We start from the raw sequence: 144,179 nt of genomic DNA, 5'->3' as shown, positions 1-144,179 counted from the left end.
GGAAAGCATTCTAATAAAATATTTACTTGGTAAGGATTAAAGTGAAATTGAGCTTTTTACATAGAGATTAAGTGTTCGGTGTGTTTTGGGTTAAAGCATTAACAGTACGTACTGGTTAGCTGCAATTATGTGTACGCTTGTTATATTTCCCCGTGAAATTGAACCTTATTAATACCTGTACAGCTGTCTCAGCACAGACAATATCTGAGCTTCTCTATTCTTGCTACGTGACCAGGGTGCAACTGTATCGCTTCGCGCTAAAACCGGTAACGTCCTGTTACTTTTCAACTGATGTGTAAGCAATACTTAGAATTATTAGAGAGCACTTGTAAATATTTTAAGTTATATTCCATGTTGTTTGAACAAACAGATCGACTGACATGTTAATTCTTCAGATTATTGTATTGATTCCAACAATAAAGTTACTTGAGTTAATAAAAAAGCAAGATTGGAAAATGGGACGTCAGCCATCTCCACAGCTATCTCCCCGGCCATGCCACGGGAAAGGTGTGCTGGCCCAGCAGTTGTTATTGCCCTGCAATAGTAATTAAAATAAAATTGAAATTTGTTCCAGCTTTTCTAACGACACTAAGAGGAGGGAGGTCTGGGGTCCAAGGCTGAGCTTGCCCGTCACACAAACGTTTCAAATTTGGGCCAATTTTATCTAGTAAAGCAGGTGATCGTCTCTGTCATTTGAATTTTACGAAGCATTATTCTGCAGCATTTAGTCTAACTTTTATGATGTGGGGACAGGGAAGAAGCTTAAATATTGGAGAGAAGTCACCGAGTAAGGAAGAAATACTTGGAGCAAAAGTAATAAACTGCTTTATGTTCTCATTGCCCTTATAGCCAGCCACTGCAGCTGCTGAATAGAAGGGATAATCCCCAGGCTTGATCCACCTAATTTTGAAGCCTTCCTGTCAATATAAAAGAGAAATAAATCTATCCACCTGACTGTTCCAAGATTTAAGAAGGTAAAAAATAGCAACGGTTCATTATTCAGTGTCTTCTGATGCACCTCGGAGAAAGCAGCAGGGCTAGATGGTGCTGGGCAGCCCTAAAGGGGCTCAGGGGGTGAGTACAAAGTAAGCCAGTTCAGGCAGACAGCATGCCAGAGAAAAGCTAAAAAACTGTGTTATGAGAAGAAATAGGGAAGAAAAATCCAGAAATTAAAGATGATGGTATTGCAAAACCTGTATTTAAGGGAAGGGAAAATTACAACCTGCAGCAGATGTAAGCTTAGAAAGCTAACCCAAGGTGACCCAGATGTCACTTTTTTTCTGTAACTGTAATTTCTCTCCCTCTTTTTCTCTGACTACAGCAAATGGTCTTCTTCAGAAAACCTCTTGTATTTTCTGTAAAATACATGTAATTTTTACGACCCATGGTATCCCCGTACTTCGGCACCTGTCTGACTCCTCGTGTGCTGCTCCGTGTTGTAATAGAGCTTTGTACGCCTGGACCGAGCCTAACCCCCAGCGCCACTGCGTTATGGACCTGAAAGCAGATCTGTGCTGCGACCGAGTGATTTGCCCTGTGCTTTATTTCCCCCGCTTATTGCGGCCCAACGTACCATCTGCAGTGAGCTGCCGGGGAGATGCTCGCACAGCAGCCATCCCTGCAGCGCGCCGTGGTGAGAACAAAACTAGTTTTAAACTAATTGCAGCAGCACAAAGTATGGGCCAAAGAGTCTTTGCACAAAGTTGAAAGCTCGTCCAAGTGTCTCTACTTCAGCCACGCTTGCTGCTGCAAAGGAGGAATACCTGACTGGATGGTTACCAGGGGCTTCTGCCTCCAAATTTCATGCAAACTTCATGCAAATCTGCACAGATTTGTTTGAAACTCCAACTAAAAAATTTAGTTCCTTCTAGGAACTGTCAGTAGATATTCCCAGCCTCAGGCACTTTTCAACATTAGCAGTTCAGGAGTCAAATGCATGTAAACAGATACAGGGATTACACAGTACTCATCTCTTTCCCAGTGAAAGACTGACAATAGGTTCATCAAGTTCCACAGAAAAAAGCAAAGGATGCTTTAGTTAACAGAATGCCAATTAAATCTCAGTATATCTGATCTCCCTCTCAGATCACTCAGGCCTGCTGAATAACTTTGGGAAATAAACAATACATGATATTCCATATCATAATTTCCACTCTCTAAAGTAGAATGATGTATTCGTAAGTGCTGCAGATATAAAATCCCTTAAAAAGGAGAATTCAAACTGAGATACACAACTACTTCAATATTCTGCTACAAGTAGAACATTCAGAATGACTAACACTGCACCGGTTACCACTTGCTTGGACAACGAATCTTCCCAACAACAGACTGTGGAAAAACCGAGCTAGAAGGAGCACGAATAAAGTTAAGGTCATACATTTCCACTTTCCAACAGTCTTTCGCTCAAGCACAAGAATCTTTGTATTTAGCTTCACGTTACAAAATGCAGCGGTGGGAATTGCGCTGATGATTAAATTAATACCTGCAGCTCTAAGCTATTCTTACCAATCATGCATCATAATCTGAACAACTGGAGAATAAACATCTATACCAGCATGCGAAACAAAAAACGTCATTTGACTGGATTAGGTAGCACTGACTCTACTGAAAAATAAACGATTGCAAGGAAATAACCAAGTGTGTCTCTTTTTAATTTAAAAATCTCAACAAGCTCAGCAAGCGGAACATGTTACAAGAACTACAGACAGATTTATCTCATCATAAAAGCACCTGCCACTGTTGTGCCAACCTGCTCGCTATGAAGAGGACGTGTACACAGAGAAAGGTGTCAGTGGAGCATAAAACAGCAATTGTCAGAGCTTAAAAATATATTATGCCAATTTTAAGCACTGCTTGAAGGAATATAACAAGAGCAGCAGCTTCACTTGTATTTACAATGTGCAAATCACAAATATACAAGCTGTATTCCTATGAACAGTCCTTAGAAAAATAGTTTTAATGCAGTGGAAGTAGCTATGATACATTAGTCAAGTGGATAATGATTGTAAAGTAAAACTTTCCTTTTTCACGTAGTTCTTTAGTCTAGCAAAAGGTTAATTCCAGGGAATGAACTTGAAATAGTTTATATCAAAGCCTTTACTAACATCTGTTGGTTAACAATCAGTTGGTACAGAAAACATGGAAAGAATGATTCACAACCAGCAGATCTTTTCTAAGTCTGATTACATTAAAGTAATATGTAACTAAAAAAAAAATTATCTTCTATTCAAGTCTTTCTTTTGCAGTGCTATAACTATTTCTGCGTTATTTTATGTTTTTCATAAAACTTAGCCTTTTAAGGGATACTGAATTTGCTGGGCAAAGCAGGCACTAGCCAGAGCAATTTTGCTTACAAGCCTAATAAAACGTTGTTCCACAAAGGCAGGTTTGTAGTGCTTCTGCCACACAGTGTTCAGAGGAGGAACAGAGCCAGCGTTTGCTCCCTATTTACCTTCATCCTTATTTCAAAACACGCAGAACAAAGAAATTCTACAGATATAAGTAGTTTGGGGGTTATTTAAAAATATTCTAAGCAGGGAAATTTTATCTAGCACACTGATGGCAATGGCTTTAAAGGGGGCAATCTTTTTGGCACAGACCGGGTGATGCTGTAGGTACCACTGGCCAGGAAGAGTGCCAACATCTAGTGCTTTAGCACAGCGATCTTCAGGCACGCTCTCAGCAAACCGGTGAGGAAGAAGAAAGGAAAAAACACCCGACAAACCCTTATACTCCTCTTGAGCATTCCCACTCGCCATCCCTTATGGAATTGTATTGATTTCAGGAAACCTGGGAAATTGGTCAGTAGGATAACCAGGCGCGAATGTCGCAGACGACACGTGCCCGGTGGTGTTTCCACGGGAAAGCGTACATGCTAAATCTGGCGGTAACTGGCGGGAGGGAATGGGCAAACCTTGCGCGTCTTCATGGAAACGGAAGCACAGAGCAATGGCATGACTTGCCAACGTTGATTTTCAAACCAGGAGTTCTGCTAAATAAATCCCCAAAATCCATCTCTTGACTTCAGGAGATATCGCAGAGCATTACACTCAGGTCCTTTGAGAAGACTGGTTGAATGTAAAGCTGATAGCAGTTACCAAGTTAATTTCACTCACAGAGATTACACTTCTAAACCAACTCTAATTAAAATACGTACATTTCAGGGTCATAAAAAACAACCAGCATTTTGATCAACCAAAACATGATTGGTCTAAATCAACTTTTCTCTTAGCGTTTTGACTTTTTCCATCGTATTCCGTAACATTTCCTCTCTAGGTCCTATCTGACTTAGCTTACAACCACCCAGGCCTGCTCGCTGGATTGGATGTCAGTGGAGATAAAAGACACTTCTGTATTTCCATGAAATTAGAGAGAACAAGGAAGAGAGGATTCCCTGTCCTGTCTATAACATTCATTTCTCAAGCAAGAGCAACGAATTCTGCATGTTTTGAATTACTTATGATTTTTTTAATGTGTTTATATTACAGCATGGACCCCACAACGTAGGTAGATCTGGGTATCCAGTGCACAGGACAAGAGCCTAAGGTCATGCCGCTATACATGTGCCTTCAACAGCACATCTTGCGATTATTTTATGCCTAGCTGATACAAAATATACAATTCATTCCTGGTCACAGCAACAGCACAAACAGCCTTATGTTTGCCATCTTTAACACCAAGATTCAGATCTTCCTTTGCTTTTGAAGGCAAGTCTTAAGTGGCACCACCACACTCCAGCCATAAATTAATCATCTGTTATGTAGGGAGATCTCCACCTTTCCTACCACTACCATCTAGGATCACACATTTCCAAGAATCAGTCTCCCAAAAGCACTGGACAAGTTTGGGAGCAAATCACCAGCTGGTAGCAGTTGATGGAGCTGCAGTAGCATCAAGGTAATTGCACTGCTTTATACTAGCTGAGGATCTTCCTCATAATTTAACGTATGTCAACATGGATCCATATAACTGGTGGTGTCGCTATGCGTAATTAATCAGTCTGAGCAGCTGCATAATCTTGATTCTGTGTTATGGACAGATGGGCTAAAGGGAAGGCTGGATGTGTACATGGAAAATAAATCCTTCAAAAGTTGTTAATTGCAAAGATACCACTTCTGGCTCAGGAAGTCTCTGATCCTAAAACTGTTGGAGTGTGAAAGAGTCCCTGGAGAAGTGTCCCTAAATGCTTGTTCTGTTCTTATACTCGTCTCTAAGCATTGGCTTCAAAGCTATTGGTGGGAAAAGGAAATTAGGCTATACGAAAGCCTTTTGAATACACATATTTAAAGGAATCCGATAGTAATGAAGTCCCATTATGCTTCCATTCAAAATAAGGGAATTCTGAGGCTTTTTTTTTTTTTTTTTTTAAAAAAAGCATTACTCCTTTCCTTAAGAATTTTGCATTACCAGCTACTTTACCATATGCTAAAATGTAACTTTGACATAGGCTGTCCAATATTTGTCTTACCATATATGTAGGAAACTCCAACAAGCTCAAAAATGGCAATGATGACAAGAGAGTAAGAAGCTGCGTAAGTGTCCACAAGCTGTAACATATACATTCCACCCTAAAGAAAAAAAAAAAAAAGGATAAAAGAGCCATTACTTGCAGCAAATACCTGGTATCTCTTTTCACCTGGGTTACAACTCTGGTGCTAAGGCAGGCAAAACCGACAGGAGCAGGACCCAGGAGACTCTATCCCAAGTAAGCACCCAAACATTGACCGGACAGAGGCTCATGCCGCACTATAGTTTCTTCCTTCTGGCTGAACGAATGTCAAATCCGACAAGAAAAAAAGCAGAGGGTACACCTGAGTCTGGTAACTAACACACTTTGGGAAATTTTAGTTTCCTAAAATCAATACACCTTTCAGATTAAGGACTGAACTGCGACCAAACCGTCCACCAGCAGTGTCTCTAACCACTTAATGCGACGTCAAAAGCCAAATCGCCATTCAAACCAGGGATATCGTAATAGCCCGTCCAGTTCATCTCTTTGGAAAGGATAGAATGCCCTATCTTCAGGGCAGCGGTTGGGCAGCATAATTCAAGTGAAGGAAGCGCTGGATCCATCCTAGGCTTTAAAACAGCAAAGTTCAGCTGGTAGGTGATGAGGTGAGAGGAAAGAAAGAAAAGGGGGGGATGAATATAATAGTAAAATAGATTTTGTGCACCTCCTCTTGAAATTACTGAGAGTTTATAATGCTGGAGGAATTAGTGGACAAAAGACACTGAAGGCTATTAACAGTAGATGAGAATTTCGTTATGAACTCCACAGTTTGCCAAGACTATTAGTATATACTCTAATCTGGGAGGGAAGGCACCCAAAACTGGTGTGCATGTTTATATGACGTTAATTTTTTTTTTTTTTTTTTTTTAACGAATACCTAGCTTACATGACTACTTTGGAGATGTTTGGCAAGGGATGAATTTTAAAAATCTGATTCTCAGAAAGATTTGAACAGCAAAGTCTTTTAAATATATCTCAGAGCATCCATTGGGGGCGGGGGGGGGGGAGGGAAGAAAAGAAAAGAGACTTTCAGGCTCACCCGGTGTCTTTGCACACGCAGCAGAATTCAGCTTTATCTTTTGCAACTTGTGCAGGAGGAGAACGGCCACCAGAGGGGGACTGGGGACAGACAGCGATGCTCAAAGACAATATTATTACCTGAGTGATCATAGGAAATCCCATGATGAAAAAGGAGATGCAGCACCCAAGAGTGAACAGTGCCTTGTGCGTACGTAAGTATTTGGGGAACTCGTCCGAAACGGAGGTCACTATAGTCTCAATAGTGGCAAACTGAAAGCCAAGATAAAAGGATTCATTTCAGTGTGCAAAACATACACTAAATGGTCCAACTGGATGTATTGGAATACGAGAGACAGTATTTCAAATCTGAGATGGTAAATGTTCAGTTGTCAACACCAAAGCTTCCCCCAAATGATTTCAGCATTGATGGCCTTACTTTATTCCTCTTTTTACAAAAAGGTTCACTGACCGCATGGAAAATAGCGAGTAATCTCATGGTCCTCCAAACAAATCCATAGGAAAAGCAAGAGGAAAAGAAGGGGAAACAAAAGCAGTTTACCATAGTGTCCAATCCAAGCGTCAGAAGCATCAAAAAGAATATTATAGCCCAGAACGGAGAGAGAGGAAGCCGAGTTAAGGCTTCTGGGTAAACCACAAAAGCAATTCCAGGACCTAGAAATGAGAAAAACAGAGGTTGGGGTATCTTGCATCGCGTTAACGTTGTTGACTGAACAGAATGGGGAGACGTGGAGAGTCACGTTTCAAAGTATAATACAATATTACTTTGCTTGATAAAAGACAAAAGATCGGATTCAGTCTCTCCTATTTACAGAAAGATTTAACCTTTACAGAATTTAGCCTCATGTGATTAATTTCCATTTTGATTCTAAGTTTCAAAACACTCATCCTCTCCTACTTTCCAAGCTGCAGACTACATATTTAACCAGTATACTCATATACTGATCCAATACAACAAACAAACAGATATCCTGTACTGCAGCTATGTTTCTGTCCTGTTCTGTGATCAAATTCCTGCCACTGTCCCTGCCAATTAGCATCCCAGCCTTAAATCAACATAGCAATCACCCACACCTCAGTACGACAGGGATGAACGGAAAAGAAAATACTCTTAACTCATCGGCACACAGTCAAACGAGCAGGAGAGAACACAACAAACGCACAGAGCTGATACCAGACACAAGGTAATAACTACCGTGAATCTAAAAAAATACACAAGAAATTCTGAAATAAAGTGCAGCAGAAAAAAATAAGGAAGAGCCTTAACCAGGAATTTTCCTTTCTTTGTTGCTTTGATATCTTGGGTATATTTTTTATTGACTGTAAAGTAAAAATATTTTTTACAAGTATGCTTAGATTTGCCTTGGAGAAAGAGCTGCAGGAATGTGGTGGTAGCATTACAGCGGGTGGCACTTCTCTATTTATCCCAGCCGAAAGGGTGCCCGCTTCAAATGCCCTGAAGGATGTTTCCTATCAGGCAAGATACAAATTAAAGCCAAGTTGTGCCGATGCCATGACCCATGCCCACAAGAAGGGGCTCCAAACTCACTCTGCCCTGGCCATTTCTAATCTGAATTATGGGATCCCATTTCTCATGGCTCCCCACACCGTTTCTGTTTGAGAGAGGACCGTGACACTCTCACATACTGAGAAAAAACACACGGTTTCAGTAGCATGTGAAATAATCTCCATGGGCAACTTGTGAAGTGTTTGGAGTTCCTTCTGAACAAAAGACAAATACGAGAGTTAACGACATTGTAAAAAAAGAAAAAAAAACCCAACACTGTACATGACTCATTAAGTGCTGCTGCCTTTAAAATGTGCTGTGCTCAGAAAAATGGCTTTTTGGAATAGAAAGGTGCATGTGGAACTGCTAGGTATTCATGAATACGTGCTTTCGTCTCTTGATTAAAGATTTCTTCTTGACTATTAGAGATAAGGGCTCTGTTTGCACTAGCTTCCTGCATGTAGGAGTTTAATTAAGTCTCGGAATAACGAGTTCCCATTAATCACACTTTTAGAAAAAGTTTAATTATAGAATATCAAAGTGCAAATCTCTCCATCTCGGCCCCTCATAACTCTCCAAGATATCACGTGCCAGGGAGCATCCAAGCACAGGCAAATGGTCACAGGGAGGCTGGCTCCCAACCTCTCCATCTTCAGAGATTTAGAGGGATATGAACTTTTTCTAAATGGCTATTAAAGCCAGGAAAACTCCAAAGGTTTTATATGTGTTTAAACAAAAAAAAAGTCAAATGACCTTGAACTTTCATTTTAAATTACTACAATTTTTCAACTGCAGTATGTTCTTAATCAAACTGAGAGAGAAGAACAAAAATAGATTGTCCTGTCTTTCCCTCCATGAACAGTGTTTGATTTGCTCATCAGGTACATGAGTTTTTCCTGAAAGGAAGATTCTAAATGAAAAAAATACCTCAGATTCAGATTCATAAGGGAAAAAAAAAATCCCCTCTCATTGCCATTAACAATTTCATTCAAGGTTTTAAAAACCATCATCATCATTTCTGCTGTTTTCTCCTTCACTATGAAAAGAAATACAACTTTAGAATAAAGAAAAGGTAGGCAGAGACAAGGGCTGGCTCTTCTCCCCACTTGCTGAGTCTGCTTGTTAATTCTGTTAATTCAATGTCTAACTCAGTCTGCAATTACCCCCAATCTTCACTCTCTTCCTACGGTACTCTCTTCTTCTATTATGTGACTAAATTTTGTTTCCCCCGTCACAGAGAACAGTGAAGCCTCACCCTCGTGAAATATTTTTAAATGGCCTAAACGGGTTCTTACAAATGCACTGACAGCCCTACAGTGAGATTGTCTTGTGACGGCTTTTTTTTCACCTCCCCTGGAACAGCTGCTGAAACAGCTGGGAACAGAGAGAGCTCCAGCCTGCGACTAGTCGCTCACTCAAAGACCACCACCAAGCACTCAACAGAAACGGGATTGCCATCCGCTGCGCTAAATATTGTGTCATCTCCAGGGACATGAACCAGCTGACCCAAGCGTTTCCTCCACCACCCCTAACAGCTATGTCTCTCCATGTCCCCTTCTGTCCATCCCTTCGGAGCTTCCACTGCAGCTTCACTCAGGCACGGCTTCTCTGAGCAGGATTTGAACCTAACTCCTTATAATAATTTCAGTGACTGCAGTGACATTTGGATTTCAGGGTTGGGGTTTTCGGTTGTTATTTGTTTCAGGATGGAGGTAAAAATAAAAAGATTAATGGAAACATTACTCCTAAAACACCTGGCCTCACATGGAGTTTTTCCAAACATAATGGTCTAATCCAGCCAGAAAACAGGGACAAGAATGAAACTTTTCTGCTCCCACTTACGTGACTGGCAGGACCAAAAAGAAGAGACAAGGCACTGAAGACTGAATTGACATTGCATTAGCTTGCAAGTGCAGTATCCCCAACGACTTGCTGTCAAGAAACAGCTTGCCAGCTGACCATCCTATGAAATTCTTCCCTCAGAACCCCCAGCTGAATCTGCAGCCCGGTTAGCAGCCCATCGCACCACGGCTCAACCGGTGCAAGCCCCAGACTAGCTAACTCCTTGCAACAACCGCAGCTCACTAGCTTCCTCTCACCCCAACATCTGGGCTGCCACGTACCAAGTGAAGGAGCTGCAGAAATGGCATGTGGCCCGGCAGCTTTATTTGCATCTCCGAGGTCAGAAGTACTGCAACGTCTGTGGGATTAGCCATGGTTCAGTTTACAGAGAAGGAATAAGCAAAAGGAAACTAAGAGCCTTTACTTCTCCTTAACCAGCAGCAAGATTTTGTTCCCTTCTCTGTTGTCCTCCTTTAACTTGTAGTAGCTGGTTTCTAATAAACAATTAGAAACATTAGAATTCCGAGAAAAGGTACTTTTTCAGGAAAAAATAGAGAATGCTTCACCTGCTTCACTGGCTCTTGTTCCTCCAACTACAGGATTTCTGTGTCCCCCCCTTGTGATGTCTGCTTTCCACTTCGCTCCCACAACATTGTTAAATGCACGTTAACCTTCATACCTAAGTTGTGCAGAATGAGCTATGAATAATACCATACAAAGCCTTGATTTCTATCCCCTGTTGTCACTGCTGCAATTTCTGAATCATGATGCTCAGTCAGCCAGGTACCTTGGGCTACATATAGCAGCTTGTGGCATTGTATTTATCCACACAATAAACCTGTCAGAAAAACGTTTAGTGTTTTCATATTTAACGCAGACAGTGAGACACGTCATGTACAGAAGCCATAAGTACGTGACATTCACTTTTTGAACTCGTCAGTCCTTCTCCCGTTCAGAGCCTCCTCTTGCTCTGTGCTATCATGGGTTGGGGGGAAATAACATTGTCTCAGAGAGACGTTAATCAGTTCTCTTCAGCGCTTTGAAACGACTGTATCGTGTTGAAAGCTAACACAATACACTTAACACCCTCGTGTGCTCACAGAAACAGCTATGGTGGGGGAATCATAAATACGTTATTACAAAATTATTACAAATTTGTCTTTTTAACACAGTTTGAAATGGTCTTAAAGATCTGGGAGTTGGTTGGCTGAGAGCCAAAGTGCTGCACATTGCACAGAAAACGTAGAACTGGACTATGGCATCAATTATCCCTCTATAATCCCCTCTGAATTTTACAACCCTTTAAACTTCTCTGGATCTTACCCCAAAAACTCCTCCCTTCCTATCTCCCGCTACGTCATACCAAATGATACATGACAGCACCGATTCCTCCATCAGTCAGACTCTTCTCACTCACGTTCAGCTCTACCAATTAAGACCTTGCAGATCCCCGCTTGTAACCATCTCACTTCACTAACCAAGACCTTCTAATCAGTTTTTCAGAAATTTTTTACTTTCCCATGGAGGCAGCTCCTTACTTTCCACAGTTCAGAAGCTCAATCCACCTCTCGCACCATATTTCTCCCACTCCCCACACCACGAAGCCCACCACCCTCTCATCCAGGACTCCCAACCATCATGGACACCTTTTACCTTGAAGAAGACTTGACAAGCAGCAGCAGAGACAAACAAGAAGGCCAGTGATCGTTTACACTATGTGAAGGAGACATCTCACCCTAAGTCCCATCAGTCATTTACATAAAGATTTGATATGAGTCTCAGATTGCTTCTTTCTCTTACCAAACGAGCGATAAGGTATCTTCAAGTAATATCTTGACTTCTCAGTGTACCTTCTCCCATACAGAAATGCCTGCAAGTGGTTTACTAATCCACATCAGCTTGAAGCCCTTATTCCCACCTCCAGTGTCAATGTCATCATTAATAATAGAGCTGAAGGTGTCACCAGGTGCCTAAGTAATGAAACGGTAGCATACCCTACCTTGGTCTGCCACAGCTTCGATATTCACTTTGAGCTCATTTGCCATGAAGCCAATAACTGAGAAGATGACAAAGCCTGCAAATATACTTGTGGCACTGTTGGTACACGTGACTATCAATGTGTCCCTGAAAAGAAAACACAAGAAGCCACGTCACCTTGTTGTAACACACTTAAGGAAGAAGGGGTTTGTACACAGTTAAGGAGTCTCTCTCATGAGCACACAGATCCCGTGGCAACACTGACGAAGGTACACTTTTACGCGTATCGGGTACATTTGATGCTGATCAGAGGTGACAGAAGTCTTCACAACACCGCCAGGAATCCGCTGCGCAAGTTTCCATCACCCACATGCTATATAGAAAGCCACAGGCCAAGCAGGAAGATGAGCATTTCTGCTCTTGGCGTCTCTGAAGAAGGTAGCAACGACGACACGATCTGTAATGTGGTGTTTTACTCTTTGCCTGATGAGGATATCTGCTCACTATATTACATATGGGCTAAACACCGCTGTCCAGGTAGGACGATTTTTGTCCTGCATCTTTCTTGTATTTATAGGCAAAATTTCAGTGTTAAGCTTTCTGTACCTTGCAGCACTCACTGAAATGCCTGTCCGCCTGTAGAGGATTCCCTGGCACAATTTTCTCTTGTTGTTGTTAAGAGAATCTCAAGAAATCCAGCCCCGAATGTCATACTGTACTGGGTAAGTACATGTGACTTGACAGGAAACCAGCCCTCATGATCCCCATCCATCATTATCACAGTCTCGATAGGATTTTTATTTCTTCTTCACAATATGTGTGTCCAGAAAACTTCCCCTTAAACTACTACAGTTTAGGAACAAATAAGTCACTTTAAATGTGGGTTTGTTGTTGGGTTTTTTTAAGTCGGCTAAAATTGCTTATTCCTACTGCTATTCATTTGTCAGGAACAGAACAAAATATAACCTGAAAAGCTGTCAAGAACCTCACTGAGCTGGCAAAATTCTGGAATCTCTAACAGAACATCTCTTAACAGGAATGATTAGGTTAATTCTTCAGGTCTACAGGAAAAAAAAAAAGAAACAAAAAAAGACAATGGTCTGCTTGGAATTATCATGTGTCAAAATCTTCTTCCAAAACTCAGGTAAGTTTTAGGTAAAATATTTTAAGTATGCATTATAAAGTGAATTTATGTAAATTCACTGCAATTATAGATTATTTAATGATGTTTAAAATGAATATGTAACTGAAACCCACAATTTTATCTACAGTATTAGAATGTAATGAATATAAAAATTGAAAGATAAAATAGTCATGCTTCATTTCAATATTCGAGATGTGTTGTAAAATTAAAAAGAAGCAACTAAGCTTCGCTAATTATTTCTGCTTCAACGTTCCGTATCCCTTTCTAACATAGGTAACGCATGTACTTAGACCTGTAAGATTTTTATACTTCATTACCATATATGTCATTCAAAATGTTCATTAACATTTTCCAAACTTTGCAAAATATTGCTAAATCAATGCAGAAAGATAGCGTGATGCTTCTCCCACTTTTTGCCCTGATATTCTGAACGTATTCATTCACCAAAAAAAAAAAAAAAAAAAAAAATCAAAGCCCAGGACAAGCATTTTCACAAATAGAACCCAAAGGATTGCTGAGTGGGAATTACTGTGTATGTAACATTGTTACTTATTCATCCATATTTTAGGTTAATTATATTACTTTTGAATGCTAGCAGGAAATGTTTTTGAAATTCCTTTTTAAAAGCCTGATCCACATTTCTTTTTAAAGGTAAGAATTTTGAATACAGTGCTTAGAAGTTATAGGATATGGGAGTTCAAATCCCAAGGAGCGTGTGCTTTAAAGTCTTGATTGAGGAAAGTTTTTAAGCATGCCCTTGGCTGTCCTGAATCAGCACCTCTGTCACGGCAACAATCAGTAAAGGTTTGCTTCAGTAGAAACAAGATTGGCTTTAAAGACAATAAAATAGGAGTGAGGCATTCTACAAAGGCAATTTGCTTTTGTTTTTTCCACCTGCAGACATTTATCTGGCATGCTTGTTGATGAAAAACTGGACCACGCCACCAGAACAAAAGCGATTTTAAATGTCACAACTTGAAATAACTTCATACGTGTAAAACTACACTAAGAGTAATCAGAAAAAATAACAACATTTAGGAGAGACAAGAATTACATCTATGGAAATTGCACATTAAACTCCTGCATGTCTCTCAACCACAGACTTCAGCCCGTTCTACACAGGGGTTGTTCTTCAGCAGAGGCTGCCAACTGGCACGGGTTCATACCACTGCTCACAGCTGTTGACAGCTTCCCGGGCTGCCTTTCCACCTAAACCTGTTGATTCTGAAAAATGAGGAGCCAATAGGAACTATAATAAGCCTATAGCTTATCTTGAGACTAGTAGATTAGGACCTGGGCAGAAGATACAATACACAAACCCAAAAAAGTTTAAAGAAACCAAACAAACAAAAAACCCACACAAGAAGAGAGAAGAAGAAGAGAGGAAGGTCTTTCAAACCAGATTTCTGCAAGTTGGAAGATGACTGGGTTTGGACAAGACTTCTTTAATAAGACTGATGGGTTTCACTCTCACATACCTGTAGCAATTATTATGAAATTTGTTGTAAGAAGAAAGAGTAATCAGACCTCCCCATGCTGCAGACAACGAGAAGAAAATCTGAGTGGCAGCATCCTTCCAAACCTAAGATAGACAGGAGAGAAAATAGCATTGGCTTCAGGAAAGAGCATTAGAAAGATCAATAACACTATTAAACGTTAAGTGATTAATACATAAGAAGTTAAAATTAACTTTATAGCAATGGATGTTAATAGAACATTTAAAAGCAAAATCCTGCCCCAAAATATATAGTGCCCATCTGATGAGGAGTACTGGTCTTGTTGAGCCCATACAAAATGACAATATCACCCTTGCTGTATATGGAAGGCACAAATATTCAAACTATATTGCTTGATACATATCAGTTCAAACACATTCAGCAAAGAAAATACAAATCAAGAGGAAAATTCTGCATCAAGTACTGATGGTTTATCTGCCGGTGGCGCTAAGTAATTATCTTCTTCATAAGAGTAAGAACCTCAGTGTTGCTTGATGTGCTACTTATGCATGAGATTACGTTAAAATCAGGATAAATTTCTATCATTAGGTGTACATCAAACAGCACAGCCTAAGTTAGGGCTGTTTAGGTGTGAGGACCCAGTTTCCTCCCATCAGAAGAAAAGACATGTTTAGCTGAATCTCTCAAAAAACAAACAAACCACCAAAACAACCAAACATCATTGTTTGGTCTGTAACAAAGTTCTTCAAAGCCTTAAGTGCATTTATATAAAAAATTCCTAAACTGCCCGGAATTTCAAAGGAGTTGGTCTTACTTATCACTTGCAAAATGTTCAAAGCATTGGTATTTCTATTTACAAGCTTTCCTACAAAGTCTGATTTTCCACCCAAGTCCACAGTGCAGAAGTGGAGATACACATACACGCACAGATAGGTGTACCTATACACACACTAACCAGGTTTACGATATTATTTAAACGCTACTTTAAAAGTTACCAGCCAGCAAGCAGCCAATCCTCCATCTAATTGAGTGTAATACACAGCTATTAATTCGTGTTACACTGCAAAGAAACTTGAAAACAGAAGCTTGCCTGAATATTATGGAACACTTACCCGGGGTTATACAGATACTTAGTGTATTCAGACAGCCCCATTTTGCAAAAGGCAGCAGTTCTCACCTCCTTTATTGCACAATGTGGGATCCAAAAATGCTCATATTTAATGCAAAATTAATTTCTGTATTGTTTGCAAAAGATTTAATACTCCCATCACCAAAGGATCCAAATATCCATTATTGCAGAGGATATGAAGGAAATTAAGATCGGCACAATTCATCCAGGAAATTGTTTTCAGCTTTAATTATCGATCTATCAGTGTGATACCACACCGTTATTGAGAGAGGAAAAAATTCTTCGGCGGGAGGGGGACGAGACACCAACAAAACCCACAAATAAAACCAAGTAAATTTCCTGAGGTGTTTCCTGATGTAAAAATCCCTCTAAAATTCCTCAAGAAATGAGTCTGAATTGTAACTCTCACCTCAGGCTTCAGTTCAGTCTACAGATTCCTGCCTCAAGACACCTAAGACCAACACACGGGAGCTCACCTGCTACGTCCCACAAATCCATGGGTGCATTTACGTCTACACAGACACAAATCCATGTGTATTTTTGGAACATGTTTTACTGGCTTCATTGGCAACAGATGGCTTTTTAGAAATCAGTTGAAATCATGAGTGAGGCAGCAGAGCTGAAGCTTCATCTCATATAGTCAATGCTTGAAGAGCAAAGCCGAGTACCAAGTCCCTTAATTCTGTCCTCTCCCACACAGCGAGTAGCCTGGTCTGTCCTCTCCTACACAGCGAGTAGCCTGGTTTCTTACAGTGCAGGTAGGACAATGATCACAGCTATTCTGTGTCAGTATGTGTGCTATCAGGAGTTAGATTAGGATGTATAATTTGATTTTGTTTAATCTAACGTCTCAGATTCATTATTCAGAGCAATCTTTGCTCAATAAGCAAATGACCTACTCGGAGCATTTCTCAAGAAATGCAAAGAAGTTTATTATGTTACCTATTAAAAGCTTCATGTGTTTGTTCAAGCCGAGGCAGCACCCAACAGACATCAGTGTATGAAAATCTGTGCTTCCTTTTTAATTCCCTATTTTCCAAACGCACCTACTCAGAGATTCAGGTGAAATATTAAACGTGAAGTAAATACCGTATCTATAATAACATAACTAAAAAATGTGCACACAAATAAGAAACATCCATTGCAACAACACTCCACGTGAAATGAAGAACAAGTTTCCACAGGTGACAGTATAGCCTCTGCACGGAGAAAATGCTTGCAACAGACATTAAGACATCTGTATGGATTATTCACCCTAGCAGATTTACAAGTGCAATAATAAGCCCACCATAGCATCAATTAGCTTCTCCCACTTTGGTGTGATGAAGTACCAAATTCCAGCTCCTGCTCCAGGTAGAGTTACTCCTCTTATAAGAAGGATGATGAGAACTACATAGGGGAACGTAGCTGTAAAGTACACCACCTGGACAGACACACACACAAAAAAAAAAAAAAAAAAAAAAAAAGATTATTCAAAGGGCTTATTTGGATCCCTAAGAAGAGAGGGTAAAATATAAAAATGCTACACTATTGCCTGAAGAAAGCAATTACTCCGTCTCAGAGCCAATCACCAGGGGATAAAACTAGGAAGACAACAGGGTTATTTCCCAGGAAATCTAAAATTTTACAGCTCTTCTTGCTGCTGGAAGCAGGAATAATATCAATAACAACAGAGGTAAGAGTTGGGATTCTAGAGAGAGAGAGAGGGGAAGAAAAAGCAGGAAAGAAGGTCTGGAGAATAACAACAGGAATTTACAGCTAAATGAAAACATGCCTTTTGATCCTTGCCCAGAGTAACCTAACACAGCCCAGTGGAAATGAAATGAGCAATGCTATTTAAATACCACTTAAAGTTCTGATTTCTTCTATATACTTCTCTGTATTTAACTAATCCTAAGGAATTTTTATTCCTGTTTGTACCTCTCAATAATTACATATCACCATTAAAATATTTATGGTCCCAATGCAAAAAAAAAAAAAAAAAAAAAAAGTCAGTCAGTATAATGATCCAGATAGACCTAATCATCATGATGTCTAAATACACAAAAGAGGTTGTGTGTTTAATGTCTTAATAATTACCTAGTACAGAGCAGAGCTCTCTGCAGTGAAATAAATGGCTGCATTATAGCCAGTTAAGCTGCACACTCTACCCAAAAGCATTTCAAATCCTTTTCACTTTAACCTCTGAATCTTACGGGGACCAGAATCCTCTGAGCTCAAGCGACTTTTGGAGCTGTTTTCCCAACTTTCTCTTTGCTGTTTCAAGAGGTGTTTCAAGAAGTTGTCCTGATGAATTTTTGTGCAGTGAATATACTGAACTCATTCATGCATAAATAAAGGTTTTCTATCCCTGACACCAAAGAGTCAATATTTTTCTTGGCCACTAAGACTCACTTGAAGAAATAGCTATTGCTATATCCAAACTCAAGTTGTTATCCTGTGCATCATCCGTTTCTTGGTTCTAGCCTTTCATGAAACAGTTTTTTCTATCACACTAAGGCAGGAGGCGGGGGGGGAACACCAAACTCAACTTTCCCCTAGTACTCCGAGTCTCTGGATTTTCTGCTAATTCCCAAGCTACTTCCCAAGATGTTGTCAGCTTCTAGATGCCAAGGGATGGCTTGGAATCAGAAACCCTGTGCCCAGCTCCAGAAAATTCATAACTATCTCTACATAGCCACTATCTCTGCATAGCCACTATCTTTATCCCAGGAAACATCTAGTTATTTTTCTCCAGCTTTTTTATCTTTTCAGCCTACTCTTTGTAAATAAGCTAGATTTCTCCTATGTCATCATCTAACATTTTAACCTGCCTGCTAATTGCAGTGGCATTGGTAGAGAAGTCTCAGGTATTGCATTCCTGCAGGTTTCATAAAAACACACTGTTTAGCTGCTGCTAAAGAAAAAGCTGCATTTCTCTGCTCAGACGGCTGCCTGACCAATGCACATGCCTGCACTCCCATGCCAACGAGGGGACATGCTCCCTCATGACATTGCTAGTTAGGAGGCATGGCAGAAAGCCGCAAATTTGAGGGGCAAGGGAGAGAATGACATAGGATGTCAGAGAAACGGAGCAAGGGGCCGGGTTACCACAAGGAGGAGTTTTAGATAGATGGCACACAAATATTTGGGAGAACAGGATACACACTATCACTGCTCACACTCACCATTAACCAATTTAAGTTCAGTTCTGATTTTAAAACATGTTATTTAACATCTCTATTTACATCACAATTCTCCTGATTACAGTGAAACGTCAGATGATTGCAGAATTTTAATGAACACCACACAGAGTAAGGAAGGCTGCCAAAGGCACCTTTGTGCCATCTCACTGCTAGCGCAGCTCAAGGGCTCATTTGAAACTACTGAAGATTAAGGAACAAATGCTGAACCAAAATTATCCTTTTTTTTTTATGTTTTGGCTGGACAGGAAAACACGGACGGGAAAAAGGCATTTCATTAATACTTAGCCATTTACTGAAAATAATTTTCAGTAATTCACTGCCTTAAACAAGAGTGCAATTCCCTTGAAGCAGCACACTGCTTTCTTACAAGTGTATGATCACAAATATTTTTCTTACTTTTCCTGATGACTTGATTCCTTTAGCAAGGGAGGCATATACGATCACCCAAGCTAGGAAAAGGGACAGTGCCAAGGGCCATCGAATCTCACCGGGATATTCAATCCCTGCTGAAATCTTCAATACAAAGTATCTAAGAATAAAAATAAAAAATGAAAAAAAAAAGAAAAAAAAGAAAAAAATTAGTTACAGCAACTGTAGGCAGTAATTCAGTGCAAATTCCTACACTATTTCCTTTTGCTTCAGTGTTCTCAGTGGTTTCTCTAGAAGGTTCCAGTGATTCTCACCATGTATTATTTTATTTATCTGCATTGCAGTAGTAGATAAAAATGCCAAGCGTGGGCCAACATCCCAGCTGTGCTAAGCACTGCAGGAACAGGACACAAATAATCCAGCATTTGAAATTTAGCTTTCATCATTCCTATGCATAAAAAATGGGTATCATTTGCTGTCCTTAACTATTGTATTTCTAGTCTGCCAAACAGTGATTTGTTGTCTGGTACAGTGGATTTTAGAGAAAGATTGATATAATGTCTCTAAACAAAGAAAGATCTTACTTGAAGTATTCTTCACTTCCACTGACAAACGTTTTGTTTCCTTCACTCGTGAAGTTAACCATAGTCAAGTTTGGATAGGCACTCATACAGAAAGTAGAGTTCTTGATTTGTATTTTTGGGTGGTCACCAATAATGCAGGAATCTAGGAAAAGAAGACAAGAGAGAGAAAAATAACTTGTCTAGACTTTTTTTTTTTTTTCCTTCCTGTTGGGTGTAAAATGACACTTTTCAGGTCGTGGCATGTTTTGGGCAGTTTGCAAAAACGGTTTTGGGGTATTTTTTTTTGTTAAAAATAAACCTCGCTAAAGCCCAAGAAGTTGTTTTTGACAGAAACCAGAGGCTGCCAGCTGTAACATTTCATTCTATGCTTCCTCCTCTACACAGAGTTTTTACTTGAAAAAAGAGTTGGGCTTTTTTTAGCATTACAGTTGAAAAATCCAATTTATCCTTGATGAGAAAAAACGTAAATAAAAGGGGGGGGGGAGGGGAAGTGGGAGAGCGCCCATATGATGCAGATCACTTCAAAGTGGCTTGGGAAACGACTTGCTGGGAACGTCGTCCAGCCACAGTCATCCGCAATCTCCTCTGGCATCTCCCAGGGGCGCAGCTGAGCGGGAGAAAGCTCTGGAAACCCACCACGTCCACAAAGAAAAATAATAATAATTTAAAAAAAAAAAAAAAAGCCTGTCCCAACTTACCTAACAAAAGTTTGTTTTTATCTTTACAGTCTGGCGTGTTCCACGGGTTGTTACACGAAGCCCAAGGTAGCACAGGTACAAAGGACGCAAAAAGGTAGAAAAGTGTGTAGCACAGAATAATATTGTAATATATGGCTATTAGAACGGAGATGATCAGCATTGCAATGCCACAGCCTGAGAGGAAAGAGAGGGAGAGAGGAAAATAATGCGATTAATGCCAGGCGGAGGAGGGGAGCCGCAGCAGGTCCCGGCGGCTGCAAAGCAAGGGCTTGGTCTGGCGCAGGTCCCCAGCGCGTCCCGCACCAGAAAGGGCTCCACCTGCAAGGGCCGCGCAAGTTGCGCGCTAACGCTGCTGAGACACCAGCGGAGATCATGGGGAGAGCCCGTAGCATGCGGATGCGCTGCGGAGCGGGGGCGCGGGGAGGTGGCGGCGCTTAAGCCATGCAAGAGGGAGGGTGCAGGTCATGCTCCCCAAAACCGGGCCGGCTCCTGCTCCGCTCACCTTGCAAGGCGGGGATGGCTTTCCAGACCGACACGGGCCCCTGACTAGCAAACTGCCCCAGGGAGACTTCCAGGAAGAAAATGGGGATCCCAGCTAGAGCCAACATCATCAAATAGGGGATGAGAAACGCACCTTCGGGGGGAGGAGGGGAAGAAAAGAGAGAACAACCTGAATCATCGCGCACCGGCGGGCTGCCCGCGGAGGGTCCGCGCCGCTTCATTCATCGCATCGGGGTGAACTCGCCCCCCTCCGCGGCCCGGTGCGCCCACCCAGCACCCCCCGTGGCGGCCACAGGCTGGGAACGGGCCGAAACGGGTCCGTGGCTGCCCGTGACGCTGGGGACAACTTAGTGAAGACCTGCACATTTGAAACATTTTCTGTTTCCCGGCGCCCCCAGCCGCAACGGGGGAGAGGAGCAACTTTCTGCATTTCCAGCATTTGCTCGAGACAATATTATAATTTTTAAATGAGTATTTTAACACCTCCCACTTAAAAGTTCTTATGTGTAAAAGGAAAAAAAAAAAGCTCACCTTTTTTTTAAAGATTGATTTTAGTTTTAAATCGCTAGTTGTCTCACATAAAATAGCTCTTAGACCCTCTACACAACCGTTTTCAACGCTCACAGCACCAATATGCCCTGCTGATAGTCCTGCAAGAGGCTTACAGCTGCAGTAGGTTGTAGCGGTAACACCCACCGGTTCTCAATTTAAATAAGAGCCTCTGTTAGGAGAACCTCGGCAAATAAACTTTTTCTTCCCTTTGTAAACTGTTAACGACACAACCTCTCTTCCAATTTTTCTTCCCGTCTATTCCGCTGAGCAGCATTCGCTCTATTTCAAACGATTTTTTTTCGGGTCATTGAGAGATCGAAAAGAAACTCCCCAAACTTTACAAAATAACGTAACATCTCAACCGGAGTTCAAACGTTTTCGTGTGACTTTCCCGACTCGGAAGTCCTTTGTATCGTCCTCTCCTCCCCCCGCTTCCCCCGTCCCACCGTTTGCGGATTCAGACCCGATTGCGTTTAAATTAAGCGAAGGGGGGGCCAGAGCCCTCACTCTGTGCCCAGGTGTGATCAACCCGGCTCTTCACTTTCCTCCTCCTCCGGCCAGCACCAATTGCAGGGGTTTTTAAGGAAAGCGCTACCTTCTAACGAAATTTTGACAGACCTTTCCCACTTTCAGAGCTGACCATCAGTAAAGCCCAGCCAGGTTTCTCACTAAGTCGCTGACGGTCTGGAGGTGTCCCCAGACCTCGGCTCAGCCCGGGGCTTGCTGCCCGGATTTGCCAGGCAAGGGGGCACCGCCGGCCCCCGATTCCCTCGTGGGTTTTTCCCCGCCAAAAAGGCAGGGGTCGGCTCTGCCACGTACGGTACTGCAGGTAGAGAGACAGGAAAAAGCCATCATACCTCCCCCATTCTTAAAGGCCAGGTACGGGAACCTCCAGACATTGCCCAGCCCCACTGCATAACCCACCATGGAGAGGATGAAATCCAGCTTGCTAGACCAGTTCCCTCGGGCTTTATTTTCATCCCCTACATCGTCTTCCTAAAGGGAGGAAAAGGGGAGAGGGGGGGAGAAGAAGAAAAAAAAAAAAAAGACATCGGAAAACAGCCACTTTTGCAAACAAGCATCGCGGGGCTGCGGGGTTCACCGGAGCGGGGACGGGGGAGTACGGGAGAGGGGACTGGGGACCCTTCCCTGCAGCTCCCACCCGCCGGTACTCGGGCTCCTTCCTGCCAGAGGAAACAGGAGAGGGGCTTTTAAACCCTGGCGCCCTCTCAGGCTGCTCCCGAGGCAGGGGAGGCGGCTACTGCAGCCCGGGGGACTGAGGGGGGGTCAGTCCCCTCTGCCCGGGCACCCCCGCCCAGTTGGCTCCTCCGGGGGCGAAATGCGCAGGGCTTGGCTCGACGGCTCCCTTCCCGCAGACTCCGGCCACTGCAATGCGCATCTCCCGGCATCTGCACAGGGCCTCGGGGGGGTCGCCTGGCTCCTAATTCCCGCAGCACGGGAGGTCCCATCGCTCTCTCTGTTGAGCAGAACCCCGGTGCCCTTGGACGGGTAAGGACTGCCCGCCTGTCCCCAGCAAAGCCCGCAAGGGCCCAGCCTTTCCCCCCGGCACACACAGACGAAGCGAAAAACCGGTTTTACTGAATAAACCCACGCCCCTCCCCTCCTTTCAGGGTAAACCCAGATACACGGGAGGGCAAGGAGAGGGCCGGGGAGGGGGGCCGGCGCCTTCCCGGCCTCGCACCCCGCCAACGGCAAACCCCTCCCGGGGCTCAGGGTCTGGGAGGGTTTGACATCTTGTGGGGTTGATTGATTGATTGATTTCACTTTATTTTTGGTTACAGGCTCCAAGGCATTCAGCCGCCAGGCGCTTGAGCAGCCGGCCGGGCCTGAGGAGGGGCAGAGCAGGGCACCCTTTATCGCGGCTGAGGCTGGGCACAGGACTTGGCCTCACGCAGGGAGGCGAAACCGGTGTACGCACACGCGTACCGCGGGTGGGAACAGGGTTATACTGACAGACACGGCTCAGTGAACGCATTGGAATTAGCCGGGAACTATTGATTGTCGTTTATACCGATATTACATGATTAGCACTCGCCAGCAGTACAGCACTTTATCTAAGACCCTCTCTCCCCCCTTCCTCCTTCCCCACGGCACAGCCCCATCCCCGACTGATTTGGAACCTGATTTTAGAGCTTCAGCCCCAAATCGGTGCTGAGTGGCAAAGATATCTCATTCCCACGAGCTGAAGGAGGGGGAAAGAAACCCTGTAAGGAGCCAACTTACCCCCTCCACTCTGCCAGGAAGAACAGAAGTGTTGCCATCTGTGCCCAGTACCACGGTACTCTGGCTCAAGGTCACCCAGGCGCCTTTGGCGTTGTTTCGCTCCAGTGTGCTCTTACCAAGGGTTAGATTAGCGTCCCCGTCTGTGCTTTGCAAAGCGGGAATTTTGCAGTGAGGGATAGCAGCTTGCCCGGCGGCCCCTGCTCCAGGGGCGTGCTTGCACGGAAAGGTTTCCACAGATTCCCTCCGGAGAGTGGAGTTGGCTTGCACCGGGGTGCTGCTGAGCTTGCAGATCCCGACTTTGGTCCTCTCAAAATCATTTGGTTTAGCTTCTTCGGAGAGAAGTGTTTTGTTGTCGTTGGAGAGCGATCGAGGAAGCCTGGCCATCGCGGCAGGGGCTTGCGATGGGGCATTCTGCGGCTCATTTTCGGGGCTGATTCTTACAACTCCCGCACCTTCACTGGCTCCAGGAGCAACGGTTTCAGGACTGTTCACAGGCTGCTTGCTCATATCCCTTTGACTGGCGTAATCCTAAAATGACAACGTCACATATTTTACCAAAAGGAAAAAAAAAAACAACACACCAGCAAAAACGTTGAGACTGCAGATATTCTACGAATTTCTTTCCTCGTGCACAAAATGCGCGTGCTAGAAAATCTGGATACAAAAGTGTTGCAGAATTTCGAGGTGCCCCAGCTCGCCTGCTTGCCCTCTCATTCAACGTTAATATTCTGGGGGAGAAAACAGTAAGGTACACAAAAAACTCAAAACAAACAAACAAAAAACCTCACCAGCGCCTGCAAACGCCTAATTCGAGTTTAAATAAGTGTTTTTACAGCACTGCGCCGCCAGACCTCGTTAGATTTCACATCACGACTGTAGGATGCTCCCTTCCCTATCACCAGTGTAGAAAGATTCTTTAATTTTACGCCCCATTTCCTTTCTGTCATTCAACAATGCACATCGGCTTTTTTTTTTTTTTTAATATATACAGGCAAAAGACAAGCTGCCCTGTAGGCAGCCAGAGATGTTAAAAAACAAGTGAAATAGTGCTGGTGAGCATTTCTGAGCTGGCTGCTACCCTTCAAAACCCGACAGCAAGACAGTGAAATGCAAAAACAGCCACACCGCCACAGCGTAATTAATGACAATAACAGCTAGCTTTCCCTATTCTTTTTCTTATATTTTCGACTCGCACACGTCTAAAGATTTTTTTAAGCATTCCCGTATTCATTAAACAGATTACTCACAACACTCTCACACTCCCCCGCCTTTCCCTCCAGTTTATAATGTAAAAATGCATCTTCTTTTTATACCTTAAACAATCCGCAGACGAACCCTACCTTTTCCATCAGTTTAATATTAGCTTTACAAATACACTTTCTTTCTAGAGGACGGTTTCACAAAGCGACCCATCACGGTTGCAAGTTTTCTCTTCGTCTTAATCCCATCTCCCAGCGTCAGAGATAAGATCTGCAAGGGCTCGGACACTATCCGAGCGCACTTCGGGGTACCACCGTTTTCCCCGCGCCCCCTTCCCCGGCAGCAGCTCTACCCCAGGTCCGCGGGGGGCTTCCCGCGTGGGGTCCGCGGACAGCACCGCGGACAGCGGCGGCAGCACCGCGGACAGGTCCCCCTCCGGCACCGCTTCCCTCCCTTCAGCCCTTTTCAAAATCAAAGGGGAAAAAAAAAGCACTTACCATGTCTTAAATAGCCACAGATTGACTCCGGAGGGTAAAAACAGCAGTACAGGCGATTGACAGACTGGATTTTGCCCAGTCCAGAGCAAAGCTTTCTATACTTCCTTGGGAAAGACTGGGTTTGCGTCAGTGCATAGCAAGGTGCCCTTCGTTTGACATTTTCTTGATAATAAGGGTTTGATAAATCATTACCCTTGGTTTCAGATTTTTAAAGGGACAACAAGAAGCCAGAGCGCCGGCTAGCTGTCATTCACGCGGCAGTGGGATTGCGTGTTCCGTGTGACTCATATGGGGGCTGATTACTAAACCAAATCCAGCAAGAGCACGGAAGAACTTTCTTGCTGGTAATTAGAGGGAACATGTGAGAAACACGTACTACTGCACCCAAAGCAAGAGAAAAAGGGGGAGAAACCTTCCCTTTCTACCTCTCTCCCGGTTACTGTAGTGCGTGATTCCTTTTCTCCCCCCCCCCCCCCCGCAGTCCACGGCTCGATCAGACGTTATAATAGCGCTTATATATTATATATTTTATATATATCTCCACATACTTCTACACGCAGAGAGAAGTTCACTGCGTATAAAGTACACAAACACATTTTAATTGTCTTCCCTATTCTCGTTGCACAGGGCAACACGATATCATTTATTTTTACTGCGCCTCGTGGGGGGAAACCCTCAACCCTAAGTAAAACAAAACGATACACACAATAAAGCAATTTTCTCTTCCATCAAAACTATCTTAACAGTTAAGTGGGAGCAAAGACGACGGCAACCGCAGTCAAGTTGTTGGTATTCTTCCTCCACTCATCAAAGCATTTATGTTTGAGAATTGGGGGGAAATTACTCATCATTAAAAGTCAGATGTTAACCCAGAATCGTTTTTGTAACGAAGTAATTCACCCATAATCACCTCGCGTAAGCGTTACTTGCTATTTGAGGGGCTTTCTCAAAGATTTGTTGCGCACAAGGTAACTTTCTTCACGCTGACAAAAATAAAAAGCGCATTGGCAGATCGGGATGCTCCCTAAGCAACCTTCCCAGTTGTTTCAGCGTCAGAGATGCGGTTCCTCCGCATACACTCTGCTAGCGTCAGCTTCTCCGGAGAGTATTTTATATTTTTAGCGTAAGCAATGTGTGCTCCTGTTCGGGGGAGGGGAGGAGAGGAGGGGGCTAAACTCGCCAGCACCACACGCATTTCTCGTACGTCCTTGATTTTACAGGTTACTAACGTTTGTTTCAGCGGACAGAGCAAATAAAAAAAATCGCAGTAGCCCAGACAACTCCGCAAAGCCTCTGGCTGCCCGGTGCCGTCATGAGCAGGGGACTGAAGAGCTTTGTTCCACTGCAGGCAACTGCCCGCAGCGCCAGGCTGCGGCTCGGCGTGCAGGTGGAGCTGCAGAGGCTGCCCGTCTCCCCTGGAATTCAGCCCAACTCCTTTACATTACACCTGGGCATTGCGGATGTAAGCAGAAATTCACCTGCAAGAATTATAAAGAGCACCACGAAAGCCAAGGAGATTGGGGGTAGCAAAGCAGAACATTGAAACAATCTTTTTTTAGCAGAAAAGACCACCCCGTTTCCCAACTGAAAAACGCCTTCGCCTTACAGCAGAGCTTCAGAGCATGTTTATAACACAGCTACCGTCAACTTACTATGCTGTTACTTCTAACGTATTCAAGCATGGGGGCCTACCTATAATAGAAGTATATAATTAGAATACGCATATATAGGTATTTTTACACATACACACTGTGAGTCTATGTCCCTCTCTCCAAACACGCTCTTCTGCCTCTGTTCTACCATATATACTCTCCCCGGTCTATTCAGAAATCGAGGGGCACACGCAGAAGGTAGTTTTATTGGGGAGGGGATTAAATCGGTGGCATTTTGCAGTGTTTCCTTCTTACCGCCCCCTCCAGCCTCCGAACAATTTGTTCCGAGCCAGGGAAGGGAGCAGGGCCGTTAGCTCAGTTATGCGGCCCTTCAGGTTACGTTAATGCCTCTAAAGGCACGAACCAAATTAAAAGCGACAAGGCAGGAGTCCAAGAAGTATTTTGGTCACGAAGACCCCCCCCAAACCTCTTCTAGAATCACAGGGTTGACTTACTTTGTTTTTTCAGAAAATTGACAAAACTCATTCTTCACGTTCTTTTCTAAGCGATATTTTTTGCTTTCTCCATCAGCACTGAAACGTGAAATCGAAGTTTCACCCCTGGAAAAGACGAATCGATCTCCTTGACTTTCAGCAAAGGCAAAAGCACCCCTCTTTCCCCCGCACCTCGGGGAAGGACGCTCTCGGTGGGGCACGGCGGGAGGTTCCCGCTGAGATCCGGAGCCAAGGACCCGTGCTTGGACAGGAGGGAAACCCGCAGAGAAACACAGCTCGGATTCGAACATTTTCCCTTTTTCTAAGACCCCCGTCGGCGGCCATCGAGAGCGCAAAGCCGAGCGTGGCAGAGCCGCGCTGGTCCTGCCCTTCCCTTCTCACACACGGCTTCGGATGGAGACACCTCTCCTTGGTCCAAACTCCTAGTCTGGAGTTACGGTTCTTTTCAAAAACAAAACAAATCCACCCCCCAACGTGGGGTTTTAACCCCCCAGTTAACTGCCAGTAAGTTAATTAAAGTGACTTTTCTGAGTTCCCTCTTGGTTTCTCATCGTCCTTTCCCAACGCCTGTCCGGAGGCGAGCCGCCCCTTCACAGCCCCGATCGCGCACCTAAGGGGTTAAGGAAAAGGACCTGGCTGCAGCTCACACCAAACACACACCACCCTCTCCCTCCCTCGGGGGGGCGGGGGTCACCCATCCCCGACTTCAGCCTAGAAGGGGTCCCTGCCCGCTTCCCAAAGCCGTGGCCACCGGCACAGCTCCCCGGGGCCGCCCCCACCGCCGCTGGGAGGGAGGGCGGCTGCTCGGGGGATGGGGGGGCTCGTGGTCTTTCCAAAAAAAAAAAAAAAAAAAAAAAGGCAGGACACCTCCCCCTCCCCCGAAACAGCCCCCTCGGGGTTCACCTGCTTGAGGTGATCCCCCCACGGAGACAGGGGTGCCCACAATCCGGCGCCCTCCGCAGCCTGCAGAGCGGCCGAACAAGCGCCTCCGTCTTAATTACTTTGTCAAAGATGAAAAATAGCAATTGATTTTTTTTTTCCCCACCCTTGCTCGCCATCTCTCCTCTTCCCCGGCCCCTCTCTTTTGCAGATAAGCAAATGCGCAAACGAAGTGGGAGGGAGCTGGCACCCCCCGGGAGCGGGGGGAGAGGGGGGCGTCGAGCTGTGCCGGGACGGTGCCCCCTCGTTCCCCCCTTCACGCCATATTCGTGTCGTGCCTTAAAGGGAAAAAAAACCCAAACAAGTCACGACATGAGCAGGCCATGACACCTCTCCCCAAACACGCCGACAGACACCCACGCAGTTCCGATCCCTGCGTAAAATCCCCCGTCCTGGCTACTTTATGACTAGGTTAAGCATTGCAGCTCCTGATCTTAAATCCGCCTCCTCCTTTGCTTCCCACTGGAAAGTTTGCCTAAAATTGATGGAGGCAGTCACAGCAAGAAACTGCACCCCCTTCCCCCCCCCCCCGCGTTTTCTCCCCGGACTTCCAGCCGCAGCCTTTGCCACCTCCGCAAGTGCCACACTCTGAAATCACAGCTTGTCCCGGGGTCCTCACTTAGAAGAGGAAATCAGCTTGTGTCAAACAATTCACACAGCACCTTAATCCATGCAACTAGCGGGAGGTTTCCTTCTTCCCTCCCCTCCTTGGTCTCACCTTTTTTTTTTTTTTTTTTTTTTTTTTGGCACGGAGCTTTTCGGCAAATCCAGAGAAAGCCGCTTTGGTGGGAGTTCTCCACAGAAGACGGCCATTTAAATTCTTTTCTCCCTTAAAGCTAAAAGGCAAATACAATGGTAAGCATGAGGAAGGGTGTGAAGACCTCAGGGAATGCCTTTAAATGCCCAGTTAAGATTGCGATTGAATAGCCTTTTTGTTAAAGGTAATTAGATTAGAGATGTTAAACGTTAGCTGTGAAATGCACTGGTTCAATCTGTACCGCGCACGTTGTGGATTTGACTTGCACTCGAATGCGGTTTTTCACCTGATCGTTAGACTTAAGGGTAGGTGACACTGAATTCAGGCAAGTCCCCAGCAAGTGGGAAGAGCTCTTGAGCTCTTGCTGCAGCTCAGGACAGGCTCATTTGCAGCCCGAGAGAGGGGCAGGTCCCCTCCCCATCGCCTCTCTGAGGATGCAGAGCTGCAAAGCGAACCTCCAACCTCTCCCTGGTGAATAAACCTGCCCTCACCCAGGGCTTGGAAGTCTTGCAGAGAAACCGCAGTTTTGGGTAACATGGAAATGTTAATATATATGTTAAAAAGATGATGGCTTTTCTTATAACCGACAATGGTTTTAAACCATTGCAACGATCTAGCTCTAGCAATACATTATGCAAAGCCAAGAACAGTATTGTATTCACCCAGCTCAGTTAGAAACCAAAACCAGCAAAAGCAGGTATCCATAACCCAGATCTTGCAAAGTGATACTTCACCTTCGATTTCTTGCATTTCCCTTTTCATTCTGTCTATATACATGAATTTTTATAGCCCTCATTCAACTGAACAGTTTCCCCTTCAGAAAACACGGACCCTTTCTTAACACAAAGATTCACCTTATCAGGCTGCAATATTTTGCCTCTCTCAGTTAATTATGTCCAAATAATGAAGAGACTGTAAAATCTTTCAAGTGATAATTACCTGTTATTTTTCTCCTGTGAAAAGCCTCAGGCTCATCCTGCTATTTATTGGCTCTACTGTACACTTTCTGATGAGCTTGCTTCCAATTGCCTTAACCCATATAACTCACTGGATGGCCCTTGGATTTTCAGATAATTGTCAAAGTCTGGTATCCTCACTGTGAGAAAGGAGGCAGTTCCCTGAATTATTTAACTCCTTCAGTGGAGACCACTGTAAATAATAAAAATTAAAAGAAAAGGGGATCAGGTGGGGGGGAAACAGAAGCATCTGGAGGAAATTTCTGCACCACTAGCCAGGCATTTAAGCTTGTAACAGCTATTTAACCCATACATACATGTTTCTTCATTTGTCCAGACATTTGTCTTATCCACAGGGCATAATAAACATAGGTTTAAACCCCCACTTTGCAATAGGACAGGGCTTTTTTTTTTTTTCTTAAAAAATCCACATATTTAATGAAAAATTATAAGTAGGTGCTATTTAGAGCTCTAAATATATTTCCATAATTTCCCCACGTGCAATCAAGTCAAGGATATTTTTTCTGGTGCCACAGTAAGCTCCAGACTTAGCCTAGCCCAGTCACTGAACTCAACACTTCTCCCTATTCATGTAAAAACGTACCTGTCCTTACATCACAAACAAGATAAAAATACATCTTTTTGAACTAGTCGTGCTCAAAACTGGATTAAGAGCAGTAGTTTCTCCTAACTGCACAAATACATAAGTAGGGTTAGCACAGGGAACAGACAAATAAGCCTCCTTAAATCCACGCTGGGTCTGTGCAGGGAGAGCTGCAGAACCAACGCACAAAGGAGTGCTTTGTAGAGCAATCCAAGTGCTTCTGGATGTCGTCAACCAGGTCGCTTTATCTCAGTCTTGGCACAAATCTAAGAGGGTTGATGGACAGTGGCTGTGGCAACCGTGGGACAGAGAGGCTGGAACAGAAACAGATCCTGGCTGTGCGAAGAGGATGGCAGCAGCCCCGATATCAGACACAGCAGGTCAGGGAGACAGGGACAACGAACTGCACATGGAGGGACATTGAACCCCAGCACGTTCACCTACAGAAAGGTGCCTAAACCACCTGTGAGGTGGTTTTGCTGCACAAATGAGCAAGTTTTGGAGCACACAGACTCATTGTTCAGCCATGAAGCAGCAACTCAGCTAGATTTCAATATTATTAAACGTTAACACTCTAAACAACGCTATCTGAAAAGAATAATTCTCCAAACTGCGGTATCTTGGTCGCTTGTTACCATGTGAACATACCACACTAAGGTTTGAACTACAGATCAAATTTGGAAAGAAAATATCACAACTATCACAAAATGAAAGTTGATTTTCTAGGCAGAAGCCCTGGAAGGGCACTGTAGGCATCACACAGAAAATGCACCAGGTTCTAGCAGATAACCAGTCCAATTTAACACCTTTTGCTCACTGCCTTATTCACTTTTGACTGTTTAGTCAAAACCAGTAAGAATGAAAAATCGTGGCATGCACCTCTGTGAGGCTATGGGAGCTTTACCAGGAGTCAACAACATTGACTATATGGTCCCATTTAAGAAAAAACACATAATAAACATACTAATGTAACTACCTCAGTATCACGACAAGGCAAGTCATGATAGTAATTTGGATTTCTGATGGGGCGGGGGGGGGGAAATCAACAAAGCCTTAAACTTTTTCTGAGGTGTCTCATAGGAAGTTCTTGGTTTGTTTAAACCAGGGTGCTCCGCATTAATTTCTTTTTCCTCTTTCACTGTGCAAGGGGAAATCCCCCAGTACATCGTGAATTGGGTATGGCGATTGTCATACAGAGATAACAAATCTGTGATCTGTCAGCATGAAAAAATCCCACACTTCATCTTGCAGAGCACCAGATGAAGAAACCCATCTGCTCAGGGTTGATAAGTCAAGTCAGTGTGGGGATGTAAGCCTAAATCAGTGAGTGGCTTGTAGGACATTCATAGGAGCAGTGAACTTTTAAGGTCAAAGGTTCAATCTAACTTTATTTTGGCTGAAGAATAAACACGAGGGGCAAATTTTCAGCTACAGCTTCTCTCACTGGAGAGTAAATGTCCACCCATTTGGAGGACATTAGTATTGACTCCCTTTCCTGAACTAAACTGGTCCCAGTGTACTTGGAACAGCTCTGTGGGAATAGACTGGTGGAAACACTTCACCGAATCACATCCTCCCTAGTAGACTCCCAGCGTAAGTCCAGACAGAGTCCCTGTTCTGGGGTTTAAGCCTTAGGTATGAGAGAGCTGGGAATGCCAACGCCGCAGCAGCTGGGAAATACCCCGTGGTTGAGGAACAGAAGATAGGGATATATTACATAGCCACTTTTCAGCTCCATTACACCGTCAGATGGCTCAAAGGGGCTGGCATCACAGCAGAGAATCTGGCTTACAGCTTGTACACATGCGGCTGTTATTCAAAGCCTTCTCAGCTGTTCGTCAAAGCTACATAATCCCGTAATGTCTGCACTTCACTAAACGCAGACCTATGCTCTATAATCCCACGGTGCTTTTTCTAGTCATGCTGAACTAGGCTTGAATTGTGGCGTACCTTCAACTTTAGTTCTGAAGAGACAACTTCAACAATATTTGCCATAAAAAAATGACATTACAAGTACTATTTATTCCCCAAGACAATCTGTGCATTCCATTTAGGGTACTGGATTTAAAACAAAGGCATCGAATTGCTTAAAAACCTTTAGAAAAAGCAAGTAATCTACCAGTTTACATATTGAAACCAGGTTTAAGCATTCCCTTCAGCATAAATCTCCAAGGAATTAGGATGACATTGCTCTCCTAAGGTATGAGATTCATTGTTTTAATGACAACTTTCTTAATTCCTATGGTTCGTCTTCTGAAATTCTGGGTAGCTTCAACACTGAGCTCCAAATATACTTAATGCCTTGGTCATATGCAAAATTCAAGGTGATCCACTACCTAAGATAATGGAAAACTGAAGCCAGACTTCAGCATCAAGACCATTTTCTTATTAAGCTTTCCAGCTCACTCCTACACTTGTCAGTGAGACGCCAAGAGATGCGAAAAAAGACCACCAGAGGTGTTTCAATAGCCAGTTTCTCCTGAATCCCTTTATCATTTAATCTTTCTTTACCCTTTCCTAATAAAACTACATTTATCTGGGACACTCAGAGGATGTTTTCTCATCATGTTGTAAAGAACTTAACAAAAAATAGCTAAATAGCATCATTTCTCTTCTGCAGCTAACGAAGCAGACAAACAGGCCCAGCACAGACAGGCAATGGATGGAACTGGAGAACGGAGGAACCTACCAAGGATGACGTGAGACTGGAGCTTAGCTCTGCCATAAGCCTCACGGGTGACCTCAGGCACATCGCTTCAACTGAGAGTTTGAATGAGCATGGGCAGTAACCTCTGTTCTCTCTCCTCCTGGTTCGGCAATATATTCTTCTGAGATCAGGTCTGACTCCAAGGACTTAAACCAGGTTCATATGCCCTTGTGTGACCTCTCAGTAGAGAGACCAATAGTCTGGGATAAAAGCATTTACCTAATTAACTTTAAAAAAGTATTAGCCATCTTAATTTTAGGCAAACACATGAGTATGAAGTATTGTTACGCTGGCAGCCAGGAGGGGGTTTCACAAGTTTAAGGAATTAAACCCCCCTCTCTCCTCCAAAAAACTCTTTCTGTCAAGCCTTTACTGAAAGAAAAAATTGGTCCAAAAACCTGTCTATCAATCAGCCTTTATTACATATTTTCATAGTCTCTATAAATATGACATTGCAATATAACTATGCTTTGAGGCCACTGTGCCATGGTTAACCCATACTATGCTTTCCAAATGGCATCATACTGCTAGAAAACCTTCCTGAAAACTTCAGCATTTTAGCACCTTGGCATTAAATATCTTCTTTCCATTCCAGCAATTCATTTATTTCTTGTCCTTTGCACGGAACATCAGCTGACGTGGATTTGTTGGCATTGTCCCTTCACCATAGCATCCCACACTGACACCAGAGATTAACTCTATGTCCAAAAATAGCTGGACATTTTAGGAAGCAATACGAATCAACAAAATGAGAGTACTCAGAGTTGTAGAGGAAAAAAAAAAAAAAAAATCTATTCCAGCAGCCCATTCAGCCCTTAATCATATGCTTTAACTTGGTCAGCCCTGAACTGGTCAGGCAGTTGGACTAGATGATCATTGCAGGCCCCTTCCAACTGAAACGGTCTAGTCAATTCTATACAGATCCCAAGAACAGGTAACGAATCATCTTGAGTTCAAAGCACAAGACAAAAAGGGCCTCACCTTTGCCCAAGGTAATCGCCGCCCAACTTGAGTCATTACATACAATTACAAAGAAGACAGCAATATTCTATAGCTGAAAGACAGAATTCATCCTAGAAAGGGATTTGAAGCAATCTAAAAGCAGTTTCAAAATCATGCTTGGTGGAACAGCAAAAGGGACTATAAATTAGCAGAGAAATTGTGATATTGGAAGTTACATATGAAAAGTAAAGTTTGCCATCTGCTCGCGCTTGTGGTCTTTGATTGTCAAGTTAGTCAAGTGACATTAGTGCAAGAGGAATAGATTGGAAAGAGGAAGATTTAGCACCACAGCACCCAGTGCCTCTGTATGCCGGGGCCTCAGGTCTTTGACACTGGAAGTTAAGTCCCAGACGGAAAGGACCCAGAGAGATCCTAATGACAAGCCTACCTCCACCAGCTTTGGCAAAGCAGCTTTATTGTGCTTTTTAAATTATTTTTTATTCTTGTTTTCCTCATTATCTGACATTTTGCTAGTAGAATCCCATTCACCATGACAAGACTTACTGTCATTCCTTCCATCGTTCGTTCAGTCTCTGAAGAGCAGCTTAGGCCACCAGAGATACAGGCTGAATTCTTACCCTGCCCTCACACATCTTTCCCCTCCCTGCCTATTTTGCAATCCGTTTCTGAAATGCCTGGCCTACCAGCTCAAGCTTGGCTGGTGGATCATTGCCATGCACTTCCGACCAGCAAGGCAGCTAAAAGGGCACTATCCAAGATACTTCATATTTTCCACGTCAGAGGATGGGTGAGATGGTGTACTGCGCCTATCTCTCACCAACGGTAAGACTGCAAGCATCGATCAGCACGAGGTAGAGAAGCTGCCCTGTCAATCTTTGCTTTCTTCTCCCCCGCCCCCCCCGTGGCTATTTTTGCCTTGTTTTGTGATTTTTCACATCATTGTTTTGGGGTTGGTTTGGTTTAGGGTGTTTGTTTTGGTTTGGGTTTTTTGTTTTTCGTTTTTTGTTTGTTTGTTTGTTTTGGGGGTTTTTTTTAGGTAGCATTGAATTCTAACAGCAGCAGCAATGGAAAATAACTCCAACCTCTCACTTGTTTTTATTGTTCCTCCCCAAAACAAAGTGCTTACCATTTTTAAAACCTTGTGAACACCTAATAGAGAGGATTATGTTTCCCTTTTCCCCTTTGCTTTCTTAACATATCTTTTATTAAGGATCAAAAAACCCCCTTTCCAGTTAATCCTATACAACCTTTACTTTAGAAATGTCAGACTTGCCTAACTATTTTATGTTGTACAGCAAGACATCCATGCTAACCTCTCTCTTTCTCTGGATTTATTATGTTAGTGTCACAGGGTCACATTTTCAAGGAAAGATCTCTTCCGAGATGAGAGGTCAATGCTCAGCAGCTCTTACAAACGTATTTGGGCTCAGGCGTTCCCAGCTGACTACCCCCCTTTTCCTCAATGAACACATCAGTAACGGGGGAAATCTCTGACGACTTTGACACATTGTCCTGCCACACGACTCCCCTTTTAAAAAAAAGGTGAAAACGTGACTAATTGACACAAGAGACATCTATGAAAAAACAAGACGCACCCAGAAAGCAAGATTTCTCCCTTCAGAACAGCCAAAAAGGCCCAAAGGCCCTCAAAGCCACCTACGGATTAATTCTCTGCCGTTTATCTGCCGTTTTATTTTTTCTCTAGACATTGTGCACTGAGGGAACAAGTTGCTGATGCATGCACTTGATACTCTAACCTTTTGCATCTTGCTGTTAGGGGAAAAAATCTAAGTCGTCTTTTGGGGGCCCTTTTACAGTTTGAGGCCTCAGCTGCTGAAGCGCGTCTGCCTGGAGCTCAGCCATGTCGGGCCTCGCCCAGGCCACGTACCACAAGCTTTTACACACCAGCTTCTTCATGGCTAGCTGCAAAACAACCCCTCTTCACAACAGGTAGTCTGTTTGCACAAAACACTAAGTTAACAAGAGCCAAGAAGGGCATCGGAGAAAAGAAAACCATGACCCAGCAAGCAGGCCATTTTCTTGACTAACTTAACATCGGACTTCAATAAACCGCATTTAATACCTTGTCCTTTCTTGACTGTGCCCTTACCAGCCACCATATAGCGCAGCCCAAGCTGGAAAAGCAGATCTGCCTCTCTCAGCCACACCAAGGGAACACTAAAACCTCCGATATGGAAGGCAGAAGAACCTTAACAAATCCAGGACAGACGCTGTGTGAGAAGAGACCAACAAACAGACCCTCAAGGCTGTGAAAACCAGGAGCAGAAACAGCCACAGTGCAGATCGGACAGCCCCTAGAGATGATCAGCCCCTTTGACTCAGCAGCCTCCCTGCCTGAGCAACCCACCACGGGTCCACTCAGCCTCTCTGGATTCAGGCCAAGCCCATCATCGCTGCTCTACCCATCGCAGGCATGGAAGGCAGAGGGTTCCTTTCCTCTTTGGAGGAGGTTTGTGGGTTTTTAAAAGTCCTATTTAAAGTTTCATCTCCCTTACTGTTCCTTACCTTGAGATAAATAGGCTCAGTCTATTCATTGCTTCCTTAGCAGTCAGCTTTTCTAGGTCTCTGCTCACATTTGTTTATCCATGCTCACTGCAATTGTTCCATCTCCTCCTGAAATACCATGACCCAAGACACTTACGCATCTCTAGCTACGAACATAAAATCAAATACAACTTCTAAAACATTTAAAGTTTTTTCAAATGTGGCTAGAACTTAAACAGCGCTCAGTGGTTTTCAGCTAAGTCAGATGCCTATCTTCCTTAGAAATTTTAAAAATCCATCTTACTTCAAAACAAAGCTTTACAATGAAACAATTTAAATCACGTAAACAAGTTCCCCTTCTAATTTAAATCTTTTAGATATTTGCCTTTTTAAAATATGTGTAATAACACATGAATCATAAAACTAAGGTGATATTTTCAGTTTGAACTTAGATTTATAAGCAAATCAGTTACTGAATTTTGGGGCAACGGCAACCACATGCATTGCAGCCACCAGTTCATGTGTTATTTAAACATACTAAAATATAACTCAAATCTCACACATTTGAAGCATAATTCGCATATTTTATCAATATGGTTGCCCTCGTTATTGCACTCTTCATTTTACTATAGCTATATCTTACAAGATTCACTTTTTCCATGAGCTTTTATTCTAAAGGTAGAGCAATCATGCTTGGTGCCACGCGTGTGACTAGCAGCATTGGCTTGGTGTGCAATACGGTGATTGATTTCATCTTTCATGTACTTCTGCGTATGTGTTTTCCACTTCAGATGCTGTAAAAGAAAAAGAATTGTATTACTCGCGAAAGACAACCATAAATATTCATAAACAGAATTTTTGTACATAATACTTTTCAAAGTAGTTTTGATATTTCAATCCAAACGTCCAATTATTTTCATGGGAGATAGTCCTAACATTTGAATAAGTGTCTCAACTAAAAAGCCCAATTTCATACAATTTTGTTCCATGAGAAGATGTGATGAAGGGGTAATGATTACTTTCAGTCCCCCTTGCACAGTTTCTAAGGAAACAAGATATCACATCAAATTCTGCTTTGTTGGAGAATGCACATGAAGGATTTTGCTGAAACTTAACGTCTAAGCATCTCCAGGTATCCTTACTGGAGAAGCGCAGCCTTTTGGATTGCAGATTTCAAATATAGTGGTTCATTGAGTGACACTACGAAGCATTTTTCTCCCTTCTCCTTTTTCTCTGCTCCTTTGAGACTAACCCCTCAGTTTTCTTCAAGTTGATCCAAAAATCTGAGGGAAACCTATAATTCACTTACCTGCACCTCCTGCATTGTGACAAGAACATCTCTCTTGCAATCATAAACCCATACCCCTTTAACTGTAACCGGGCAAACAGATAGAAAAGACATATTGAGTAAGATGATATGCTTGGAAGAGACTTTGACAGTGGAAACATTTGCTTTTCAGTTCTGCCACCTCACCGTAGGTATGGGATTTGGCCAGGTGAGGAGATGAGGTGGGCTGACTCACTCGCGCTGTCACCATTCCTGTCCCCAATGAGGAAACAGCCATGGGGCCATTCAAACTAGGGTCCTGCATGGTATGGCGAGCTATACGGTCAAACACCAGAGACGATTTAAGCCTGCACAGATGCATGCGATATATCGACCTGGACAAACCAACTACTTCGGTGTCAGCATTCTCATCTCTCCTATGTCAGAAGAAATCCGTCAGAGCGGCAGTCATTACTTTATAGGAATTGTTACAAAACAGACGACAAAGACGTCTTTGATCTAGAGGATGGCTCCTGCCTTTTTCTACTCAATTTGCTCATCTTCAAGCAACACGTCATTACTCAACTTTGAGCAATGACATTTAGACAGACAAATGAAATTGATTTTGATGTCTGAAGAGTTGAACCTGGAGAATTTCACAGAACTTGGCCAGATGTTCCTTTCTCCAACTTCCTGCTGGGATTGACAATTATGAAGTGGTTTCACTTCAGACATAAAGAAACCACGTCTGCTTGGTCTGTAGCAGAGAGAGGCAAATTCCAGGTATCACACAGCCCTGATCTTGAGGAAAAGCAAAGAACCCGCGAAGAAAGTGAAGGAGCTTACAAACACACACTTCAATGCAATTTTCAATGAGACAAATACTATTTGGGAGCATGTGTCAGATACAGGGGAAAAAACCCAACCAACCAAAACCCCTCCACAAAATCAAACAAAACAGACTGGAAATGAATGCACAGTCCAAGGAGGAGTAGCAAAAACGTCTGCAAGACAGAACTGTTTCTTCTTCAGAGATGACCTGGAAACTATGAGCCGCTCATGATATCAGCTAACAGAGTCAGCAATGTTCAAACAGGGCTGATCCAGGATCTCTTAATTATTATTTTTTTAAAAAATTTATTTATTTAGCCTAGCAAGATCATCAAGAACTGCTGCAAAGCTTAGATTTAATTACAACAGGCAACAGAACCCGACATATGGCTTCCACTTGGACAGCCCCAGACAAGAGAAAGAGGGATATGTACGTGCTCAGTATTTACTTCTGGTGTGATTACCACTGAACAGACTGAGCCTAGAAAGCTTGTACGTGGAGCCAGAATACTATTAATACCTATGGCAAGTTTTCGTATCCCTTTCAAATCCCACACAACCAGAGGGAAGCAAGCTAGTGCAAACCGCAGTCCAGAGGATGTACTACGACAAGATTAAATGTCATCTGCACGATCTACAGCTGGCCTTTCATCAGATCCACGCGTAACCCCCTGTAAAAATCCTCCAGGTGATAGCTCATACTCTCCCTTCTGTTTCCATGCTACTGAGCATGAAAAATGGCTTCGCGGTGTAAGCTGCAACAGGCTGGCAGGGAGCGAAGAGGACAAAGAAGTAAGACTTGCAGAGGCTTCTGTGAAGTACAGGAAAACATGATAGGAGCTAGCGATGTTTTCTTAAACCACACGGAGCTCTAAGTTGAGATAATTACTCTACCAAGTTCCAGGCAGGTATTTTATCACCTTTTATGAACTTTCCCTACCATCTACATTCTTATTACCAGCTAGGCTTATGCATCCCTTAGCTTCAGTTCTAAAGAAAAAGCAAATTACGCTTGGCTAACTCCATCTAAGATTTTATTCTTTATGGAAGGCAGGGAAGAGCAGGTAGAGGTGAGGCACTCTGGAAAGAGACTGTGTATTTAAAATATTTTATGTAAAAAAAAAGCACATGACAGATCCACCTAGTTCCCCACACCACCACCTTTTCAAACAGACCGGTGAAGTATTGCTTAATGTGTAGTAAATGTCAAACAAACAAATCACAGTTTGACTCTGGACCACTTTCTCTCCTCCCCCAAATAATGAAATATATCAAATAAAGTGAATGGAGATGGGGAAAGCGATTTGAAAGCATGTATTTGTCCTGTTCCAAAGGATCACTACACTTCGGTGTTTTAAAAATATGGCTGGCAATAACAGAATTTGCTGAAAAACAGATTGACTACCAACGACCTACTAAAACCAAAGTTTACAGTACTGGTGATATATTAGCCGGGCGTATTGACTAAGGGGAACGGCTTCCATTTTGCTCGCTGCGCTATAACAAGATGTACAAACCCATGAAGTTACTGAGAACCTTCAAGCACAGAGTGGTCCCAGAGGAGCAGCGGCAGAACTCAGGAAAAACCACCACGTTCTAGCAGGCATATGAAAGAGTAGTATTTTATCAAAACCCCATTAAACTCCCCCATAAGTTTATTGAATGCCTTTTCCCAACTCTGTAGGCTATCAAGACAATTTCTTGCTAGGAATAAATCCACGCGCACAGAGAAACTGTTGGAACAGCTCAGCCATTGCTTGCTTATTCCACTGAATGCGTGGATTTCAAGGTTTCAAGGGTTTCAGATGGCAACGACAAAACACAACTACAAGATGATCTTACGGTGTTAATTTTGCTAAGGTTTTCCTGTTGACAGCTCTCTTACCCACTTCCTTCAATAATGTCTCAATTACTTCAAAAGTAATTAACTGTCATATGGATGACTAAGTCAGGCATGAAACATCTGATTCAAAAAAAAAAGAGTTGTGTGTGAAAAACAAAATTCCATTAAGGGATGGGCTGAACCACAACCCAAACTCCACAGTATATGCCTTAGCCAGATGTTGCACCTAGGTTTTAACTCAAGAGTTGATCAAATTAATGGATTAAAAAGCAATCTGAAAGCCATGAAAAATTGAGGCTTTACTACCACCCTTGTAGCACATCATTTGCCTGTGGTTTTGGTTTTTTTAATTATAGGAAGATGAGAAAAAGCACAACACCTTTTAAATATTAAAACATAGCTCAAGTTATTATGAAGCAATAATATCCAGGAAGTCTGTTTTAGAGAAAGCAATCTTAAACTGTCTTTCACTTAAGACACTACAAAGGGGCCTTCACGTAGGCTCTTCAGAAAGGCTAACTCTTGTGACCAAATAAATGTTTCAGCAGAGCAACAGAAAATTAAAATCACTAGTCACTTCAGAAAATTTTGATCACAGCTGAATGGTTCGACAGTTAAAGAAGGAGCTTGCCATTTTTCCCCTCAATATCCTGTGTTTCTAACAGCATTAACCTGCCTTGGCATGTCCATGTTTCCACGAAACCGCTCTCCTTCCACTTCCCTCAGATGGCAGCGCGTTCCCTGCTGCTCTTTGCCGTCATTTGCAAGAGATGTTGGTTTGTTCTAGGTGACAAGTAAAGAAGATTGGGGCCACTCACGTGCAGCTAGGTTGCACAGTCTGGGGCCGTCGTCGTCTGGTACCCTAAAGGTGGTCAAAATTACATGCAAACGAATTGCAAGGGCATTACCTCTGCCGCTAGGGACACTACACAGTATCTGTCATTCTCTCAGCTACATCTGTTTTGGGGTCTGCATAGATCTAACAGCCATGAATGCTCTAAACACACAATGCTTCCAAAATCAACATCAATGCATGTATTAACACGAGGCAAGAGGCTCGACTTTCCTACTGCTTTATCTTCTCAGCGTAAGGCTTTGTATTAATTCACAAGCAAGCGGCATAGGGCAGCTATAACATTTGAGTTGCAGAGAAGTCCTCCTCCTCACATCCAATTTTCCAGTTGAGTAGCCTTTGTTTCAAGAATGTCCGGTGTTGTGACAGAAGTCAATAATATTAAGAAATTCCCCCTCTTCAGCGCCCTCCTCTTTGCATAACCCATCAGAAGGTTTAATCAAAGTTCAATTCTACTTACTGAATCCTACTTGTATTTCAGGCTTAATTACCTAAACCATCATTACCCAAACTGGATCAACACTCCTTCAAGGGAGCTCTCTTTGTGGTACGTGTCACCCAGGACCTGTAGTTCTCCAGCATGTCTCCCACCAGCTCACTTTTCTCTCCTGCCACCCTAGACCTTTTTTCCTCCAGGCAGACTGCAATGCTCACGGAAATAAAAGGCAGTAAAAGCTGGTAATTCTTAGCAAAATTGACTTTTTACTGCAAAGGGCAGTACTGGAGAGTGATGGTACAAAAGAGCTAAGCAAACATCTATTAATTTGATAGTACTGGATGAACTTTTTTTTTTTAAATTACTTTTTTTTTTAAAATCTAGGTCATTAAATATATACTGTGAATATCACCTGCTAAAGTGGAAAAAAATTTAAGCCAGGTGTGATGATACAGAGAGGAGCATACATAGCACAGATTATATTCTGGTAACATGGCATCCTATCCGTGAGATGGGTTGTCACCAGTGGAAACTTCCCAAATGTGGATATCTTCTAAGTACTGGAACCATCCACATCCTTGTTACTCCCATTACTATTATGTACAGATGTGATCTCTCCCGCTTAATGCAACTCACTTTGGAAGAATCTATGCTTTATTTTGTACAGACTGTAACATGCCTTAATACGCTAGAGTGGTAAGCAAAAACAAGGAGAAAATGGGCATCCTCAGCTTTGCCTGGCACTCCTTGGAAGAAAAATAAATCAAATTGAAAAGCCTCTCAATCACCAAGTAAAGCAGGATTATTTTTTCATCTGCCAACCGAATCCAAGGAGAACAATTTTATTTGGGTTGTAGCTCTCACTTTGAAAGGCTAACTTTTGTTTGTTTGTTTTCCATGGGACATATTTGCTCTCGCTCTGTTCCCACTGATGTTTTGAGTAGTACCCAAGTGGAAAATAGAATTAACATGTTGAGTAAGCTTTATTCCTCTTTAATTTGTTATTGCTGTCATTAAGGGTCTTTTATTTTACTTTGGCTAATCGTTACAGGAACAGCAATAGAAATGTTATAAATCTCTAAGTTGATTGTTTCATGGTACAGTTTTTCCACGGGACAAGTCTTTCATTCATCATGGAGGAGTCCAGAGAGTGCTGGCACCTTTAGTAAGTCAAAGACAGCGAGTAACACTCTTGCCACTTGGAAAGGGATATAAATGAAATTTGTTTCTATTTTAATATATGAAAATTAGCAAAGTAGATAAAAATTCAGAACCAGTTGGTAGACATCAGGGAACAGACCTACTTACAGATTCATGTACTGAGAAAGCTTTTGAAATACTCTATTAACAAAACAATTTCCGCATGTACAGCACCTCACTAGCAGTAAGGTTTCTCCTTGCCCCTTCCGTCTTTGCCACTCAACAATGCCGCTAAAAATAGTGCTTTTAACTGTGAAGTTAACTACCTACCTATGAATTTTACACAAGGTCAAAAAATACATCAAACGGTATGTTTAAACTCTTTTACTAAACCTGGAAAACTGAGCTGTCTTCAGGTTCCAGTCCAACTATGGAAGTGTAACTCAAACCGACTGCTTTTTAAGCCTATTTAATCACATAAGGCCTTCTGCAAATTTATCTGCGGTGGTCATAACATTAAACGCCAGTTTTTCCTCTATGTTTTCCCTTACCTTCACGTAGTACAATATTTAACTGGCTGTCACTGTTTGACCAGCATTACATACCTGCCAATGCCTTTATAAACAGAATAGCAAAAAATCTCTTTGCCATTTCTTCCAAAGTTTGTATATTAAGAGATATGCCCATGATTCTATTTTTGGTTGACCTCTGAAAACTCTTAAATGCTATTATTATGCGATTAATCAATGTTTTAAAAGCAGTAGCAAATTTTACCCCAAAAGCTGGTTTCTAAAAGTAAAATCATCATCACTTTAATCTTCCTACAAGCCTTCAGTTTCAACTCTTGATCATCCAACTCCCCTTCCAGTAAGGGTGTGGGCTCTTCCTATTTCTTCCAGAAAGTCAGTCATAGCTAGGCTGTGACTTTCTAAAAATCTTGGTAGATATACACTTCTGCAATTTTTTCTTCAAATAATTTAAGCCAGGGACAGAAAACGTTAAGAGTCACTACTACAGGAAATTTCAGGTGCTATTAAAACAGCGGAGAAACATCCTTAAAAAAAAAAAGTCTTAAAAACTAACTAGCAGCCTACCTTTCTTTGTTAGCAGCTCTGTCTCCCAAACCAGCTTTCCAAATCCTCCGTAGAGCTTTATCTATTTGAAGTTGGGGCTTTGTTTTTATCTGGATCACAGAAGCTAGATCTAGTTCATTACAGCATACCCCATAGGACAGAATTTAGAGGGTCAAACTAAGGTGCACACAGGAGAATCCTATTAGAGACCCCAGCATGAGGCACACTGAAGAGACATTCAGTAATGAAGGACCAGGAGCTTCCAAGTTTGTCTTTCTTGCTTAGTTGCTCTCTGATGGGAAGAACCAGGTAGTTTTACAGCTTAGCTAGCTAAACACTTAAAAGCACTGCAGAAGACAAGGAACATTAAATAAGCAACAGATCATAAAAAGGGGAAACCCCCTGTAGTTTAGCATCTAACTAAGAAGTGGAGCTGTGAGCATCCATTCTCTTCTCTGGTGGGGCATTTTATCTTCAAGTATACGGACTATGGGATCAGATTTGCAAGCAGGAGAAGGCAGGCCAACCTTTAGTTTTATCTGAGTATTAAAAGAACTTTTATGAATTGCTAGTCAATCTTAACACCGCTGACCTTGGGCTAAGTATAATGTAAATTACTAAAGCATGAATAAAGATTGAGAACTGATAGTTGAGAATATTCCTTGCGAAAAAAGTTCACTATTGGATTAAACATTAAAAGCTTCTGTACATTCAATGTTCTTCAGAACTCCCGGACTTCGTTATTAAGCATGGCAAAAACATACTTTCCCAATCAAAAAAGAAGGTAATTCATAGCCAAATCGGCATTTTTTCTAAATTATTTCCCATTCAATAAAGTGTAGAAATACTTATGGGATACTGAAGATAATTCCATAGAATCACAATCATAGTAATTAATCTACAAGTGTATTTTTATAGAAAAATTTAGCTTAACTACAAAACATTCAGTGAATACAATATGCATTTCTAAGCGGTACCACGAATATAGGGTATTTTGGAAATGCATGGTGCAAACTGGAAAATTTCAGTGTGCCTCCAGTATGGGTGTGTATATGAGCACATATGGGTGTACATATGAGTACAGATAGCGGAGACATACACAAATACACAATTCCATGACACTGCTAATATTTACCATGCAAGTTCCTTGGTTTTGCAAAGGAAGGCTCTTTCCCATTAAATGTATAATTATCGCCTACAATTTGGGGCAGGCAAACTTTTATCCTCTTGGAGAACAGACATGCTATTACCATCACGTGTTCGTTTAGCGATTCAATAGTTTTCACACAGGAAAGAATCCCCCCCCCCCAAGCCAAGAGCATTATTTGGATGCAAATTAGTACACCGCGTGTTTCCATGAGAGGATAAAAGCGGCCCAAGATGAAACACAAATTCACAAGTCTACAGAAGCCCTGTAGCAATTATGACTTCCTATTCAGTGCCCACTTCACTGTGTGAAATCAAGTGCTGCGTTGCAGGAGAATTTCAGCTTTTGGAATAAAAGTTTCCACTTTTCTGCCAAATTGGTGTTACCACCGGTAACACTCTTCTTGAGTTACAGGCAAAAGTATTTCACCTCATTACACAACATACAATTACCTAAAGTTTGTTGAGCAGATTCCAAAGGAAAGGATTTCCTTCTTGTCTTAGTCCTTTAAAAAAAGGTTCTAACGTTACTTTAACAGCAGTTCAGAGATCCCTAGCAAAACACCGTCACCTTTCCTTCTTGAAACAATTTTTGAAACTGCTTTCAACAGAAATACAATACAAGCCCATAAACTGCATGGTGCTACCCTTAGTTCCAACCCTATTGCAGTCTAAAGTGTTTAAACATCACGACAGCCCCCCCCCCCCCAATCCTCGACTGTTCACAGCCTGTTTCTGTAAGCAGCCAAACCAAACCCACCGCTGCAGCAACTGCTGCTATTTGTTCACAGTATTTTTCCTAAAGCTGCTAAAATACATGCTTCCAGCCACCTATGCTGCAATAGGCTAGTACAGAAAAAACTGTAGCCACAAATAAATGAGCCATCACTGGATAGACAGAAGAATTTCCAGTTACAAAAACCCCAAGGAAACCGGCAACTGCATTATATAACATACACAGTTCATTTATTCAGATAAATGTAACTGACGTGATACAACTTTTTAATTATAGAAGTGTAATAAAAATAAAGTCTTTGTTGCTGCAATCTTGCAGTTGGAATTGCAAACTTATTCCAACTGGGTTTTCCAGCTACCGCCGAGGTACACTGGCGCATGATTTAGCCGCTTCTTTCCTAAAAAAAAAAGAAAAAAAGAAAAAAAATTGCACCAGGATTTTGCCAGGTGGAGAAAAAAACAATACTGAGAGATTATATTTATTGTTCCTCATAGCAAGACTTTAATCTGATTCTTCTCATCTAGCAGTCTCACGTAACCCAAACCCATCTTTCTTATCTTCCCCACATCACGTGAAACACAGCGGAATCTGATTTTGTCGTCAGTCTCCACATCCCAGTGCAAAAGCATCCAAACAGTACTCTCTCAATTTATATGTAAACTTTTCATATTCTTGTGTGTGCATATACATACAAAAATCCAAGAGTTTACAAGTTTTGGATATTTAGAAACAGTTACCAAGAGTTAAATCTAACATTTACATTTGACATTTCCCAGGGTTATATGACCAGAATTTTCACTGAAGGCTGTAGGTCTGCTGCGTGTCCTTCACTGAAAGGGTTATCATGAGGGACCGCGGATCCTTTCTGTTTTTGCGGACTGTTATCTTTCCTCTCAGAGCCTCTCCTGCAAAAGCAAAAATGAAATGCTTACATTACTGAATCATGCACAGTAACAGCAAAGATGCATTACACACCTTTATGTTGCATAAGAAGCTGTTCCAAATTAATCAGAATTAAACAAATCTACAAAGGTTTCCTTCATGTTTTCAAAGCTCTAAACAATGGTCTTGACAACAAACGTTAAGTCAAACTGACTGCAGTTCGACCTCATGAGTTGCTGAGTTATGTCTGATGCTTTACTTCTCAGATGACCCCCCCCCCCGAAGAGCTGATATGCCAATTATTTTCCTTGTGATTGAGGAAAAACACTGTCTTCCTTGGATACATTAACCTCTCCCTTGGATACATTAACCTCTCTCTGTATCTGGTTGCGTTGGATCTGCACATCACTGCCTAGCGTTTCCAGACACACACAGGTCTCAGCTGGTCAGGCACTAAGCGTCACGGTACTATTCCCCCTCTGCCTCGGTTTCAAATTTTAACTCATTTTCTCATGAAATGATGTACCACATCTTTAAATTCTTGAACATACATTTCTGACCATGAAGTAAGCAACAAAATTAGCAGTAACACAAAACGTATAGAAAAGCAAAACGGCTAGTCTGTAAAATTTAATATTGCCTTATTCCTTTGCTGAGCTCCCTAACTTAAACACATCACTACTACCAACTTTCAGTAAAACCAAGCAATCACAGAACCTCCTACTTGACGTGCAATGCGATCTGTATTTGCACTGCATTTCGTTTAAGCTCTAATTAGGCAATACTTTGCTTTACAAACTATCAGGCTTTCTTGACTATACCACTTGGCACGTACGGGCTTCTGCTAAAACCAGAGAGAACACTGACACAGACGGAAAGAGCTGAGACACATCTCTTCCCAAGGCAGAGGGGCACAGCTCTTGCTTTCGATGGTACTGAATTTAAGTAAAAGCTTTCCTCCTAGAGAAATTCCAGGCCTTGATGTTTCTACTTAACATTTTGTCCTAGCCTGCGCTGACCAAGCCTGGTTCCATGCCAACAGCAGCTACGGTTCCACAGCACATCAAGTCTTTCCATGTTTACTCCTTACATAATTCAAAGGTCCGTTCGAGCTTGTAAAAGTACTTTCAGATTCTGAAATAAATGAGGAGAAAAATTAAACCTGCTGTGCCAGCTTAGGAACTCGTGTATACTAAGAGATGTTTTACTTTTCACACATAAGATAGGAGATTATTTGTGGCTCTCTAAGTCCAATTTCGTTATCTAAAAGGCCATTTTATTGTCAGGCAAACATACTCAATGGATAAGATGTGAAAAGCCTACGTAGCCACGCAACATTCTGAAACTTTATACAGGACTAAACAAAGGGACAAGTCCATTTCTCTACAGGTGCATTATTCTTGACTTCTTTTTCCCCTGCATCTATAATCCTTACAAGAAGATAGCAGAAAACTAGATTTTACAGATCTCAAGAGCTCTAGGAACCGATTCATGCTGCATAAATTCAAGACAAGAGTTACAAGTTTGTATCCATCACGTAAAAGTCACAAACTGAAATCCACAGCTAATTCCAACCAGTCATAGGGTCTACTATTTGCTTACTTAAAAGCTTTATTTCAAAAGCAGTTCTGAGAGATCAAGCTTTCAACAAGGTTCTTGATTTCCAGATACTTACCGAGTTACTTTAACAATATTCATATTGTTGAGTATTAAGCACAAATTTACTGAGGTGGTGGCATGGGAGGACATTAAAGAGAATTTAGTTTTCTTGCTGGCTTTCATCTGCTTCCCTCAGCCTCCATCCCACACCCCAACAATATGCCTGCAAATTCCATGTTCCCTGGGCAGTGCCGTAAGATTTTTCCAGACTTGTATGCCTGACTGGGAAGCAGGGGGGGGTACCAAAAAGAAACCCCTCAGATTTCTGCAGAGCAAAGATATGGGGTAGAGTTTAATGAATTTTCCTAAATCATATATAACTGACATTTGGGCTACATCGTCCTCACTAAATAGTGGAGAAAGGTTAATAAATTTCCAAAATGTATTAAGCGTGGCTGTCAATCTAGTACTTGAAGAATTTAGCCTCAAGTCTTCATTTTCATAGAAAGAGGAAAAAAAAAAATCATCGAGAAGTAAAGAAGTGGAAGCAACCTGCAGATTTCTTTGCAAATTTCTTTGTTGACATGGACATACATTGATTGAATATATAATACTACACATGTCCAAAAAGATGATAACTTTTTAAACATCTCTGTTTGAAATATTTACATACACAGCAATTTTAAGTGTGTATATGTGAAGAACGGCTTCCAGATTTTGGCACCTAGACTAAAGGCCTGAAGTCAGAAGGTATCAACATCCCATTAAGTGCAAATTACTAGATTCGCATGGGGTTTGAGCTACATAAATACTTACAGTCCATTGTGCATCAGAGATTGCTTCAAACTCAGATTAGCACAGGAGCTATTTCAGACTTGTCACATACAAAAATAGCTAAATCATAATTTTGAAAAGAGCTCAAGATACAACCCAGACGCTGAACCCAAATACCTCCAGGTTAGTATTTTCTATGTTATTTGAAGGCATGGACTGCAGAGAGGCAGAATGTATATTTCATTTTTAAATCTGACAACGTGTGAAGTTTTTAAATAACACCGTATTTATGTTAGGAAAAAAATAAAACAAAACTTTAAGCCAATAGCATTAACATTTTCAAGTAAGGTATCTGAAATGAAGTGCCCGAGCAAGAGACTAATTTTGAGGTCAGAGGACCTTCACCTTCTAACACCACATTGGGGGACTGTAAGAATCAGGATACCTTCTTTGGTGGCCTTCAGTCAGATCCTCAAAAGGTTGGTTACAGCTCAAACTTTTATGCAACTTGCATGTCATTGCAAAAGCTCTGGAATGACAAGTTCTGTTCCTTTAGCCTGGCTCAGGCTTCATGACCAACATACGCACTGCGTATCTTTAGGAAACTACGCACTCAGTGAATATTCTAATATCTGAAGAAAAAAAAAATATCCCCAAATACAGATGTTGCCTCATATTGCAAGGAAATATTACCTATACAAGCTTTTTAGTCTTGTTTTTAACGAGCTTACTGAGCAGCTATCTCTTAATTTCACTATGCTTTTGTGAAGATTGCTGCTTGCGGTTACTAGAAAAAACTCATCAATTTATTGTCAATCTTTAGGAAGATTATTATTATTATTTTATTAAGTAAAAATTATATTTAATTTCATGAATTACAGCTGACTTCATAGAACAGAACCCTCAGATTCTGTTTGTACAGGCGGTTAATGAAACGAAACGTTCCATTTTTCGCAGCTCCTTTCTTATACAGTAACCACATTAAATCTGCCTTTCTAAACGGTCGTTTCTGAGGGCCGAAGCAAACAACAGCAGCGCAACCAAGTAACAGAAAGGCAGTTCTGAACCATTAATCAATGTCATGTAGACAGAAAATGACTGATGTTTTTTGCACCGTTCTGCTGTCCTGTGAGGTGCCTGGAGGAAGCAGTCTCCGGGACTCAGCTGCATCACCTTGCTCTTATCACGCTCAGTTGAATGCAAGTAAACCGCACGGTGCCATTGCAGTTTGATTAGGACAAAACTGAATCCATTATGATCCCCTCCCTGCATTTTTATTATCCCTTGGGGAGTCCTGAAATTTGTCCCCAAAAAGGAAAAAAAAAACAATCAACAAAAGAATTGAGCAGAAGTGCTGCAGAAGGCTTGCTATCACAGGAAAACATGGATCCCTAGGTCCACACTGCCAAATAATACACGTCTGATGACATGCTCTGCAGTACAGCCTATACGTGTGCTCTGAACAACCAAAAGAGTTTATTTTGGTTCTTTTACTATCAGTAAAACTGTAAGCAATTGCATCTTCCATTTATGCCTGTGCAATACAATAATACATCGGGCAAGCCTGCAGTTTGGGAGCAAAGACACATCTCTCTGCAAAAGCCTGATCACTAAAAGTGTTTAGGCCCAACAAACCATATTTTTTCAGTCTAGAACTTGATTAATCTGAAAGGATTTGACTGAACCCAAAGATTCCATGCAGTCTCCTGCATACATATCCGTATCCAACATCCACTTAAAGCTCAAAATGATCCAATGGCAATGAACTTGTAATGTGAAGAACTACCCTGCCTTTCAGTGCAACTTGGTGTCCCCTCCCTCTTTGATTAGGAAAAAGATTTTCTGAAAGAGTTACTGAAGGCAGCCAGCAATCAAGATCTTTCAGGTTTCCTTCTCTTCTTCCTGCGGAAGAGCTTTATGAAGCAAACAGTGAGACAAGTACGAACATGGTACTCAAAGCATTCTTTATTCTGACCCGCATTAAAATTTAAGAACCATACAAAAGATCTCACTGGAATAGTTTCAAAAGACAGCTGTTAGAAAACTGCAGTGAACTTGGGCTAAAGACACCTTAACTACTGAACTGCTGGAGAGAAGTATCTTTAAAAATCTCCTACACTGCAATAACCACAAGCTTCTAAGTGGTAGTCATACATGCCTTCACAGTTACATGGCTGTAAGCTCTGACATCGCTCTTCATGGTAAGGTTGTCCTTGCTTGAGGCTGACAATTTAAACACTATCCAGTTTTCCACTCCAGTTTAGACTAAGTGAACCCACTATCTTATGCAAGCAACTGAAAAAAAGCCAGTCTCAAAAGCATTACTCCAGAAGAGTTGGCCAGAAAGTAGTTTCCATATACCATCTATCTTCTGGAAACGAAAAAGAACAAGAAAAGACAGAAAGCATTTGTGGTGGGACCAAGAGTATTTCCCTTAAACTCAGTAACTTATCCTTAATCCTGCCATTCATCATCATAAACCGCAGGCACCTGCCGCCGTACAGACTGCCACCTTCCCATTTAGCCACGTCTCTTACTGAATCACAACGCGATGAGAGCCAATGACCAGTAATTCCGTACTGAGCAGTAATCCCTGCCTTGCGGTATTGTCCATCTGATCTGTGACACCTTTCTTCCACCGGCTGGTTACTCCTATAAACTAAGCAACTGTTTACCAACTCCTTTCCATTGTAGCACTGTTCGGCCTCTTCTGAAACTACGTTGAGGTTCTGTCTTTTCCTTTCACGCCTTGAGTATATTCTCCAAAGAGTTTTTTTACTCAATTGGCATGTTTCCACTCTAAGACAAACTATGAGCTAGGCTGCTGCAAAGAAGTCTACACAACCAGTTGAGTAAGCTAAGACAGTCTTTATGGCTGCCTAAGATAACCAAGACTCCCAAGATAGCTCAAATACCAGAAATATTTGCCACAGGGAACCGTGAAGGTCAGATACATGGTCCTCCAAAAAGTATAGCTGCAGTAGCCAAACTCACTCACCTAGAACTAGTCTTAATTCACTAGTGTTTGTAGTGGAGCTCCTAAACTGTGGAGCCTTGTCCAAATCTTCCTCTCTTAGCACTTGTAACAAAATTCTGAGAAAACTAAGATTGCTGTTGCTATATGAGCCATATCCACTTGCAGTCGTGGAACTCGCAAAGAGGGTCACAGACAACCGCACAAGAAATCCATCCAAGTTTTCCTGTCTAGATACAGAACTTCTGTTATCTTTCGATGAGATAAAACAGCCACGGGAAGAGATTCTCTCAATTTAGAGCCTGAAATACACACTTACAAATGTTTCTTGAAAAGTCAGCAGGATGATTTTAAACTGCAGATTTTGAAAGATACAGCCTAAGACATGCAAGATTTAGTGTGACCTCAAAATTCAAGTTTTAACAATTACTAGATTTTAAAAGCAAGCATCATTTTTGGAGGTATCACTTGCAAGTAAACAAGTGACAGCGTTCTATAGACACCATGCTGCAGCTGTGGACAGGCAAAACAGACACTAAAATCTCAATTAGGAACTGAATTATCCAACCGGGATGCACAATATTGAAGTATTTCAGTACAAGATCAAAACCTTCAGACAGATTAATTGTGCCAGTGTTGTTTTCCTACTTTTAACAAAGCTCTCTAGGTAGACAAATTAACTTTTTTTCAGTTTGTAAATTTACAAACAGCTACCCAATTATGGAGACCGGGGAGTTAAAGATAATCAAGGATTTTTACAGGGGCTCAGTCATGTGAGTTCTACTTCAGTTTTGCTGTGCTAGCCCTTTTTAGCACCATAGAAAAAACAAATCAAGGTTTTATTTCCACTGCAAGGCAATATCAAGAACACAAAATGCCGACAATATGCTGTTTTATCGCTAATAGAATTTGCTTGCATAGAGATCTGGGTTTTAACTTAATGCGTTGGTACCGACAAGATTCCGCGAGCCCTTTAAAATAGCATTTTATTTATTTAATAAATGCTAGAGACAACCAAATGAGAATGATATTCTGTATACAGTTTTTGGTTATGAAACTTAGCAGGAATATTTCGACAAACAACAAAAGGAAAATACTTATGTTTAGACCATTAATAAGACAAAGATACTGCTTTGGCATCTCAATTTCAACTTTCAAAATGAAGACATTTCCAAGCTATTAAAAGGGCTGCTAAGTGAAGCCTTGTACTCTGTAGGGAGTCTACAATACAATACACTTTGGACTGAGAAAACCCAGTTTTTCTGGCAATAAAATATCTAGCTTCTTTCTCCAGTTTCTTTAATTTTACTGCTTGCTAAGCAGTTAAAGCATATCCAACATGCTGATGCTATTTTGTTTTACTTCACTGTGCATCAGCTTCAAGTCTCTCGCCACAGCCTGTGAGGAGGAAAACTAGCTTTTCAGAATACAAGAGTAGTAAGAGAATATCCCCCACTCACACATTAAATCTAAACCAAATCAACAGAAATTATCCATTGAAACTATATATAAAGCTGTCTACCAGAGTTAGGTATCAAGCAGAATTTCAATGGCAAATCAGAAGTATTAATTAGGTTTAACTTTTATTGCCTCACTCTCCAGATCTTTGGACCTAGATTAAACCTCTCCCGTTTCATCGCAGAGAATTTGCAAACACTGCACGCCTAGCGCAGGCTGCGGCAGGAATGGCAAAGGAGGGAGGATTAGTTGCAAGCCCCATCCTTTGGCTTGTAATGGCTCGATTCCGTTATCGTTAGAGATCAAAACATTCAGTCTTTCTTTATGGCTGAGAAAATAGATCTGTTTTTACAGCAAATAACCTGGCATCAAACAGCTGAGAAAATTAGCTAATTCACGCTGCGGAACAAAACAATTTTGCCGTGGCATAAAGCAGCCTCTTCCTAGTAAATACCCAACAGGTTCAGATATCTGTAAGCTTAACCTCTTTTACAGAGCAAATCCAAATATGACAGTGCTTTATCACCACCTTGGGCATATCCCCCAAAATCTATAAAGCATCTGATAGAGACGTTAAGTCAGCCTATTTTACTCAGAATTAGAAATCTGAGGCAACTATTTTTCTTTACTGGGGAAAAAAAACCCCAAACAACTCCACACAAACACACAACACTGCCCTGCCCGAAAGATGGTTTCAAAGCAGGAAAACATTTTAAATGCATTTTATACCACCAAATTCCTCTTTCATAACCTACTAAAATACTGAAAGCAAATGCCACCATGGGTACACTGGTCAGATTATTGCAAGGCTCAAATCATACTAGTTCTATTTATTTTGCAATATTTACTAAGAAAGGAGCTTGTCCTGACTCAAACAATACGTTTAGGCGCAAGTGGAACTTCTTCGTTGTGTCTCCCAGTGCCATATATACACATTTCTTATTCTAAGAATTTATACAGATTGATGAATATTTGTAAACAAAGATGGACATAAAGGCTGAAGCCTTCAAATGATGCTAATGTGTTTAATCTAGTACAGTTACTTTTTTCTTCAGTTAACTTGCATTGAGAAAAGTCCATTTGAAGACAAAAAAAATTCAAGGAGAAGGGTCACAGAGAATGTTGTTGTTTTTTTGTTTTTTTTTTTTTTTAAATCACCGCCATTAAGCAACATTACTATGTAAATATCAGGAAATACCTTCTGCCCTGATGGGCTTACATTATCCATAACCAAACATCCCACAGAAATGGCAAAGAAAATGGATTTACATGAAAAGTTTCTCTCAGATCTTTCTCTAACACTAGAAATAACTGGTAGAGAATCCTAGATTAAAGTGGTAATTTTATATGATATAAAAACAGAGTGTGTAAAAGAATGGGAAAGGGGAACTTAAATAATTACAAAGAGAAGGAGACAGAAAGAGTAGCATGGCTGTAACAAGATTTGTTACAGGAATAATTTTAAGAAATATGAGCTACTGAAGAGAAAGGAGTTACAGTAAAAGTGATCTTGAAGGTCAACTAGGTAGTGTTCACTGCTTCAAAGCACACTGTTTCTGCAGCTGTCTTCAGAAAGTCACCGCACCCAGACTGGAATTCCAGAGCCAGCCACACCTCCCAGTAATTTCACACGTTTGGTAAATGTCAAATGATCTATGTAATATTAAATAATGTGCATATTTTAACAAATGTCATTGCACTTAAAAAAATTTCACTTCACACTCTATGACATTGAAATTTAATGAGTTGCAGCAAGGAGACCTTAGCCAGCCTTGTCTAGAAAGAGAAAGAAACTCAACAGAAGACAAGCCAAGTAAGTACAAACGCACCAATGCATACGTGCGTCCCAAGAAGTGACAGGACCTAAGAATACGCAAATAAAAACTTAAGAATATTAGGTTACAGCCTGAAAGAGAGAAATGATTTGTCAGATAACATAGACCATAGTGGCTTTAGGAAAGAAGCTCCTGGTAAGAAGTTGTCATGGCCGATAGCTAGAAGCAGCAACTACAAAAGCAGTTGGGAGTGCAGATGCTGTTTCACCGTTGCACGTTCATAATTAAGGCTGTTAAGACAGACAATATTCCATCTACCTCAATAGTTCTCTATAGCACCTCCAAGCCTCTTGACCTCAGTTTCCTTTGCAGCATCCACATAAGTTTTTGTATGCCTTCTCCGTGTATGTCTGGTCTATTTATAAACTGTTCAGGTCAGGGCCATATATTACCCTGAGTTTATTAACTGACCAGCAGAAATGAGCCCCATTTCAAGGTTCTTCCCTTGGTCCGGCTAGTCTGTAAAGAAATATGGCCCTCAAAGACTACTTAACCATTGGGTAAGAGTTCAACAGTGGTGCGTAAATATCTAGTGGTTAAGTGGACAAAAATAAAAAAAAAATAATAAAACAGCATAAAAATATAACTACTCTATTTCCTTCGATTATAAAAAGACTAGAAGAGTCTGAAAAAGTGCAGTTCTACAGGAAGAAGAGGGCAAAACTTATAAACCTTGCCCGGTTGTATGTCCATCCTCTTGCATGACTATCCTGTGACAGTCATGGACATATTTCTGTGTCTATAAAGCAAGAACTATTTGACTGCTTGTACAGAAATATATTTGCAAGACTTAAATAGAACTACTTAAAACCACTAAGGAGCATCACTTTAGCCTTCAAAACCTTACTTCAAAGATTTATCATCTGAATTTTGGGTTACACTGATGACTACAGAAACCTTTCTACTTGTATCAAATTCAAGGTGAAACATATTACAATACTTACCCATTTTGTAAAGATTTACAGTGTATCAAAATAACTTATTCCATACTTCAATGAATCAAGTTCATGGCTGTGAACTCTTTGAAACTGTTTTCAATTTCCAGAGTAATCCCACAGTGCCAGGTACAACACTCATCCGCATATTCACAATTCATTTAACAAATACAGCACAGTTCAGGAGTGCCACAAAAAATCCTGTGCAATCACTTGACAAATACGATACTTAAAAACATTAGTAATGTTAAAATTAAAAGAACTTTAATAGCAATGTTCTGGTCTTAAATTTTTCTGCCTCATATTTTAATACCTAAGTTTTCTCATCAAAATTACAGTACGGAGCTAAGTACAAGACATATGCCCACATACCTATACATATGCACACATTTATATGCATTTTTAGATATAATTTTGTAGACTATAGATAGGTATTTCCCAGTGCTTTGCTTAGACAAAAAATTTCTTTAATAGCAGCTGAAAGATTTATTAGTTCTTTTTAACACTTACGTCATTCTTAAAGTATTTAAGTTTAATGGTAACAGCAGTGTCACACAACCATTGTTGCATCACAACTGAATTTAAATATACCTGCTTCTACAGGAATTGGTTTCTCCAGGAGAAAAACTGTCTGTTTCCAGTGTGTTTTGGTACACTGGGGACCAGTTGAAAACAAGACCTGCAATGGAAGAGTTCAAGAGTTTGATTAAGAACAACATTTTTGATATCACACCACATCAATCAATTACCAAACACACAGGCACATGAAGCATTTGCTACAGAAAAACAGACTCACTGCCAAACACCATGAGGCAGAATAAAATACAAAACCACTCTCATCTCTCAAAGACATTTTTAAAATGCATAACCAAATACTTACCCTGTTGTGACAGTTCTTCTCAAAAAATATATCAAAATAACCAGCGATTGCCTATAAAAATAAAAGAGGAAAATGCAAATATGATAAAGGAATAATAGTGACACTCTTGAAAGAGTAGATCATTAATATATACAATTATTGGGATGTCTACTCCTTTTCAAGCCTTTAATAACAGGAACAAACTTAGATTTATGCTGTCAAGCATACTAGAAATCCTAAGACAAAAAAAAAAAAAGCTGTCATCACACCTTTGTTCTACTTGAGAATATTCAGCCCACTGTAAGTCCATTTTATTACATACCAAATTTTAGTCTGAGTTTCCAAAATAGCCCGCACACCCTAACAGCAACTGAAATTACATATAAAAAACCCAGCCTTTCGAGATGTGCAAACCCACAAGCATAAAATTCAGTCCTTGTCCTCTACGGTTCCCACAACCCTCGCTAAATACAGGCACAGCACGAGGGATTCTGCGTGACGTGTTCGCTCTTTGCGTAGCTTAACGCTATTTTCCACAAAAGCTCCCTGCAAATGGAGGCAGAGCGTCATCAGGCAGGGAATATTTTTCTTCCTCTACTATACACAAACAGAGAAGGGAAAAAGATTCACAAGTACCTCATGCTGGCTTTTCCAGCAGTTAATAATTTCTACCAGTAGCTCTCCACAGGATTCCTGGGAACACTTCTTCTGTCCCTCCTGCCATCCTACTCCTAACCTCAAAGAACCGCTCTCTTCAGTGCGTAATTCATTAGGGGGACTTTTCTTCCAGCTTGAAGAGGAAAAGAACTACAAAATGTCCACACACAAAACAGTACACCGACACTATTATACAGCTTTCTAATACTGTCCTGCTTTTCTGACAAAAAAACCTTGTGAGAGTCCCAGAAATTCAAAGTAGTCAAATAAAGAACTGGAAGATGCTAATTAAAGACAACCAACTCCACAGTTTCACCTCTGAAATCCTGTCCATGCTCACCTTTATTTGCTTTCTACTGTCTCCTACGAAAAGGCTAAAGCAAATCAGCGGGCCCAAGGCAGTTATGCCTTTTTATGCTACGTCAGCCTGAAGAGCTGACCCAGAACAGAGCTTTTGAGAGACTCCAACTACAGCAGCTGGGGACTCTCTATCCCTGCGACAGCAGGAACGGATTCTCCCCACATCAGCTATAGTACACTCAAACAAGATACGTACCAATTCAATGACGGCAAGCCCGTTGCATGAAAACTCACGGCAAAGGACTGATTACAACCTTCCTCTCACGGCACCAGTGCTTTTCTCCTACTCTAAGTCTAGGAAACTGGTTGTTCTGAATAGTTACAAGGGACAAGTTCTGTAGCATGCCCTTCATATTGACTCAGAGACAGATTGTGAAGGGGAAAAAAGAAGTCAAATATTACAAAATTAAGGTAACAAACTGAATGGCATAGGACTTTATCATTATGCAGTATGTAATCTGAATGACAGCTAAACTATTCCGGTATTTTTCCTCTCTAGTCTAAATCCCAAACAGATTTCACCAACACGGTGGAGAACACAACGTGTTAAGCAAGTAAGTCTAGAATCATAGAATGGTTTGGGTTGGAAGGGACCTCACAGCCCATCTAGTTCCAACCCCCCCGCCACGGGCAGGGACACCCTCCACCAGACCAGGTTGCCCAAAGCCCCATCCAACCAGGCCTTGAACACTTCGAGGGGTGGGGCCTCTACAACCTCTCTGGGCAACCTGTTCCAGATGTCTACGTTAAAGCATCCATGTTAGCTTTTCAACTAAGGGTACTCCAGAGAAGCCTGGCAAGTTCCAAATTCCCATGTGGGCAAATATTCTTAAAAAACCTCAAAAACCCCAAGGAGACACTGAGGGACCTTCATGACAAATGAGTACCACATGTCGAAATCGTGACTCTTCCATCCTTTAAGTAAAGTCTTATCACTCAATACTGAGAATCTCATTCCCAAGTGAATTACAGCCTTGTCTCTAATACGCCTTTTTGAGTAAATACTGAGAAGGTTTTGACTAAGTTATTGACCCATCAGACTACCTTTCTTGATGCACAATCTTTTCTGGACATTAGTCAGAGATCTGCTAAGCCATAAAAATATTTTTCAATCATCAGGTCAATACTGTTGATATGCTTACAAATAAGACCTAGGATATGATTACTGGAGAAAGGAAAACAAGGTTGTTGACAACAAAAATACATTAAGAACTGAGGGAAAAAAACAGGCTTCCACAGAAAATGAGACAGTCGAGCTACTTTTTGAACCAGAAAGCTAAAAGCTCCAGACATACCGTGGCTAAGATGGATGCAATTATCTATACACTTGGTAGCAAGAAGTAACAGAAACACCCTACATGCGACCCTGAGGAAAACATCCCCAGATTAGCATTTTTGGGGGATCAAGTTCAGGCTGAAAAGAAACTGCAGTTACAAGCGGTAATAACCTATAATCTCTGACTGCATTACAGAAGCCTATTTCAACAGTCCCCAAACGCAAGTGCTAAAATATCCCTAAACCAGAACAACCTCCATCACCCCCTTAAGGTATATTAGTGTAAGCCTTGCACCACTACAGAAATGATCCGGTACCCCACGTTAATGTCTTGGAAAATAAAAAAAAAAAAAGGTAGAAGTACATGCAGATGATGCTTTCCACAATTTTATCTACAATCACTAGTCCTGTATATTTAAAACCAAGTTCTCTCAAATCTAAAAAAACCCCTACACAAATCAAAGTTGAAATACCTGATAATACAAAACTAGCTAAAAAATTGTGCTTATGGTTATTATCTTCTTTGTAGGAATTTATATCTTCCCTTACATCTTAACTTGTTTTTTTAATTCATTACTTGGTGGTGGGTTTATGCTGAAATGCACAATACATATCTTTTATATTTAAGTACATTTCAGTGAAATAATTCTGTAAAAGTTAAGTAAGTTCAAAACATTTTCCTGTCATTTCACTTTTGAACACTACCACAAATTGCAGTAGCTGTAACAGCCAACGAGAAACTTCTATTAAATATGCAATACTACAAAGGAAGACACTTCCAATGTTTATACCTTGAAGGAAGATTAAGTCCTCCCTTCCTGTAAAATTTAACACATGCGGCTAAGAAGCAAAATAAGGAAAAAAAATCACTTACAAGTGGCATAGTAGGAAGCAATCACAGACACAAACATATTAAAATGGAGTATGGGGCTGGGCAGATTTTTACTAAAGGTGGCATCTTTTTTACAAGAAGTCAAACTAAAGAAAAGGAACAAGCAAATAATGCTCCCATAAATTCTAGATGATGTTTTACAACTACTGCCCTGTGGGTTTTGTTGTTTGGTTTGGTTTTTAAGCATAACGATAACAGTTATTTCTCCCGTTGCAGTTTTCCTCATCTTTTTGCTCCACCTTTGACAGCTCATTTACAATTTCACCAACGACTAATCAGCAAGAACTTGAGCCTTCTCTGGAAGAATCTTTCAAGTGCCAGTCTCTTGAATACCATGAAAGAGGAAAACAAAAATAATGACTTTAAACTGGTAATAAATAACTGCAACTCTAACCTGACACATGCTCTAGCCTCAAAGGATGTTAAATGTTAGGAAACAGAGCAGAAATATTATTCTTCCTGTTCTCAAATAAATTGGCAGGAGAAAAAGCAGAGCTATGAGGACAAAAACACCAAGCTCAGAACAAAGTCTCCATATTTACCCAGGGAACTAAGAAGGTTAAATAAAGAACTAAGGAAATATTTAGGAATAGATGGACGTAACTGAGACTGCAAAGCATCATCCTATAAAGGTCAACAAAGAGTTCACTCAACGAAGAATAAAATATTCCTGAAGTTACAAGAGCAGCCACCAACTTCTAGCTGATTTTTCAAACCCAGGTTTTGATGAAAAGTTCGTGTAAAGCACCTTAAGGTCCTCATCCGTCACTGAGGGTTTCCAAGGTGCTCATGCAAACATACGAAAAACCTGTACATGAAGCACGCCCTCCCAGTAAGATTCACTTGTCTTCAACATATTTTTCTTCCCTCCCAGATAAATATTTTGAGCCTTTTCTCCCTTTATTCATGTAACATGTACCAAATATATTAAGATCACAAAAAGCTTTAATATATGCAATAGATGAATATTAGTACATTTTATTTATACTCTACCACTTAGAGCCCTTAGCTGCAATGGGAAGGGGAGTATAAATTTTAATTCAAGTATATCTGAATACTAAGGCTTTTTGCTAAAGAAAATGGCTGGCTGTACACGCAGATTTTTAACAGGATAAAACAAATGAGACTGCTCGACTCCTTATGAGAACTCGTAAAGGCAACCTTACCAATTCACTTAGGAACAAGGAATTTAAAAATTATCATCATCGCTATCACCTACAGTGAGTAATTTATCATTCTTGCTCTTCACCAGTATCATGTTCCAACAGTGAGTGGCTACAACAAATACAATTAGACAGCTGGCCACAGAAGTGGGAGATAATGTGCTTTTGATGGAGTTTATCCAAGCATGGAGATGGAATGTTTGTCATCCATGCGGCAGAGTTGCTGCATTTTTATCACAGGGAAAAGAAACCCCTGGCTATTAAACCTCAACAATTCTGTGTTTTAAAAAGACTAAGAATCTGGAGATCGCTGCAGAGGAGGCTACCAATAACTAAATAAATCAGAAGGACAAATTCTGCTTCATAACATGATAGAGTAGTCTTTCCTTTAAACAGAAATTGGGCTTTCAAGGTGTGTTTAACTGTGGTACCCAAAGCCAGATTTCCAACTTCTAGTTTTTAAAAAAAAAAAAAAAGAAAAAAAGAAAAAAAGGAGCTTCTCCCCTAAGGTTGGAATTAAAGACTTACATGCTAGTACTTATTGTTGACTTGCATGTGGAAGACTGGACATTAAGAAATGAAACTGTCTAACACGTAAGAAGATTTTAACAAGCAAAGATTTTCCTCCATCAAAACAATTTTCTCCAGGCAACTCAACTTCTTTTTTCCTCCTAAAGGTTTTAATACATCAGTCACGTCCTCTGGTTCATTATCCTTCTTTCACCCCCTTCCTCCCTCCCACTTTTTATACACATCCCCTGCTCTTTGACAAGATCTCTTGGGAGCAATGAAGAGATACTGCCATTTTCCTCCCAGGGGATATTGTTATTCAGCCAGGAAAGACCAACCTTGATGGACTCACAGGGGGAAATGCTCGCAAACAAAAGAGAAAGTTTGTCAATTGATTCCTACGCTGAGGGTAATCACCATTATATTTTATCTCAAAAGCTCACACAGTGATCAACTTAAAATACAATTAATGGAATATTTTCCTAGCAGCATCTACTAACTGATATTAGCCAGATGTCTCATTAAAATCAGCAGTGACAAACCCTAGCTCTTTACCAGGAAAATGCACTTTTGCAGGCTAATTAAATTTATTTTTGGCCATTATCTTTGTAAGACTGAAATGAAGTCAACTTGCACTGAAAGTGCTTTGAAACTATTTCATATAATGATTCCATGCAACCGTTTTGTGCTTTGAAAATCTTCAATCTGTGAAAGCTAAAATAATGATAAAGAAACTTAATCCTAAAAGATACTACTTGGTGGTAAACCACAGGAGGAAAAAAGAAAAATCAACAGAAATAATACGTGCTCTGAGAAAAGCCTTGACTTCCCCTCCACCTCCAAAAAGCTTCTGAAAAACTAAGCACCACATTTAACATGTTTTTGCTCAATCTTGCCATATTTCTCAGATTTATTAAGACTTTTTTTTTCTTGAAGACTTATCTAATTGCTTGAACACCTAGAAGAAAAACTTATTTAAAGCATGAAGCTTTTTTAAGGATATAATGTGCATATATTGCATATAAGATGCATTACAGGATCATCTGCAACACCCTTAAGATGCACCTACAGAAAGACATCATGCTGATTTGTTATGAGCATGACTTAACACTCTGCTAGGCTGTTTTTGGGTTTTTTTGTGTTATACTAAAGTGTAAGAGAAATTTAAAATAATTTACACGTGGAAGGACAGACTAGAGTCAGGTATGTTTTCATTAATACTATGCTCTTAGGTTTTGGGAATGGCATAGCTTTTCTATTTCTCATCAGTTCATCACCACGTCTGGGCATTTACGTCCTGACTTGGTCCATTTATTTACAAACAGAAAAGAGTTCACCTATTCCCTACTGAACTGCATGGTTTTCAAATAAGCCCTGGCACAATTAAGTGGCACTATCATCCAAGCAGATAATTAGCCACGAGATCAGCAACAAGGCCTTCTGAGAGCAAGAACAGTGGTAATATCCAGAAAGAATAGAAGTATCTATTTCAGCACTTACATTATCAGTTTTCAGGAAGGAAAAGGTTTGTACTAAAAAGTGACAAAGGAAAATATAGGGGAAAAAATAAAATCAAAGGATGAGAAAGAGGTGGGCGGGTGGCAAGTCCCAAAGGTTAGCATTAGGCTTGAGAGAATAATCTTCCTGTACTCCCTCCAGCCAAAAACCAGGAAAAAAGCTCTGTTCCTAACTGTCTCCTAAGCAAAGCTTTCCTGCAGAAACAATTCACAAGAACAGAAATAATGGGGAAATCAAGAAGAGGTCAACTTCTCTGCTGAGACTGAAAATAAACACAATTTCAAACAGTATCTACTAAAGGAAAAAAAGAGACTGAGGAAAAACTAAGGTCAGATTTTAGAGGTATTAAACATCTTGCCACAGAAATGAGAAGTGCAGTCTCTCCTGTCTGAGAGGTCCTGGGGGTGTTCCAAGTCATAATCAAAGCAAACGTGGTAATGAGTTGGTAAAAAGATGGCAGTACGGCTCTGATTCCTGACAGCTTTTATTCCCTACTGTTCTGTTACCACAGACATGCAAACAGGTTGATTGGAGGAAGCCGCAGACCCCAATGTGGCTCATGCCTCCAGAGTTGCCAGCTGAAAGTTTAGCTCTTCAACGATTAACATGATGCTGCATACTCCTCCCGGGCAAGGCCATCACTCCTTGCTCCGAGTACTCGCTACGTCACTTCCCATCAGTGCTACGCTTCTGCAAAACCACAATTCAGTAGTAACAACAATGCATTCCATGCTGCTGACACATTTCCACATAAGAACGTCTACCCGACACTCCTCTGCAGCCACGCAGTGCCTTGGAAAGGAGCAGCATGGAAACCCACAACCCCGTGACACAGTGCAAACTAGTAGTTGAGCTGCAACAGGATCCACAAAACAACTAACTTGGGACCATGCACCTAAGCTTTCCGCTTGTGTGGTTTTTAAAGGCAGACCGCTTCCAGAGGCTTGAAGTTCTGATGGTAACAGCGGTGTGAAGTTAGCTTTGCTGCTGCTGGTGGCACTAGGAATAAGACAACCGAATCTGTTTTCACACTTTGATGGCACAGAAAGGGCTGAGAAAAGGCTGCTTTGAAATGAACACTAGGTTGTGAGCTAAAAAAACCCCAATATATGCAAGCATATAAGGATGGATTTCCAAATTGTTATTTTTTGTGATTTTTTTTTTGGTAAATTAAGCAAAAATATTTAAAAATATTAATATTTTAAAAATGCAAAAACCAGAACAGCCAAGTACAAAAAGCCAGAATTTTGGGAAATTTAATAAGCAGCTTCCTCTTTTTGTGCAAAAACCGAAAAGCCGGTAGAACAACAAAACACAGATGCAAACAAGAAGAACATCAGATGTTATTTTCAAAGGACAAATTGCAATCTTAAAGCATCTCCTCAAAAATTCTCAATATAAATAATGGACTTTTATTGTTCATTTACTGCAAGGTTAGGCAGCCTGATATGATGGATGAACTGTCAACCCCCAACTAAACTTCTACAATCCATCATAGAAAGAGTGGAAATTTCACTCAAAGTGTCAATAAACCTAAATGATGAAGTGCAAAATACTTTACAGAGTTCTGATCATTTTTTAGAACCTGCATTCACTGCAGAATTTCAGAAACGCTGCTCTTCCCCCATTTCTCTCCCCTTCTCCCTGGAAGTCATAAAATGCAGGTGTACATCTTGATTTATAAGTCAATGATACCACAGAATCATAGAACAGAAATGAAGCTATCGTCAAAGTCTAGTGCTAGGGAAAATGATGTTTACCTAATAAACTATTTTACTCTACACAAACGTCAAAAAGATCGCCAAGATTTTGTAAAGATTTCTGTTTAATTAATCAGTTATTCAAAAGTGGCCACATGAAGAAAATTAGCCAAGGGCTGCACTGGAGCTTGGTCTGAAATCAAAGCTGACCCTGCCCTGAGGCAACTAGAATTATTCTACGACAATTAAAAAAAGAGATTTTTTTTTTTTTTTGGCGAATGCACAATAAAATAATGAAGATTTCCACTTAATAAAAACCAACAGGTTACTGTGTCTTAACTTGGTGATAACTGACAAATCATTATGAAGTACTGGTACATAGCTACTAACTCCCACTAGTAACAATGCATTAAAGTATACACACTGGAAAACTTCAGTTTAGAACACCAACAAATTCTTAAGTATCCTGTTCTACAGCAAAAGCGGTGGCAAATGCAGCAGCATGAACAAACATGCAGATCCATCCAAAACCAGGTATTACATTGCTTGACATAGGTATCCAAGAGACTGTCATCAGCTTAAGCGTTTACATTATACAGCAACATACTCTCTGCATCAGAGGAAGCCTGCGTCTCTTCTTCATCTGCACACGCAAAAGCCAAGTGAATCAGTTGGAGCAGACTTATCACAACATATTAAAAACTAGCTACCAGTTACTCCTTTGGACTGGTGAGGTGCTGTGATTTACTTAAAGCTGAGTATGAAACTCCCAGGAGAAGTATCACAATACGCTCATTACAAAAAATGTTAGTTTTTACTACAGATTTCAGAGCCTAATACAACCTTGGGTCAAATTTGACGAGGATATTTTAATAAATTGGTAGAAAGCATTTATAATTAACGCTAAATATAAAAGCATATTATGGCAATCATAAAATCTGTAAAAATTAGGTCATCCTGCCTTTGCTTATCATTTAGCATTTAAAAATACAATGCATTGCTTTCATCTAAGCTGCTATACGTTTATGACATGAGCTATAGCCTACTTTTCCAGTATCTATTTTGGTTTTCGCTCTTCTTACTAAACTCAGAGAAGTTCTTTTGAGAATAGCGACTGTGTCATTCTTGAGCACAGTGGTAACAACATGTCTGAACAGAAAACTCTGATCTCAGAAAATGGGCTAGAGAACAAAACCAGAACCACCCAAATGCTGAGGCTCCTTGTCTTTCCACTTCCTCACCTACCTGTATTATACCATAACACTTTTACTGGAGTTTTATATCCATCTCTCTACAAACAGGGCTCATTTTACACATCTGTCATGCAGAAATGAATGTTTCAAGGCAGGGACTGATGATAAATGAAGCTTAATTAATACACTATCAGTCCAATGTCATACTGACCGTATATGAAGAAACTAAAATTGTCTTACCGTACACTTTGTGCTCTTTGTAATGGGCAGGGTGAAATCTGAAGAGAATTCTAAGTCTGGAGTGGATGCAGTATTACAGTTGATATGCTGTCAAAAGGAATAACACAATTCATCAGTGACGGCGTTGTATTTAAATTGAGAACTTTCTTGGGATGAAGGGTGTTCAGTTGCTCCCATAAAAAGACAACTTTTCTAGAGCAACAGTAATTCAGCTCTCCAAAAACGGGAAGAAACTTAAAAACCACCTAATCCTATCTGCAGACTGGCAAAACACCGAAAACCTAAACTTCCTCCCCAAACGTCACAGTAAACAGACACTTTGACTAGTAGCGGTGTGGAAGTAGATATATCACTCCATTCAAGCGAGTCGCTTAGGTAACTTTCTTGATGACAGCTGCCTGTTGTTGAGAGTACGTAGCTTTCACAGGCATCCGTGCAGACATCCTCAGCAGCAATTAGCTTATAGGGCCACAATTTCTCAAGTCATTTCAGCTGTAAGATTCTGCATTACACTTCAGGTGACGATAACACTGTCAAATCAAACTGCAACCTGCATTTTTTTTTATTTTTTTATATATCTCTCTCTCTTTATATTTATAAAATCAGAGTTACTAAAGACCATTAAGCTTCAGTTTTCAGTTGTTAATAAAAATTCCATCACATTCTTTCACTGTATGAAGTTCTTTAGTTTACATACTCAGTTAAAGTGCTTTATCCAAGAACATCATATACCGCTGAAGTTAAGTGTCATATATGTTATTAATCAATATTTCTCCATGCTGCCTTGCCTTTCTTTAGGGTATGTTTTGCTTCCTGAAAAGTTGCATCACAAACTATTCAAAACAAGCAGCAGCAAATCTGTGCAAACACACTAAAATATCTTCTGTAATAAGCATATGATAAATTGGAACATTTTTAAGCTTTGCCTCAAAAATATAATCCATTTGTTCTGTGGAATGGCTATTGATTAAAACAATTTACTTATAATGCCACTGCTGCTCAACTCATTAATTTCACTACTTTGTACTTTAACTCCAGCAAACAAGCTCATGCATTGACTTTAGGTTATTTTTAAAACCGTGATTGCTAGTGAGAACAAATCACTATAAAACCATTGAGCGTAACACTTATGCAAAATGCTGCACGATGACAAACTTTGCTAAGCACAGACACCTGAGCTGGACAGTGACTGCTCATGACTGTATATATTAGAAAGGCATATGTACTATTAACAGTAAAGCATTTTGCTTCCCATATGACAGCACCTTATAGAACGCATTAGGACAATTTAACTGTAGTTAGTTATCAACACTCTCCAGATGTTGTTTTACTTTATTTGTTTGCCTAACAAACCAACAGAGCTCAACTTATCCACGCAGCTGCTAATTTAGAGCGCGTGATGTGTTCTTCATTTTTTTGTATCTCAAACTTGACCTATTGGCAAGAAGTATTCAACTACACTTCCGCTTGAATCAGGACGTGCTTATTCACTAACAGTGTCACTATAATGACAGGTCTACAAAGTATATTTCAACAACTGAGCTGATGGCTCTACTCTCTCCTTACACTCAAGGAAAACAGACACTTGTAAGCCTCAGGTCACACAACTTATCATAGATGTCCTTAGGAATTTTATTTCACTGATTCTAGAAGGAGTCTAGTCAACAAGCTCAGAGGATAAAATGTAAGACATATCTGTAATGACAACTTTATCTATGAATAAAGAATCCTGAAGTAAACAAAAAAAGGGGAAAAAGGATGTAGAGATGCACAAGAAAGTCCAAGTAGTTACTCAAGTTACAGACATACCATTCTCAGCTCTTCTTACGTTGGAATACCTGATTTAAAAAAGCTTAATACTTTTTAATCTTCTCTGCAATAAAAATATAAACAAGAAAAGCTTAAGCAATAACTTGCATCAGGATATACTTACCACAAAATAGCACCTCACCTGTCACTGCTTTTGTGGGCAGGATGACAACTGACCACAGCAAGTAGTTTCTATGCTGGAAGAGCCTGGAACTACCCTCAGTAACGGTGTCAAATTCAGGGATGAATTATGTAAACCCATTTTCTTATATATACAAAATAAGATAGGAATGCATTTAAATAGAGATTACCTATTTACTAAACAGGCAATTCCCACTGATGGGCAGTAATGTTACTGCCTTAAGCATTTTACACTAGAAAAGTAACCATATGAACAATAGTTACAATACCATTGTGACAAAAAACTATCTTGGTTTATAACAGTCTTTCTCTCAATTTGATCTGAACTGTTCAAGTTCTTAGTCAACACAAAGTTCGTCGGAATTTCAAACTAGTCAGTGTTCCGGAATTATATCTCATCACATAGGTATTCTCTCCTATGAATCACTACAAACTTTGCTGCTAGTTCTCATCACAAAGCTGACGTTTAAAAAGACAACACAGAAAAGTAAGCATAAAATTAATTCAGTGAGTACTACAGAAAATATTGTTGCCTTTTCAGACATGGTCATTCTGCTGGATGAAGCTATGAGTGGTGATAGTGAATGTTCTTCCAATGAAAGATCTTTAAAGCCAGCTAGCTTGACACAGAAATAGATAAGAAAGCCTCCCTGCAACTCAGTACACTGACCGAGGTGAAGAGGGAAGGACAATAGAAGAAAAGACTCTATTTTCTACTTTTTTGGGGTATAGCTTCAATTTCAGTTATGCAACTTGTAACTTACTAAAATGCAAGTAAACGTGGGTTTGTATAGAAGAAAATGTACAACAGACTAATCTAAACATGGGAAAATTACTTTATTAAGAGCTCAAACTTGTATTAATTGCTTTTTTTTTTCTTCCTAGGAAGTCTTACAGTCTTAACACCAGGAAAGTTACTGCATTTGTATAATTCCAAAGATGCCGAAAATTTAAGGCGGCTCTAGTATGGTACCTTAATGACAACGGCTGTAGATATCAGTGTGTTCGGATCCAGCACCTCCACAACAGCTTCTGGAATTACAGCCTTCTTCATGCAAGACATGTCAAAGCCATATACATCTTCCCAGAAAAGCAGCTTGTCCACATATTTATTCATATCCCCCACAGCTACTAAACTAATGGTGCAAATGTCAGGATAAACTGTAACAAGAGAAACAGATTCGTGAAATTTTATTTTAGACATGCATAAAGAGGACTTTTTCTTTTCTCTTGAAGTGATCAATATCTTGAAAGAACTTTTTTCAGCTCTTGGACAAGACACTTTTTCTGCTACTTTATTTTCTGGAGTCCCATTTGTCCAGAGAAGAGACGAGACATTGGAACTTAATTTCCCCAACACTGCTCTGGTAACAGCATTTCCTGCTCGTGACAAAGTATCTCTGTAGTTGAATCCCACTGCCAGGAAACAATTGGAAACTTGGTATCTGAAGAAAACAATTTGGAACATCCTATTCTGGCTTCTATACAGAGACTGCCCTAAAACATTATTTAATAACTGTAGACAGACACTCAAAGGAAAATTCAGGTGATGGCTTTGCAATAACAAAAAATCACAGTGAAAAGACCTTATTTCCAGAAAAGAGCAAATATTCTTACCCAACAGTTTTATTCCTGTTTTTCATCAGCTCTGGCTGGTACTTGCCTTACAGCCTAAAACAATATGTCTGGGTACTGGAAAAGAACAACCACTCTTCTGCCTGCACCTGCAGAGTATGGAAGCGACCCAACAGACAGAAAAGAACATCCTCATCGATTCTCCCCCAGTTTTGGGATGACAGCTATCATTCTTACTCTCTTCACATTTGTCCTCTCCTTTCTCCCAAGAATATCTTCAGAACACATACTTATTTACAGCTTTTCCAAATAACAGCGCAAGACTGACATTTGCTTTTTTAACAGCTGCCTACAGCAAAGCCAGTCGAGCTCTTGGCAATCCCTCTCCACTACTGCCTGGAAAAGACACAAAGAACGGCTGCTATCAACACGGCTGTCTATAGCACTATCAAATAGTAAGAGAAGCTCAATTTATACTTAGCTAGGTTTCTTTCCACAAAGAAATTTGCATGGTTTGGTTTGAAGAGTTTTAAAGCCCTTAAAGCCACATACGTTGAATTAATTCCTGATCTGGCTTTCAAAGCAAAATGCCTCCTAATAATCACCTTGTTTTATTTTTTATTGATACATGAACGTGGCAGCGTTAAGAAAACTGAAGCTAAGTTTCTCTCTTCCTCCCTAAAATCTGGTGAACTGTAAAATTAATTTTGTCCTCAGCTCTGCTTGAAATTGTAGCTTATCAAAATGAGCATGGAGAAATCATCGCTATAGCATGGTAAGTCAGAAAAGCAGTATTTTTTGCTTTGCAAAATACTGAAGACAGAAACAGCAAATTGAAATTAGACCTTTTATACAGTGAGAGTAGATTTAGCCTAAAGGAAATAATTTTATACATATTAATGATAAAAAAGAGTCTTCTCTAAAGAAGCCTTTTTTTTTTTTTTCATATGAAGACATTAAAGTAAGCAATCACCTCTATCTTTGGAATGACTAGTTCATACAAAATACACTGTCATTTTTCTCACTTTCTGACTCTTTAAAACAGTATCAATAAATAAATATCAGTAAGCTTAAACTGGAATCCCATCGGTAAGCTACCACCATCCCTACTTTGCAGATAAGGACCTCAAAGCAGAAGGCTTCTCCAGGAACAGGCTACAATTAACTCAGCAGTAACAAGGCAGTTTGATGAGAACCAAAACAGGAAAGTTTTCAAACCGTCTTGCCTGAAACCAATCATTTGGTTGCAGCACGCTTGACAACTGTCTCACACGCAGAAAAAATCAACGTCCGGTGGTAGGAGTATTTGCAAGCAGTTTCTGCAGCCATCATGAAGGGATTTCAACTTCTCGAAGCTTTCATATTGCTGTTTACTAGCGTGATGACTGCATTATATTTGGCATTACCTCCCAACACTTCAAACCTTAAGGAGCCACCACCGACACTCCAAAAATTAAAAGACAGTGTGAAACAGACAATAAGAGCACGTGACTACAGCCTTTGAGGGAGTATTTTCCAGGGAAATGCTTTCCATAGGACGCAAGGGGTATGGCGAGAAGAGGGGTGAAAAGAGACTGAAAGTCCCTAGTTGTAGAATACACTTACAGGAGTGCGCTAGAAACGCTGAAAATGAAAACCACTGCAAAAAGTGATTAATTACTTTATTATCTTCTTTCCTTGGACTAGCTCATGTTTCTGGGACATTCTGTTAACAGGAAAAAGTTTACCGTGTATATCAAGCATGAAATATTTGAGTGGGACCATAATCAGTTTTTATTAAATCTCTTCGTCCACACAGCAAATCCTTAAATCAGCAGTGGAACTCATGATCGATTACACAAAGAGGTTAAGAACAAGTAAAAAAGTAAACGCTAACGCTCTAATCTAACCCGTGTTTTTAGTTTAGCCTATCAATAGCAAATAAAAAAAGTACACAATGTCTGTTCAGACTTCACAAAAAGAAATCTGTGTTCCACCAACAGGGCACAGGCACGGTAATGCATTTACTTCCAAATTTACAAACCCACCCGTGTCCAGAAGCATATGCTATACTGAAGTTTGACTGCAAATGCAAGCATGTTATCTAAATATCAGCCTAAACCATCTAAACATGGTAGAGTTTTGCAAGCGCTTAAAAGCATCTGCTTAAAATTGCATTTGCTGTTTCACCCATTCTCCTCGATAATCCCTGGAAATCCTCTGCTCTTTCTGCAACCCTGTAACACTTTCCTGTGCAATCCTGACAGACTTGTCATTTTTTTCTGATTAAGCCTATAATTTAATAATTCTTCCTTCTCACAGGTGAAACGAACAAAATGCTGATTGGACAAATGCACATACTCCTCAGTGCTCTCACAGATTCATCGTTTTGACCATCTGTGTCCTTCTCGACTCAGTGCCCAGAAGTCATCTGTCACCAGTAACAGCTCACGTGCTGAATGGAATACGATGGGAAATCCTTTATCCCTTACCAATGCCTCACGAACTTCAGGACGCCGAAGGGTAAGGCAGCAGTCCTCCAGATATACGGAAATAATTTCAAGGGAATACCATCATCAGTTTGACATGAACAAGCAAACAGTATTATGTTTCGAATGATGCCTTCCTTAGCTATGTCACCCGTCAACGTGCGCTGCGCTCAAGTGTATGCAAAAATCTATACTCAAGCAAGTAACAAACAGATGGGTCCAGGGCAGCAAGAATTTTATGTTCCTGAATAAAGCTATTATGTACTGTACACATTACCCCAGACAGTTTGGCATAATCCACTTCAGCATGCCAATAGGCTAAATTGAAGTAACGACGATATGACTGACTGAACACAAATCTAGAAATTTCGATTCTATTCCCAGCTCGATCACTGAAAGATTTGATCAAATCGCAGCTGCTTCCATTGCTTTTCTCGGCTTTCAAACGGTCCCTGGAATAATGATCTTGGGCTCAATAGCACAAAGTGGCTTGAGACAAAATTAAGCTTTACGGCAGATTGAGGAGTTTCTCTGTTAAGACTTCACCTCAGAGTGAGCTCTCAGTTGTGGCTCATCTGAATTTGGACGTGCCCACAGTTCTGCCGCTGTTCATCCACACTACAGAAGTGGCACGAATCGCAGGCACAGCCATTTACCTGCTCTACAAGCTGGCAGAAGAGCAGCCATTGTTAGCATCATAAGGAAACGGCGTTCCATTTAAAACCTGGCCGTACTAATCGGCGACTGCCCAATACCGCACGCTCTGTGAAGAGTCAAATAACGGCCCGAGATCATTCGGAGACCACAAAGGGTAAGTGCACTGCAGAACCAGCATACCCTGTCTCTCAAAGGAAACCTGGGGAGGCACAAGCCACTACCAAACTTCCCAACAATACAAGTAGAGCCTAGAGAACAAGATACTGTTGCAGTTTCAATAGAGGTCAAAAATTTCTGGCCCTTTTCAGAAGGCTTTGGAAGTAGTAGCTAAACATAAAACGATTCCTTACAATTTTAGGAAATGTCCCTAAATTTAATTATATTGCAAGGTAAAATTATCATCGTATCTCTATACAGAGTACACCACAACTGCGTTCCAGATCTGACTGGACTATTCTATATCACTGAAAACAAAAAAGCTCTTATTCTGTCATGTTGTTCAAGCGGCTTCTAAATATTTTAACACATGAACAGTAATCTCTCGCTTGTATATTCAGCTTTGTGACCAAATGCTGAACAACTGCATAAACCCCCTTTTTTCTGCCGCACTCTGTAGCGTACAAAAGCTCGCTGCAATCAAAGGGAAGCACTGCAGCGAGCACTGCTACACAGTCATTAATCCAATCATTAAGTCAGCGTAGTGAAACTAACTATGTGCATGGTTAGCACAAAAGGGGAAAAAACCCCAGACTGATGACTACCATTGAAAAGGTCAATATGAAATACAATACTGACAAAGGAATTAAGCACAAGAAATAAGCACATGCAGAATACCGCATCACATGAGGACTAAATATTTACAGACGTTTAAATGCTGCTTAAGATGACACTATCTAAGCTACTTAAAAGGATAAAAGAACTCTACTTCAAAATAAAACCTTTTTGTTCCGTCATCTCCCTACCCGCCAGCCAGGAAGAAAAAGGGTATATTCCCACCAGGATAGAATAAATATGCTGAACTGAAGCAACGTAAATCCATTAGTCATTTCACGTGGCTTCTTGTGTTTGAAACTTATGTCCTCCCCACACAACTTCCCTCCTCCAGGAAAACATCCTATCCACTTTTCCTCTAATTCACAGTAGCTTACTCCAACAGTATCACATCTTAGAGAATAAAACTTCTTTTCCTCTGTTCACAGTTATGCAGAAATTGGGACTTCAAGAGGGGAAAACAAATGCCCACAATGTGTGGGAAGAAGGAGGAAAGATTTAGCCTGTACTTAAGAATAAATAACCCCCTCTATTCTTAAAACCACCATTAACTTGAGACCTTGATACCCCATCTAATGTTCTTCTATTAACCCAGACAGTAAATTAATGCCTTGAAGCTCATACTAATGGGAACATTCTTCATTTAGACGGGCAACTTTCTCATCCATGCATAGCTTATTCTAAGTCTCCAAGTTCATTTAGTTCCCCCCCCCCCCGCCCCGAGCTAAATTTATTAAAAGAATTAAGCACACCAACCTGAGCCTCCCTCTGCCAGGTACTTGTCCTTTGCATAGATGACAGAATCCAGCATTGACTCAAAAAGAAGAAAATAACCCTGTTTATAGAAAAGGGGAAGAATTTAGAAATCATTATGCTTCTTATGTAGCCTATTTAATCAATCTACTGATAGACATTATCAGTTTAAGAACTTTACATGCCCATACATCTCAGTAAGAGCCAGCACTCAATGAATTTCTCAACAATAGCATTGTCACTTCAAAACTTTAGTTACGTGAAATATCATCTTTAATTTCCCAAACTGCAATTATCTAGCACCTAATAAATTAATTAACTATAGGCAATAAATATCCATCTACACCAACAATTAGCCAACAGAGTCCTACAACATCAAAAGAAATTAAATTCACCTCAAACCAAGTGAAAAGCTGTATTTTTTTTTTAGTAATAACTCTGAGGCACCATACAAAAAACCCCCAAGAAAATCCCTTCTGACTTAGAACTGCAAGTAACATTGAAATTATTGTCAGAGAAACATCAAATGGAACACATCATTGCTGCTTCACAGTTGTAACTTCATGGTGCCCTGTACCAGCCTGGGCAACGCTAAGACCGGTGGAAATAAATCATTTATCAAAGACATGGGTTCTCTGGATGTTCTACGTCATTTAGCAGCACCTGAACTTAAAATATTCTCAGGATAAAAACAGTTAGAACTAGATTTGTGTAGGTGGTTTTGGTGTTGGGATTCATTTTACAGCAGGTTAGTTATACTGCTTTAGCTGTTTTGAATAACTTGTTGTAAATTTAATCAAGTCAGGCACTTTCTGAAACAGAAAAAAAATTTCCTTAATTAAACATTTATGAGATAGAAACTTGCAATTTACTCAAAAGCAGTTGAAACTGGATGTTTTATATAAAATGCTAATTGTATGTGATACTGCTATATGTTTTTCTAAGAGATATATAGCCCCTGGTTTTCCAATTAATTTTCTGATTTTACACCCTTCCTGTCTTTCAAGCCTGAGTACGATCTTCTACTTGCTGAATACTGTAACACATTTCCTCCACATACACATTCTTACGACGTTAAATCAATTAAGACAAATCACGACAGCATACATTTTGGATTTTCACTTAGGGTCCTAATTCTCTTTTTACTTAAAAAGACAGCTTAGCCCCATGGCTTGATTTATACACTGATTGCCAGGAGGAAAGAACAAAAAAAAGACAACTGGAAGTCCAGACTTTAGACCTGCAGTCTTACACACTCAGTCAGCAGTAACCAAACAAAGCAAAGCTAAGAAGATGTTTTTCCTTCATCCTTCCTACACTTCCATATTTGTACAATAATAGGGATTATTATTTATTTATTTATTTATTTTTGAAGTCATGCAACCGAAGGTAGCATTGCATGGCAACTGCACTGCTAAGACCACCAAGTTTACTTCAAGTTTATGCCATCTTGGACGTTTATTTTGCTTAAGGCTCTTAGAACAAAAAATGCTGCAAGTTCAGAATTGCTTAGAAAAATCACCAGCCACACTGCAGCCTTCAAAACTAAAAACAAAACTAGAAAACCAGAAACTTGAAGCATGACACATTTGCATTCAACAAGAGCACAGTCTGAAGATAACAAAAGTTCCCTTTCCTCAACCGTTTTCTTCTGGAAGCAGGACAGCGCTCTACTACTAGACACTTTTCTTCCAAATGTCGCCTGTTCTTCCACTTTACTGCCTAACTTTTATGAAGTCCCTAGAATAAATCCCAGAATGGCTACTGCTTTGTGAGCAATATGATTTTTAGTAAGCTTTGCAAAACAGTTGAAAAGGCCAGGAGCTCCAATTGCATCAGGCAGAGATGATTTTACGCCTACAGCAAGCCAAAAGCACAGAATGGAACGAGGGTTTTCTTTTTCCATTCTTATTCTTGCAGTTTTAAAAATAGAATATGTTTGGTTCGTAAAAATTCTTTTCAGATGCTTTTAACTGAAAATAAGCTGCTTTCACGGTATTTTAAACATGACCTCTAGGATGTATCTTAAGACTAGGTCCCAGCAACAGTAAGTTACAAAGTGAGATTTTTACCATCAGCTCATCACTTATTTCTTCCTGCCTAAAATGCCCATCACCTACAACGTCTACCCATCAAGTGCAAGTACCGCCGCAAGAAGACACACCTTCTCACCAGAAATACAGTAAAATTCTCACCGTCCTTTCCCTGACCTTTCCACTCTGGCATTGCTGGTTCTCCCCCCTCTCTCCCAGTTCTATCTTGCCCCCCAATTCATTATAGCATTCCCGTAAGTTACATAAACCGTCAACGGTATTGAATCAAGTCATTTATTACTTATACCAAAGCCTTTTGCTCAGTGTGCTGTGCTCATCTGTAGTGTAATTTAGAATGTAATTTCACAGGCTGCTGCCTCACCTGTAGGGGTGCCATCTGGAAAGAGAATTATACCTGACGTCTTTTCCCCGTGATGCTGTGGGGCACTCTTACTTCCACCCCAATAACGTTCAGGGGTTTGTTTTTTCTTAAGCCTGTATTAGCGTCCTCAAAATTAATTACTGCAAAGAGATCTCTAGGATACAAATCTGTGAGCCGAATATTAATAATTCCATCTTGCTAGTGGCTAAACGAAGACATGTAAAAGGTGGCAGGTTCTCTGTCAAAGACAATCTTAAATATTATGCTGTGATATTATGTGTTTTCGACTAAAAACCTGCCCATTTCTTTCTCAAAACGAACATGCACTTCCTTATTTTTATGTTTTCAAAACTGAAATGAAACAGTTGTTCTCCAGCTAACAACAAAAACACATAGAAACAGAAACACACAGCACTATGGAGTTACTCCGTTCAAGCGTATGTCTGTCCTACATCACATCCATCCAAGAAGTCAGTATCAGAAACGCATGAGCCCCCCGACAAATCTGAATCCAGAGGAATGTGACAACGGCTACAATTGTTACATATCCCTTATATCTGTATTTTGTTTGTTACAGAATTATAAAAGGCTTACAAAACTTTGTAGCCTAGTATCCTGCATTGTTAAGTTTTCCTCTATTATTCAAATATACTACAGCACTCTAAAATTTATTTTCATTTTAATTCACAGCTGCATAAAAATATTTTACCAATAAATGAAAGCGTAAGTAGAGGAAGTTGTTTTGGCATTAGCACGTCAGTATTCATCATGATATTCTTCATGGAGAAAAAGAGATTAAGCTCTTTAAAGGCATCAAGATGCAAGAACAACACTGAAATTTAAAATATACCTGATTGTGTGGAGACTACTGAAGTAAAATGCTTTGCTTAAAACATAAGTTATTTCAGATTAATGATTTCTTCACGTACAATTCCCTCATCTGTTCCTATCAAATACTTTAGTGGAACTTGGTTTTGCCTTCATTTATTTTCTACTTATTGGTAAAAGCCATATATATTAAGAAATCTTTTCAAAAAGTGGTATTAGCATGTTTACAATAGCAAGAATTAGCAGAAATTTTTAGTACAGCAGAAAAAACATGTAAGAGTAGGATCGAGAAGAAATATTTACCTACTTGAATAAGCAATGCTTTTCCCTCCCTGCCTTGTACCAAAGATCCATTTTATTATTTTCTGTAACATAACTGAACCTGGTCTGGTACTCCGATTCCATAAGGGCCCAATATTGAATATTTAATGAGATGAAAGGCAGCTATCAAACCACCGGCCCAAAGACTGGACGTGGTTTTTAAAATCCCATCAGTATAAAAAAGTGCATTATTTTCTCAAACCGGAGTTTCTAACGACAAGGTTTCCATTGGATTACAGAGTAAAACAAGTTACAGAGGGTATGTAAAACAGCTGGACAATGGATTCTGATTTATAACATTAAATGTAATCTTGCATTAACAGATGCACAAAACTGTCACGGCCCGCTCAATTTTGTGAAAAATTACATTTTATTTGACAAAATCCCCCTGAAACCTGTGGCACATTTAAATGAGATACAGCAGCTACATGTAAACTCTTCTGCATGCTCTGCTGCAGCCACCGTTTCCCTCCCGTTAAGTCAGCCTTCATGCTGACCTCTCATGTATGATTTAATTTTAAAAAAAAGGAAATAATTCATTACTGACAGAGCAAGCCCACACATTTCAAAACCACAGCTTGACTTTGTTATTATGCACGCCCTGTTGTGTCCTTATACACATGTAAGGTGAGAATACCAAATGGGAAGATCTCAAGAGCGGAAAAGCGATACCCATTATTGGTTTTGGCCAAAAAAAAAAAATCTAAGTATTTTCATGCAAGGAAATACAGTTCCTTTATAAGAACCATTTAGCTGTAAAGAAATTAAAGCATTCAGCTACTTAGTACGCTCTTTACACAGCATTATTAAACACACAAAAAAGAAAAGCTCAATTCTTATGTAAAATTATAAGTTATGACTGCGTTATGGAAATAGAACACTTGTACTGATGCACCTCCAAATACTAACAGAAACAACAGAGAATATTAATGCTACAGAAAGGCTAGTAAGTGTTAAAAAAGCATCATCACTGGGAAAGGAGAAAGGAGAGAAAAGATGGTTTCCAGTGTTTCAGACATGCTCACTTCCTAGTCCTTTTCCCTGGATCCTGAACACCTCCCGTTCACAGCCCATCCTGATAGCACTGCAAAATTATCTAACACACACACGCACAAAACAAAAAAAGATATTAGCTACCTGAGCAATGATACGATTCAGAGACAAGAGCCTCTGGATTCTATCCATGGTTTATTTTGAGAGGCCATCTCTTTCCCAGCTTCTCCTCGTATAACATTCTATTGCATATTCAGTATCATAAAGCACCGCATAAAGCAGCGGTTTGTGAGAATGCACTGTACGTTCACACTGTATCCAGACAACCGTCTCAGACAATCGGCTCTCACAGTAAAAGCCCTTGCAAATAAGAAATGCAGATGTTTTTCAAGTGAAAAAAACTCTCAACCTCTAGCTTGATCGTCTTAGCTAGAGAAAGGAAGTAAAAGCATATCGAGAAAACAATCTGCACACAGATGCAGCTGGGTGAGAACATTCCAGAAAAACATTACATACATTTTGTTTCTTTCTGCATTCATCCCTTCAACAAGCAGCCTATGAAGTTTACAATTGCAGTACCAAAATCCATGTGTGCAGTAACACAGACACCTTTGGATGTTGATAGCAAATCTGATTACAGAAAAACATCATTGTTTCTTAAAATTCAGAATCTCTGGGGAGAATGCACAAATGTGATCCTGCCTCAGAGCAACTCTACAGTGTATACAACTCCTAAGTACTTTCCCACCACCCACACAAATAGCAGCAGCACAGTCAAGTCAAAATTCCAAACTTCCAATGAAATACGAACATTGGCAAGCCATTTCCAGGTCAAGTCACTAATTGACAAGGGCTGTCGCTCTTACACCAAGGTGCAAACAAATCACTGATGTGCATTCAGAAATTATTTGCCTCAGATTGCCACTAAGTAGTGTATACAAATACTCAATTACTTGTACCTTTGCTTAGAAACGTAATTCATGGAAGTCTACAGTTTGAGTAAGGTACAAGATTTACCTGTAGGTGCCCTATGGTGGAAGACGACAAGTAAAAAAAATAAAAACGTTAAGGTTGTACCTGTAGCCACTAACAATAATTCACAGTTTCACAAATTAAGGCTTTCAGAAGGTTCAAAGATCAGAGCTCCAGGCAACCAATCCTGGACACGGAAATCTCTACAAAAACAAGGCCAGCAGTGAGATCTGATATAAAATTCACCCATTTTTACACTCAAATAACCTTTGTCCAAGAACTGGAAGACATTCTCCTTATAGAATCCATTTGGTTAGCAGAATGGGCTATTACTTGGCCATTCTTGTGTTCTTAAGGCAACATGGTTTATTGGGTGAAGCGGTCTTCGGTCCACCCGCTCTCCTTTGTGCTCCTGGCTCAGAGCACACCTGAAGTCCTTGAGTCAGGCTGCATACTTCACCAATGTTTTGCTAAAAGGAATGCATAGCTGTCTTCAGAGTGAAAAAGTCTAAGTAAATGGATTTATCTAGGTTGTTAGTAGTCTAACAGACCCTCGATCTTCAGCAACCTACCTGTTGGACACCAACAGAACAGCTCATCACACCTTCCACTGTCTTTCTCAATGGTTTGCATACTAGTTTTAGTCGAACACAATCACACGGATGCCCTGCTTATGGTCTGATTTTAACAGCGTCCAACATGCATACTTCAGATGTCACACGCAATGCATTTAGTCTACGTTAAAAACGAGATCACTGCTAATTTCTTTCATAGGATTAAATAAAGCCACTGGAAAAGAGAGTTGCTCATCATTCAGCCTCTAGACCTGGAACATGACAAAAATGTAGCCAGATTAATTTAGAACTGAAAAAAATTATTTTGGAAGATGGTAAATACAGATTTGAAATATAATATGGCTATATATATATATACACACACACATACATATACACACTCACACATCCCTACCCACTGTGTAATATTTAAGACTTTCTCCCATTTATGCATATTATAAGGGAACAAATTTAAAGATGAAAGAGAAGCAGGAATAGCAAGCAGTCTGTGGAAGCCATAGGTCACTTAGACAATTAAGAGAATGATCACCAGAAGCCATTACATTGGAGATGCTCATAACGCAACCACCATACCTTTTACAATAGACTGTCCTACGTGCCATCTTTCTCAGAAAGCCTGTTCTAGAAACATTCCTGGGGGATGCAGTATTTTTCCTCTCTCCAGACTCCACTCTGTTGCTTCAGACTTGTTTTTAGTTTTCTGATACTCCATATGTAGCTCTAAAAACAGCTTATAGGGTACTCCTCTTAAGCACTGTTCTGTACCAAGCAAATCAAAGCTATGGCTCCACAAAAAGGTTTGATGTTTAAGAGTCTAAAAGTAGTTTGTTTGCTAAACAGCACAGCAACTTTTCCTATTTCTGTTACAAAGAAAAAAACACTGTTCCTATTAGAACTTTCCTGCTACTCCATAAAGATTCTCTAAATAAAGAGCTGAAAACTGATACTGAATTCCTGTTTGCTCTCACACTTTGCATTTGCAACGTCTTCAAGCACTTACATTCACATATTAACAAAAGATTTCACACTGGTCAGTATCATAAAGGAAAAGAAAAAGCAAATTCACATCAGAAAGCCAGACAAAGAGGAATCTTCATTTGCATCTAAGCAACATAATGTTCCTTTCTGGACAGTGTTGGAACAGCACGTACACTGTCTGGCTATCAATCTTACTTCCATGGCATTGTCTTCTTTATCTCTGTATTGCAGCAACCTATAAAAATGCTAACATTCCTAAATATTTAGAATACCTAATTAAATGAAATGCACATGGCTATGTAATTATGACATTAATAGGTAAATTAGCACACAAATGGCAAACATGGAACATTCAATACTTCATTTCTTACAAGAGCTGCTTTTTGAAATCCTTTACTTCACCTTAGAGGCACTGATTTACAACACGACTTAAGCTCTTAAGTGCCCAAGTCGTTTTTAAAACAAAATCTTGGGCTCCAGAATGAGAAATGTGATTTTGGGAACATTATTCTTGGTGCGCATATTAGGTAACTGAGCAGAAGTTGCCCTGAAAGGACTATAATCGCATTTCTAGTGAAGTCACTATACTGTCAGAAATCACTAACCATAACGCACTATTTTTAAACCACTAGTATAAGCCAATGACTTAAACCTTACTTGAAACTAATGACCTCAACACTAAATTAAGCTCGTGCCTCAAACAACAGTCATTATAGCAGTGGAGGAAAAACTTTTGCAGATTTTCAGCACACTGAAATATGCATTATAAAAAAATCCCACAGAAAAACCAAAGCAAACAATTTATTTCCACCTTTACCTGGAAACTAGTTAGATATATACGGATATATAGTGAACATGTGACCTCTCTCCCTTGTGAACAGCAGAACAGAGTCTGCAAAAAAAAAAAAAACCAACACAAAACCACAAAAACCCCAAAAACCTAACCAAAAAAAAAAAAAATCACACACCACCACAACAAAAACACAAACATCAGCCCAAAAACCCCTGACTTCGAATATAAGTTTTCCTTATTGATCTGAAATTTGAAGGACAAAAGAATTTTTCTTTAAGTCCAAACAATGGGAATGAGCAAGAAAAACCCCTGTATTTTCAGTGCTTTTTGAAGGTCTGCAATACGAGGAGACTGAAGAGCAGAAGTCCACAAAACAAGTCACAAGGGGTGTGCTTCCTACCACATTTTTGACAAGGAACAGACTTACTCAGTCACTATGAAGTTCAGCCTGGCGCTGGGTCTTGTCACACAGATTTCTTCATTAGGATCAATGGCAGGTAGCAAGCCCAATTGTGTAACAGTTAACTGTATTTCATGTGCTGGCTGATAACAGGCCAATGGCTAAAATCCAACGGATTGCAGGAAACGCCTCATTTACACACTGTACGTATACCGCATTACACTAACTACATAATAGAAACTTACGGCTGTACCCAAAGCAGCTCAACTGTAGAGAACCATGACTTGAAAGAGTGTGAACAAGAGGGATCAAGAATTGTATTCGAGTACCACATAATCAGGTCTGTCATCCCATCTCCCACATTGGCAAAGATACTGTTGCAAGCATGATAAATTTTTGGTTTAAAAAACCAGCATCGCTTAAAGAATAATTTTTCAAATTAAATAAAGCAACACATTTTTTCCTGAAAATAACTACGTCTTGAAAAGAATATTCATGCACCTTACCATCCATTCGGATATAATGACATCCACTCTTTCCAAAGGCAGATCTACTTCTTCAATTCTTCCTTTGACTAATGTAACGATATTTTCAAGTTTATTTAATCTGCAAGTCACAATGTAAACAAATTAGTTTGTATTTTCAACTTATGCTGTCAAGAGAGATACACTGATGTCTATGTTTTGCATTTCTTCCCCCGATAACATTTTAACTTATCAAAAAAGCACTAAAATGTAATATTCCTCTTCTCAGTTATACTTCAGAGGCAATGTTTCCAAGTACCCAAAAACTGCAGCAGATTAAGTGCCAGGCAAAGATGGCAAACAGTAGATCTGTACACCTCCAACGCGCTGTGCATACAAATGTCTAAGCTTCAGAAACCAGGAAAAATAGGGAAGAGGACAATTTAAAATGATGCTCCTCTTTACTTACAGTTGCTTGTTCCCAGTACTCCTCCTTTAACCCCTGCAGCGTAAGTCGATAGCGATTAGAGCCTACTCATCACACTAGGACAGCTATGGAAATTAACTTCCTCAACAAAACTAGCTGCAAAGTCACTGAGAACAAACATGCCCTCTCGATCAGGATTCCAGTTATTCCACAACAAAGTCACCCTCCCCACTGTGATTTTGGCCCAAATCATCTGCAATGTTTAGTAGCTGCAGCAATCAGGCCTTAACTTATACGCAAGTTAACGGTACAACCACCCTGTATGAGGAAGGTACGGTGATGCGACTACAGTTTTTGAAACAAAAACTGCATGACAGTGAAATTACTAAACAGGTAAATGCTTGACATTTACTATTTTTCCTCTTGGCAAACCATATTAGTCTTTCTTGCATGTACCGTTATGGCGATAGCTATTCTTATAGAGGGCAGAAAAGTATTCCCACCAAAGAAATTTATCATTCCACTGCAGTTCTTATCTCTGCCCCTTCCCTCCCTATCCTGATATCTTACTCTTACATTCTGTCTGGCTTTCAATGCAGACTAGTCATCACATTAAAAATTCAATCTAAAAGACAATGGGAGAAAGATCAGAATGAAGGGAGGGAAAGGAAAGGGTCAAAGGGCTACTTGAACATGTGGGCTGTTGGAAGGATCAATTAAATACTCTACACTCGACAGTCTTCTGTTAGAAGAGTAGCAGTTCTTCACTAATATCATATTTAATGCTGTACAGAGAAGTAAAACCAGAAGTTCAAAGTGAGAAATGAAATGCTAAAGAGCTACCACCCACAACAATATTTTAAGGACAAAAAGCAATCTAAGGATAACTTCCTAAATGACCACATACATGGACATGATTTAAAACAAAAAGAGAGGGAAAAGACTAATTCATTACGTGCTTGTTCTCAAGTGTAAGGTATAAAAAAAAATAATCCAAAACAATGTAGTTGACACATTGTAGGAAAAACTGCTGAGATGCTGTTTAGGAAGTATACTTCAACTTCCTATTCTAGCATAACAGTGATGAACAACAAAAATCAAGTCATTCACTGCACTAGAAATTTTATGGGCAGCTCTTCACAGTAAGAAAAAGAGAAGGCAAGCATTTCGTTCAAAACAACTTTACTGCATAACCTCAGAAAAGAATCATGCCACTCAGGTCACTTATTCCAGTTTACTTACATGCAGGGGTTGCACTGTTTCTAGTAATTAGCATGCCAGAAACGAACCCGAATTCTGGAAGGGACAGGAGCTCTTGAGCACATACTTGAATCACAGGCAGAAACACACTGCAGTAGTCATTTTTAAGCTACACAGAGTTGTTTAGTACTCCAATAAATATTTGTTACTCCATTACAAGTTTGTCAGCTTTATTCCTTTAGGAAAAGTAGGTTGAACAAGACAAATATAAATTGTTTTGATGCAAATTGAAAACTTTAATGTGGATTGAACCTTTTATAGCAGAAAGTATCTATAAATGTGTAGCCTTAGCGATGGTTCACTGTGTACTTCAAGTGGCAATTCATCACTCTCGAGAGAGAGTTTAAGACTTTTGATTTGTTGTTTTTCTTAAAGGCTTGCCCTTCTTCTCACCAAAGGTAATACGTGTTGGCTGATACTGATATCCTCCTCTAAGTATAAATAACATAAAGGACTTCTTGTGCACTTGTTGAACGACATGAACAATCCTAAGTTTGTCATCTAGTATATTAGAAATAAAACACCATTTCACATTTGTAACCACTCTGCAGACATCATGGACTCCCGGGAAAAGTTCTCTTTAGAGAACAAGTTCTTGTGCCCTAAAAGCATTTTGGTCAAAGTTGCACCTAATGCTTAACATGGTACTTTTCTTAAACAGGCATTTATTTAATAAAGAATTTTACAGCATCCAAGTGTGCAGTGTTGCATCTCCAATGTGTGAAGCGGTATCTAACCAAAAATGTCTGCGTAGACAACCTTATTTCTGTACAATTTAAGCTTGTATAAAAACCGTCAATCCCAAATTCCTCAGTACCTACCTTGACTTTCTTTTCCACAGTTGGTCTTACAAAAACAACCAAAAAAAAACCCCAACACACCTCAGCTATCAACAATACACATTTTCACCTACATTTCTCCTACCTCACGCTAGGAAATACTTCAAGTTTTCAGATGCCATTGCTTCATTTTTACATATACTCACGGTCTCCCATAATATCTTCTATAGGTAAATTAGTGAAACGTGGAGCGGATAAATCAACCACTAGATGAGCGGAAAGCTGTGTAGATCATGAGGTTCAAGAGGCGAAAGGAGAAGTACAAAGTCTAACTGATAGCTGGGAATCAGAGGTGTCCCTCAGGGTTCAGTGCTAGTTCTGATACTAATTAACACCTTTATTAGTGACCTAATGGGACAGAATGCACGCTCAGCAAGTCTGTGGGTGAGGACCCGCGTGGGAGAGCAGTTGATATGCGAAAGGGTAGGGCTGCTATTCAGAGCGATCTCAGACTGTAGGAATGGGCTGACGGGAACCTCAGAGATCCAGCAAAGGCAAAGAAGACAACCTGCACCTTGGCTGGAATAACCCCATGAAACAGTACAGACTGGTTCCTGAGGGTCAGAAATCAGCTCTGCTTGCTGTTCCCACCCTGCCCCGATGAGGGACGGGGTGAACAAGCTGAACCTAAGTCAGCCGTATGCCCTTGTAGCAGCAGAACAAGGAAAGCGATCTTACCCCTCAATCTGACACTTCCAAAACCGCACCTGGAGTACGGTGAGCAGGTGTGGGCTCCCCAGTACAAGACAGACATTGCCATACCAGAGCAAGTCCAGTGAAGGGGCCACCAGGATGATGGGAGAAGCTGAGAGAACTGGGTTTGGTCAGTTAAGGGATGGGTTTCTGATGTCTGCCTCTGCCTAGCGGAAGGGTGAAGAGAAGAGCGAGCCAAGCTCTTCTCTTGTATCACAGGGACTGGATGACAGGCAACAGACACAAACTGAAACAATGGATTGGGGGTTGTTTGGGTTTTGGTTGTGGGGGTTTTTTTGTTTACCTTCCCTTCCTGTCCCCCCAAACTATAGACAATATTACAGTGCAATGGTAATCACTTTCCAACTAGCATGAAAACCAGAGGTCAGTAAGTTTCTAAAGGAACAAACCAAAGGGTAATAGACATCTATTAGTCTCACCGAGTCCCTTAAATATACCAATATACAGAGAACCTTACCAGAGAAAGGTTTTCCACAAGTTAAAACTAAAATACCATATAATTATAAAAACGAGCTACATTATGTCTCCTTTTTATGTGCTAAAATTGGTAAAAATTAACTGATGCACAACAAGCTTTTGTTTAAAAACCAGCATAGTTCCAACATGATCTTATATATACATTTAGATGAATCAAGTAAAAGTTGTTTAATTTTCAACACAGAAAAATAAATTTTCTATAAAAAGTCTATATTTCCATAGCTATAATTTCTATACTTCTATAAAATACTTTCTATAAAGTTAATTTTCTATAACATAGAAAATTAAATTATAGAAATTATATCATTATTTAAAATTCCTATATAGAAATAGAAAATTAAAAAACTACACACACATTTAAACAACTTTTACGGGGTTTATCTAAATCAGAACTGTTTCTTTAACTCACAGTACTGCAGCCAGGAAATGTTTCTCGCATCCTCTTGCAACGTGTCTCAACCCTAATGTATGCTGTCTAAAGACGTACAATTTTATCACTACAACATTTAAAGCGTAAGAATGGAAAATGGACTGGCAGCAGTCAGGTGGAGACTCTGTCTGCAGCAAGGCAGCACTGGCCATATGCTAATATTAGGAGGAAGGTCTGGGAAACATCCTGCCTTAACTACACCCTGTTTTAATTACCCCTACACCAGAGGAGCAAACAACTTTACTGCGCATCAGAATCTGTGTTAATTCTTAGGCCAAATAAAACACACTGAGTGATAGGTGATCATTAACTAGTAAGAGCATTTTAATAACTTTTTACAGCAATATTTACCATACTTGGAACTCTTCCTACCTAATGATGTCCATGGCCTGATAGACAATTTCAGACTGGTCAACTCCAATCACTCTCTTTGCGCCTGCTTTGGCGGCGAACATGGAGAGTATTCCAGTTCCACAGCCAACATCCAAAACCACCTGAAATGAATAAAGGGAGGTAAAAATAAACATCTTATTTCCCTTGCTATGATTTTTCTCCACATCTTTCTACATCAGTGAGATACCATATTCTAACAGAAGGAACAAATGGTAGCATCAAGTCTTACTATTACATTCAGAGATACCCAAGTCAAACTGCAATTCTAACTCCAGATCTTCTACTACCTTCTACAGGCAACGAAGGACACTAGCTCCAGCCGCAGATGAACTCAGTCACAGGGGAAACAATCACAAGCCATTATTTGGGCAACAACTAAAAGTTACATGAATAGAAGAAACAGGAAATTACAGCTTGAGCAATATTAATCAGTGAATCACTAACAATTGGATTTAGCACTGAAAAAACATACTCTAACTGCAGTTTCTCATCAGGAGTTTATTGATAAACTTAAATAAAAATTCCTTTAATAAATTTCCTTAAATAAAGAATCCTCTGCTAGAAATGGCCACAGTGCCTCAAAACAGCTATGGCTCAAGATGACTGAATTTCAAAATGGTAACTTGGCACAGCTTTAACACTTGGAAATATTTTCTGTTTAGCACTATTTATAATCAAAATAGGACCAAAAAAATCCAGGAAGATGGGATCCCTAAGTTTTCATGGAAGTAGAATAAACATCATCACTACACTTGGAAAAAAGTACACTCAACATAGTAACGAGACTTATGCAAATGCTTGCTTTTGACATCTCATGTATTAGCTACTGTAGGAAGATTGAAAAGTTTAAAAATGCAAAGCAACTCAGAAAATAGTACTAAATATACTATTTAGTACAGTGCAGCCAGCAGCACTGAACTTCATAAAGCAGAGATTTTCCCAAGCAGCCTTGTTCAGGCCTCAGTATCATCACAATAATAGAAAAATAAATTTTTCTTCTAACAGATGGAAACTTCTCAACAGCTTAAACACTTTTAATCTTGAATGTTTTAAGGCAGAATTTTAAGCTATGAGTTTCACATTTGCTGTTTTCACAAAAAAAAAAAAAAAAAAAAAGAGTATTTGAGGTTTGAAGGGACCTCTGGAGATCACTTAGTCCACCTCCCTGCTCAAAGCAGAGTCAACTAAAGCAGACTGCTCAGGACCACATTCAGACGGCTTCTGAGTATCTCCAAGGATGGAGACTCGACAACCTCTCTGGACAACCTGTGTTGGTGTTCAGTTGCCCTCACAGTAAAAAAAGTGTTTCCTGATGTTTAAAGGCGATTGCCTGGAGCTCAATCTGTGCTCATTGCTTCTTGTCCTGTCCCTAAGTAGCACCGAGAAGAGTCTGGCTCCACGTCCTTTACTCCCACCACCAGCCATTTATAGACACTGATCAGATCCCTCCTGAACCTTCTCTTCTCCAGACAAAACCACCCCAACTCCTTCAGCTTCTCCCTATATCACAGATGCTCCAGTCCCTTCATCACCTTTGCCGTCTTTCACTGAACTCACTCCAGGACACTCGTCTCACTCTTGCACTGGGGAACCCAGGACTCGCCACAGCACTCCAGAAATCATCTCCCTGGGGTACAAGAGAAGGTTCACCTCTCCCGACCTGCTGGTGACAAGTCATCTTACTAATGCAGCCCAGAAGGCTGGTTAGCTGCCTTTGCCACAAGAGTGTGGGTTGCTGGCTCATGGTCAACTTGGTGTTGACCAGGACCCCCAAATTCTTCTCTGCAACGGTGCTTTCCAGCCAGTAGACCCCCAGTCTCCGTGGATGCGTGGGGTTATTCTTGCCTCCCCTCTGCAGGATTTCGCATTGCCCTTTGATTGCCCCGAGCCCTGTGCGCAGGACCTTTGTGCGCCCATTTCTCCAGCCTATGGAAGTTCTTCTGAATGGCAGCACAGCCATGTGGTGTATCGAGCACTCCTCCCAGTTTTGCATCATCGGCAAATTTGCTGAGGGTACATTCTGTTGCACTGGCCAGATCGTCAGCAGTCTTATTGTTAGATTTCTACCTAATGTACTTAAGCTTTACTAATGGTGTTTAAAAATTCTAAGCACTAAACCCAAAAACATTCTGAAATCTGAAAAATCACGAAGTTTCCTAAACACTATGTACAGTCACTCGTATCACACATAGCACTTAAGCATTAACAAGAGTCAGAACTGTAAAGACAGACTTCTGTTTCCATACAAGAGACCTAAACAAAAGAGTAAGGACAACTTAAACAATTCTAAGACAACAGGAACATTGAGTCAGAATTAGTAGTCATAAAAATAATTTATTAGAAAGGAAAATTAACTTGTTTCACTGTCTCTCCTTAGCACAGCATCCAATGTTCTAAAAGCTGTCCTCACCATTTTTATGACTTTTTTTTTTCCAAAGGCGGCATCGAATCAATCCCACACTTGAGAATTTTAACCGCATTTTAAAAAATATTTCAAGGCAATAATGCACCTACTGACAAACATTCTAGCTTATGAGCTGTTGAGCATTCTTGCTTTGGCACAACAAAAACTTGCATGTGCACTTTTAAATTTCACCTGACTATCAAAGTAAATACTTCAAAGTTCTGCACATTAGGTCTGCTTGCCTTCGCTTGCATACATTTTTTTACATTCTGATGATGGATACAGAACAATGATTCTGAAGCCAGCAGGAATAAAAATAGGTGTCTATTCTTAGCAGCACAGTGTAAGTCAGCTTCTGCTCTGATGTACTGGGAAGCAATGACTGAAGAGTTGACTGTCACCTGTCTTGATAGAGCAACTTACAATCTGGAATCAGACTAAAAATTATTAGCGTGATGAATTTTTTACATCATCTTGTGTAGAGGCTGGCCACAGAAGTTGTGGACAGAGTTACTTGTTCCACTCGGAACTCTTTCCAGCTACGTTCCAATTCTGCAACTCATTCACAAGTTCAATATGAGTATGCAATGGCTACAGGAATCCCCAGGCTGAAGTCTTCTGGAGGCAGGAATAGAAAGTAAAAATCAATGTTCTTGCAGCTGCTGAAACCTCATGCCCCCCTAACATCATCTAGTCTAACACTTCACCCGTGGTAGTTAACAAAATTGCTGAGCCATGAAAGCTGGAGGTCAGAGCCAAAAATAAACCTCTGTGAAAGAACTATTTTGATGTATAGTTGCATGAAAGAGAGCAATCACCACAAATTGGAAAAAAATCAGAACAGACACCGCTTTGGACAGCTGCCCTGGTCACTTAAAAACCCAGATGGAACTCATCTAGCCTTAGGCAGGGGAGAGGGGTGGAGAAAAAGGCACAGGAGAGAAAATATACAAGCTGGAACACATCTGAGGAATGGAAAGACAAGCAGAATGATCACCAATTAGTCTAAGGACAAGGGTCTACAGCTAACACATTCTTGCAGTGATCACATATGGCCTCTCACCAGAGATCTGGAGCAGCTGGACTAGCGATTTGCCTATACCATAATATACCGCAGCATCGCATCCTTCTCTGTAGTCTTATCAAAAACTGATATTCTACTTTCAGTAAGAGAAAAAAATTATTTCAAATTCAGAAAAACAGGAGGTCGGGTAATTTGGCCAATTAAATTAATTCCATTGATGAATTTTTAGCAGGAACAATGTTTAAAACCTCAATTTTTTCCCCGTCAATATAGCACTGACGCCTGCCTCAGACTTCTACAACAAAAACTAAGCATGGCCATAGTGCTTTTCTAACCAATCATTTTTCCACCAAAAAATACTCTTGCTGTAAAATGGATTACATTTCCATTTACTGAGTAAGGCCGCCTTAACTACTCCTGCTAGGTAATCTAAATTGTCCTATTTTCATCTCAAGTACATCTGACAGGTTGAAAATAAAGCCAACAAGCAAGACTCACTCAGGTTTTAATAATTTCTTTAGAAAGCTGAGAGAGAACAAATTGGCTGGTTCTGAATAAAGTATCCCTAATAAAGAAAACCTAGGTAATTCTGTTATCATGTTACCGTACAATCACACCTCTTCGGGATACCGCAGATTTGCATCAAAAGCTAGGACGATCAATTAAGCTCTTTCAACAAGCTCCTCCCAACCCACCTCACAGATCTCCTTTCAGAAACGACAAAAAGCATCACCATGTATTTTCTAAGGAGAAATACCATATGGGAGTTCTAGGAAATACAGTATCAGACTTCTACTCACTTATTTTTTAAATTGTAATCAAACTTTAAGGAAAAACAGCCTACTTCCTCAAGTCGGAAGTTTCACTCATGAACACTGTTCTGAGAGCATCATATGACACATGACTTAAGCAAACCATCTTAACAGTTCCTTCAGCAGGGGTCTGCAACAGATGTCACTTCAAAGCTAGATCTCTGTAAAAAATCCCATATATTCTCCGTAACAGCATACCAAGTGAAAGCTACATCAACATTTAGTCAGACACAGAAGTTAAGTGGGACAGTGGTCACCTGGACAGAAGCTGTTGGGAACTCAAAGCAACTGAGAATCTTCCCATCAACTTCAACACACTATGACAGGTTTGGATACACTATGAATTTGAGGCAAGAGGTATCTCGATCAAAAAACCTGCCGTAAAAACACTGAGTTCAGAAACCAGTTTGTAGATGTTGCGATAACAGACAAGCTTTTCTTTAGAAGTTGAACGCTTTCACGTGAAGTAAAAACACGTTTTCTAGCCTATTCTTGAGAAAGTGCATCTACAGCCAGGGTTGAAGCAACCATGTCTGTAACAGTTCATCCACATTTTGTTTCGAATGTTACCAATGTGTCCCTACAGCAGAAAAGAAATACAACCAAGTCTGAAAAATTACTGTTCCCCTAGGACATACATTCCATGTAACTTAAGATCAGTCTTACTCCGTGAAAGCCTGTGGTTATCAATTTTAGGGGCATCTGTGAAACTAAATTTCTCCCAGAAAAGTTTTGTTCTTTCCTTTATTGATCTTTCTGCTTTGTTGGATGAACCGCCCGGCTACGCAGTCACCCACCCACATTTTTTAAGTAGCTGGCAGCGTTCTACAACACTTTTGCTTGTTCCCTCATTATAACTGAAGAGCTTAGAAATGTGTTGTAGAAACAAGCTCGTGATGTGGATTGGAGCAAAAAGGAAGAAAACTCTTTTCCTAATAGTTTTCTGCTGTAGTTGCCAAAAGAAAACCGAGGAAAGACATACAAAGAGTATGCACTATCTACCTTGAAATACCTCCCGCCTAGGACGAAACCTTATCTAGCACAATTTCCAAGTGAGGAACTATCAGATGGGTGCACTTTTATTACTTCCACAACTATTCTGAAGCCTTGTATTATCACTTATTAACAGTGTCTCAATCAAAACCAAAATAAAAATCAACAGTGATTGCCTTCCATAAACCTAGATATCCTAGTTTCACATTAAGAAATATCCACACACAGCTGAAGAATGGTAAGCACTAAGTAGAGGAAAGCTAATCCAGAACAGAAGGCTGCACAGCATAACTCGGAACACAACAAACTCGTCAGAAATAACCAGCAGAAATAGAGAAGAGGAAGATCATGACTGTGCAGGGGTCATAACCACACTAAGATCATAAACAAACGTCAGTGCAATCTCTCCTCGCTACAAGTGAAATACTAGCACCTGGTTCTAAGTCCCTTAATAATAACAACCTAGTCTGGAGAGATTAACCAACTCTAATTCAATAAATCAGTTGTGTATGAATTCTTCCCCAGTTCTAATTACACAGTGCTTCTAGGATGTTTTTACTGTACCAGGCACAAATTGAAATTCACTTGAATTCCGGGAAAGAGGCCCTCTTAAGATAGATTCTACTTAATATACTGGACAAGAAAGGCTCAACTTAACCCCGCCAACATAATTAATGAACATCCCGACATGGCACACAGAACAATGACAATAGCGATCAGCACTTCTGTTATCAGCACTTTGCACCCTCCAGCAGCTGAATAGCACTCTACCACCTAATAAAGCCACAGTACATTAAATCAAATCTTGTCAGTGTGATATTGCATTCCCAAAGCTACAAAGTAGCCAACCTGAAGGATTTCTACCACTTGAGAAAAAATAAAGCGCAGAAATTATTCTATCTTCTGAGCTATTTTACCTACCTTGTCCCTGAAGATATGTAAGTTTTGATAGATGAAGTCACGATAGCTTTCTGTACGCACTTTATCCTAGGGTTTAAAGAATAAAAACAATGTTCACTTTTTCTACTTACATACAGTATATCGTTCAAAAAACCTGGGAAACTTGCTTTTTAACTTGGCCTAAAGCTGTTTTGTGGCTACTGTACTTAAAAAGGGCTCTGCAATCATGACACTTCCCATATGACATTCTTTCCGAATTTATTGTCTTTGCCAGTGAAGCCAGCTGAGCCTCTGGAGGAAAAATAAGAAATCAGCTTACACTTTTCTGACCTGCTGCATTTGATTTTGCATGTTTCAAAGTTCTTAATACCTCTTCGCCACTTTCCAGGAACAGCAGTGACAGAGTGGCAATACCGCATCAACTTTACGCAACAACCTTCTATACAATAGTAAAAATTTGAGTCATGAGCTCATAAAATGTTTTGTACCACTTTATTCTCTGACACTCCTATGACACACAGAGATTCCTTCAAAAAAAAAGTAAAAAAGTTATGAATCAGATTAACCTTTTCTCTCTCTGAACAAAGTGCAAATTTGCAAACCTGAGAACAAATTAGTAATTGAAGTTGTACAGCCCATTCTATGGAAGCCCAATATAATAAACAAACTTAACTGTAATACAACATGACCTGAGAAGCTGGAATGTTTACCAACACGTAACTAAACATTTATAGTATCTTAGTATATGACAGCTAGCAGTACAGCTCAATCTGCCAGCAAAGTAATATGTTAAAACACTGATTCACTTAATATGCATCAGGAAGTAAACAAATTGACAGCCAAGTATAGGTTTTGGAATTGCTGTGCACTTCAAGCGTTAGAGCAAAGTAAAGAAAAATTTTAAGCAATTTTTATCTAGTAAAGACAAGCCTATAAATAATATCGAAGTATAAAATCCAACTGCTTATATTTAAGTTAACATTTTTCTACTATGGCAGGTAAGAATTTTTAGAAACAATATGGAAACTAAAGAAATTTTCTCTAGTGAGAAAGAACAAAGTCTATTTTATTAGAAAAGCAAGATCAGAAACAGAGACTGAAAACAAAGGATGTGTTCATAAAAATTCTGGAGACAAAACAAATTATTCTGAGGCTTGAAAATCCTAAAATCCAGTTTTAAGTTTAGGAGGATTATCACAGACACACAGAGCCCAAAGAAACAATTAGGGATTATTTTAAAAAATTGTACTTTAAAATTTTACATAATTAACATGAATAAAAATCAGGATCCTTTAAAATTATATTGGTTTACTATGACGTTATATTCAGAGCAACTATTTTTAGTACTTCACCCCTGCTGCAGTATAATTGGATTTGCTGAAACAACTAAAAAAGTTAAAAAAAAAAAAAAAAGGGAAAATCGGAAGGTTCAGTGTCAGTCAAGCAAGCAGTCAGCTGGAAAGCTTCCAGCCTTACAGCCTGCCCACTCACATTGCCTCAGCACTGCCCCAACTTAATCACTACAATTCTAGCTGCCGTCTCTACTATACACACTGCTGCTCGAATAAGCCACGGTCACTCACTTCAGGTCTCTCTAGTCATCAATTCCATTCTCTCACTCACCATTTCAATCTAATGCTTTTTTTGTTTTGGTTTTAGATAAAACGGTAAGGAAATTTATTAAGATGATAGTCGAGAAATTCTTGAGCAAAAAACACAGAACAAGGGAAACACTAGCCATTTGGCCAGTGTAAAGTAGCAATACTCTTCCCCCATCTCTGAAGTATTTGCAGGAAAAAAAAACCCCAACAAATTCATACTTCATCCTACCACTACCAGGTGTGGGAATAAAAGGTTTCAAAACTGAACAGTGTCAGAAACAGACTTAAAATTCAGACAGCAAGTGTCCTTTCTTCAAAGTTTCAGTGTAGCAAACCACTGTATTTATCTAATGTAGAAAAAAAAAATAATCGAAGTGAACGCCTAGCATATAGGACAAAAATCAATGCACACATGAGAAAAACCAATTGTTTTCCTATGATTACGAAAGTCAAAAGTCGTCTTAAAAGCATTCTGACAAACATCCTTTGAAACCAATAAAATACGGCACTGTGCCAATCTCCTTGTGCAGAGATGCAGAAATATTATAAAGTTTATTAGCAAACAGAAAGGCTTCCTCATCCTATAGCCTATAATACCTCAAACAACATCTTTACACAACTACAAAACCAGACTTCTATCATCTTTATCTCAAAGACAAATTATATGTCTCTAGACTACACATTTTGGAAAACATTCTTCTAATTCTGCAGACATCTCTGTGTGTCTGTAAAATCCCCCCTTAAAATTAACCTCATGCTTATACTATTCTTAACACAGATTCATGTGTATTTCTACATTGGGGCCACTAAATGATTTATAAAGCAGAAAACTCTATATGCTACCCGTACGGACAAAGTCACTTCATAACTCCATATTCTAACTCTACATTAGGCAGGAATTTTATTTATTTATAAACAGTTTCATCATTTTAAGGTGTGACTTTCACAACTATAATACTTACTCTGAAAGGAAGCATTAAGAGATTTTGATTTACAGGTCAATTAAAAGTTGATAGGTTTTATGTTAGGTTTGGGGGGGGGTTAACTTAAAAGGGCATATACAGGTTCGTCTTTGAATAGTTTCAAGCATCTTTATGATACAAGGAGCATACAATTTTTCCAGCTGTTCAATGTCATGTTATCACTGCACTGAGCTACACACAAACGCCAACAATTTCTGTTTACCTAGCGCAACAGGAAACGACAATATTTGAGAAATGAGTTTGCCCAACAAATTTCAATTGTTAGGAAAACATAAACTCAAGAAAAATATTCACTGTCCGTACCATGCTTTATGCTTTATCTTTTAGGCACCCAGGACAAAGCTGCTTTTGGCAAAGTAAGGTTGCACGGATATTGTAACATATCTTCAAGCATATCTGTAGAGTAAATGATTTTGTGTTCCCAATGCTTCCCGTAGAGAGCATTAATACAAAGTAAATAAAACTGAAAAAACATCTCTCAACCTAACTCCTAGGAAAAAACTATCACGTATAGAAAGGGTTAAAAATGCAGCTGCTCTGCAGTATATTTACGGGCACACAGCCATAAATGGCTTCCGTCTTTCCTCTTTAATCCCACTAAGATGCAGTTGAGATGACTTTCTAACCTTTAGCATCTCTTCGTGTATCCCATAATGCCCATAGGAGCTGAAGTAAACACCATCCTCATCCTCGTGAAGGTCTGCAATGGCGCTGGATGACGAGCTGCTGCCGACATCTGTGTTCATCACAAAATCCCGTGCAAATTGTCTGTAATCAATTTGAAATATGCCCTTGAGACATGTTTATGGGACCATGAAAAGGAGGCGGGGGTAAGGGGGGAGAAGGGGCTTGAAAGATGTAAGGAATCCATACTGCACAGGGGCTTTGACAACAATGGGACCGGCTTTAAGCGTGCACAACCTCCCTCTGCTGGCTCCTCCAGACCGCTGCACGGCCGCTCTCCATCCATCACCCTCCTGCAACGACTACCTTCAGCTTTCAACCCGCAAATATCTATTTTTAAGGAGGAATTCTCTATTCTGCACTTGCTAGTACAAAAGCTAGTACCACAGTGGCGAAAACAATACGTGTTTTAGGCTGTGTAATGCAGATACAGACTCAATACAACCAACAGCACAAGAACTACAAGCCATGCAACACTGCATGACTAGTGAAAGGTAGAAGAAAGTACTTCAGAATCAAAGTATTTGGGTGGAAACACACCAGCGCTTAAAATTCAGTTTATTACTTTAATTCCGCACTGCTTATTTTTCCTCCTCCATAGCCTTGCATTCCTAATACACACATTCTCTTCTCATTTCTCAAAGCAGTTTTGGTGACAACATACACAAATCAAGGGTTTTATCATGAAAACACAATTAAAAGTTGACAAGCAAACAGCTTATACTATACCCCCAATGAAGAGAAAAAACAAACATGTTTCAGCCAGGTAACATTCCTCCAAGGTCCACAGTCCAACATCAACAAAGCTTGCATCCTAGAGCACTCCACAGCAGCCAAAGCTCACCTTTAACAATGGTCATACCTTCTTAAATAGAAACGTCGTGTAAAGAAGCTGTAGGTAACATCGCGTTACCAGTATCACCCTTCCAGAACAACAAAACCCACAAACGCTATTTCAGTCCTGACGTGTAAAATACTTCTCTGCTTAACTAGTTTGGATGGGGAAGAGAAGGCGGTAAAGGAACTCGTATTAAAAGTCAGTCAATATCAGAAACTTCCAATACATACAAGGTCTCATTTTTAATATTGCTCTTCACCATGGCAGTCTGCATTTTCCTTACTTTTTGATAAATACCAAAACTATAAAAACTAAAATTTACAAAAAATAGATTCTGTGACATACAGTTAAGTATAATTAGCATCTTGTAAGATTTATACCCAATTTTAAATTTATTTAAAATGGATTCAACCAATAGTTCCTCCAGCCTATGCAGGCAAGGCAAGTACCAAATGAAGTCTAGAGACAGAGTTGCCCTCTTGTCTTTTTAAAGAAGGTAAGTAAGTAAAAACCAAAAGCCATCATGTCTAAACAGGGGACAGATGGAAAAAAAATCAGGATATACAAGCCTTGCTCTTAAATCGCTAAGTTATATCTAATGCTAAAGGTGACCTAATTTATAGAATTGTTATGAGGGTGGGGAAAAAAAACAGTCACTGGGCCTCCAGCTACCTGTCTTTACGTTGTACCCCTTTGATTCTCATAATTCTACAAGTCTACTCGGTCTACCAAACTTGGAAAAACATTTCCCCAGAAATTATTTCACAGTCAACTAGTGGGTGTCCTCACAGTGTTATTCAAGGGCTCAGAAGGCAACAAACTCCAGGGAGCTGCATGACTGATCCTCAACAGGCAGTCATTAAAAAACCTAAAGTACTTGTTCCAAATCTTGAAGAGCAAGAACTACGTAATACAGTCATGTTGTAACTGAAAGAAGTTACAGTTACTCAGTCTCCCAAGATGTCTTTGTAGATTGGTATAGCATGAGAAAGCTCCTGGATCTAACTTTTTTTACTCCACAACTGGAAGTCAGCCAACCAGCCTGCTAAATACCAGTATAAACCTATTTCCATGACAAAACCCAGTAGAAAACCAGGTAGACTTAGGTCCTGCATACTACTCTTGCTCCACATCAGGCTTCCAAGCTATCTTTATTTCGCAGAGATTCACCTGAAAGGACCCACCTGTACATGGTCTCTTTCAATGGAGTAACCTCCAGCATGAATCAGTATCGCTATTCAATTACAGCATCTAGGCTACTACCATGCTACTAGTTCATCCGTCCATAATGTAAAACTGTGTTGCTTCATCAGATCTACATCTGGCTATTTTTGTTGCCAGTTGATCCCTGCTGAATTGAAGAGCCTGCATCGACAAAGAACAATTAAAGGCTCCCTTTTACAACAGCAAATAATTTGATATACTAATCTCAGAAAGAAATCTACGTAAGCCTGACTGAAGTTTAGAGAGCTGAAAAGGTTTTTCTTTCTTTTAAAGAGTAAGATAGGATACAGAAAAACCTCAAGTTTTCCAAGTACGATGACAAATTTCTCTCATTCTTATTCTTTATGATGAATTAATGCATAATGTACAGAAGAGTACTGTATGCTATAAAGTATGATCTGCAAAAGTTAAACCCAGCCAAAGACAAAACTATTTATTTTTGACATGTGTAACCGTTCACAGCTGGTAGGATTTGGAGAAACCCATGAATTTTTTTTCGTATACTTAGTTACTAACAACATCCAGCGTGTACTCCCAAAACATACAACGAACCCTCAAATGTATTTTACAAAACAGGGGGTTTGCTGCTTTACTTTTCCACAAAAGAACATTAATTCCAAGTCTCTTAAATACAATTTCCGTTCCTCAGTGCCCAATCAGCGTGACTTTGAAGTGACACGTTCATACGCGATTTAATCCTATGTGACGCAAAAAGAAGTTTATATTCGCATTTTATCCATCAGTATCGTTACTCCATATTTTGAAGATCTCAAGATTTAGAAGCAGCATGTACAGCTATGGGGACATCCCAATTCCTGATTGTGATGCACTGAATATTCTTACTAGCAGAACCCACACTTCAGACTGCAGAGTTGGTTTATTAATTTCACTGAGGGTTTCTCCAAACTATAACTGGATTCTACTATTAACAATCATTGTTTGGAACCATCTCTCAAAAAGTTTAGAGTCCCATATTTAATTTGTCAATACCTCTCTCTTCTCCATTGTGTACAACTTCAATGTTTAAACTCATATTTAAAGGACTAATGGAAAAGCATCTGAAAAACAGAGAGTGAAGCAAAATACGTGTTTCTGGGCCATGTGCTTGTTTAGCTTTCCTAAGCATACTTTGCTCTTTTAATTTGTGCAGTTTTTACTAATCATCTACAAGGTGAAACCCACAGTCCCAACACAAGTCATGAGTTTTATTCTGTAATTACTTTCTACCACTTCTTTGAATTTCTATTCGTCTTTAAACATCAACATCTCACCTCACCTAAAACACAAATTAAAAAAAGAAACTTCAGTTCAAACACTTACTTCATTTTTTGAAGATCATCTTGTGCTCTAGCCAAGGCTGCTTCTGCGAGTCTTGCTCTGTGTTCCGCATGTTTTAATTGTTCAAGGAGCATCACGGTATCATTTAAACCGTTAGAACACAAAACGTTTGTAGGTTCACAAAGATCTTCTATATCTGATGAAATGGGGAGGAAAACCACAAAACATCTCCCAGTCAAGCATTGCTTCACAGCAGCTTATATACCTATGATGTTTCCAGTGTTGCTGTTTCTGTCTTTGGACAACTTGTAAATGTAGTCTGCTTTACAAGGAGCATCACTGAATTTGACAGGACTAACCACAGAATACAATACTACTCAATAAAACCAAGTATGCTAGAAGCAAGCTTGAAGTTCACAAAGCAAGTAAATCCAGAGTTCAGATTTCTTTAAATATCGGTGTTTGATTATAGATAAAGGAGATATTAGGTTTCGCTCAGGTTAATTACAGTCCTATGCTCTATTTTTCCAGTTATGTTACTCTGAGACCAAAAGAGCTGTTAATGGTAAAAGGTAAGAAGGTATATAAATTTAAAATTTCTTAATAATTAGACAGTAACTCTTAATTTTCAAACCAATTGCTTAGGCTTTTATAAAGCTTATGAACACATAAAACTCAAAAGAGCATAAGCAGAACGAATCTAGGTGAAACACTGCTTTTAACTACCAAAAGTCAGAATCAGCATTAGGTCCCATTCACACCTGTTGCTAAATTCAGCTGGTGATTTCAACAGATGTCAGTAGATTAAAAAACTGGTGCTACTGTGTTTTTGGATATAGTAAGAAGTTACTGCCCACTTATTGGGCAAAAGACTTAATTAAAAAATTTCTATTCCTTTTAATCGTGGAAGACTATTTGGCCTGTGGGACTGAAACAAAGCACGAATACTTAAAATAAGATTTCAGAAGTTCAGATCACCCCCATAACCCTTCAGCAACTACAACAGCACCTCAAAAGTCTATAGCTTAGGCATTAGACAGGAGCTGATAGAGTGAAACACCACATTTACCCCACAACGCAGTGCAGTAAAACACTGAAACGTATTTATTTACCAAACTGAAGTAGGAGATCATCTTCTAGCTCTGGTTTCAAATATTCCTCTCCTTCCCAAGGCACTGGGCTGCTGAGTGAACTCAAATACGCTGCCGTTGGTTTCTAGACAGAAGGGGAGCATGTAAGCTAAGTTTCTTTGAAAACACCAGCCCTTCAATTCCATTCAAGAAAATAAAGCAAAATCTGTTCCTCCACCCATTAAAATAAATGGGATATTACTAAAGTAGCTTTGTAGCAAAGGCCGAGAGAGACAGTACTTTGAAGCATGACCAGTGAGAACAGTGAATAAATGACCTTCTGGCTTCCATCCTGGCTATGACGGCAAGTACTCACCTTAGCATAGTGACATTACAATCATGGTGACCAGAGAATAGCACAAAACTATAGCTATGAGCTAGTCCGTATCCCCAAGCCCAGGAAGCTACAGGATCAAGGAATTCAAGTAGTAATTTCCTAGTAGTAAAGCACCGCAGACAAATAGATATTGAAGGACCCTTTTAGGATTAAAGGAACCAAGTTTACTCAGGTGTTTGACTCTGTCAGACCCACCGCTTACAAGAGGGCTAAACAATAAAGCCAAAATACTAATCCTGCAAAGTGGTTTTACACAAACAGTGCTGTAGGGACAAATTTCGGAAATGCTATCTTCTCTCCTGTTTGCATCTGGCCGGTTAATACTTTGTCAGGAATGGAGAAGTCAGATTCTGGACTTCAGTTTTTCCATTTCTGTGTTTACTCTACATAGCTAGTTATGTCTTAAATAACTGAGGATTTAAGTATATATTTGAAGACTGAAGTAAGACATACTTAATTACATAAGACGGTATTAAGTCTAAACCTAAACTTTTAAGGAACAACCAAAGAACATGCTTCAAAGTCACAGAATACACAAAATATACCCAGGCCTAACTTAAAACTGCAGGTTCCCATCAGCTTCCATGTTTCTGCTATCGTCTTAGCAGACATTAGTTTTAGATTCTGTGACCTAAAGGATCAGGTGTTATCCTTATTAACAGTTCAATAGGGGTCTGGCCAGCTCACATCCCCACTAAAGAGTCTTTTGTACCAACACGCCACGTGAGGACTGAGAAACGTCAGTTATCGAGAAGTGAGGCAATTACTGGAGTGAGACAGCAGAGTCAAAGGCCAAGGTGAATTAACAAAACATGATACTACATAGTGTGGGCTTTTTGCAAGTCTGAACATCCTCTTCTAAAAAGAGCAGAACTCTTGTTAATTAAATTTATTTAAAACAACTTCACATCTAAATAAACCAATTAATAGCTATTTTAATTCCTCTAATTTCTTATTTCTAGAAATATAAGACAAGATTTCATAGTTATTAAAAAAAGCAAATTGAAAGCACAGCATCTCCATTTCCCATTCTCCAGACACAGATTATCGAAGTGATACATGACACACCTACCTTTAACCTAACAAAGTTTATTAGTTTAACGTATCCATAAAAATCAAGTCCTGAAAATAAAGGAAGAAAAATAATGAGAGCCAGCTTGCATTACAGAAAACCCACGTGCATTTTACAATTATATGAATACTAATTACTTGTTCAATTGGCCAGCTTCCCCTTGGGATGTACATCATTATCTAGTGCAGTCTTCCTATCTTAAGTTTGCCATTTACGTTTTTCTTCTCTTCAGGACCAAACCAGGAAATTCTCACCCTCAGGACAAATACATTTGCTGCACATTAAGACTGCAACACATGTAATGTGGCTCGCAAACAGGGATTTAATTCTTTTGGCAAGCCACCACATCAGGACAGCCACATTTATCTCCTACTAGCTACCTTGCTGATATTTTAGGCTGTTGTGCTCCTTCGATCATAATTTTACCTTTCTGCTTAATAAAATACAAATTGCTCCCACTTGTCAAGAATATATAACAATATTAATTTAAAACTACCGCCTCGCACAGAAATAACAGTAGTTTAAATACAATTACGTACTCCCTTCAAGAACAGTGAGGACACTGTGTAAACTCAAAATACTTTCCATTGGATTTTATACAGAAAATAGACCAGATTTTACAATTTTACATGCAGATTTCTAAAAGCTTTGTGTTCCCATCCCCTTATCTCTCTCTCCTTTTTAGTGCACACTCTTAAAACAGCGTTTCTCCAGCACCGTTTCCTTTCCCCTACTTTGCAGTTTTCCTCAATATACAGTAAGATATGGATTTCGGGCTCAATAGTTTAAACCTTACCTAACTCTCCAAAGCCACCCCTCCACGTACATCCTCCTACACGTACCTTTCTTCAGCCACCATCTTGGTGTAAACAGATGGCAGCTTCAAGCGAAAGCCAACCTTACACTTCACTTAGAATCAAACAGACAGTGGACAACACATGGTCCCAAGATCACCTGAGGGAACGTAAGCCAAGACTGCAAAAAGTCCCTTAAAAGACACCGGCAGCACAGCCCAGCTTCTTCACCTCCTGGTGGATGCGTCCACTTTGGTTCCTGCTAAGCTCCTGAGCCCAACAACAGCATCACTACTCGGGCAGGACAACAGATTGGGTAAACGGCTCTTACTCCAGCACGCAGCGGGCTGGCTCGGGTCCATCAAGGAGGCAGTGGGGACGCAGCACAAGCCAGCAGAGATCAGTCTTACTCTAGTTACTAGGTGAGCGCTTCACCAGTAGATAAAGCATATGGGAAACGGCCAGCATAAAGACAACCAGAAACAAGCTAAGCTTCACAATTTTCAACAAGATGCTGATACGCAGAAGGAAATGACAATTCATAATAAAACTTACCATGTTTATTGATCACGTCACAAACGTTAAATTGATGCTCTGTTCTGCAATGGCAGAATACATCTTCAGCAGAACTAAACAACCTGTAATTAACAAATTATTAAATACGCAGTATTAACACACTTCGAAGTTGTAACGCTCCTATGAGCTCTGCACGCATTGTTCTGACCTAAGTAACGTGTTCAGAACACATCTTTTTTGCTTTTGAGAAAGGACAAACAGGCGCCTGCTTATTTGCATACCTCACAAGGCAGCTTTTACCTTGTTTGCAAAACATTTTGCAACAAAAGGTAACAAACCCATAAGTTTTGACAAACCTACAAACCTCGTTAACTTTGAAAAACTCCTTGAAAGCAAAGACAACACCAAACCTGAAATGTAAGAACTGCACGCATACAAGTTTATCTGCTGCATCAAAGTAAAGATTCTCATCTATTTACTGGCGATGGGAAAAGATGACAGAAAAATTCAAGAGATGAACTTCCACGCTGCCTCTGGCGAGGAGAGGGGAATTACCTGCTTTCCGCATTACTTCTCCCTCTTTTAGTCGGGACTTAACAGACCTTTAGCTCTAGAAAAGCCGTGTACAAGACCAACGAGCTACAGAGCACTGTTACAAACTCCGTATGGTTTATCTTTCTGACGTGGTTGCCTCCCGCGGGCCGAGTTTGGGTGCTCGCACCCCGCGGGTACGGTCGCGCCTCGGGAGGCCCGGGCCGGGCGGGCAGGGACACCCACAGCACACCGGGGGCTCCCCTCGCCTCCTCACCGGTCGCAGAAGAGGCAGCGAGTCCGCAGGCCGTCGGCGGCGCCTTCCTCCTCCTCCTCGTCGTCGTCCCAGGCCTCCTCGCCGTCGGACAGCTCGGGCATCTCCTCCTCGGCGGGCGGCCCGCCGGCCCCTGTGGAGCCCGCAGGAGGGGACCGTTACTGACCGGCGGGGAAGAAGCGGGGGGGGGAAGGGTGAAGGAAGTGGAAGAAGGAGGGGAAGGAGGAAGAGGAAGAGCAGGAAGGGGGTGCGGCGCGCCCAGGTACCCACCTGCGGGACCAGCGCCCGCCGCCCGGGACCCCATGGCCCCGCCACCGCCCCACGTGCGCCGCTTCCGGGAGGCAGCCCCGCCCCTCCCGCCTACGTCAGCCCGGGGGCGGGCCCAAGACGAGAGCGCGCCCCCTGGCGGGGCCCGCCGGTCACGGCGTTCGCGTCACTGGAGGCGCCGACCGTTATTTTTCAAATGGGCGGAGCGGCAGCAGCGCGACCGCCCGCCGCCGCCATCTTGTGGAGGCCGACCCGCGGAGCAGGGGAAGCGGGGGCGGAGCGGGGGGAAATGTGTGCAGCTTCCCCGTCAGCTCTGCTTCCACCTGCGCGCCCCTCACGGCCTGCCAGCCTCACTGAAGCGAAAAGCAGGCAGATGGATAAAAGGGTCACGGCCTCAGCTAGGCTGAAGTAGAAGAGGTTATTTCTGCTCCGAGGTGGAATCGTACTTTGCGAGCTTGACAGGTGGCTGGCAGCCAGGTTTCTGTTACGAATAGCGTGGCTGCTGATGGGAGCGTTAAAGGGAGAAACACTGGCATAGCGACTTTTAAACAAAGTTTAGCAACAAAGTTTAAGAGCTGAGGGCCTCGCTCAAATGCAGAAGTTAAAAGTGGCTTATAAAAAGATGAAAAAAAAACCCAGCAAAGCTTGAGGCTCTTTATCTGAAGAAGATAGTATTTGACATTTTAAGTAGGTTACCACACCGCCTTCATTTTCTCACATCATTTTGTGCCTGACAGAAAAACACATCTCTTCAGAACCAAACAGTGCCTTTCCACTGGTTCTCCTGGGGCTCCTAAGTAGCACGTGGTGGAGGAAGTGTCAAAGCTAGAATTTTTCCAGTTTGTACCCCCAAAGCGTATAAACTCACATTTGTGCTACTACAAGTACTTCCAAAAATAATGAAATTCCTGCTTTGCCTTAAACCTGACTACCTTGTATGACTACTGATTGCAAGAGCAGAGGTATGCTATACGTCCTGTTAGCACTGGTCCAAATCAGATGGCTAAATACAGTTTTTGTGCATCATCTCATAACCGAACAAGGGTACAGTCTGTTTCCTCATTTGACATAGTTAAGAATTGTCCCATATCTCACAGCTGCTGTTAGACAACCACACCTTCCTAGGCATCGTATATGGATTTTTGTATGTCAAATTAATAAATGATCCAGCCTTGCAAAGAGTTATAGTCATTTTTTTAAATAACATCTTGTACCTCTTGGTAAAAAAATTCTGAGAAGGTTAAAAATAATCCCTTTTTTCTTAAACCCCCATTCAGTTAGCAAAGTTAGGGTACTTCTGCATTGGCACTTCACATCAGGAGATCCAGTGAGTGCTTTACAAGCTGATTTGCCAAACTTCCTCGCTTCCTGTGCTTTGGTTCACATCACAGCGTGGCCTCACAGCGCATCAAATAGATTCCTTTTTCCAATGAAACTACCAGGCCGCTCCAGGACGGCAGGTCACAGGACCAAACTACAGCTAGCCCAAAGTTAAAATCTTGAAGCGTCCAGCATTTATCATCATCAGTGCGGTTTTTGGTCATTTCTAGAGAGATGGAACCAAGAGTCAGCTTCTAGTCTCATTTTTAGATTGCAAATTCAGGGGCCTTTGCTGAACATAAAAGTACAGAGATTTGAACTGATCAGTAAGAAAAAAAAGAGGGAATGCAGAATTCCAGAAGGAAACCCCAAAGTCTCAATTTACTTGACCGGATTACAATCTCTCATTTCTAATCTGTTCTTGTAAATCTGCCTCATGTAGCTTAATTTTCCCTTTCACTTACCCTCCTATCTCTCAAAGCTAACAAAGAAGGTTTTTAAGTACGGTACTAATTAAACAGATCAGGCTTGCCTAGTCATAGGCAAATCCAAAGGGACGTGAAAAATCTAAATACAGAAACTGGTTTTAGATAAGACCAGAATGACAGGTTTGAAAAAGGAAATTTGATTTAAGAAATACTAAATCAGACTCCTTCACAAATTCCATTTTGTGTTTTGTGTTTAAATTCCATATCCGTTCAGAATTACTTCTGTAGGTATGACAAGATAACACCGATTCTGCAAATGCTACTTAGACATGTAAAGCAATGCTTCTCATGGATTTTTTTTTCCTTACATAGCGACTCAGTACTACTCATTAAATTAGAATTAGTACAAAATACTTCTTAACGTACAGAAGAAATCTAGGCAAGTCAGATGCTTCTACCGTATTCTCCCAAAGTAGGGTCTGATCTAATGAAAGAAACAGAAGCGACGCACAACGATAAAACGTACTTTTCCTCAACTCTTGCTCAAGCAGCTAATCGCAGAAATAGATTTAACAGCCGCTGCTGTGGCAGTAGTGCCCGGGCTGATAGCAGCAAAAGCAGAAACAGCAGCTTCTTTGTGTTTTACTGAAATTCTCCCCCACCGAAGGGGCAAGGGGTCACTGATTGCGTAGTCTTTGCTCCATTGCACACCCTCAGCTATTGTTGAATCCGCTCGGAGAGCAACAGACCGAATGTGCCGCACAGCCTTGTAACCCAATCTTCTTTCTTAATATTGCTTGAATTAAGATTCTCAATAAATGTAAAGCACCTGTTCATTTGGGTCAGTGTATATAACATGTTGGGTGAAGACTGTATGAAATCCTTGCAGCAGAAGTGCATAACTTACACCGGTACCTCTTGAAATATGATCATCTTTGTTACAATCTCCTAATCCTTGTAAAGGGATTTGCACGGTACAGGAAGATTTACAATGTAATGGATTACTATTTCATAATCCGGGCTGAGGGGAAGAAACTTCAAATATTTACAATTTTTAACTGCATTTCAGACTTTTTTCCAGATCTGGAAACACAACACAGGGGAGGCTGTTAGACGGTGTTCGCACAAAAAATATGGTATCACCATAGCGCTTGCGGACTTTGTTTCATCTGGATTTCCAAGCGTGTGTAACTTTGTTCTCTACCTGCGTCACTCTCTTGTGACCACAGTGCTTGTCATTATTCAAAAGCAAAGAAAGTATGTTAGTAGATATTGCGTAGGAAACAAATGAAATTTTGGAGCAAACTATTATTAAATGGCTATGACTTTAGCCTGTGTAAAATATAATTGAAATGGGAGAAAAACTGTTTAAAAAAATTATCATAGGAAAACCAATCATTTCTTAGTTGTTCATGTAGTCAGAGCTGTTTTTGTCAATTTTAGCTGCTCAAGATCTCTAACAGAACAGACAACTGCGTGGAACCATGAAACTCCAGACTGAAGACAATTTTTCAAAAGCATTTTCTATCTAGAAAGTCCAAACGATCTGAAATTTTACACTACGCTCCTTGGATGCTAAACCCAGTCTGCTACACGTAAGTGCCAAGAATGACACTCGCAAAACCACAGAATATGATCGGAAATACTCTCTTACACGCAGTCCTCCCATCCCAGTTTGTTACATTTTTCATTCATCGTGCAGACTATTTGCAGCGAGCAATCTAAAAGCAGATAGTGTCTTTTTCATTAAGTCTTTAAGATGTGTAGTGATGAGGAGGTTCTCACAAAGCTGTCACTTCCCAACATCACACAGCCCTGAAAAGCGTAGCTGCAGCAGTGGTAGGTACAACAGAAAGAAGTACAGAAATCCCACATTTTTGTAGAAAGGTATCACTGCAAGTAAAACATCATTAATGCCAGTGATCTCCTTACTCCTTTATTACCCTCTCAGCTGAAGGGCAAATTTAGACTCCGGTAAAATAATTAAGAGCTTGGAAAGATTTAAATAAAACATAAATCGGAAAATTTAAGTGCCAGTTAGTGTAAGAGGGAAGAAGCTGTAGTCAAAAAATATTTTTATTCCTATCACTAGCAAACATGAGTGATATTGAAAGCAAAATTGCTAATCTAAATTTACATGCTCAGTCAGTTTAAGTGTTTCATAAAATGGTGACCATATTCCCCTTAATAGAATTCTGAACTAAGATAACTGAGATATTTTTCATCTGCGCAAAGCCCAGGGGACCTTGTGTAGGGTTCACCCTGAAGGTAGAGCTAGGTTTAAGTTTGAGAAAGCAAGGCTAGATCTGCAGCTCAAGTGGGGCTGGAAGGGGCTGCCAAAGGGAAGTGAGGGCTGCAAAACAGGATTTGTTCATCTGGGCAGGTTTTGGTTTGTTGGGATTTTTTTTTAATTTGGTTTTTTTTTAGGTTGGTTGGTTGGTTTGGGGATTTGGGGGTTTTTTGTTTTGTTTTTAACAAAAGCTCACCCTGGAACTAGGGTTAGGGTTACGTTACAAAGTATGGGACTCCATGTGTTACACAGATAATTTTCAGTCCCCTCCATTCTTTCTGTATTTTCTCTGCTTTAACATTAAAGCGGCATTTATCAACCTGTCAGAAAGGCCAAGAAAATACAAATATCACATTTCCCCCCACTTTCTTGGATTGGATCAGCAAACCGATGAGAGAGGCTGTTTTCCTTCCTCCGATGTTGGTCCCTGTGCAAAGCTGCACTTCAGCAGCTTTGAGGAACAGCAAAGAGCAGGAATGTACAGCCAGAAATGGAGCGCTGTTGGTACAAATACCGCGAGCAACCAGTTTTGATGAAGGATTGAGCAAAACCAGTCTCTGCAATTAGGGCAAATCTACAGTGTAGAAAAAGGAGTGATACTACTTTAAAATAAAATATATTTACGCATCTGCAGAAGTGCTTCCATAAAGTGTGCGTTGTGCAGCAGCTTGAGGAACACAGGACAATTTCAGGTGCTACAGACCACTGGGATCCAACTGAGATAACTCCAATCAGATAATGTTAAAAAAAATTAAAAAATTATAGTTAGAGGCTTAGAAAATCACTGATCTTCAGAGTTACTTCCACTGCTGATGTCCAAAAGGTAAATGCAGTTAAAAGTACTCATAAGCATCTTAAGTGTAAACGAGTGCTCACAGAGAAAGCATCCATAAGGAATTCAGATTTTTCTATCTGTTAATATCTGCGCTTCTACAGGGAAAAAATATCTGGACTTTGAGTAAATAATTGTAAGGACAAACTACAAAAGAAATCCTGTCCCCTTTTGAAGCAAAATAACGTGTTTACCTTACACCACGTCTTTACCATGAACATATACCATCTCTATTTTTTCACAGTAAGAGAACAAGCAAGGACAGGCATTCGGTGGCATTCAGATCAGCTAACAGGTCAAACTAGTGGAACGAGGAGGAATGCGCATTAAAAACAAACCCTCAAAAGCAACTATTTGGGGCATAATATTTTTAAAATATCTACCAGATACTTAGTGTCACACCAGTGGATGTCAAGCATTTAGCAAACTCTGGAGGTAAATACCTAGATGAGTTACTTAGAAACGAAAGTCCTTCTTGTGAGGGGCTGAGCATCTGAGAACATCAAGAACCAGCTCTGGTCTGTGCTCACAAGGAGTCGCAGCCCAAAGACAGTGGAAACTTGAAGTGTGCCAGGGGAAAGAAGGAAAAAAAAAAGAGGGGGGGGATCACATTGAGCCTGAAATTGCAATATCATAGCTGAAGAAAAATTTAGAAATCAGAAATGAAAAGAGCATTAGTACATGTTTTCATACTTATTTAAGGAATCCAGTGCTTAGTACCTAGATTTCCCAGGGCTTGCTAAGAATGTCTTTAAGAGCAAAAGTGAAATGCAAGCAGAGAGAGAGTGTGGGATGTTGTAGATCAGGATCATAGGGACCAACAGAAGACAGCCATCCTTCTGACATCTGTTACATACGCAGTGTAAATGATTTACCTTAGTGTGCATTAGACCACAGCCCAGACCAATCTCTCCATTTTGATGGATGTAATGAAAATACAAGTATTTCTTTGTTCAGCTCCACATTCCCGAAGTTGTGACTGCCCTAGCAAAATAAGGGACAATATTGATCACCATGAGCAGACAAAAGCAAGTTAGAAGTCAGAGAAAGAGATAAAAATAAAAAAGTAGAATCATGCATAAGATCACATCCATTGACACCGCTTTTCTTGCAAAATCGTTTTTACTTTTCCAACAAAGATGGAAAGGAGTATCCATCACATTGCATTGTTCAAAAATAAATTTCAGAGCTAACTGGGATGAATTCAGTTAGTCGCTTGCAGCAAAGGATGTACTATTTCACTTTCATTGCTATATCCAGAAAACTGGAGAGACTTCTACAATGGTTTTGACAACACACAGATTGGAAATATTTCAGGAGTTCAAAGTTTTAAAAGATTTATTGCAACAGTTCAGTTAAATCTTTAGAGAGGATCTATAAACACAACACAGGATTTCTTCATGTTATAAGTATTGAAATGATATTTAGTATCTCTTGCTGTAAACTTGTAATGAAAACACTTTGCAGATGATACTAGACAGCTTGGGGAAATTATTTTCTCAGAGATGATCTAGCTACCCCAAAGGCTTCTCCTAGAGGTCTAAAGAACATAGGAAGAAGGAAAAAGAATAACTTACCCTGCACAAATAATGTAAGTAAACAATAGCAAAATGTAAACGTGCAAACAATTTTAAAGCAGGTGAACTAAACTATTGTGAAGCAAACAAGAAGTCATTAAGTAGCATTGGGCTAGTGTTCTGATTTTTGTGCCAGCCTGTTACAAGTCCTCTCATTTTAGCTTTTCTGTTGACAGATTTTGGCCTCATTTTCAGTTCATTTCACTGAACAAAACCAACGTTAAAATGGAAATATCCCTCAGTAAAACTGCAGATTCTCCTGATAAATATTAATTCCCACTTCTTTAAAAGGTACTTGTTTGAGGTATTATGAGTAGTAGCTATGTGTGTTAAATCTCCCATTCTTTGAACCAGCTTCTTTAAAAAAAAAAATAAATAAATCAGCCAATGAAAAGTGCCTAGACCGACGCTGTCTCCCTCAGTTAATCCAAGGCCAGTAGAGGGATAATTTGATTAAACTGAGACCCTAATTTATTTAGCTTTAGTTCTGGATCAACCTCTTCTTAATAGAGTGCTGTCGTCTCCAATTGTCTGATGAAAATTAAAGTGACATAAATACCATGGGACTTTTTCAATCTGATTAGTCAGCTAACTTGCATCAATACTACCCCAGCCATCAGGCGCTGGCGTCCTTCCTTTCACCAGCCTTACTAACAACTGACAAGTTCTCCTTGAAGACCGGGCACCCACGCTGCCACTCAGACCCCCACACTTAACCCATCATCCGTCCTCAATGGGTCTTGTTTGACAAGGTGCCCACACCTTTTTCCATTGCTGTTCATCAGACAAAGCTAAATATTGTTTTATTAGCAATCAATAGCCTGTTAATCCCAAACGATTTCACAAATCCACTGAGCTCTCAAGCTGATTATAAACGTTTGGGGTTTTTTGTTGTTTTTTTTTTTTTTTTAAGCTGCTAAATTTCAGATGGATTTTCTCCTCTCCTCCCAACCCTCCCGCTCTGATATGGGACATTGTAGCCGGTAAGCAAAGCCACAAAAGCAAAAGAGCTCTGTTGTCTTTAATGTTGCCTTTAACTGGACGATTACAAATGTCAAAGTTTTGCAGTTTAAACATGATCAACCCTACGCCACCAAACCCTCAGCAGATTTCCTAGCTCCTCCGCTTTCTCTCCATCGGTTTGAAACTTAAGAATAAGAGAGCTTCTGAGCCTTCCCTTTTCTTTACCAGCAATATGGTAAATTCTTGCTTAGTCTGTGGGCTGGGGGACTAAGGAGCACGAGAAAGACAGAAGTGAGCTTCTCTGATTTACAATATATAAAATGCTAACAAAGCTAGCCGTTGCACTATTGAGCCATGTACCGTTCATGTCCAAGTCACAGACAAAACGCCTGGGCATGCCTGGCACACTCTGATGATCCCTTTGTTTGCGCGGTGGGTCAGGGATATATCTTCCGTGAGGCGCAAGGGGAACAGCGTTACAAACTCACTTCCTCTTGGATTTACCCATCCTGGCTTACACCTACTGTCTGCCTGTCTTTGCCCTGGAGATGTTGATCATGACAGCTGGTAATACAATGATAGTTCGCTTACGTGATGTACTATAAATCACCAGGTCGAGGTAGACAGGCGGCATTGGTAGGCACGCGCTGAGCATATGAAGCTCCCAGAAATAAGATGCTTGACCTTGAAGGCCTGGTGAGCTGGCTTTGCAAGCGTGGGTTATCTCTGCATGTCCGTGCTGAATCATCATTCTGGTAGAACGACGTCCTCCCTCGGCAACGTTTGCGCATACCCTGCCTGAAACAAGTCTTGAAACGGGTGGTCTTTGTTCTTCAGTACAAGAAGGTTAACTCTAGTGAAAGTTCTTGTTAAACTAAGTTAACTAAAAACCAAAATGGACTAAACACACATTTTATGCTTTCTGTGCAGGGACTTAACGTACCAAATTGTGTGTTAACTAGAGGGGGAAAAGTTATTTCAGCTGATACAATCCTCTGGGATGCCTGCTGAAACAGAACATGGATTTCCTAAGTCATCAGCCTTGACAGCAGCGTACCAGTTCTGAAACAGACTGTAAATGTAAAGTTTCAGAGGCAAAATATCAAATCAGTAACTTCCAAAAGTTGGTGCAATCTTGGCACGCATAATGTGAACATATCTGGAGGGAGAATAATGTTAAAATAGCTCTAAATTTGACTGTTCAGTATCTGGTTTAAATGGCGCTCTCATAAAAGCTCAGGTATTTTATGGACTAACCTCAAACTCTTCTTTCAACATTTTTTCGTTAGGAGAAATATCTATCCTGTCAAAAATATTCATCAAAACACTAGCACACACTGACAAAAAAAAAAAGACGCCTACTCAGAATTTTCAAAAAAGATTGACATTTTAAATCTCAGACATTTTAAACGGAACATGCAAGTTTCTGCCAAGCCAAATAAAGCAGCAATTTTTTGTTGCTCGTTCTTTGGCTACGGCGCATGACTCTTGCGTTTGCCACTGGTAAAAATGGGCTTAAAATATTGAAGAACTTTTTTCAGTTTTATATTATTACCCATAAGAATTAACAAGAAACAGTATTAAGACTAACACTTACTCACTATAGTAAGTACTTACTGTAGTTTACAGTTCCTCTCCAAAACTTACAAGGCCAATGACTGTAACTTTAGAAAATGATTGCTGATGCAAGACTTGAACAACTTTCTACTGCTCTTGAATTCAAGGATAAAGCAATATGTACTTTGTGTCAAACTTTTTACAAAGCTTCAATGCATTCTCAAGCTGGCTACTCTGCACAGCTGCACCTGTAGTTCTTTTTTTAAAAATGATAATTAAATCTGCAGATGTTGTATTGTACAATAGCATAATTTTTATTTAACAATGAGGAAAAATGCCATTGATATCTTAACCTTTTATCTAGTCAGTCTGTAAGGAGTATTTGAACATCTAAAACCACGTAGGGAATAAAACCTGAAGGATTTTCTTTGACAGCACAGTAAGAAACCCATCATCATCATCAAGAGGTGCTAAAGACTGAAAATAGGAAAGGGTTCTTGCTGCACTGTGAGGTCTGGTTATGTCCCAGACTGCAGCAGTCTAGACAAACTGACTCAGGTATTAAAGGAGTCTATTCAGAGCAGCACAAAACTCTACACTCTTTAGTTTACCTTAATACACCGTGGACAGAGAGCTTTTCAATTCTGGCTCAGAATACTTGTCTTAAAAGTTCTGTAATGTTTTGCTTTTAATGCAATGTTTTCTACAGGAAAAGTAATAAATTCATTAATTTATTCAGGAAAGCAGAAGCTACAAATTTGCAAGTACTGTAGCCTATTTTAACGCTGGGTTACAGCCTCAACCATATGTCAAGACTGTGTGGCCGCATCTAGTAAAGCATTTTGGTTTGCACTGGAGCAGCATTATGGTTTTCAAGTGATTCCCATTTCTCATTTGGATCTGCAAACCACTTTTGGTGGACATACGCAAGGTTCTATTCAGAAGACACTGAACCACAGTCTCCACACCAGGTGCACAGCAAAGATGCTGCAGCAGCAGAGCTGAGAGTCTGAACCAATGACTGCTTGTTCAGACAGCTCCAAGCCACAAGTGTGGGGCAGATAATGAATCCAGGGGACCAGACTAAATCTAATCTGGTGTATAAAACCTCTTGAACTTAGAATGATAGCATGGTTTGGGTTGGAAGGAACTTTTAGAGGTCATCCTAGTCCAATCCACCTGCAGTGAACAGAGACCCCTTCGACTAGATCAGGTTACTCACAGCCCTGTCCGACCTGACCTTGAATGTTTCCAGGGATGGAGCATCTACCACCTCTCTGGGTAACCTGTGCCAGTGTTCCGCCACCCTCACTGTAAAAACTTTCTTCCTTATATCTAGTCTGAATCTACCCTCTTTTAGTTTAAAAACCATCACTGCTTGTCCTATCGCAACAGGCTCTGCTAAAAAGTCTGTCCCCATCTGTCTTACAAGCCCCCTGTGACTACTGAAAGGCAGCAATAAAGTCTTCCCAGATCCTTCTCCAAGCTCAACAACCCCAACTCTCTCAGCCTTTCCCCTTGGGAGAGGTGCTCCAGCCCTCTGATCATCTTTGTGGCCTCCTCTGAACTCGGTCCAACAGGTCCATAGGAGCTTCTGCATTTCTTGCTTCTGTCTATTGATTTGCTCCTAAGAAACCACTGACTAATGTAAACATAACATTTTTTGCTGTCAGGCTGGGTGCACTATTATTCCGGAGTTCTTCCCCAGAGGAATAATCCCTGTGAATTATTAGAAATTGTCACAATTTAGAGTAATTCCTCTAATGTTTCACCTGGTGCTAGGGGTCACCTGCCTCTGCAAACTGAGCGTTAGTGTTCATTGATGCTCATGCACTGGGACAATTTTAGGTCACCCAACTTGTTTACTGGAACTCTTTGACCGGTAGCCAAATCGCACAGCTGGAAGCCGAGGCAGATGCTCAGCAGCTGTTGTCCAAGTTAGATGAGCAGGAAGGAGATTTACTGCTTCGCTCAAGTTCTCCAAACCATTGGTTCATTTCTTTGGCAACATTTGGAGCACACTGGAGACAGCAGTTGTGCAGCTTAGCTATTAATTGATCAGGCATTTTTGTTACTTAACCATGGTTTTGTGTAGATATGACTTGGTTTCTTTAGTGGCCGTATCATTTGTAACCTGAAGTTCTGTTTTCTACACTTTAAAAACTCAACACCGAACAATATGACACTCAGAGAAGCTCGAGACCAAATCTCACCCCTGATCCAGGGTACAATTTGAACCAACCGGGAATGTAATTCCCAAGCAGATTCATCTGGATACATAGTAATTCAATAAAATTAAAATTGATTCTCAGTGGCTTTAAAGGTAGTGGCTTATTTTGAGTTTTGGCTTCCACGCTTAGAAATACATGACAACAAATAATTCTTCTATTAATATTACTTCTGCTTTTGTCCCCTAGAAGAAATCTGTGACTGCAAAACCACAAAAAATTCTGTCTTAAAGCGTGAAATGAGTATTACGACTTCTATGTTACCATTACAGTAAACCTGGTGCAACTCTATTGAAACCAATACTTTGCTCTTTTATCCCAAATCCGCCGTCCCCAGCGGAGGTCCTGTTTAGCCCTTGTCAGAAACAGTGGAGAAAGTTCTGTGTTCAGTCTCCTGTTTCCTGCTTTCATAGCCTGCATGCTTTAATTCTGTTCCGGTAGGTGTGGGTCTCTCTGCTTGCCTTCTAGCGACCAACTCATTTTGAAGAGACGCTACCAAAATACTCTGGCATGAAAGAGAGAGGAAAGTCCTACTCAATACGTGGCTTCAGCTACTTCAGTAAGAAAGTGCGTGACCCGCCAGCACACCCCTGATTTGTATACAGCACCAGAGGGCACTCCATAACAAGCAACAAATTTCCATATATTCACATAGATTTTCCATACTACCTACTTATTCTTGCAGGCCGCTCTGTTTCCTTTTAAGCGCACCAACTCTCATTTTAAAATGAGTTGCTGCTTTTATGAAAAGATTGGTCTAGACATTTTTCTAATGCTTGGGAACCATTTTATTTCTAAACGAGCAGAGGGATGGAGCTGCCATGGACATACAGGGCAGGACAGGTCGCAGCTATTGCTGCTCCAGGAGCCTGCTCACCTGCTCTGCTGCGAGCCGGACTAGGGGAAGGGGTTGCTGGTTCACCACCCGCCGGCAGGCCAGCGCACCCGGCCGTGACCCAGGGACACACTCTGCTACCCAGCATTTCACCTCCCCGGCCAGCTTCCACAAAGCCCTTTGAATTAGCCTGTGGGCTGCGTAATGTCTCTGTCCCCGAGGGACAGAGCCCTGGAGCGCGTTGGCTAAACCCTGCCGGCTGTCCTTGCCAGCGCTGGCAGCGGTCGTGTGAAGGCTGCACGGACATCTCCCTTACAGAGTCTGATTTTCGGAGGTTTCAGTCTGAGCTCTTCCTTTCTGCTTTCCAGAAATTTCTGAATCTGGACTAGATGATCATTGTAAGTGCCTTCCAACCGAAAATATTCTATTCTATTCTATTCTACAACGGTCAGAATCCCTGAAGTCTTTACATAAGGCTTCACCGGAGCCAAACTGGCTGCCTGTAAAAGCAGAGCATCTTGCAAAACTTCAAATATGTTTAGGCAATGAATGCAAAATTGGAAAAAAGTTTAGTTAACACTCCAGATTGGACTATCTGCTTTTTCTGTATGTCGTGGGTGAAACTGAGAGCAGAATCTGCCCTAAGCAGGCTAAATTAATTTACTTATATGCTCTTCTATGTAAACAGGCATAGGAATCATTTTGCTCTTTTTGTTAACATTCATGGTACAAAACTAGACGCTTCCTCTGTACCGGGGATGTGTTTTGAGAATCCTTTTCCTTTTCACACACCATCTTTCTGCTGTGGACGCAGGAGGGCAGTGCAGTTCTAATTTGGATTCAACCATCTATGAAGCAGATGGTCTTTGACATAAAGCAAGCTCAGCCCAAGTCCAAGCAAAGCCTCTGTTCCAGTTAAAGGATAGTTTCTATTCTTTCCTTCATCATTGCACTCGGCAACCCACCTGTAATTACGCTTTTTAAAATAAATATATCTTCTTCAATGTCTGCATGCACAGCATGTCTATAATGTCAAAGAAAAAAAAAAGGAAAAGAAAAAAAAGAAAAAAGGGGGAAAAAAGGAGGTGGAAAGGGGAGATGGAAAGGGGGGGTGGGGGTGAAAAAAAAAGTAAAAAAAATTAAATATGGCAAATAGTCCCTAAGCATAAGGAAGTGGCTCTATCAGTGCTACCGGGGACCAAATCCCCTGTAATCGCTCTGGAGTCTCATGCCATTTGTAAACGCTCGGGCCTCCCTGGGCTGAACTCAAAAGCAGACCAAGCGGGTCTGAAACTCATCTTCCCAAAGGCACCGAGTCACCTTTCCGCAAGATAAAGCTCTTCAAACTTCTTCCAGACTGCAGTCGGTCCTAACGTGTAACAAATATGCTGAATACCGATTGCAACGAGGCAGGGGTTAGGGCAACGGCCTTTCACCCATAGCGAAGGGAGCCCATCCTGGGTTGAAGATTGAAATAAAATAAATTGAGTTGCTTTCTTACATGTGTCTCGGTCTTTTTCAACATCTTATAAACAACTGTATAGCCTGTGGTAGGCAGAGCCTGTCAAGAGACTTTGAGTCTGTAATAAAAAGGCAGTGCTAGAGGATGGCAGCGTACTGAATTTTTTTTGGGGGGGGGGGGGAAACCTCATCGCAAATGGAATTAATCGCTTACTGGAAATGAAGACAAAATGTTCTGCCTACAATTTAATGACCTCATCAGAAGGGGAATAAAAGATCCTGGTATTGATCAAAAAGCTAAAACTGCAATGTGTATACTAAACTGTAAAAGAAGGCAAATTTCCACAGGCAATCTCTAGTTTCAAGGATTTTTGCTTCTGCCATCAGTGAAGGCTTTTGGTTTCTCTCTGTGTTGCTGTCTTCCATCTCACCCTGGAAGTGCTAACGTACCCGTTTGGTGCATTACCTTTATCTGTAGTACACATAAGCAAGCTGCTGGACTCAAAGGCATCAAAAAAAAAAAAAGGCAGTCAGGATGCAAACTCAACATACACCTCTAAATTCCTCTTAGAAATTTTACTTGAGGTAGAAACAGTAGCTGTGAGGTTTTAAAAATGTGTGAAATAGGTAAAGGAAATAACCACTTAAAAAAAATGTTAGCGACTATTTTTTTGCTTTCAGCCGATTTGTTCTGATCCCTTCTGATGGGTCAGCCTCCTCGTTCAAATTTCCTCTGTAAAATAGATTTCCACCGTCACATTCCGTTTATTGTCGTGGATTCATTTCGCAGTGGTTCTTCCAACCAGATACCCTAGTGAAAGGGCATTTTGCAAAGTAAATGACTAACACCAGCCAAACAAAATAGTCGCTGAAGTAAATGAGTAGTTTGAGGCGATAAAGATTGCCCTGCTTGCTGCAATAATTGGGGATTTTTTAAAGCACATTTTTTTTTTTCACAGCAGCTGAAGCAAAGTAAACAATTTAGCGTGAACAAAAGTCTGTTGTTGGCAGGATATGGACTTTAACCAGGCTCTTCCCTTCTGCAGAACCTGCGGAACGGGGTGGGTTTGAAACCTCCCCAGCACCGCACAAACTCCGGATCCCATTGCATACCACAGCGTTGAGAAACGTTTAGAGAGCACATGGCTACACGAGATGGGTGGTGTTTTATTAACGGTACCACATAGGATGCAGTGGCATTACACAAGATCTCACACAATCTGTTGTAGCCACATCAGCGCAGAAGACTTTGTGCTGAAATGTTTCTTAATCGGGAGTATGTTTTCATTAAATTCTGCAGGTCATCCATGTGTGGCACTTCCTAGTTCTTTTTCTGTTTGAGCCTTTTCAAGGATGGCTTTGTTCCTTGGGAGTATATTTACTCATAGAGATATACACAGAAATTTTAGAAATCATTGATGATATCTGTGGCCATTATTTTACACTATGAGCATTTCCAGCTAATGTTTTAGTGAGCTGCATTATATCCTAACGTATATTTCTGCATTTACTTTTTCTGTTTTTCAACTTTCAGCTTACTAAGTATTAAGACCGCAGTGTTGTCAAGAAATCACAGGATCACATTTCGTTTTGGCTCCTTGGTTTATCTCCAGCATGAAGCAACATGATTATTCATTAAAGGCAGATTAAAAAAAATAAATTGAGTAGTTTCAAGGAGTTGTTCCAATCAGGTAAAAAAAAAAAAAAATAGAAGACATACTAGTAGAATAATCACCTTTACAAACATCTCATAAGATAACAATAATAATTTTGTTTCTGACAAAAGAGGAGTAGCCTGCTTCTGTTTCTGGTTTCAGGTTCCTACCACACCCTAAGACATTCCCATATGAATGAAAACCTAATTCATCCAAAAACTAAACCTGCAAAAAATGCATCAGCCATGTCGGTCTCTGCACCGCCTCAACACGTGGCTAACACGGCATGGTAAAGGAGGAGAGGTGGGACGGTGCTGCTAAGGGCAGGGAGGGAGGGAGGAACAAACCCCTCTCAGTTTGGACTGGTGGAAACCTGAGACCAACTTCCACTGAAGTCGAGGGAGCCACAGCACTCTGAGGGCCTTTCGCTGCGGCCACTTGCTTATAAAGTCCTTCAAAACAAATACTAGATGCACTAAAACAATCAATTTGAAAATATCAAGCTAATAACACGGTGTATATACCTTCTTCTGAAGGCATACTTTTCCAATGAAGGTGTATGTGACATAAGGGAAGAAACGGCTAAAAGTCAAGCGGTAAAAGAAAAATCACTGCAAAATCAAGAACCTCAAAAATAAAGTTAGGGAAACCGAGAAGATGCACTTCACAAAGACATACTTCAGGAAACAACTACAGAGCATTTATGCAGCCGATACTTTGGAACTCAGTTACACTGCTATAAAAATATGGAGCAGCTCCCTCTGCCTTTCTTTTTGTAACAGGTTTGTCATGCGCAAAGCTAACAAAATAATCAAAGCAGTCACTGGAAAGTTATAAATAAATTTTAGAAAGGAAGGACCCGCAGAATATTAGTAGTTTGAAAGACTGACATTCTTCAGTGGGATGCTAGAATTTTTTAATCTGCATTCCTGTCAATGTACTCGGTACTCACCACTGCAATATATGCTGCTAGCTAACGTAATTTATGAGGTACTTACGTAGCCAATACCGAACCTATAAAATGTGTAATTCCTTTTGAATTTTGACTAAAACCATCTTGTCAGAGAGAAAAATGATACAAGGACTTATAGACAGCAAAAAGCATACAGCAAAACATTTGAAGTTTGGTTACTGCAGTATTGGGGTTGGTTTTTTTTTTTTAGCAAATTAATTTTTCACATTTTCTCAGAGAGAAAAATAATGATGCCTCTGAGCTTTTCTCCCCCCCGATGACAAGCATACAAGTAAAGGAAGTTTGATCAAGTCCACACAGAATCTTCATTAACATTGGTTTCAGCTGCAATTATCTACTACAGGATTTTCTTTTCTTCCATATTAATGCAGCTGACTGTGAAAAAAAAAATAATGTTTTCACTGTTATTGGGCTGGTTTGGGAAAACTTTAAAGATGGCAGGATTAGATTTTGGGCTAGATCATCCTTATGAAGTATCTACTTCCATTGTGACAATTTTTCTTTATAGAAAAACCCACTTATTCCTGGAATTAAATAGCAGAAATCTTCATGAGGATGCAATAAGCAACCAGTTATTACAAATAATTGTCCTTACATGGGTTCCTGAACTGTATAAAACATTCAGAAAATAAAAGTAGTACTAAACGACAGAAAATTATTGGAGCTTTTACAGAGAGGCTACATGAATTCATGCTTTTGGTTTGTTTCTTGTCAATCTGTTGCAGTAATCCTCACATTTTTAATTGTTAATCAAACTTGGAGAGACGCCTGTTCTTTTTTTGTAAAAAGAAATGTGAAAATTAATCTCATTCCTTCCCTGTTTCGCTGGTCTAATTCTGCTTTCATTTGCAATCTCAGTATAATCGGTCCTGATACATAGGAACGCGTCAGGGGAAAAAACCCAAACATAGAGCCTCTTTTTTTAAAAGCACTTTCATAAGAGATTATTCAAAGTTTCAGGATTTTTCTTGTGGTATTTCAGCAGAGCATTCCTGAAACATCCATACCCTCCCACCAGCTTCAGCAAGCTGGTTGGACAACTGTGAAGGTTAGCAAAAAATAAACGCCAAGAATGTTAAAATAATGAGATCACTGCCTGGCAGACAAACTGTTTTGGAAACTAAAATCCACGATACATCTCCTGCGCAGCCAGAGGATCTGACTGAGATAAAGGGATGACCGTACAGAAATATACACCAAAATCCTATAATCCATTTGTCCATAACTATTTGCAGCCACCAGAATCAAGAACAAACAAACAAAGCAGTCTGACCTCAGTAGAAAAGATAAAGTGAACTGCAAACAAATCTAAAATTCCATCTCCCTCATCAACATGCTCAAAATGCCCTCTGCAGCCCACGCCGGAGACGAGCGGGAGAGCCCAGCCAGTGCGCTCGTTCTGCAAAAACACCCTTGGGACTAAAAAAAAAAAATCTCACCAGCGGGATGAAAGAAAGTGCCGTATCAATTTCATTTCCATTCATCATTGCTAAGCTGAAAGTTTAAGAAAGTTTCATTGCCCATAAATACTGGGATCATAAGCAGCTGCACATGATATCATTTAGATCCCGGTTGCGTAACTCCTATTTCCCCCGAGCTTTGTCCCTAAGCTGCAGCCTGACAGGCATCAGCGAGATCCAGCTTGCCGCTTTAAAAAAGCCTGCGCGGCGTTTTTACATTTAGCAGCTGAACCAAACTTCACAAAAGCAGCCGAAAAGAATTGGTAAAAGGTTAGGATAGATTGACTGTTTCCAAATTGGAATACTAATGATGATCTTTAATGAAGCCTGACAGTACAATCTGTTTCTTATTGTTCCCTAAGTGCTGGCTACTGATCATATTCACTGGCTTTAGGTGACGGGGACAGGCAGGGACAAATGGGCCCCACTGGTGAGCAGGACTGTGCACAGCTGATCTTTCAACAAGGATTAAATTAATTAAAATGATTCTCCCATCAGAAGAATCAATCTTTTGATTTGTTATCATCATAGCGGTTATTAATTTTGAATGATGTCTAATTGGTGCCACTGCTGTTTGGGTCAGCTGGCTTAGTAATCTGCTTAGAAAGCAGTAAAGAATACATAATTTTAGTGGCTCAGGCAGGGAGCAGGGGAGCTGAAGGAGGAAAAAAAAATCCCCAACTTGATTTAATACCTCTCATAACGTGGAAGAACAACAGAGAAAGCAGGCAAAGTACCTGCCAGGCTCAACCAGTGAAAACTGACTTTGCTTTATTAATTTCACCGCTTCTAATACAAAATGAAGGCACTTTCTCATAAAGATAGCCTTAAAGAAACGTTTTATCATAGTGTTGATAATAAGCACAATTGGCAAGACTTCATTTTCTGGGCAAAGACGATATGCTCAGGGCCGGACAGGACTCAGGGGGGAAGTCCAGGATGATCAAGGAGGTCACCACTAGACTTCAGAGACAGAACTTGCACAGTATCTGCCCCAACCATTTCCAAAGATGGCCCTAGCTCTGCGAACAACGTCTCCCATTTATTCGCACAATCAATCTTTTGAAACCAGTGTCGATGACCACAAACTTCGAATCAGGAAGATTGGGCCACCTATTCAAATTTTTAAGGTATTTAAGCACTTTAAAACATCAACGGGAGTTTAGAAGAAATCACAGGAGCGCCTGCATGTCCAGCAAGGGTGCCCATCCGCATGGCGTCGAAGTTTGGGCTGGATGTGTTATCTCCACAGCTATACGCTCAAATAATGCCGAAATCATCCCTGCAAGAGGATGTGGGGCTTCTTGTTGGTTGTTTAGATTGAAGTGACCGAGTAAGAGAAGGCCACGCTCTGCGCCTTATAACGACAGGCATCTTAACGAGGTGAGGACACAACTGCTCCTGACAGAGCTGGTATACTACGGAGTTTTTCCTCCTGTTCTCTTTTGAAAGATAAATATCTGACTGCCATGGATGATCTGAAGGAGAGCTAAATCCTGAATCTTGGATGATATTCACACAAATTAAAGCCCCAGAGATTTCTGTTGAAGCAAGTGATATTTGAATCTCACTCAGATGAGAACAGGGACATAATTCTTACTTTTTTGCTAGTTTGTCTTCTGCACATAGCAAATTGTTTCTATCTTACCTGTCCAACATCATAAATATATAATAGCATCGCTTTGTGATCGGAGCAGTTCATCTGCGAAGGCATCTGTTTCATCAGTGGAAGAGGTGTTCAGATGATAGATATCCGTACAACCTAACACGTTTGGGGGCTGAACGCGTTACCTCCCTCTTCCCTGCAGCTGGCAACAGGAGGCGTTGCTTTCTTTGCAAATCCCCTTTCGCCTTCCCTTTCTCCAACCACACTCTGAGGCTAGACAGCTAGCTGTCTCATAGCAAAAGGAGATGTGTTGCAAGACAAATAAGAGTGGTGCAATCATGATTTCTCTTGGAGTAATCTCTTCTCCTTTAGGAGGATGGCATAATTGTTTTAGTTCCTGCATTTCATCTATAATCCCAGTGAGGCTGGAATAGTAACACTTGAGTGAAAATTATTTCATGCACATTAGCCCTTTGAAGTCAACAGCAAAACCATCAACCCAGGAGCATCCGTCCACTACACTGGATGAAAACGGACCTTTTGCAATTTTAGCTGCATTCCGTAAGAAATTCTGCTTAACCTGATCTTGTCAGGCTTTACTGTAGGCCACAATTCCCACCGAGCCATCTTCATAACTCAAGTAGTAGAAAGAGATTTAAACCCCCTGTTTTTTAATTCCTCATCCTCCAGATGGTCATTCTTCAGCTATAAGAAAGCAAGATAAACCTCTGCCAAATTACAGGTCTGTATAGCAGTATAAGTAGAAAGCTTTTATATGATAGAGCCCAAATCTTCATCCAAGTTTGGGGAGCTGCAATATCCAGACCTGAGTCCTATTTCATAGGTTAAAAGCATTTCTATGTGTTAGATGAAGTTCCTTTTTGTCTTTCCTCCACACGCATTCCCCCTACTTATTCTGCTGTATTTGGTTAGACTGGGCACATTGATCTTATTCAACACCGTTAATAACTGTTTAGACAAGGAGTAAGTTACAGATTGTAAAATCCAACTGTTGTTCCTGGCCCCAGCGCTGTTTTGCAATATATATAAATGACTGAGTAAATTGCATCTCTACCATTTCCTTTGTTTCTTTGTTTGAATGTCCTGTTCTGCAACACCTTTTTAAGCAAATGAAGCTCAATATCATTACTAGTGCTCCCACAAATCCTTTTTTTTTTTTTTAACCAAACATTCCAGCTTTTTTTGTATTATTCTTTTTTAAATAGCGTGCATTTCAAAACTGGATGGAACCACAGGCTGCTGACTATTGTCCAGTGGCACAATACCAGCTCCTAACTGTCATATCTAGGACTGGTTTTCTATCGATTTTATCACCTCTGCAGTCAGAAGAAATAAGCAGGTTTAGAGAGTTTCATTGAAATGCATATTGAGAATTTTATTTCCACAATGAGAAGAGTCTGAGACAAAAAAAAAAAAAAGAGAGATTAAAATATTTTGAAAGCTACACAGGGCTATCATTGTTTAGTTAGTCTTTGAATCATGCTCGGGCTCGAATCTTATTCTACTGTTTAGAGACACAGCTGTTTTGATTGGGGTTTCAAAATTCCTCTAAGTACAAAAGTATACATTACATTAAAGAATCCACTTAATACTGAATTCAGTTCTCCAAAATGTATGTGTTGCCTTGCTATCTAGTATCGTTTTTTGTCCAAATATATCAAAATATAACACTTTCTATTCTTCCTTACCAACAGGATGCCTTTAAGCATTATAATTGCCTTGTATTAAAAGCTAGTTTACACACCGGGAGGCTGTGGCATAGCCCTGCCACAGAACATCCAAAATGCAACCGGTAGGACACCAGATGTTTATCTCCATGAATCAAACCAGAGATTTAGCAGCGATTAGGTGGAATGAACATTTTCCCCTCCATGACAGCACTAGAATCCAGTATTTATATTTTGTAAAGATACCACTGAAATGCAGTATGTTCAACCTTTATGCACATATAAACTTTTAGTCCTGAGAACTATAGTAGTCCTTCAAAGTTGTAGAAGTGCCTGTCTTTTCTTCTCTAAATCCTGCTCAAAACCACTGTGGACATTTGCATATCCAACGAACAAGATAACCGCGTTGTCGATAAAAGCCAACCACTCCAAAACACAGAAGTTCCAGGAACACACGGACAAAAAAAAAAAAAAAATTAGAAAAGAAACCCTGCAAGCCAGATCAGAAAGGAGATCCAACAACCGTACCCGTGCCTTAAACCGTATGAATATTCCTGGCCACCTACATTATAAACTACTCTTCTTCAAAATAGGACAATATAACCTGAAGAGTTTTTATTACTTCAGGATTCCCTCAAGTAAACGCCAATTCCTGATGAGATACTGCTTCAAATAGCGCAAGATCAGAAGCCTCCAACAGCTTTTTCCTTTCATACAGGTCTGACTGTAAAATTAGCACTTACTTTACAAGCTCTGAAAAAGAAGTCAGATCTTGAGAGGCATAGCTACATCAAAGGAAAGCAACATGGGAAGAGAAACCCCATGTGTACATTGAAAACAGAGCTTAAATAGAGCCAAGGTAAACTATTTGCGGAGAAGGCTCTCATCTCTTTCTAGCGACCATGATTTCCACACAACTTATTTGGACACTGTCAGATTTTTGTAAAGAAAACTCAGCTTCTAATGGTGGTTTTTAGTTTATATGGCGACAGGCTTTCTGGAATTCCTCACTCTTTTTGTTCCCCTAAATACTTTCCCTGCTGGAAAATGCGCTGATTCCAAACAGCTATAATGGCTAAGTCCTCTAGCAAATGTCTTAAGTACCTGATTTTGAATAACACCTTGTCCAAGGAATTGGTCAGTTGTTAACCTCTAACCCTATGGACCGCCATGCAGGAGGAATCCGCTTAAAATTCTCATTGTAAAAGATACACAAGTAGTAGCATTAAAGGCTATTTGACCTCAGGATTTTCTGTAGATAACTTCTGGACGTAGTTTTCTCACATCTTTTTTGCATTTGCAAATAATTCCTTAAACAACAATCCAAACTTACTTTTCACGGTGAGGTTTTTTGCCATTTTGTGATCTCATTTAGCAGTAAGGGAACTGAGAATTCTTTCCAGAAAAAGTTGCAAACAAGTTAGGATTCAGAAGTGCCTAAGAAAGAAGCCGTATTTACTTTCCCTGGGATGGAGGACATAAGCTCTCTTTGACAGCTGATCTTTCTCATAATAGAGTTATGCTAAGTGACCAGAGATCGTCACTAGGTATAGACCTGCCTGATGCATGGAACTACAAAGAAACCCATATAATGCAGACCGATGCCATCACATTTTTATGTAATAGAAAATGACCGCCTAGAACAAATGTACAACACGTAATCGTTGCAGGCAGATAAGGAAATTTGCTTGAAAAAGCAGCAATTATAATTTTACCGTGCCACATGAGGTTCTCTAAGTCAGTCGTCAGACTTCTCAGTTATCTTGCATCTAGGTTGCAAGAGCGCAGGTGCTGAAAGGAGCCAAGATATATATAAATCAAGTTACAATGTAGGATGCAGAGTCACCACTTTCCTCTGGTGGTATTTATTAGAAAATACCATCAACACTACAATATATTTTGGTCTCACCTTCTCTTTAACTGTATTTCCAATCCTTCCATTGAAACCACACAGTGAAATCCTACCCCCGCTGAAATTACTGGAAATTTAGCTCCTGATTTCAGTGGAGCTAAGAAGTCATCAGTCACGGGGAGAATTCCTTTTGCATATAGAAATGCTTCAGTGATAAATAACTATATAAATATATATAGTTATTTTTATTTATAACTAACCGACAACTATTGAACCCGGACCTCCTTGCTGACTTGAAATACGTAGAGAACACAGGGCAGGGTGGGGAATGGTCAAAGCAGGACCGCATCAAGCATCTGGGCAGCTCCAGGCAGCGCACGTGCACGTCCGTCCGAGGGGCCAGGACGCTAGATCATACGCGAAGCGAGGCAGGACCGTGCCGCACGCACAGCACGCTTGGGTTCAATGCACGTGCAATGACGGGTCCTCTGTAGAGCCACAGAAAACCTGGTGTCTCCGCTGTCAGACCTACATGTCGGGGGCTCCCCCCTTTCCCAGTGGGGGCTCTAAGGGATCACGCCTCAACGTAGGGCGAGGCCAAAGCACTGTGGGGTAGCTGGAAGTGTAGAATATCCCAGAGCAGGTCGGCTGCTCCGCAGACCATCCTCTACCCCCCGCTTACGGGCCACATCATGAGACACAGTTCGGGACAAAACTCAGCTGGCTCAGGCTAGATTCATAGTCTGGATCTTGAGCGTTATCGTAACCCCATCTCTTGCTGAGGCATCTCTTCTTGTCAGAAATATTTTACTGTGTTAGAGCGCAGAACACAGGAGTTCTTTTAAGCAACGTACAATTGCTTGCTGATGGTCCTACAAAGTAGAAGCTCTTAAAGATATTCTGGTAGCCTGGGAATAACATATTTGCTTTAGCATCGTAGAGGGACTATCTTTCAATTTCAGGCAGGCAAAAATGGATTAGTTTTTCTATGAATACATCTGTTTTCATGAAGTAATTTTAAAAAAATTTGCGGTAAAGCCAGCAGCTGTAGATAGATCCCAGCATCTGAAACTCAAACTGAAACTCTCAGGGAGTCTGGTTCATAAAAGCTATGTGGCCTGCTTATAAGGGTGGGGCTTATTATTATTTACTCTTCAGATATGGGAAAGAAATGTTTTACAGTGAGCTCCTGAAAACAGATGCGTGATTCATCTAACCCCCAACTTCTATTGGCAAAAAAGGTATTACTCCAAGGGGGACCAAGGAGAGACCAGTTACCTACAGCGAGAGTAAAACAGTAGGTGCAAAACGCTTTTTCCTGAAATGTAGAAGAGGATGCTGTTTAAACTGAAACTGCTGCGAACCCTGGCAGTATCATTGTGCCATTTCTGGTTTAGAACCCAAGAAGTAGATTTCAAAGAGCATTTGCAATAAAGCAGGATAAAGTGGACTTCTTGAAGCTGCAATATCACCAGTCATTTGATTACAACTTATGCGGAAGTCAAGGATGCTTAGCATTTGAAGTGTTCATTTCCAAAAGAAAATGAACGTTACCTGGCAATTTAAACTGCTGCTAGATTGAGGAGTGTGCCTGGGCAGAAGCTGAGGCATATATTCCTTTCTCTTCTAGCCTAGTAGTCTTCTAGTCGACTTTGTCTACTGGCGTGCAAGAATAAATTCCTGGTACCAGTACTGGGTTTGTTTGCAAAGTACAACTGCTAACTTATTTACCATAAGTGATCGCTATATGTTCAATCATAAAGGTGATCTGAGGAGTCTGACTGCAGGGAAAGCCTGAAGGGCTGAATCGCAGTGGAAACCAGACCCTGCCGAGGAAGACGTACAAACAACGAGCTGGAGTTCGGTGACGTCTTGTGTAACGCAGTGTCCCAGTCTCACATTTGACTAGATATATACATCATCAGTAAACAAGAAACACTGCACGGCAGTAATTATTTTGCCCTTTAATGACTTTGAATGAAATTCTGATCCCAGCAAAGTCAAAAGGATTTTTTTGCAGAAGACTTCCAGAGAGGCCAGCTTTCCTCTTTTCACGCCTCATGGTCCTTTTGCTTGTACCCGTCTCAGAACCTCGCAGACTCAGATCGTCCGTCTTTGCCAGCAGTACGCTGCTGACAGCACATCACCTGGCAGCTGGTTTTGTCATCCAGTGGAAATCAGCATGGGTTTGTTCTTAATTTAATTTTAATTTAATATTTACTGTCGCTTTTTCATCCCTGAACGTGTATACGTTTTTAGAGCCCATGTGGTTCTCCCTGCTGGAGCAGAGACACTTTTCCACACACACATTGATTTAGAACACTATATTTGTATACTTTCTTGACCAAATCAAGGAGTAACCTTTTTCTTGGATGCAATATACACTCAAAGTGCCAGAAGTAATCCTCCTAGTGTTAAAAAAAAACCCCAACCAAACAAAAACACCCCCACAAAACCAAAAGCAAAGGAAAAAAAAAACCAACCATACAGCAAATGTATTAACTGCAGTCTTAGAAACAATTCTTTTGCTCCCACTTATGGCAACTATTACCAATGCAGTTATCAAATCAGGTATTTTTCTGTTAAAGTTTCCACAATCTTTCTTATCAGTTCTGTACAACAGACCTAACAGCTTTTTTTCTGCCATGTATTTTGCATTCATTTAAGGCAGTTACATTCCATAAATTCAGTATGCTTTACCATCTCAGCTCTCAAATAAAACAGAGTCACATCAGCATTCAGAGATGTTGTTTCACCGAAATACCCATTAAAAGAAAAATATTTTTTTCCTTGTTCTAGAGAGTTCCTTAATCTTTCTGAGGTTTTATGTTCTTTGTGAACGTTCAGGGATTCTGACTCCTGGGATTTTGAATAGGTCCGACCTTGATAAAGTTTCCTCGCCTTCTCAATATTTGAAGCAACAGCACGCAGATATAAAGCATAAGGATAAATCAAGAGTGGTCCCTTGGTAATCTGCCACTAGCGCAGCAACATTCTGCCGGCAGGACTCCACTGGGCTATAATCAACACGATTCAAATTCTCCTTATGATTTCTTCCAGGTTGTTTTAGAGGCGAGCAAAGAGCAGGATGACAGAATGATAAAGATGACAAAAATACATGCTCCATTTAAACTGTTGCACTACGTCTCGCTTTTCCCCATCCATTAGTCGGTGTTTTTCAGCTTACACAAGATCCAGTGCATCATTTACAAATTCATTGCACATAGCCACAGGTTATCCCAAGCACAATCTGAAGGAGACAGTGACCACGGGCCACCTCAGGTTCCAGTTTACAGACCAGGAGAGCAAGGCAACCTTAATATAAGTGCCATATAAGCAGATAAGCCAGCCTCATTTATCCAGAATCCTTAGATTCAAGAGTTTGATCACTGGTCTGAATTTGCAACTTTTGGACCCGGGTTTGATTTTCAGTCACCTTGAAGTAGAGAGGCACAAGAAAAATTCAGATGCAGAACCTTCCTCTGAAGATACACGTTTAGTTAGGGTTGCTCAGAGCAAACAGATGAACAATAGATATGTACGCATTAAATCTAAGAGGCTTTGCGTATTTGCATTTGTGGACCCACTTTCGAACACTTTACCCTTTAAACCTTTGTCTCAATCTCCCCATGTATAAAGATGAACATTTCAGCTCAGTCGTCTGGAAGATGAAATCAAAGCTTTGAACTCATTAAAGGCTACCTGGGCCCCCGAATATCTGGCTGTTCCTAGGACAGCTCAACGGTCCAGTGAGGTCCTTGAATTTTTAGTCCTATTTAAACGAAGGAAAGACTAATTGGAGGTATTCCTATCGTAGTAAAACCAAAACCCCACATCACAGATTTTTGGCAAAAATCCTCAAATGTGCCTTAAACTAAGATTTACTTTAAAATACCTCCTTTCCTCTGCTGACTAGAGAAGATAAAAGCTGTCCTTCATTGGGCATCTTCTATTTCATTTTGATACTTCTCAGCTGATGTACTTGTGGATTTCTACTGTATTGTGGGTCCCCCATACACAGAAACAGCTATGCTTCTAGATGTCGTTGTTCATAAAGCACAGATCTTTAAAACAATTTGCTAATCCCATCTTAATTTCTACTGTAGGCTTGGATAAGCTGGCACCAAAGACCTTCAGGGAAATACTGAAAATTGCTATAGGCTCGGCGTCGTATATTTACGCGTATGGAATATTTACTGTTTATGAAATGAGCGTGCTTAAGGAAATTTTAGGCAGCCAAATAGCAGGAATATCAGGTAAGAAATTGCTCACATCACATGCCCTGGTCTATGAATACTTCGCTGATGCCACTCCGCTTTTCTCCACTGACCCGGCGAGTAAACGCACTGCAATGTAGAATTCCTTACATGGTGAACAAACTTTTTAAAGAAATATCACCAAATAAGAAAGATGAAAAAGCAGAAAGTTGTCCTGAACCATCGAAACAGCCAAAGCCCCAGAGAGATCGCTCATCCCCAGAAGCGATGTATTTTGTTCTCGCCGTGTATGTTTAGACTGTGTGTTCTTTCACGAAAGAGCTGTCTAGTTGTGACCAAGAGAAAAATATAGGTTAATCATATTGCCGTGCTTTCCATTTTATTCAAAAGTATGTGAAAAGTTCATATAAATGTTAAGTAACTGTTAATTAAAGTCCCCCTTTGCCCTCCCGGGGCAATTTCCCAGGCAGCCGAGGTGGAGGGGGAAATCCCCATTTCAGGCATGGACTGTTGAGTATGGCTAAAGACCAAACCAACCGGATTTGTTACCTTCATATCTAGCGGTGAGGAGTTTGTGTCAGACCCACCACAGCCCTAATAGATCTCCTACTGGGCCACAAACACCAGTACAAATGGCAGGGCTGCCAGCACAATCCCAGCGTGAATGGGGCTAAATTAGCCAGCCCTTAATAACCAGTTTACTAACACCTGTATTAATTAGTCCTGTATCACTGTGAGGAGGACTGCTGTTAGACAAGGCATAATCCCATAAGCTTGGCATTTGCATATCCCTCATTAGCTGATTAAAACCTGAAGGAGGCAGGTTTTTGCAGCCGGTGGGTCCATTCCAACGCTCCGGCTGCCTGGGTGGCTCGATAATGAAGTAACGGTGGTGAATGTGAGGTTTATATGTATGGAAGGGATTAAGAGTATTAGAGTTTGTGTGAACCGATGTTGCCATATTCTCTCTACTGGATCACAGTAATTGGATGGGAGGAGCAAGAGTGGATCCATTAGTTTTGTCTGTTTGCCCAGGAGCTGGGTGCTAGAGATTCAATTTTGCTTCCTTTTGCTCCTTTGCTTTTGTGAAGCATGGCTGCTTTGTCTGGGCGAGCCCTTAGCACCTCTGTACACTACCCACGCTAAGGCGATTCAGCCACAAAGAAGAAACCTCGGAGACAGCCAGCATAAAACGCAGCCTGGACTCAAGTACTACTTGAGGGCAGCACAATCCTGCCTAGCCCAATCCTGGGAGAGAAAGCAAGAGATAATTGAAATCTATAAACACCTCTGGAGCCTTTTTATTATTTTATTAGTTCTCCACATTTGGGCTTAACAAACCTCATCATCAAAGAAGCCTTGAGCTCCTTACAAGAAAACTGAATGGCTTGAAATTTCACTGACTTAAGGAGCAATTGTTGAGAGTATTTGCTGGGCTTGCATAATTCTAATGCAAAAAAAAAAATCCATTTCCTACATTATTTGTACAGCTGGAGTAATCACTCTGTGTGACCGATGATGTAAAAAAAAAAAACATTTGCAAGATTGTCTCTCCCATAGTGCCAACAATGCACCTTCCGCGCCAGCAAGAAGAAAACATACTAAACAGTTCAGGAAAGCCTGATGCCAAAGACAGGCTTGGCAGGATGTGAAGCCACAAATTATGCCCAATAGACATTGATTAAAGACACAATGGGGTTTTTTGGGTAATATTTTAGACATTCTAACATGGCTACATCATTTCAGCAACAGTTTGGAGAATGATTTCTTCTGTTTGGGATAGCTTAACATTTGAAAAATGACTACCTAAATGAAGCTGTGAGGCACAGAGAAGATGGGACTATTCAAATATAACAACGACAATAGAAGCAACACCCACAGGCAGCATATTTTTTCCAATTTTTTAAAATATTGTTTTGTCCCCAAAGCTTAACACCATCACTCTATTAATTACACTTCCCTGAATTTTGGTAGTAAAATCTCTTTTTTTTTTTAATCATCTCTATTTTGTGTTTTTATCCTAAACAACAGCAATTGTTTGTGAAATAACAGAAACTTTCCTTTAATTAGAGATGTGAGAAAACTGAAAATATTCTGGTCTTTATGAATAAATAGATTTTAGAACACCCAAATGCACAGTGGCAGCGCAACGTTAAGGAATAAAGTTTGATTTACCCTTGTGTCACTCCAGGTTTTCCTCATCGGAACAGTTTTATCAACACAAAACTATAATGGCACAGACCCTACTTATTAAGCAGTGAGTGAATCTGTATTACTATCTCCATGTACGGTCAATATAGTTACGTGCATTTTAATGATGTTATGGTCATTTATTGCCTTCCGCCTGAATTTTACAAAAGACGACGACTATACTGGGTTTCTCATTGGATGCAAAGGCAATGTTTGAATTAGACACAGCCCGGCATTTACTCCATAATTGCATACCTGAATTATAAAGGCTCAGTTAATGCTTGCAGCAGCCTATGCGCTGACCTGATGAGGCAGCTCAGGGATGTGAGAAGACATGCACCAAACGTAGCTCTGCACGTCCTATCTCTCAGGCTGTTAGAGGACAAGGACGTGCCCAACCAACCTGCCTGGCTGCTGGAGCCCCTAAAATCCAGACAGGAACCGCAGTTCTCCAGCTACACCTTTTGTCCCCGGGAACATACCCAGGAGACCAAACCAGGCAGACTAGGTTTGGCCTTGTGAGAATTTCAGGAAGCTACACGAGGTACCACCAGCTTGTGCACGCAACCACTTTCCTTTCTTGATGACAAAGCCCTTCATTTCCTTTGTTCTTTTGCTTCTTCTTGCAGGAGCTGAGCCTTCTGCGGTGGCTCTGACAATGCCAGTTTTGTCTGCAGGGTAATCCTACCTATAACACCCGATCCGACCTCGCAGCTAGGAGAAATCAGGTCACCGCCACGCTGTATGGATGATTAATGAAACAGCACCAGTTGCCAAACCACTGCTGAAAGGACAACACACATTTGTCTAAATACTACACGGGTTCTGCCAGGAGTAGTGACAAAGAGGAATGAGGCTGTCCTGGGGTGAGCTGTAGGTGTGTCAACAGCTCCTCGTGTGCTCTCCTCCGTGCTTCCGCTAGCAAAATCCTGTAACAGGGACAGGGGCATCAGAAGTTACCATGCTACCTCTCATTCCCCCCAAGGAAAAGGTACTTTTAATTCAGATTATTTGCATGTTTGGGTTTGTAACATAGCCCAAACAGACAAATTCGCTGCCAGAACAGAATGGACACTGAGAAGGTAAATGCTTCTTGAGCCAGTCGGGCTGTAAATGCCAGCCCTTGCAAAGCTGGAGAGTCAGACACATCGTGTGTCTGCTGCGAAACCAGAAGATATTACAAAATGGGGTTTCCTATGACAACCGGATTCTGTGGTTCCAGTTAGCTCTTCCAGACTGATGTTCCTCTATTGAAGTAGGAATTAATTTAGGAATTAATTTAGGAATTCATAGAATTCATTTGCGGCTTTTGAATGAAACGCCCATCACATTTCTTCATATAAGAGCAAATGCACAGGTATGTTTTCACCACAAATTGCTGTTTAAGCATCTCAGTGCAAGAGAAGCGATGTTGTAAACCAGCCAGTCAGAATGTTAGCTTGCTAATATGTCTTACTGGAGAAGACAAAAAAGAGACAGAGCAATGAAATAAGCACCTGTCTTTTTAGAAAGTGTTGCCTACAAATCCTGCCTGGCATTATTATACAGCTTTTAGTGATGTAATGTAGCCTCTTGAATTATAGCTGATTATATTGCAGAATATGAAACATTGGGTAGATATACCATGGCCTCAGCTCCCATGGTGTCCACTTTCATAAGATGGCCAGTCCCATGTCCTCCCATTCCATGGCCTCTGGTCTCATGTCCTCCACTCCTGTGGAATTTGGTCCTTTGGCCACCAGTCCCCTGATCTTCGCTCCTGGTACCTCAACTCATGTGTTCTCCATCTCCGTGGCCTTGGATTCCATGGCCACTCAGTCCCGTGGCCTTCACTTCTGTGGCCTCTGGTCCCTAAGCTTCAACTCCCACGGCCTTGGCTCCTGTGGGATCACATCCAGCAGCCTCTGGTCTCAGGGCCTCCTGCTCATATGAACTCTACTCGCATGGCCTCCGCTTCTGTGTCTCCTAGTCCCATGGCCTAGGCTCCTCTAGCCTTGGATCATGAGATTTCTGTTCCAATGGATCCACCTTCAGACAAAGATGATGACTACAGCTTAGATGAAATGTCTCCTGAGAATTTGGATAAGAAAAAAGCTCAACCATTACAACTGATTTCACAAGTAACCAGAGAGCCAGCAGAGCTCACCATGGACGCCTGTGGTCCCACTGGCTTAAACCAACTAAGGGAAGTTTATCTCAGCTCTCGCACCAATTCCATCCTGGAATTGCACTCCTCCAGCTTCTAGCACTTGCACTTACATGTCCAGCTGGATCGAAGAACTGATCCATCGCCAAGGAAAACTGGGGATTTGAGGGCTGGGGTTTGTTTAGTTTTCCATGGATCAGTGCCGTGATCCAACTCTCTAAGAACCCAAGAGTGCTTGTGCTCTCTTCACAAGGAGCCATATGGAGAAGACAAGGGGCAACGGCCACAAGTTGCAGCAGGAGAGGTTTCATGTCGACACAAGAAATTTTTTTACAGGAAGAACAATCATTCACTGGAACAGCCTCCCAGGGATGTGGTAGAGTCTCCATTGCTGGAGGTTTTAAAGATGGATTTTTAGAGGGTGCTAGATAATCTCATCTAGGCTTCCTTTTCCATGAAAGGTTGGACCAGATGATATTTTAAGGTCCCTTCCAACATGAACTATTCTATGTTTCTAAGTGAGGTAGTATAGTAGAAGAATAATATCAGAAGGTTGTGAAAGATATAGAGAGTTCTAGCAAGAAAGATGAATTCAAAAGTACTTGATGGCTTCAGAAATAGCCTAAGGAACAGGACATGGTCTGCAGAGGACAGACAACAAGGGGTCCTGTAGTCCTCTCACTGGTGGAAAGCCCTCAGGCCCCCCCTAGGGCTGTGCCTTTCCAGAAAATAAAAAGTGAAATCCAAAATGCACACTGCGTGGAGTTCAGGAAAACCAGCTATTTAAATTAATGAAATTACTTTGGGGAAAACAAGGGTGTTCTTTGTGTCCCAAAGTAAAGGAAGTCCAGCCTCTCTTTGATCTAACATTTTTTGTTAAGAATTATCCATGACTTTGGAGTAGCTTATTATTAAGGATCACACATTTTATTTGTGGGATACATCTTGCTATCAAGTTGACTTTATGTGGAAAAAGACCTGCAGTCTTCTAAAATGACTGCAATAAGCCGTAGGAGAGGGCTGCCAAATGAATCATGCTGTGGTAAATTCCAGAGCACATAATAATGCTCCCAGTTGTTTGTTTGAATCATCTTATGATGCTGCACGCACATTTAGCTGATGTACCAACACTAATGTACCGTGCCGTTCTGGGAGTTGGACTTATAAAATATCTCATAAAAATAAACAGCTTTATTGCCAGGCTCATGAATGATAATCCCACAGATGCAAATCATTAATCACAGATTGTATCAAGGTAATTACCAAGCCAGGGATCTGTTTTATGGAGTTTGTGGGTATGTGGTTAGATTATGTTCTTTTTGCACAAAGCAGACAGCAGTTGCTTGCTGCTGAAATCGCTCTGTACCCGCAAGGATCGGGTCCTAATAATACAACAGCGTTCAGCCAACCCCTGTTCGTTACGACACTGTGGGTGTACCGCCCGCACAGAACGTTTTCCTGTCACTTCTGTTTAGCATATGTTCAGACTTCGCAACATTGCTGCCGATTTGAAAGAGAACCAAAAAAAAATCCTCATCACTTGCTTATACTTAACAAGGCCCAAATCTGAAATCAGGAGAAGATCCTGACTCACACAGAGCTGTTGTCTATTTGTCCATTTAATTCATCCCAGCAGCATGAAAGAAACCTTGGTTTAGAAATTCCTGATCCTGGGTTTTGCCACAGATTCTGTTCCTTGCAAATAATGACAGAATAAAGTACAGAATGAGGGCAGGGGGTTGTATTACTCCTCACTTCAAAGCTTTTTGTGTGAAGACTGAAATCACTTTTAAAAGTGGAAGCATTTTGCATTAAGTTATTATTTGCTAATATTTTTCATTTCTGCCAGCTTCGACAATCTATTTTGTCTCTAGCCAGCATCACCGTCCCATTTTCAGGCACCACTGTGATGTGGCACTGGGATTTAACACCACCGCAAGAAGCCATTCATATCCCTCGCTCCGCACTTCATTTCGTGCCTTCCTCTCCTTTACCACCACTGCCACCCCCTAAAACCATCCGTTAAAATACAAGTGGGGAAATCCTGTTACAAACTCCAACCTAGGCAGGTCTCCAAAGCACAGCTGAGCCCTGGGATTCTGAGCAGCCAAGAAACACACATTGGAAGAAAACCGTCTCATTAAGGCAGGGGGGAAGTTTAGTTGCGTAAGGACAAAGGACCAACATCAAGGAAATAGTCCAGAACCATTAACTCCGCCCACAGGCGCTGGAGTAATTCCAAGCATTTATCTGGCTTTCCATCACTATTGCGTATAAGCAGGTACCCCCACAGCGGCCTGCGGCTCACATCCAAAATGGGTAGAAGGCTCATTCTCAAAGTTACCCTCATTTTCCATCCTTATCCTGGGATTTTTGTGATCAAAAAACCCCGCGTACAGCAAAAATAAAGGGATCCTGCACCACGCAGGGCCTTTAAACAGCACTCTCACTTTGGAGCCTGTACTGCCTGATGTGGCCATCAGGGAAATCCACACGTATTGCCGCAGACTTGTGGGGGTTTTTGCGAATGGTTTGCTGTGGAACAGGCAGGGTGGCTGGAGGCACGTGTTGCCATGTGAAATGCTGGGATGGTTTGTGGAGGACACCTCCATCTTCACGGCGATGAGAACCACCCGGCCCTAACAGCTGTCTCCATGCAGCTGTGCTGGCCCCTCTCCCCGCAGGAAACAGGTTCCCACTGCCCCAGTCCCCACAGCTGCACAGGATCAGCTGCGGAGGACACTCAGTGTGAATCAGTTCAGCTCTAAAAGGAAAATCAAAGTTTCAGGTCAGGATGACACTAGAGGGAACAGCTGAGGCTCAGCTGCACTTACAAGCCACCACCAAGTCACCAAGGCTGATTAAATTCTTCTTTTTGATTTGGCTGTTTCTCCCCATCTTTTAAGTTTACCTATCAGTGACTTCTAGGGGTCTGCGTTTTCTTCTGTCTAGTGAAAAGGAATAGACTTTTATATACCTTTATAACACGGAAATACATTTTGTCCCCCATTGCTCTACTACAATTCAGGTTTCACATCCTGAGATATTTTGGTGAGTGACACCTTAAAAACTCACAGCGCTTTACTGTTCGTTGTACAGCATCGTTTTAGCATTACACAAGAAGTACACAAATAAAGTAACGTGAAGGATGGCAGCTGAGGCCATCGTTCCTGCATGATCTGCTAGATGAAGTGCAATCAGGAGAGCCTATTTAATGTGGTCTGGCAATTATCCATTTAAACAGAATTACAATGTCTTTAATCATGTTGGCACAACAAGAAGCAGAAAAGAAAGTTAATCAACTTGATGGACTGGAACAGATAAGTCATTTTATTCTTTGAGTTTTGAACCAAAGAACGTGAGAGCCTCGAGAGCCACAAGGTCCTAGTCCACTGAACATGTTGCTTGCTGACACTCAGGCAGATGGACTACACGATTATTGTAGGTCCCTTCGAACTGAACTATTCTATTCTAAGATTAGTAGTACTTAAAGCACAATTTCCTAAAGGATTGGGTGATACTGGTGGCCTAAACACAAAACCAAGGTGCCTTGGCAAAGTTGTAAACTTACAGTGCTTCGTATCGCCTTCCTCTATGCCAACGCTTACTCCAGGGTTCCTCCTTGCTAAACCCCAAGTAGCTTCTCCCTTTTATGCTGCTGCCACGGAGTAGCTGAGGCACAGGAAGACACACCATCACTTATGTCACAGTAATGGGTTTAATTCCCTCAACCCTGAATATTCCAGAGAGAAAAGCACCTCCTTTGGGGCCATTAGAGGAGAGCAAGAGACATACTTATATTAAAATAAATAAAAAAAAAAAACAAACCAACTCATTTGGGCTGAGCATGATCATTTATATCGGCAGCTTCTTTTGTGACCCCAAACAGGTGGAAGAACCTTCTTCACAGTGCAGACTACTGGCATGTAAAACTACACTGTTTTACTGCAGCTACTCAACTGCAAGCTTTTTTGCACTAAAGGTGAAGCAACACTATAGGTTGATTTTTATATCTTCTTATTAAACTACAGCAGGATTTAGAAGTCTAGGCCTGAAGTCGAGACCTTTGCTATGCTAGGCAGAAGGCCAGAACAAGAAGAGTGCCTTTGAGATGAAGAGTGCGATAGCCAGTTAAAATAAGCCCATGGTTTTGGATCACTTCACTGTCAATTAGCTGTCAAAGCACTGTTATTTATTCTGTGTCAGAACTTCATTGCTCCTTGCTATACTTTACCTTATACCACAAAGGTGGGAGGTGCAGTTAGGTCACTGATTCAACTCCGGACACGGACCCCTTTCTCTTGCCCTTCCTCGCGCTCCAGCCAAGTATCAAACAGCACAACCAACTCTGAAGAGACTTATACTGGGGAGCCCCTACGCGCCTACGGACACTTTACATCTACCTAACACACAATTAACCAACACTGGGTAAAAAAGGCCTTTACGGGAGCAACACACGGATTTGAAAAGTTTGAGTTTAGCTGAACACGCACTTGCATTATTTAACACACGTTCACCCTTTGTTCTGTCTGCTCTGTCCCCACCATTTACTGCTAAACAGGTCCCTTATCTTTATTGATCACTTAATTTATCTTTTCTTAACTCCCCTTGCTCCGTCTGGTGCCGTGTGTCCAAGGTATTGAAGCTAAACATCCGTCTGTTCATACTATCACGACTGGTTTGCCTTTGAAAGAATAGGGGGAGCAGGTGGTGTGACTAAGTAGACCCTCGACAGAATAGGGGCACCATTGCTGTGTCCTGTCCCAACCTGCCAGCGATTCCCCACCCTCCCAACTGTTCCACATTAAAGCAGTCAACTGTGGCTTTACAGTCCAAGTTTTACACAACTGTTTTACAAACCAGGAAGAATTTCTTTTGTTGAAAATCTTTTGTTAGGCAGCACAGAATGGGGGGGGGGGAAGCGGGGTAGAGGGAGTTGAGAAAGCCCGTTCCGAGACCGAGTGCATTTTAATGTGCATGTAGATATACACTACGCAATGTGCCAAGCCGCTGAGCTCGCTCTGTATTTCCGTGTAAGCTCTCTTTCAAAACAGTTGCACAACATATCTTTCAAATACGTCCGTCTTCTTCATTTTCTTGGGGTCTTTTAGTCATTTCCCTTTACTACTGTTTGTGGTACAATTTTGGTTTAATAGAGCAAGTAAGACTGAAAACAACCAAATTAAATCAACTCTTATAACATGTTTTTTTCTCTATAAGAATAGAATATCCATTTTTCCGTGTTGCAAAATTATTATAAATCCATCTAACTGGATAGACATCCCCAAAGAAAAGTCCAAATGATGTTTCAACCACATTCCAGTTTCCAAGCAATCCTACTACAAGCACCATGCTGCTGCTGATCTCATCCACCGCATTTCCTCACAGGATTCAGTGGTGCGTATTTCAACCCCGATATAGGAAAGCATTTGTACACGGGGCTTATCTCTGAGATAACGTACTCTGAAATGGTCTGGTTCATAAGAGACAGAACATTTGGGAACTCACAAAACAGAATCCAGAAAGAGCAAGTACTTGTTACAGCTATGAAACTAATCTGGTATCGCCACCAGAGTGCTACAAATAGTTGCATACAAAAGCTGAACCTACCAAATTCTTCTCATTTGTTTTTTTTTTTTCCTCTTCCCTGCGAGAATTCATGAACTAGACGAGTCACAAATTTTTCAAAGGCAAACACAAGATTTGGGTATTTTCCACATTTTCAAAGGAAAATAACAAGCTTATGCGTATTCACATTTTGGACCACAACCTTTTTCCCACAGGCAAAAATGCATTGAAAATTCTATTTCAGGTAAAATTGCAAGAGATAGAGATCCTTTCTCTTTTTTTAAAGATCTTGCAGTCAATCACTCAAATCTTGTAACAGTGCAGGGGGAAAAAAACCCCAAATAAATAAAAGTTAGCTCATTTTTTTTGCTTCCTTCAGGGACTTGTCAGTCTTCCTCCCTCCCACCATCAAACTGCAGTGGAAAGACAAAAGCTGAGACCCTACAGTAGTCAACGGCAAAACTTATACAAGGCCTGAATTTCACCCAAACTGCCAAGTCTTGCAGCAACCACAGAAATCACTGACTGTTGCCTAAAGAAGGAAGGATCCATATTTGTTACTAGATCATTGGGAAAGCACTGAGAATTAATCCTACTAAAAGCACTGGTTTCTGTTTAAGAGCCTGATCCTCTCAAATATGCAGGTAATTGACTTTTCAGTTCAACTGATATAAAGAGTACAGGTCAGATTTATGGGCTTTTTTTAGCTTCCTGATGAAAAATAAAGCATAAAAATATCAAAAAACATTCAGAGCTAAAATGAAATGCTTTGGAATGAACCACATATGTTTAAAAAATAAAGAAGGAAAACAGGAAATAGAGAATATGTTCACATAAATCTTGACTGACATATGTCCCTTCAGAAACCTGGTGGTTCGGTCACTTGCTCTGAAGACATGGTTTCAGTCCTTCCCTTTCAAGAAAGGGACTGAAGGGCTTCTACAGAAAGCTCTAAACCCACCAGGATGGGAGATGACAACGCGGATGCTCTATGATTGCCACTCTCTCCGATTACATATTATGCAATATGAACAAATAGGCTGCTACTCCAGTGCTGGATAAAAAGGGAACACTGTGGTTTATTTTCAGCTCAAACT

The 144,179-nt window shown here is 40.7% G+C and overlaps 2 protein-coding genes across 4 annotated transcripts in view; both read right to left on the bottom strand.

The window, feature by feature from the left end:
* The window catches only part of SLC6A5 (solute carrier family 6 member 5), a 35,548-nt gene extending 7,684 nt beyond the window's left edge, over positions 1–27,864 (bottom strand). Inside the window, exons 1-13 of the mRNA XM_054826460.1 lie at positions 27,712–27,864; positions 23,737–24,264; positions 22,350–22,488; positions 20,942–21,073; positions 20,440–20,613; positions 19,742–19,883; positions 19,185–19,317; positions 16,892–17,026; positions 14,496–14,599; positions 11,896–12,020; positions 7,089–7,201; positions 6,668–6,799; positions 5,468–5,567 (exon numbers count right to left, since the gene is read on the bottom strand). Coding sequence (XP_054682435.1) covers positions 5,468–5,567; positions 6,668–6,799; positions 7,089–7,201; positions 11,896–12,020; positions 14,496–14,599; positions 16,892–17,026; positions 19,185–19,317; positions 19,742–19,883; positions 20,440–20,613; positions 20,942–21,073; positions 22,350–22,488; positions 23,737–24,264; positions 27,712–27,864 — 2,110 coding nt within the window. The remainder of the gene's footprint in view (positions 1–5,467; positions 5,568–6,667; positions 6,800–7,088; positions 7,202–11,895; positions 12,021–14,495; positions 14,600–16,891; positions 17,027–19,184; positions 19,318–19,741; positions 19,884–20,439; positions 20,614–20,941; positions 21,074–22,349; positions 22,489–23,736; positions 24,265–27,711) is intronic.
* An 18,636-nt stretch (positions 27,865–46,500) lies between these two features.
* On the bottom strand, positions 46,501–106,315 carry PRMT3 (protein arginine methyltransferase 3). Of its 3 annotated transcripts, none has more exons than XM_054827642.1 (17): positions 106,240–106,315; positions 105,973–106,102; positions 105,204–105,286; positions 103,855–103,904; positions 102,428–102,530; positions 101,358–101,511; positions 97,918–98,059; positions 94,729–94,794; positions 88,554–88,675; positions 84,077–84,176; positions 75,299–75,377; positions 70,045–70,232; positions 67,122–67,208; positions 57,634–57,684; positions 57,345–57,432; positions 47,057–47,201; positions 46,501–46,693 (listed from the first exon to the last, which is right to left on the bottom strand). In XM_054827642.1, the coding sequence occupies exons 1-16, from the start codon at positions 106,271–106,273 to the stop codon at positions 47,092–47,094; spliced, it is 1,587 nt and encodes a 528-aa protein (XP_054683617.1). In that variant the 5' UTR covers positions 106,274–106,315; the 3' UTR covers positions 46,501–46,693; positions 47,057–47,091. The 3 variants fall into 3 exon arrangements, with proteins under 3 accessions (XP_054683617.1, XP_054683618.1, XP_054683619.1); XM_054827643.1 differs by having other exon boundaries at positions 101,358–101,505; XM_054827644.1 differs by lacking the exon at positions 46,501–46,693 and adding an exon at positions 48,269–48,312 and having other exon boundaries at positions 46,702–47,201.
* Positions 106,316–144,179: the final 37,864 nt, after the last annotated feature.

This window comes from Grus americana, chromosome 5, assembly GCF_028858705.1.
Source record: "Grus americana isolate bGruAme1 chromosome 5, bGruAme1.mat, whole genome shotgun sequence".
Classification (NCBI taxonomy): Eukaryota; Metazoa; Chordata; class Aves; order Gruiformes; family Gruidae; genus Grus; species Grus americana.
This window is presented reverse-complemented; position numbering and strand designations above follow the sequence as displayed.

Coding starts and splice junctions, on each gene's coding strand:
- PRMT3 (XM_054827642.1), bottom strand. CDS start 106,273: ATGGGGTCCCGGGCGGCGGGCGCTGGTCCCGCAG. Junction 98,060..101,357: donor GATGATCTTCAAAAAATGAA/GTAAGTGTTTGA, acceptor AATTGATTACAG/ACAATTTGCACGGGATTTTG. Junction 67,209..70,044: donor CTACAGCCGTTGTCATTAAG/GTACCATACTAG, acceptor TCCTTTTGACAG/CATATCAACTGTAATACTGC.